The 138934-nt window shown below is 63.1% G+C and overlaps 1 protein-coding gene across 1 annotated transcript; it reads right to left on the reverse strand.

Moving 5' to 3' along the window:
• Positions 1 to 27498: 27498 nt before the first annotated feature.
• TSNARE1 (t-SNARE domain containing 1) lies at positions 27499 to 115217 on the reverse strand. The gene is given in 15 exon segments (XM_059395265.1): positions 27499 to 27932; positions 30556 to 30638; positions 34113 to 34571; positions 35979 to 36051; positions 45106 to 45264; positions 54208 to 54267; positions 54697 to 54791; positions 57067 to 57161; positions 67478 to 67547; positions 68263 to 68340; positions 77366 to 77398; positions 77401 to 77859; positions 78869 to 79018; positions 85107 to 85220; positions 115145 to 115217. Coding segments are annotated over 14 exon segments (2232 nt in total). The 5' UTR covers positions 85189 to 85220; positions 115145 to 115217; the 3' UTR covers positions 27499 to 27596.
• Positions 115218 to 138934: the final 23717 nt, after the last annotated feature.

Genomic DNA, 138934 nt, shown 5'->3' on the forward strand with positions numbered 1-138934 from the left:
ACGGGTGACGGGCATCAAGTGCTGGCTCTGGACTCAGTGGGCCAAAGGCACCCCCCCTTGTCTGCAGGGATCTGGTCCTGGTGCCCGTCCCGGTGGTCCTGGAGAGGATGCCCAGGTGTTCGTGGCCCGGGGGCTGGGCCGGCGGCACCTGCACGCGGGACTCCTGGGCCAGCCTCCATGCCCCCGGCTACACTGCTCTGTGCCCGCTCTCAGCCGGCACTCGGGCCCTCTGCCCCCTGGGCCCCTTCCCTCTGACCCACCGGCCCCCTCATTCTGTACCCCCCACCCCCGAGGCTGCCCAGCCCCCACCCCACTCCTCTGAAGCCGCTTCCCATGCAAATGTGTTCAGAATACATGACATTTCAGAAACATCTATTTGTATATATTTAGACTCCATTTCAAAAGAATTATTCAAAATCGGAGCCATTTGGATAGATGGGTGTGGAACGGATTGTTTCTTAAGTGTTCACGTTAAAAATACCATGTTTTCTAAGTGGATCACAAATGCTGTAATTATTGAAATGGGCACATTCTGCTGGGGAAAATTACCGAATCATGACTTGATTTACGGATTCTGTGTCCCGAGGACACGGCACCAGGGCACCCGCCCCAGGCAGCGCTCTGAGGCTGCGGACAGCGCTCCGGGGCAACCACGCTAAAGGGGCGTGGGGAGCCACTGACAGCTGGTGGCTTCGCCAGCGGCTCCACTGAGACCGCGAGCACCTGTTCCCAGCGGGGGCCTGTCCTGGGGGACGGAGAAGTCCTGGTGTGAGGACACAGGTGGAGGCCAGTGACTGAGGCCGAAGTGGGAGCTGGAAGTTCTGAGGTCGGGCAAGGGCCTCGCTCTCCAGGGGCCTGGGACATGGAGGGGCTGGAGTCGGGGTGACCTGGGCTCCCGCCCAGCCCTAACACGCGTGTGCTTGCTCAGCTGCAGACTGGCCACAGTGACCCCACTCTCACAAGGAAGGAGTGGGGAAGGGTCTGGAATGGCACCTAGAATGCCCCGTGACTGCTGTGGGGCTCAGCTGCAGGGGGGCGGGCCTCAGCCAGGCCTCATCCTCGCTCTCCTGGCCCCCTCACCCCAACCCCTCCCACCCCCACAAAAAGCTCCGCCTGTACTCCTGCTTCTCTGAGCCTCATGCAAGGCCTCACCAGACTGAGTCCTCTTCCCTCAATAGGAAGCCCAGCCCTGGCCCCAGGGCCTTTGCATGGGCTACTCCAGCTGTGTGAACCACTCTAGACCCCTCTCCCGTCTGTGCATGTCCTGCACTTTGGGGGATGACCCCCCCAACCCCTGCTGCTGCCCTCTGGGATCAGGACAGCTGGGGCTGGTCTCGGCTCTCTTCGGAGACCCTGACATCTGGTGGGTAGGGCTCAGTCATGCCACGCAGCGTCACTGGCGGGGACAGATGTAGACCAGGGAGCCAGACGCCACATACTGCAGACCTCACTCGCTGGCTGCAGAGAGCAGGCTAGGGGACCACCCTCCGTGCATGCGTACAGGAGTGAGGCCAGCATCCCTCTGAGGGGTGCCCGAGGCTGCTGGCGAGCGGCGTGTGTGCCACATGCCAGACCCAAAACGGGTGCCCTATCAGGGCCGGTCCCTCAGGTGGAAGGTCTTGCTGGTGAATGAAACCCAACCCGTGTTTTCATGCCACCCACTGGCTTTGTCTGGACCCCTCCCATCGGGGGAGGGCCCACTGGTGGGCCCTCCCCTGGCCTCAGGGGAGTGAGGTTGGAAGGCTCCAAATAGACTCCCCCCCGCTGCCCCACCCCACCACTTGGGGGGTCACTCAGGGGACAGACACGCCCAGCCTGTCCCCAAGGCCCCTCCAGGCTTCCGAAGGCCACCGACTGGGTGCCATGAGTAGGTAAGGACGTGCGGGCCCCGTCACATAGCGAGCCCTCTGTGGCATCAACAGGGGGTGCGCCAGCTGAGTGCGCCGCGGGGAGATACGCAGTGGGAAGGTGACTGCAAGACAGGCCCCAGGAAGCCGTCGGGCCACAGGGGGTGATCGTTGCCTGGAGACACGACACCATTGTGCCACTGTCAGCACCACGTCTCTGGGGGGGGGATTATGGGGAGCTCACATTCTGTTTGATTTTTGTTTTTGTGTTTTGGCTACAAAGAGCTTCTGTAATGAAGACAAAAGTCTGGGCAGGGAAGGCTTTCGGGCGTCACTGCTGCTCTTCCCAGCTGCCCCAGGAGAGTGGGGCAGGGAGTGTCCCTCCCGGCTGGGACCTGTGCCCCCAGGAGGTCAGGGCGGGGACCAGCCCCCAGGCCCCACCCTGACCTCAATCCCTCACGTCTGCCCTGAGTCTCCCGGGGCAGCCTCCTGCGGGCACTAGGCAACCTCTGAGCGTGTCAGACACGGAAACCCACTGATTAGCCCCCTGCGCCTGCCCTATCCCTGTGACTCAGTCCCCAGGGCCCTCCTGCTAGAGGCTCCAGGACAGGGGAACCATCGAAGATCCCCACAGACATCCAGCTCGCTAGCCCCCAGCCTCCACACGGGTGTCCCCTGTGTCCCCTGATGAACGGCCACTCCTCCCCAGAGAGCTCCAGACAACCCCCGACTCTGGGCAGAGTCGCACCGATACCCGATTGCCCCAAGCTCCTCCCTCATTTCCAGAGTTCATAACGAATACGCACTGCCTGAGTGCCGGACGATCAGTGCGGAGGCCGCAGCCCTGGTAGAAGGACCCAGGTAAAAAGTGCACTTTCAGGGAAAACCCACAGGGTACAGCACTGCGATGGAGACTAGGAGAAGAAGAGGCAGTGGTCAGGGTTGGTCAGCAAAGGCATCACTACGAAGCTGACTTTTCCGTCCAGACCAGAAAACAGAAGGGGAGGGAGCCAGCAGATTTGTGAGAACGGTCCAGGCAGGAGGGCGGCACATGCGAAGGTCCTGGGGCACAGGGCACCTGGGTATCCCTGAAATGAGGGGGCAGCGCTGGTGTGGTCTGAACAATGGAGAGCAGAGGTGAGGCCTCCGTGCCTCAGGACCTTGGCATGTACTGTCCATACCACCTGGGGTGCTCATCCCCGAATACCAGCCTAACCCACACTCACCTCCCATAGGTCTTCACTCATTTGGCAGCAAGACCTGCCTGTCCTCGGGGGATGCGTCCCTCTTCATGCCATGCCCTCCGCTACTCATCCCTCTCTGCTCAGTCATCCGTGTGCGGTACGAGTGTCTCTGGGACTCCTGCTCACATGCAGCTCCCCCGACTGGACCGTCCACTCTGCGATGACAGGACAGTGGCTCAGAGAGGGGCTTGTGTTTTTGGTGGTTGCTCTGGTAACCGTCACCCTGTCAGGGGTCCGCGGCCTTCCACGAGCTACTCCAGCTAAAGGGCCCCTAGGAAGGCAGCTCCCACGGCACACACAGGTCTCCCAGCTCTGCCCCGCCGTTCGAGCTGGTACTGGACCCCCGGGTTCTCAGTGTCCTTATCTACAAAACATGGTAACACTGGGTCTCGTGGACTCAAGGGAGGTGGCACATGTGGTCCCTGGTGACTCGAGCCATAGACACGCACATTCTCCTCCTTGCTAAGAACCTCCCGCACGGGCGTCCTTCGGCGTCCTGGGGAACCCCCCGCATGACCCCAAGTAGCAGCGGGAGGAAACGCCGCCTCTTGGCCGAGAGTTGGCCTCTCCCCCAGCAGCGTGCACGTGACGATGCCACGGGGGCAACCGCGGTGCTCACAGCGCCTTCCTGGGCAGGGGTCAGAATCGGGGTACAGGCGGGTCTGAGACGATCAGCTGTCGCTCGTCCTCGCCTCCCAACCTGCGCCGCGGGCCTGGATCTGTGCATCCTCACTTGGGGTGGCGGCCAGCCTGACCCGTCGGAGGGAGCCCAGCCACTTTATCCAAAGGGGGGGTTCTAGAACCCCCTTGCCCACTGCGTGCGGCCCCCTGCCCCCCACCAGCCTCTTCTCTGGGAGGAGGGCCCCAGAACCCGGGTCTCCATTACCCCAGCCCCCTCCAGGCTGCACGGGAAGTGCTCGGCTCCCCTAGACCCTGCGCCCCCCATTACCACCATCGGGCAGCTCCCGACTTCTGCTGGCTGAGCTCCGCCATGAGGGGCGTCCAGCTGGGCTACAGAGGTCCCACCTGCTGCTCAGCCCACTGGCCACTGGCATTCCCCAGAAGCCCGCCCTCCAGCAGAGGCCTCTGTGGGACACAGCCCTCCCCCGCCCCCCAGGACCACCTCCCACTCCTCCCGCCTCCTGCAGACCCCACCCAAGTTGGCGCAGCGCAGACACAGATTCGCCAGGCCCTAGCAGGGCCTGGGGACTGGAGGAGAGGCGCGGGTCAGGGCAAGGCTCCCAGGGGAGGTCCTGGGGGCGAGGGCAGGTGGAAAGAGAGAAGATCCACACTCTGAGGTCAAGGTCGGGCTGAGTGCCCTTGGCAGCCCAGCCATAGCCCTCGGTAGCCATATCCCCCTGCCAGCCCCGAGCCTGTAAGGACAGGGCCTCCTGGGGCCACCGGGAGCCCCTGCCTGAACACCAGAGGCCACAGCGGCTGCCCAGGAGCCAACGGGGGGCAGAGGTCAGACAAGGACAGTCGGCACAGTGCACAGCTCCAGCAGACGGAAAACAGGCGAAACCGCCATGGAGGGCGGACCACGAGCCGTGGGGGCAGGGGCGAGGCGAGAGCGAGCAGGGAAGTCAAGGCCTCAGGGTGGGGCTCCCCGGGGGGTACCTGAGTCGAGTGGGGCTGCGGAGGGGTGCATCTGGGCGGAGGGAACAGCCAGAGCAAAGGCCCCGAGGCAGGAACGTGTGGGTGTGGGTGAGGAACTGCGTGGCTGGTCCCAGTCCATGCCTACACCACGCGCTGAGTTCTCAGAGACACGGCAGCCCGACCCCCGCCCAGGGGGGACCCCAAAGACGTAAGCAGGAGAGATGCCTGGGGAAGCCACGTGGGGAGGGCAGTGAGCTTGCTGCCCCCAGCGCCTCCTCCAGGGTGACCCCCTGGGATTCCCCCTCCTGTGCCGGAACAGGTCTGCTGGTGAGGACACCCCGACTTACGCCCCGACCTTACCCCTGACTACCCTCACAAGCCATTAACGAGTCGGCGCCTCAGGGTCCTCTTCTGGAAAGGCCGAGCCCACCTTCCTGGGCTGGAGGGGGAGGACCAAGGTCACCCATGGTGCGTGCAGAGCTTGGAGCGTAGGACAGGGTCCCTGAGCAGAAATGACAAGTGTCCGGCTGTCGCAGAGGCTGCGGCCACCATCGTCATCGCCCCCGACGAGAGGCCAGAGAGGAGGGGAGGAGCCGCGGCCTGGAGGGCGTCGCCTGTCCCGTCAGCGCCAGACCCTCCCCGCTGCCCCCCATGTAAGGCAGCGCTGGCAGGAGGCTCCCCACCCCAGAGACTGCTGTCCCCACCCTAAGCCTGTGCCTCAGAATTAGAAAGACACCGTTTGGCGTTGTTTCCTTTGGTTTCAGGTAAAAAGACCCAGACCGCATTGGAACAGCCGGAGTCTACGGGGAGACGCGACACACCGAACACTCCTCAGCACAGTGTCACTCCTGGTGCCCCCTCTGGGGAGGGGTGCCTGCAGGCTTCCCCAGCTGTTCCCACCCCCGGATTCCGGGCTCAGGAGGGGCCGCACCAGCACACCTGTCCCGTGCAGGCAGACCCCGACCGTGGGCTCCAGCTCCGCGGCCGACCCCACGCCCCGGGGAATCCTGCCACCCCGAGACCCCACAGGGAGAGCTCTCGGGGTGTGGCCAGTCCCGTTCGAGGTGGGCATGGTCCCCGGGGACACCCCTACCTCAGAGGGCAATCCCGGAGGGCTGGCCGGGGACTCCGGGGAGCGGGCTGGGCTGGAGCCAGCAGTAGGGCAGCCTGCTGGGCAGGTGGGACGCCAGAGTACCAGCCAGCTGGACGGTGACTGCCACCTCCCGCAGGGGCCGGGAAGCCAGACCCCGAGGCCATGGCCCTGGAGGCTGGGAGAGCAGAATTCAACGCTCTCCAGAAGAGAGTCCTGATTCCAGCTGAAGCCGAGACCCGGACGTCAAGCAAGACCAAGGTCGTCAGGCAAGGAGGAGAGCAGCCCGGAGAGAACAGGCAGACGACCGAGGAGCACGAACACGAGCAGGACGGGCCGGTGTCCGGAGAACGCAGGATACGGCCGTGGGAAGGCAGCAAGAGGCTGCTAAGAATGAGCAGACATATCTAAAAAAGAAATAAGCTTTTAGAAATGAAAACCGTAATTTTTGAAGACCACCGGCACCACGAGCAGAGACAGCGTGTGAGGAAGGACCGTCGGCGCTGGTGGAACCGATGGCGACGAGAGTGCACCGGTCTGAAAAGCACAAACGCAGAAGTTTGGAAAATCCACACCCGGTGCCTGGGACTCAGTCAGTTGAGCGTTCCACTCTTGACCTCAGGTCTTGATCTCGGGGTTGTGAGATCCAGCTCTGTGTTGGGCTCCACACTCAGTGTGGAGTCCGCTTAAAAAAAAAAAAAAAATCCAGACCCGGAAACATCGTGGAAACATTGCAGAACCTAAATGCGGAGACAAGATGTTAAATTAGCCAAAGGAAGACAGATCCCGAAGCAATCAAGGCAGACAGACTGCAGGCCCCATGGCGATGGGGCCCGGGAGGCCCTGGGTTAAATCGCGCTCCAACTAGAGGTGCTCCCTGAGCCACTCTGTGGCCTCACAGACACCAGCCATCAGAGGGGTCAGCAGGGAACCACACGATGGAGACACCAGGACGGAGGAGAAAATCCCAGAAGACATGAGATAAAGGAGCATCCCTGGAGGGTCCACACGACCTCCAGCTGTGCAAGCCCTGAGGGGCGCTGGCCACGCGAGCACCAGGGCCCGGGGCACGGGGGCAGGAAGACAGCACGACCGAGGGAAGCAGAGGCGCTCGTTCGCTTGGCCGGAGGGAGGCCCCCGGGCTCATGGACCCCCAGGCGCGAGCCTTGCTCAGGAAGGGGCCACGGCCTGAGACGGTCACAGTGGGGACACCTGGCAAAAGTGTAAGGAAAACACAAAGTAGAAACGGAACACTTCTTAAATAAAAGAAAAACATGAACTAATTTTTTGAAAATGCAGCTGATTATAGACCTGTGACAACGACGTTGGGTGAGATTAGGGGTTCGATCCTGGACTTCTGGACACGGTGCTGGGATCCCCCCCGCAGGGTCCGTGCTCCGCCGGGAGCTCCATGAGCGCAGGTTTGAGGCGGCCACCGACGGCGGAGCGTCCAGCACCGAGCGCCGCGCCCCAAGGGTGATGGCATAACAGGCGTCGAGGGACGGATCCGCTGGCGGCCAAGGGGCAGCGACCGCCGGGGGGTGCGGCCGAAGCCCGCAGTCACTCCGCACTCTTTCCGACACACTTGTGTACATCAGCACCGGTTTTCAAAATAACAGTTAAAAACCAATTCTAAGAAAGGAGCGTCCGCAAACAAAGACAAATACAATCCAACGACGCGGGGGAAACTCGAGATGAGGCGGCTAGCACGATCGAACCCACCGGCGGAGAGACAGGGTCACGGCCCAGTTCTTAACTCCAGGCAGAACCGACGTGTCCGAGGCCTCGAGGCTCGGAAATACTGACGCCGAGAGAACGGAAAACCGTGAAGACACAAATCCCGAGAAAGCTGCCACGGACGCCATGGGGAGCGGAAAGGCTGCTCCGTGGGTGGAAAGCTCCCCTGGGCCAAGACGAGACAGAGTCCCTCCCCGTACGGGGCCTGAGACTTCCCGCTGCGGCACGCGGAACGCCGGCCTTCACAGAGCCACGGCGGGATGGCCCCGATCCCACACCCCGCACAAGCGGGTGGACCACGGAGGCCACGGACACGGAGATCTCAGTTAGCAAGTGACGAGTGACGAGCTCCCCGCGCCTTCTTCTCACACGCACGTGGGGCTCACAGTCGATTCTCTAAGCTGTAAAGCAAGTTCACGCATCTCAAGGAACCAGCATCGCAAAGGAGACATTCCCCGAGCAAGATGCAACCCTTGGAAGGTCACGTAGCAGGGGTGGATTTCAAACGCCCCCGCGTCCCCGCGTGTCACAATCCGCTTCCTACTAACCCACGGGGCACGGCAAACGCCCTGCGGACAGAGCGCGTTAAGCTGAGCCAAGAGGACGGTCCAGGGCGTCCCTTGTGGGGCGCAGGGAGCGCAGCCCACAGGCGGGGGGATAGAGAGAGCGGGGTGCGAGCGTTGGGCCGTGGCAACAAGAAGGAGGGGTGCAGGACGCACCCGAGGGAGGGGAGGGGAGAGGCGGCGGAGAAAACGGCCCACAAGCCGGAGTCAGCACAGAGCACGGAGGCCCGACACGAGCGATGGAGACCAGCTCCAGGGAGGCTGACGAGGGCGCCACGATTGTGGACGAGCCAGGCCGGCGGGGCAGGTGCAGGGTAGGGACAGGGCCGAGGGTGCGCGGGGACAGCAGGGACACGGGGGGCCAGCGTAGGGGCACAAATCCTGAAGGAAGCACGGGCACGTGACGGCCTTCCATGACACCGTGACAGTGGATTATTGTCACGGCTACTTGCTGTGGCCACGTCGGAGATGCCCCAGAGATGCAGGAGGCTTCGGTCCGGACGTCTGCTTCCGCCCCCACCCCCGGCCAGGCTCCCCGGCGGCGGCAGAGGCTGAGGACCCGTCTCACAGGACACGAGCGTGTTGACACCGCGAAGCGCCCATCGCCCGTGCAGGACTTGACACCAGCGACCACCCCACACCGTCCTCCAGCCCTTCGCGAACGTCCTCGCTCTGACAACGAACATGCCCCTTTCCCGACAGGGCGGTGCCGGGCGCGTCCCTGTCACAGCCGGCCCAGACACCACCAGGGCTGCCACCACCGGCCCCAGCGCCGCGGGGAAGCTGGCGTCGGAAGGACACCCGGGAGGGACACATGGGAGGGAAAGCCGAGGGCTGAGCAGAGTCGGCAGACACACACGTCCTCCATTCACGGGACTGCACGCGTGTGCACGCCAGCAACAGGCTGGCCTGTGCACCGTTCCCGTGAGCAGACAGAAATACGCGTTTAGGGACAAACCTCTGAAAAGATAAGAAAGCTACAGGCGGAGGAAATCATGGTTTTAATGTTTCGGCAGCATCGAAGTCGGCAGAAACACAGAGAGCGACGCGGCGTTCGCAGACGGGAGGACCGGGCGTCGTGAAGACCGGCTCTCCCCCGACGATCTCGAGCCCGTCGAACTGCCAGCGGCGGCCCCGACGGAACCTGGAGTCGGGATCGCGATATGCGTGGCAGAGCCAAGGGCCAGGAAGGAGCCATGTGGCGAGGCCGGCAGGCGTCTCTGAGCAGAGCTGAGGGCCCCACTGGGGAGGCGGGAGGCGGGGGAGGGACTCAGGGAGGGGGACGAGAGCGCAGCACCGGCACCGGCCCCGGGGGGTGGGGCAGGCGGACGGGGGAGGCGTCTCCCCGCACTGTGAGGGCAACTGCATGCATCGAGGAGGAGTGAGTGTGAGCAGCAAACGACCGGCAGCGTCTTTCAGACAAGTGTGCACGGCGCCCGGGAGTCACCGAGAGACCCCACGGGGACGGGCAGGAAAAGCTGTAGCCGGGCGGGGTGTCTGGCGCAGACCCGCAGAGCCCCGGCGTCTACGTGGGAAACCCGCGCCCATATGTGTGTGTCTACATTCCAGAAACCATTAGGAAGGAAAAAAACAAACAATCCAATTTTTAAAATGGGCAAAAGGCATGAACAGACTTTTCGCAGCTCAGGAAACACAAACATAAACATGAAAAATTCCAGCCTCGTTAGTAATCGGGGAAATGCAAATGAAGACCACGATTAGATACTATTTAACACCCAACACACTGGCAAAAATCAAAGAATCTGACATTGTCAAATAGCGGGTAGGCAGAGCTCTCCCACGGCCGCGGAGAGCGTGGCGGCCGGCGGCGCGGGGCAAACCGGGACCGGCCCGCGCTGCCGCGTGAGGCCGACGCGGAGTCGGAGCAGTGCCGTGCGTGTGACCCGAGCGCCGGAAGCACGCCACGTCCCGCTGGGGGTCGCTGTCTCGCCGCTCTAGGTCGCTCTGCGCCCCCGTGAGACCCTCGCGGCCCAGCCCGGCGCAGGCCCGCGGACGACTGCTGGGAACGAAGCTCAATGAAACAGGCGAAGCCCTGGACGCAAACGGCCTCATCATTACGCAGCTAAAGCGAAACGAGAGAAGCCGTGGTCTGGCCGTCAACACCTTCTACCAACACCGTCTGTTTAAAGTAACACGAAACCGAGGTAGGTAAGGGCCGGGGGGATCACAAACAGGAACTTTAGGGAGAGCTTCTGGGGGCCAAGCAGAGGGCGGGGCCGAGCCCAGGAACACGCGGGTGTGATGTGGGGCATGGGACCGCAGGTGCTGCCCGCAAGCACTGACGTCGCGCCCCGCAGCTGCCCTGCGATGTGTGCCGCGTAGTGGGTCAAGCAGCTGCTCGGAAAAGAGCATGAACGCCAACACGGACGGCTGCACGACTGTGACCACACAGTAGCCCTCCCTGTCTGGGAACACGGGTCAGGGTCCCCGGCCCCATGATCCTGATGTGCCAGGTTCATGCTTCTCGCCGTCCAGCGGTGCCGTCCGCGAGCCCAGCGTTAGGATCCTGACATCCCAGCAGGAGACTCCCCGACTCTCACGTCCTGAAGACACACCCCATAAAGGTCCCAGAAGGCATGTCGATGGCCAAGGCCACGTGGGGCCGTGCTCACTCGCTGGGCCTCCCTCCCCCACAGCCCCTACCCCGCACTACCCGCCAAGGCGGCCCCTAAGACAGTAGGGCTCTGGTCCCCACGAGAGGCCCTCACCGTGCAGATGGCTCAGGGTCCCTTTCTCTTGGGCCGAGCCCAAGACTCCCCAGCTGCCGGGTCCCTCCGCCCAGCCCCAGCCCAGTCCCGAGCAGGGGCCAAGAGCCAGTTTCCCAACCCCTGCCCAGTCCCTGGCCCGCAGACCGCTTCCTGCCTCTGCCTCCCCCAGACGTCTCTGGGCATGGCCCTGGCTTCCACCCGAGGAGGGAGGCAGCCAGACCAGGAGTCCAGCGGACAGATTTGGGGTTTGGGGGAGGCCCTGAGCCTGCTTAGGGTTGGCCCTGTCCCCACCCAGACTGGGACATCCCAGGGCCCCCCGAGCACCCGGTGGAAAGTGTCCACACGAGGCAGAAGCTGGTTGGTCGTGAACCCTCCCCCGCTACCCGCCGGCACAGCCTGGGCTCTGCACACAGGGCGAGCCAGGAGGGCACGGGCCGCTGCCCAAGGCGGCCGCACCATGCCCTCTTCCCTCCGCCCATGGAGCCCGCGTGATCTCCACCGTCGCACACCTGTGTGCGCAGGTGCCGGCGGCAGCCGGACGGCACCTTGCACCTGCGGCTCTCTGCTCCTCGGCCAGCATGGACGTCAGTCCTGGCCCCCGTGCATCCACGGAGCCTGGAGCCCGGGAGCCCACGGGGCTGGAGGGAGGGACAGGCAGGAGGTGAGGGCTCGTCCGGGGGCCTGAGGATGCGGCGATGGTGCTGACACCTGCCCAGGGGGTGGGGGTGGGGGACAGAGTACAAGGAGAGCCCGGGAGAAGTCCTGGGAAAGAAAATCCTGGACACCTAGGACTGGGGGCAGTGGGCGGAGCCCCGTCGGGGCGGGACTGAGCCGCCAGAGAGCTAGGACGGCAGGCCCCGGCAGGGGTGTCCGAACCTGAAGGGTCACGGAGGCTGGCCGGGGGCGGGGCGGGACTGCGGCCCCTCCCTGGAGCTGGAAAAGCCTTCATCCCCCAGCAGAACCGAGTCCAGGGAACGGAGGCACGGGCTGGCGGCTTCTCAGACCCCCCAAGACAGGCAGGGCCTGGAAGAGGCCAGGAGACGAGGGAAGATGACAGCCGGGGTGGGTGGAGGGTCGCGGCGGACACAGGCACGACCGTGGGGATGTGGGCGTTACACACTGTTCAGGACGCCCGCGCCCCTTCTGCTCCCGCCCCCGCAGCAGGTCTGGCTTCTGGATTGCTTCATCCCAACAGGAGAGCGGGAGTGTCTCACCGCTTCCACACAGACCCTGGCAAAGCTCACGTGAGTGTCGCCGGCCACCCCACTCCCCCTGCCCGGAGCCCGGCGGTGTCTGGGGTGCTGCCCGGCCAGTCTGCGCCCTGGAGTCCGAGCACAGGGGCAAAGCCACTACTATCCTGCTGTGGACACGAACACAGACCCAGCCTTGAGCCGGCAGGGTGGGGGGTGGTTCTGTTCCTACAGCCACACAGCCTGACAGACAGACGCAGGGACACAGCCTGACAGACAGACGCAGGGAAGTGCGGGACGAGCTCCAATTCACAGAACAAAGGCCGGCAAGTCCGGCCACCGACCCGCTGTATGGGGTTCTTAGGATCCCGGCTCCCTCGTTCAGAGCAGACAAGCAAGGCTCTGGGCCCTGGGAGACACGGGGGCTCAGGATGGGGGGGGCGGGGGCCAGTCACAGAGGCAGGTGGCCCCGGGCTCCCAGAATCCACGGCTCCGCTCCCGCTCACAGCCCAGCGCCTCCCTCGGAGTTTCACATCTGTCCTCGCCGCACCGTGGAAAGCGCATTCGGAGGGGAGGTGCACGCTGGGGGCTCACTGGGGCTCCTGACCAGGCCAGCACGGGGCTGTGGCACCTCCACTCCCTGCAGAGCAGAAGCCAGGTAAGCCCCGGCTGGTGGGTGCCCCGTGGCAATCCTGGACGAGGCCAGATCCCAGGCCCCTCCCCGAGCAGGCAGCCAGCGGGCTGGAGCAAAGGGGCGCGGCCGTCCATCCCCGCCTGGTCGGCCAACCCGCCGCGCCACTCCCCCTGCAAAGGCCCGTGGGCTGCAACTGTCCTGGGAACACAGGCATCCCTGGGCTTTGGTTTTTCCTTGAGAACCTTTCTGTCTGTCCTGCTGACAGCATCATTAACAAGCCCTCGTGGGCGTCCTGGAAGCAGATAAGAACCAGGTGCAGAACACAGTCGACGTCGTCCAGGAACACACAGACGTGAGCTGGGCAGAGCCGGACAGGACGGCCACCTGGTGCTCCCGACTTCCCCACGGGCAGGGGGTCACTCGGGAAAGGGCAGAGCCCCACACCGACAGCCTCACTGACTGACCTTCCTGCCAGTGCCCCTCGCAGAGGGCGAGGGTGAACCGCTGCTCCCCCAGGCCCGGGGTCTGCACCCGGCCAAAGAGGACACAGGGACCCTGGAGGGTGACTCGGTGCCTCTGGAGGGAAGGCGGGCTCTCCCGAAACCCTTCCTTAGACCAGAGCGCATTTCCGGGACGGGAGTACTGAGCCCCATGAACACACAGGACTGGGGGAGGAGCCCGAGTCAGGGTCATCGGATCCAGGCTTCCCAAACCCCGCCTTTGGGCAGGCCTGACCCCCCTGTTCTCAGGGACCTCATCCCACGACACCTGCTCCGGGGGCTTCTCTCTCTGTGGTTCCAGCACCCAGGGCTGAAGGGGGGCACCAGACCCCCAAAAGGCCACGATCACGAGTCGAGAGCTCATCCTCCCTGACTGGGGGATCAGGAGGGGGCACACTATGAGCCCCCCGCCCACATCCTGCCCTGTCCACGCCCCCACACGCCCCATGACGGGGCCCACCGGCAGCTTCAGCACCCGTGGTTCGTCCACTTAGGGCACACCACACTCCTGCCCATCCCGTGGCGAGGCCGCAGGACGGCTCTCTAGGGAGTCAGGCAGGCCCGGGAGCGCTCCCGCCCTGGAGACGCACCCCTGGCTCGTTCGGGGAGCAGGTCACATCCTCCGCGGGCCTCACATGCCTTCTGTCTGCAGAGGACGCACTGGGAGAGGCGGCTTGTTTGACGTCTGGGCCGTGCGCTTGGCTCAAGTCTGTTGTTCTCCGTTCCTGCTGTCTAGAGATAAACAGACACTGATCCGTCTTCCCAAGGAGGCCAGACAGATGACCCATTAGAGCAGGCAGGAGGAAGGGCTGGGCTGTGCCTCCAACCAGCTGTGTGTGACCCAGGCCAAGTGGCTGTGCCTCTCTGGGCCTCTGCTCCTCGGGTGTCTTTGGGGCCGCGATCCTGCCCCACTCCGAGCCCGAGGAGGTGCCTGCGGCAGTTGTGTTCGGGGCAAGAGAAGGCACCCATGTGCGCTCAGCCCCCAACCGGCTGCTGCCTGCCCGAGTCACTTCACGGCCGAAACCTGGGAGGGAGGCGTTTCCAGATGAGGCAGCACGGCTCAGAGATGGGACTTAGTTTCATCGAAGTCTGGGAGCAGGTAACCAACCTGCTGGGAAGAGCCAGGACTCAGGCCAGGCCATTTCCAAGCTTTGCTCCTTCTCTGGCCACGAGCTCGCGGGGACACTGGGGCGCGCTGGCTTCCCGATGGTCGTCACCACCCTCGTCACTCCTGCATGCAGTGGTTCGGAGGCAGGCCTGGGGGTCCATGGCCGCGAGTGCCCGCCCTGGCTCCCCTTGCACTGGACGGGTCTCCCGCCCTCCTGCCCCTCGGCTGCTCTATCTGCAGGATGGACACGTCACTTCTGCCCTGCGTCCTGCCCAGGACAGGTGTGAGGCTCGGCTGAGCCACGCAGGGACAGGCTTGCTCCCCGGCAGGCCCTGCCCGAGTACAAGGACCACGAGGACGTGCAGTTGCACACCAGGCCCCAGGCCTCTCCTCCCTGGCCCATGCCCTTCCCACCCGAAGCACGGCACTCAGTGGCTCACACCGACCGGCCTCAGACCCGGTGCGGCTCCCCCGAGTGCGGGAGGCATATTAGGTCGCTGGACTGGGCCCACGTGGCTGGTCGGAAGGAGCAGCCTCCGTCGCGGGAGGGGCTCCGGAGCCGCACAACCGGGCAGCCTCCCGGCCAGGCCTGGGTGTCACCTTGCGTGGGGACGCAGCAGGTGCACTCACAGCCGTGGGGACGCAGCGGGCGCACTCACAGTGGGGCCGGGACGCGGCCTGCCCCTCCTTCCTGCCACCTCCAGCCCTTTAGACCCAGGGCTGCCCTGGGAAGAGCCCAGCCTTTTCCAGAAGACGGGAATGATTTCACGCAGATATTCCTGGCTTTTTGCTGCGCGAGCAACACAGTTCTGTGTCTCCTTTCCCTCCTTTCTTGGCAGAAAGGGCAGCAGAGCCGTGGGCCCTGGTCCCGTAGGCCTGGCAGCACTGAGGTGTTTCAATGAAACCCAGCCTGCGTCTGTCTGCAGGCGGCGGGGCTCAGCCAGCTGGACCGAGAGGCTCCCTGCCCCGACGCACTGCCTTGCCCAGCACAGCTAAACCTTCCCCTTCCCGCCCATCCTACCCCGCAGCCTAGCTGACCAGCCAACCCCCGTCAGCCCCAGAACAAGCTGCCATGCCCCACCGGGCCCACCGCCCCTCTCCAGCCTGCCTCTACCAGCTCGAGGCGACATGCAGCTTGAATACTCCCCGAGCTTCCAGAAAGCTCCAAATCCCCATCTGTGCACAGTGGGTGGGAGCGGGGCTGCCCCGTGGGGCTGTCTGCGCCATTGCTCCCTGGCCATCTTCTCTGGGTCTTCCCAGCTGCTTGCAGAAAACCAGCTGTTTCCTGACCATCTGGCTCCCTGGGGAATTCAGAGAGCACGGGGGAGCTTGGCCTTCGGAGACCTGGGCTCAGAGTCTTCTCCTCCACTTGCCAGGCCCGTGATCTCAGGCAAATGCAAGCCTTTCCTGAGTTTCTGTTCCACATCTACAAACGGGTGGACAGCAACACATTGTGAGGGGTGCGTTGGCCCAAGAGTGTGGTAAGGAAGTGGACCACACTCCCGGAGCTCCTGGTGCTGTGCTAGGTGCCCTGTGCCCTCCATCGCCGGGCGCTGCCCCATGGGAAGCTCTGAGGAGACCACGCAGGGCCCTCTGGCAGGCCCTCCACCCTCACTCTGTGCTCAGCCCTCGACCGACCCCCAGAATGGCTGGGAGGGGCAGGACTTTGTCTTCCCTCAGGGAGCTGGAGGCCAGCGGGGAGGGGTGGGGCTCTGACGTCCAGAGGAAGCCACTGGACATCATCCAAGGGGAGAACAGGACAGGGTGTGGTCCTGCATGCGAGGCCACGTGGTCAAGAACGGTGGCACTTCCAGAGCCAGGACCACATCTTAGCCTCCCCGTGTTGCCCACCCGCCTAGGGTGGCCTTCTTGGCAAGGCAGGAGCTCTGGAAAAGGCAGCCACTGTCCCTCTGACAGGAGAGCTGACCGTGGAGGGAGGCTGAACAATGGACCATGCCCTCCAGTGCTTGCAGGGGAGGGACATGGGTTGAGACAATGCCCTCACACCGAGGAGGCCTCTGAATAAGGTGTGAACATCTCCGCCTGGAGATTTTTATTCCACTTCACCAACACCTCCATCACTATCACCTCCATCACCATCATCACCACCATCACCACCATCACCACCATCACCACCACCATTACCACCACCTCCATTAGAATGAGTCACGGTGCCATGTGCTTCGCATGCATCCCTGAGAGCTGTTACTGATACATATTTTACAGAAAAAGAGAACGAGAAGCAGAGAGCTTATGCGATGCGCTCAAGGTCACACGCAAGGAGTCATTTACAGAATTGGGATTGGAACTGTCTGACCCAAGGGACCATCTTCATTTGTTTAATAAGTAGCAGCGGCTGCCCCTACTCAGTACAGCTCCTGGAGAAGGGGGTGCTTGCTGTGAAGGAGACAAGATGCTGGGCCGACTCTGGGCCTCGAGAACATGGTTGCTCTGGGCCACAGGTACTGGAAAGAAAATACGCTCATTTGCATGTAATTTGCATACAGCTGCTGAAAATAAGCCCAGATTCCCCATCACTTAAAAACTGCATTGTTTCTGTCTTGAATGGGACCTTCCCACGCGCACACCACCCCCAGTCACCCTACTGTGGGGTTATGTCCCCTTGTCACCCCTCTGAAGGAGGCAATTCCCCACTGGGGGTGACCGTAGACAGGGAACCTCCTCTCTCTCAAGGAGCTAAGTCTTCCCACGGCCCTCCCGGCTGAAGCATGCAAAGTTGGACGGAGGCAGGGTGGGAGGCTGCGTTCTCCTGCAGGGGAGAGGCTGAGGGGGACCACCTTGCCTGGGTAGGTGTTTTGTGAGCCGATGAGTTCCTTGACAGCAGACCTAATGCCTCTAAACACCCGGGCTGGGCAGGATGCCAGGGGCTGCTTCCACGGGCAGGCTGGCTGCCGTCTGCCTGGCCCAAGAGCCTCTTGGGGCCCCCTGCCTACTCCAGGCCAACATCTTCCAGCCCCGACCCTCCCACCTGCCTGCCCCTGGGCCAGGACTCAGGAACGCTGGGCAGCTTCCCTGCTGCTACAGCTCTCCCAAACGCAATCTGGGACTCAAGGCTGTTGGGCTTGGAAGAAGCTGGGCTAGTCGGGGCCCTTGGAGGCTGCCCCCCTGGGTGAGATTACAGAAACGCTTGTGAACAGGTTCTGGGTCTCTCTGGAGATCCACCTGAGACCGGGGTCTGTCTGGGAGATTGGGAGGTGCGGCCACGCCCCTCCCTTTATGGCAGCCCGGGTGGGGGCAGCTCAGAGGCTGCAGGTTGGGCCCCGGGCATGCCGCTCTTCTGTCCGCGGGCCCGGCTCCCTCCATCGCTCCCAGCCCCCATCTGCTCATGGCAGAGCCAGCCACCTCCCGGAGCGGCCCTTCTGGCCACTTGGTTGGTGCCACGCCAAGAAAATGGACCAGTTCCGCCTCTGTGCTCCGAACACTGCCCCAGGAGGCAGACAAGTGCTCAGGGGCACACACCATGCACCCACACACGACACGTGCACCATGCCTGGGCGTACACATCCGCCCCCACACAGACAAGCATGCACACCCACCCCCCGCACCCCCCCCCCCGCACAGACAGGCATGCACACCCCCCCCCTCCCCCCCTCCTCTGCACAGACAGGTGTGCACAGGCTCACCGCCACCCCCAGGGCGTGCCTGTGCCTCCAGGCTGGGCGCAGGTGCTCCTGGTACCTTGCACAAGTCTCTCCCTCACTGTGCAGGGATCACAGGCATCTCAGCTCAAGGGGCTGCTGTAAGGACCGCACAGGGAGGCTCCCCCACCCTAGGGGGCAGACCTTTCCTGCTCTAAGATCCCTCCTTTGGGAGGCTTTTCCAAATCTATCGGAGCCATGCGGATTTATCCACGGTCCTTGTCTGGCTCACGTGCTGGCACTTAATTAGCCACTCTCTCTGGCCGCTTATTCCGGGCCTCAAGGGCATGCCCTGACCCTGGCCCATGAGACAGGAACACAGTGGCCAGGCCAACCGGCCGCCCCAAGCCACCCCTCCCAAAGCCCGGTTGCCAGCACCTGCTGGCCCTCCCAGAGCGCAAGGTGGGCGCCCATTTGCTGGAAGAGCGCAGCAAGTCCACAGGGAGGAGGCAGCACCCAGGGCTCACGAGGTCCGGTCCTTTTGAGCAGGACTTCTTCAAGGATCAAGAAAGGGTGACGCAGCCTGTGCCTGGGGGGGCCGGAGGGCCACACACCTATCGCTGCCTCCCTCCGTCAGCTTTGGGGGCACCGCCTGCGGGAGTTCACTCCCACCTGGAGCGGCCAAAGCCACCAAGAGCCTGGCCCCAAGGCCCGCACACCTTCCTGCAGGGTCCCCAGGTCCCGACCTGAGGACACTCGCACTGCCGGCCCAGAGACCAGGCGTGTCACCCCAGGTCCCTGACATCCTGGACGCAGCACGGCAGACACAGAGGAGCGGGGCCACCCCCAAAGTCGGGATGAGCCCAGGCCTCAGGCGGCTCCGAGTAGCCAAGGACACTGTGGGGCGGGGGGGGGCGCGGGGGCTGGGCCGCATCCCCCCTCCTTCCTCGGGAGGACACCGGTGGCTCTGGCCCACAGCACAGGGTGTTATCAAACCCTAAATGGATAGATTTTAATCTCCGCCTAGGGCTATTTTTCTGCCCGGTGCTCTTGCCTGGAGGAGGACTGGAGGGGCCAGTAATGCTGCAGCCGGGAAAGGGCAAGGCTCTGGGGCCCTGGGCCTGAGGCCCAAGTGCACACAGGGTCACCCCTCCCCACCCCCCCACATCCCCGCCAGCTGTCACCCAGGGCGCCCAGAACACAGCTCACATCTACATCGCTCAGCAGATGGAGGAGAGAATCTGTAACAATCTGATCAGGAGAATGAGATTGTCCCGTGTTCTCTGCGCCCGGGGAGTCACACGCTCTCAGGCCTCCGCGAAATCCAATTGCTGCTTATTTAACCTGCTCAGCCTCCAAATTAAAAGGCAGCCTCCCCTCCCTGTCCCCTGCCCCCACCTCTCCCCTCCCCCCGCAGCAGGCTTCAACGGCCCACTGGGCTGCCGTGGTAAAAACACCCGGTCCCCACGAATGCCAGGAAGAGGCCCCCACAGCCTCCCCTGGGGCACCGTGGAGCTGAGTCACGGGGAGAGCAGGGGCAGCCGGCCTTCAGGGACAGGGAGCGCGGCTCCAAGCCGGCCCCCGCACCCGCAGGCCTGGGAAGGCTAAGTCTCCCTCCCCCCTGCACCGGGCTGGGGATGACTCCTGGGCCCTGACAGCCGGCAGGCACCCAGCAGAAGTCTCTGCGATTGTAACCAGATCCAAACCCCGAATTTTACAGAGAAAATGAGAAAGGTCAAGGCATGGTCATGGGAAAACCAGCCCAGAGCCTGAGCCCCTGGGAAGCTCAACAGACTTGTGAAGGGAGAGGAGGGGAGGGGAGAGGAAGGGAGGGGAGGAGGGGGAGGAGGGGGCAGGCGGAAGGAAGGGAGGGGAGGGAGGGGAAAATTAAGGAGCCGCTGAGCGGGGGCCGGGCCACCCTCCCTGGACAGTCCCGCCCCTCCCTGGAGGCGCATGAGCGGGGGCTGGGCCAGGTGGCCGGAGGGGTCCTGGGCCAGGCCTGCCCTTGGCTGGATGTGGATGAGCTCAGGAGCCCCTGCTGCACCGGCTGTGTTAGTCACCTGCCCAGGGGGCCGGCCCCAGCCGTGCCTCCCAAGACCCTCCCAACTCCCGCCCTCCCCACTGCCCAGACGAAGTACGGGAGGACTTTTATTGAGCACCGACTGCATGCTGAGCTCTGTCAGAGGCACCAGGTGGGGACCACCGCCATAACCCTGCCCGTGGAGCCTGCATCCCACTTGGCAGAGACTGCGCCCCGGGAGACAAGTCCCCACGGGGGCATCAGCCGCAGGGGCACGCATCGGGGAGTCTTCTCTATAAAGGGCCGCGGTGGGCAGGCAAGGGGTGGGCGCAGGGAAGGCGGCCGCACTGACGGAGGGTCCGTGACCGGCAGGCTTGCTGGGCTCGTGGGGAGGGGCCGGGCAAGGGGCCGCCGCCGAGTTCGTGTTCCACGACACGGCTCCTGGCATCCGTCGGATCCTCGTGGCAAACGCGAGGCTCCGGAAAGGCAGGTGCCCTGGTGCAGCGTGGCTACGGCTCTGCCCGGGATCACTGCCTCTGCGGTCCTGGGACGGGTACGCAGTCCCCGGAAAGGCGCGTCCAGTCCATGGTGCCCCTTTGCAGCGGGCCCATCTCTGACCATCAGGAGTCTGTGAACTCCCCTCTTTTTCTGGCCTCTAGAAGAGTCTGTAGAGGCTGGACCTCTTCCTTGAAGGTCGGGGGATGGGGGCACCTGAGGGTGGGCATGGGCTGCCCGTGCCCCGCGACCCGCGTGCCTCTCCAGGAACCGTGTGTTTTCTACGTTGAAACGGTGCTGGCATCAAACCTTCATAGAATGCTCCTATTCTGGGATCTCGGCTCTTCCTTCCTGGGTCCGTCTCACGAGTGGCTGGTCTGCGGTCCCGCTCTCTCCGGCGTCCAGGAGACTCGGCCGTCACTCCCTCGATGTGCCCTCGTCGCCAGCGTCCCCCGCCGGCTCGCGGGTTTGTGCGTCCTCCTTCCTCCGGCTCTAACCTCTGCCTCCCGTCTGCACGCAGTCCTCCGGCCGCCTGCCTGGTTGTGGCCGAAGCGTCTAAGGCCACAGACTTCTTCCGCAGGTCCCCAGAGGTCCCCACATCGACGAGTCCTTCCTCGACCTCTGAGCTACGTAGAAGTCTTTTTAAACTTCCCAACATACAAAAAACGTATTTTTCTTTTACTACTTACACCGTCAGTTGCATTTCTCCAGCTGCGTGTTCTAAGCATCGGGGTGTGTTTTGTTCTTTACGGACGCCCTGAAGTCTGCCGACACCTGGCACCAGGGGGTGAGCACGTCCCCGGCACACTGGGTGCGGGGGAGGGAGCTGCTCCAGGGCGGTCCGGGCTCTGCGGGTCAGGGGAGCCCGGGCTCACTCACCCCGTCCCTGAGCCCCCCGCAGAGCCTCCCCCACGAGGGGGGGCTCCCCCTGGCGGAGGGAGAACCTGGAACTTTCTCATCACAGGCTCAGAACCCACAGGCACGGAACCCACAGTCCTCCCTGGGCGTGGCCCCCTTTCCCGTCTGCCGGATGTTTTTCCTTCCACGTTACTCTTGTTTTCTCTTTTTTATTTAATCTTTGCCTTTTTTGCTCAATAAGAACTTGTGTTTGCTCAATTGTGTTCTCTTTCCATTCTCACTGGTTGGAAAGCCCAATCCCCTCTGACTCCTGCTTCCAAGGGGACCCCTGCCTCAGACCTCACTGTGCTTTTCACTGATCCTGTGAGATCCCGAGATCTCGTCACGTGCGCTCTGGCCAGCGCCACCAAGACCCGCACACCACGGCCCCATGGTCCCCCTGCAGCTGCGCCTTGGCCACCACGGCATTCATCCTGCCACCATCGCCACAGGGCCGCGGCTCTGACCACGTTCTATGTGGGGACTCACATGGCAGGGACCCCGAGCCCGGCCGGTCTGCTCAGAGCCCTCGCGCCGCACCACACCGCGTGGAGACACTGTGCTTCCACGGCTAACCAGGAAGGACATTCGGCGCTTCCAGTCGGGGACTCCTACAAACACAGATGCTGCGGACGTCTGAGTACAGGTTTTTGGTGAATGGGACTTTTTACTTGCCTTGGATAAGTGCCCAGGAGTGCGGTTGCTGCGCGGTGTATTTAAGAAACTACCTAACCAGCTTTCAGAGTGGCCTCCCCGCAGGCAGTGCACGGACAGCCCAGGCTCCCCGTGTCCCCACGTCTCGCCTTCTGCCTCTGGGGCAGGTGTGCGGCAGGACCCCATTACAGTTTTACGCCGCATTTCTCTAACAGCTGGTGGTGCTGGATGTCTTCTCAGGTGCTCACGGGACCATCGAAAATCTTTGGTAAATATCTGCTCAAATCTTCTGCCATTTTCTCACTGAATTGTTTGTTTTCTTACTGTTGAATTTAGAGAACTCTTTACATACACAGGATACAGGCCCTCTGCTTCTCTCCCTGAATAGCTTGTCTTCCCAGCGTCTTCATAGGGTGTAAGTTTTTAATTTTGATGAAGGAGTTTTTACCGTGTGTAATTATTAACAGAAGCCAAAATTAATCCATATTTAACTTCCCTACGAACAACATGAGATGAGAAAACTTCAGCAGCTCTTCCCATCGGTTACACTACCTGTCTGGGTGTCGGTCGAGCTCTCCAAAAACGTCGCCCCACGAATTAGACGCTATAATCATCATTACTACCTTATTACAAGGTAACTTCACTATTTCACAGTCATTTGTTGGTCCTTGTGTCCCAGGTGTTCCTTCCAGGGCCGCCTCCCTCCTCCTGGTGAGCCCACCAGGCTTTCACCGGCGCGGACGCTCCTGCGTTAGTCTTAGTCTTCGTCCTCGGCGGGCGTTGTTGCTGGCAACAGAACTAACGCTCACGGTTATTTTCCGAACGCTTCGCAGACGGCCCCGCCGGGCTCCGGGCTCTGGTTGTGGCCGTGATGTGGGCGGCAAGTACACCAGTCACACTCGTCCGTTCCACGCGGACGGGATCCCCTGCCGTGGTGCTCCGCGGCTTCTCCCCGCGCGGCTGGGACAGCAGTTGCCTCATTTCTGCTGCGGGGTGTCCCCGCGCCCGCCCTGTGCCTGCCTGGCCCACGCCCGACTCCGGCCCTCTAGGCCCCGGTGACCACACTCTGCCGGGCTCCGCGCTCTGCAACACGCCAGCCGCTCCGGGTGTCCTCTGGTCGCCGTTTGTCACGTCCTCTGCCACCAGATGCCCAGGCTCGTGGCCGTCCACGGAGCTCTTCATTCTAGAAGTTGGAGGTGATCTTTTTCAGGCACACGTGGTCACTTTTGATAATCTCTTATCGCCCATTGTTGTGATTTCATCTTATTTTAAAGCATTTCACAGCAACCACCTGCGGCACAGCCGGCTAATTCCCACAGTTAATTTTCGGCACCGACGGGCTCGGTGCCCCAGTGGACACAGGCCAGGCACCCGGGACAGCGGGAACCACTCTCCTCCCGGCCCCGGCGGCTGCAAGTCCGAGCCCAGGACCCGGGCGCAGGTGGGGCTGGTGCCCGAGGCCCCTCTGCCGGCGTGTGGACGGCATCTCCTCCCCGTGTCCTCACGCGGTCGTCCCCCAGTGCATGTCTGCGTCCTGCTCTCCCCTCATAAGGACACTGGTCAGCGTGGATAAGGGCTGTCATCCTCTGAGGGCCCGGGGTGAGGACTCAGCACGTGCAACTGGGGACAGAGCTGGACCCATAGTGGGGCCTGTTTTGTTATCTCTGCAACTGGTCCTGCCTGCCTGGCTTTCTGCTCTGCTGCCCCATCACATACAGAGTGGCCTCCAGCCGTGGGGTCACATGGGCCCCTCATTCTGTGGGCCTCCCACAGGCCTCACTGGCCGCTCCTGCCATGAAGGGCTTTGCAGGTCTGGGGTCTCAGATCAATCCTGAACTTGCTCCCCACGCCGCGCTTCCCATTAGGGCTGCCGGGGCGGCGATGGGGGCGGATCAGTTTCCTTGTCGCTTCCTGGCAAGGCGGCAAAGCACCGGAGCTGGGGGTTTCCAGGTCAGACTGTTCTAGCAGGAGGGCCGCTGGGATGGCTAGCCCTGTCGTCCGAGGGCAGATGTGCCCAGCTGCCCGCACACCCCGCAGCTGCTCCAGGAGTGAGACGCCGAGGCTCCCTCACCTGGGAAGGCCGCGCAGCGAGGGAATGGGGTGAGAGCCTGCGGTCCTGACCCGGGCTCCAGGCGTCACCCCTGCACCCCAGACTCCTGCAGGAGGGTGCACAGAGGTGACCTGCAGCGTCTTCCCGATCCCGGCCTATCTGACCTCTGTGCAGTCGAGCCGCAGACCGGCTCCTGTCGCGGCCACTGACCCCTTCTAGATGCCCCACACTGGGACCGTTTCTTCTCTACCCCACCGGCCCCTCCGGATCCTTCCCCTGGCATCTGTCAGGGCAGCCCTCCCGCTCTCCTCCGTGGGACTGCTCCTGCCTTCTCTCACGGCCCTGTCCCCCTCCTCTCGCACAGGGTCCTCAGAGCCCTGTCCCCTCCACGCCCCTTCCCTCCTCAGGCCCCACAGCCCCAGCGACCTCCGTGCTGCTGGGACAGCCCGCTCATGCACCTGCTCCCGAGCACCCCACTGCTGGGCCCAGGGTCACCTGGGACGGCCCCCAACCCTGGCTTCACCCCCCACCTGCTCGCTTCCATCCTGAGTCTGTGCTGCTGGGGAGCGTGCGAACAGGGGTGCTGCTGGGGAGCGTGCGAACAGGGTGTGCTGCTGGGGAGCGTGCGAGCAGGGTGTGCTGCTGGGGAGCGTGCGAGCAGGGGTGCTGCTGGGGAGCGTGCGAGCAGGGGGTGCTGCTGGGGAGCGTGCGAGCAGGGGGTGCTGCTGCGGAGCGTGCGAGCAGGGGTGCTGCTGGGGAGCGTGCAAGCAGGGCAGGGTCAAGGCCGGGCCGAGCTCAGGCCACTGCAGTCCCACCTGGGGGGGGGGCGTACTTTCACTGCCCCCTTCCCACACTCCCCAAGATTCCTCTTCCCGGGACACTCTGACAGCTCCTGTCTAATCCGAGATCACAGCTTTTTCCGAGAGGCCCTGCAGGCTCCCCTGATGCATCCCTGAGAGGAGGTTCCAGAGCCGCAGGGGTGAGGGCGGCACCCCTCCATGCACGGCCAGCCTATTCTCCCTGGGCCGTGGCCCGGCCTCCTCGTGCGCGCCGACCCGTGGCCTGCGGACAGGCCTCCCGCGGTGGTGGTGGGGGGTTCCTGCAGCCAGCCTGGGCCACGGGCACGCGACTGAGCAGCGCCCGCAGGCCGCGTGAGCCCGAGGACCGCAGAGCCGCCCGCGGCGTCGACTCACCAAGCACGGACTGCTTCTAAGTAAACGTCATCCCGCCCGTGTTCTCCAAAACAAGCCATCTGGGCTTTCTGTCAGATGCAGCCAAATCTAGTCTAACTTAAACGCAGGAAACACTTACCCGGAATGTATTTACTTCTAAGTATTGTTTTCTATGGCCGACCGTGAGCTCCGCAAGCACAGGCTTCTGGTCTGCCTGGTCACTCCTGCATCTTCAGCACCTAGCACGGGGCCCGGACCAGAGGAGGCTCGTGGTAGGTGTTACAGAAATAACAGGGTCAGGGCTCAGGGTAACCCAGGTTAGGGCCAAGAATATAACTAGGATGAAGGCTCATAGTGTGACCAGGGTCAGTGCTCAGTGTGGGACCAGGGTCAGGGCCCAGAGTGTGACCAGGGTCAGTGCTCAGTGTGGGACCAGGGTCAGGGCCCAGAGTGGGACCAGGGTCAGGGCTCAGTGTGTAACCAGGCTCAGGGCTCAGTGTGTGACCAGGATCAGGGCTCAGAATGGGACCAGGGTCAGGGCTCAGAGTGGACCAGGATCAGGGCTCAGAGTGGGACCAGAGTCAGGGCTCAGTGTGGGACTAGGGTCAGGGCTCAGTGTGGGACCAGGGTCAGGGCCCAGAGCAGGACCAGGGTCAGGGCTCAGAGTGGGACCAGGGTCAGGGCTCACTGCATGACCAGGGTCAAGGCTCAGTGTGGGACCAGGGTCAGGGCCCAGAGTGGGACCAGGGTCAGCATCTAGAGGGTGACCAGGCACAGGGCTCAGCGAGTGACCGGGATCAGAGCTCGGTCTGAGACTGAAGGTGTCAGCCTGCATCACAGAGGAGCAGCGCTCACAGCCAGTAGGGAGGTGAACGACCACCTGGGGGGCATCTTTTAGCAGACAGGAACATCCATCCCCTCCATCCAGAGCGAAGATGAACGAGGCTTAAGAGCTGGCATGAAGACGGACCTGAGGTTTTAGCAGAAAGAAGGCTTCCCAGGGAGGGGCCGTCGGAGTGAGGCTGCCATGGGCAGCCCATGGCATCATAAGCCCCATGGGGGGGGGGGCGGGATGGCGGCTGGGCCACGCCGCAGGGAGCAGAGAAGAGATCGCGCTCTTCTGAGACGAAGTTACAGGCGTGCTGCTGCGCCACGACGAACACAGAAAACCAGAGCAGGGTCCCGCCCAATGTGCTGGTGACACTAGTCTTGGCCCTCCTCAATGCTGGGCTTCCCTGGGGCCCGGGAGCCAGCACACCGTCCCGTCCACGCCAACACTTGAGGCTGCCACTTCTGGAGAAGACTTTTGCCCACAGCGGTCAGGAGAAGGAAGCCGAGGGGAGAGGGGCAAAGGGCACGTGGCCCAGGACCAGCGAGGACCTGGGGTTCAGGGAGCCCTGCCCTCTCCTTCTGGCCCCTGCGGAGCTGTGTGGCTGCAGCCGTGTGACAGGGGTGGACACCAGCTCCCTGAGGGACCCTAGCACGGGTGCGGCAGGTCACCCATGGAGATCTGAACACCCCGCCAGCGCTCGGGGCTCCCTGCCAGGGCTGAGCACAGCAGCCCGTCCGCAAGAACAGCACCGGGCTCGTCTCATGGGTTGGCGGGCATCATCAGCACGGTTACTGCATTTTTTTTTTTTTGTTATTTTATGCTTATGTAAGAAAAATAACTTCTTTGTGAGAAAATCAGGAGGTACAAAACAGCATCCCACCCAATACAGTACCAAGTCCCACATACGTGTCCGTGTGTCTATCACACCACTGATCTAAAACCGGGAGAAATGACAGCAGGCCCGCAAGACGTGGTTCCCTTGGCAGGATCGTGGAAAGCGTCGGAGCGCGGCCCACAGAGCCCGTACAAGCAGGAGGAGGAGGCGGCTTGCAGGGGGGCTATCCAGGTGGGGGACGCTGTACCCCTGCGGCTGTCCTCCAAGGCACGCAGCCCAGCCGGTGAGAGCGCGGGACGGGAGAGGGGCTGGGCTCGGCCCCGCCCCTCTGCCTCCTCCAGCCATAAGGTCCCTGAGTAGATGTCTGCCCAGGACCCACGGGCCGGCCCCAGAGCCTTTCCCTGCACATCATTGAGCCCCACAGACAACGCCCATGAAGGTGTCCTTCATCCTCACTGGCTCCATGGAGGCCCAGCTAAGCCCAGCTGCCCCCAAGCCCACCTCCCAGAAGGGCTGGAGTCCCTGCTGTGGCCCTCAGGGGTCAGACCTCCTCCTCCACCTTCAGGATCATCCCTGAGAAGACCTCCAGGCCCGGGTGGGGGCGCTGGGGGCTGCCCCGGGAGCCTCCGCTGGGCCCGCAGGCCGCTCTGCCAACAGGGGTGCCGTCCCCGACAGGGGGCGAGGCTCCCGGCACGGGGCAGGCCTCCACCAGCTTCTCGAGGGTGCGGTTGAGGGCCTCCATGCCATCAGCCAGCCGCTGGTTCTGCTCCGCCAGCCTCTGCAGCAGCCGGTTCTGCTGGGCCATCAGCACGCTCTGTTGCTGGGACCAGTGGGACAGCAGGGCCCCCTGTCGCCGCTGCGAGTCCAGCAGCCGCTGCTCAAACTCGGAGGCCTCCCCCGCGGGCCTCCAGGGGGGGGGGGGTGGTGCGGTGGGGGTTGGGAAGGGCCCGAGGGCCCCTGGGAACGCAGCCGCAGGGGGCACGGAAGCTGGGGAGGCCGGAGAGGCCGGCGGGGAGGGCGAGGACGTAGGCGCGGGGATCGTCCCTCGTCGGTCCGAGGGCTCGGGTTCCGGCAGGCTCGGCCCCTCCAGGGTCCGCAGGGGTAGCCACAGGCTGCTGGGGGCGTCATCGTCCTCGTCCGCTGGTGGAGGGAGACAGGAAACGTCAGCCGCAGCAGCCATGATGGGGCGACACATCGGAGGGGCAGAGAGGTGACGGAAGGGGCCCTCTGCACACAGAGCTGCTTGGGTCTGCAGTGCGCTTCTGTGGTGGGCAGCGGCACCCACACGAGGAAACTAGGGGGACTCACGGGGTGAGTCTTCATCCAGCAACACTGAGGTCCTAACCTCAGCCTGGAACTGCGAAGCCTCGGTGCCCTGCTGCTTGTCCATACGTCCAGCCAGCTGGCCGCTGTCTGTCCCCCCCCCCCCCCGCCCCCCCACCAGTTCCACTGCAATACCACCCACTCATCTACCTGCCGGTTTCTTCCTCCAACATCCAACCGTCTTCTTCCCTCCGTCTCTCCTCCTTCCGTAAGCTCATCTGTCCGCGCGCCCACCCACCGGCCGCCCACCCACCGCCCACCCAACATCCTTCGGTTCACCACACCTCTGTGCACCCACACAACCATCCAACCTTCCACCCATCCAGGCCCCCACCCATCGATCTCCGGGTCCTCCGACGAGTGGGTGTTCCGGGAGGAGGGGAAGGTGCACCAGAGCTTCCCCAGGGCAGCAGGACCAGTCCCGGACAGGAATCCGAGAGCCTCGGCGGCAACACGGCGCCGCCTCTTGAGAGCTGGGAAGCCCTGCTCCTCCCGGAACCGCCGGCCCCAACGCGTGCATGTAGGGACGTCACCCTCTCTCTCGTCAGGTGGGGTGGGGTAGGGGGGACACTGGCCAACTTCTCAGGGAAAACCTGGACCTGAGGCCTGGGCCTGGGCCCCGTGCTGCCCGCCAGGCTGGCGATGAGCAGGACCTTCCCATGCGGCAGCCATATGGCCGCGCCTCCCGTCAGGGCCTGCCTCGCCTCACCTGTGGCACAGGTGTTACCGCTCCGCAGCGGAAATGGGGTAGGGATCGGGTCACCAGAGGGTCCAGTGGGCTTCCCGGGAACGGGACGGGGGTGGGGCTTGGGCCCGATGAGGACCCCCCCGCGCCGCCTCCACGTCCTCCTGCCGCTCCTCCTCCTCACGGCCCGTCTTCGCGTGTGGTCCTGGCGCCCGCCGATCCCGCCGACGGCCAGCCCCGGCGGTTCCCAGAGGCAGCCACCGGCCGGCTCAGTGCTTCCCTCTCAAGCTGCCGCGGTAGGGAGGGCGCCCGCAGGCCCCGCCGTTGGAAGAGCTCCCATCCGAGGGACGCCGGGCCCTGAGCTTCGGGCAAGTCTGCCCTGCATGTCATCTGCGACCTGCACCTTCCACTCCAGGAGGGCCCCGGAAGGACCAGGCCTGGTGGAGAGGCCCCAGCTGGAGGGCCTGGCTGCCCTCCGTGTGCTGCAAGCGGCGGGGCCGTGGGCCAGGCGGTGAGCCCCGAGCTGACGTCAGCCTGCCTCCACTCCCATCCTGCGGACGAGACCTTGGCCCAGCCTGGTTCTTCCCCGCTCTCACGGGCCGCTGTCCGTCAGCCCGACTTCTCTTTCCAGGGCCGCCGATGCAGGAGACGGGAAGCCAACACCAGCTGTGACTTCCCGGAGACCCCAGGCAATGAGGGCATCATGGGCCTCGCTCTCCCCAGGGTGCTGTGTGCTGCTCCCACCCACCACGGCCCGCGCACGGGGCTCGCACTCCAGCCCCCGGATCCTGAGCGGGCCTGGGTGGCTCCGCCTTCCGCCTCTGAGCGCACCGCCCCCTCCACCAGGACAATCACTACTTGGCCTTCAAGATGGAGCGCGCGCCCTCCCAGGAAAGTCAGCCTGCCCCAGCAGCCCAGAGCCCTCCTCTCACTGGACTGGCCCGTCCACTCCACCCTCCCCCTGCGATGCCCCCTCGCGGAGAGACAGGCTCTACAGTGTCCATCCCTGAGTGTCAGAGCCCAGCGCGGAGCAAAGGGCCAGTGAGCGGTGAGGAGGGAGTGGGCACAGCTGCCCCGCCCTCCGCCCACCTGATGGGGCCGAAGCCTACCAGGCCCCATCACACGCTTACACGGCAGCGGCGGGTCGCACAGAGGCCTGGCCATCAGCCCCCGGGACTGCTCGAAGCCCCATCGCAAAAAGATGCAGGCCCGATGTTTGCTGTCACTCCCTCTGAGCAGCCAACTTGCCCCAAGCCGGGCTCTGATGGCTCTAAGAAGGGGCCGCCCATCCCAGCCTCCAGACCAGAGCCCGGCCGGAGGCAGCCCCGAGCCACACAGGGGCCTGGGCGGCTGGTGCAGGCAGGAGGGTCAGAGGAGGGTCAGAGGAAGGGGACAGACCCAGCTTGCCCATCTGGGCACAAGAGACGCCACAGAGCTTTCTGGAGAGGCAGCCTGGCGATCACGCTCCTGAGCGCCCACAGCAGTTAGATCCCCCACACGTGCCCTGTTCACATTCACGACCAGTTCCCTGCCCTCCGACTGCCACTAAGCCAGCTGGGCCAAGGCCAGGCCACCTGCCTCGGCAGGTGCAGACCCTGCAGCCCTACCTTTCCCTCCGCAGCACCAGTCCCCCTTGGCTCTGAGAAGATCCTGTGGGCGCGCCCTCCCAAGTACAGGGCGGGGCCTAGGCCTCCCAGGGAAACGGGACGGAGGGGGCCATGGGCCAGCCAGGCCTGTCCCTTCATACTGACTTACTTGATGCCGGCTGGCTCCAGCCAGGAGCTCGCTGGCCACCTCTGTGTGCGAGGACGCAGCCTCAAGGCTGGCTTCAAAACTATCTGCAAATCAAGACAACAGAAGGAATTACAGATTGTGACCCTGAGGACACCCCAAGGGCAAGCCCTGGGGAGCCCAGGCCCAGAGATGGGGTAGGCTGGAGGGCTGCTGCCCCACCCCGGGCTCACGGAGGCCCCATGCTGGCGTTACTGGAGACCAGGCGAGGCCAGCCTCCAGAGCCGGGAAGAGCGCTGGGCCACCTGGCTGGCATAGGCACTGGCCACCAGAGCCATCAGGAGGCGCACCTAGGGACAGGGGCAGCTCACTCAGGAGAAGACAGAGGCCAGCCCGGAAAGAGGCCTGGCCTGTGACTCTTCTGTGCCCTGGGCCAGTCCTCCTGCTCCTGACCACGGCCCCTGCCTCGAAGAAAGGAGCAGGGGACCTGTCTCTGTGGGTGTCGTGGAGCCACGGGGAGGACCCCTGCCTGGGCTGGGAGCAAAGGCGCAGGGGACCGGCAGCACTGCGCCGGCCCAAGGTCTCCGGACCGTGGCCGACCGGCTCGGTCTTCAGTGTGGGGCCTCAGGCACACGCCGGGTAGGGCTGTCAGTGTGGCGCTGAGCTGTCCCACCGGCGGCCCAGTCGAGCCACCCCCACACGCCCCAGGTCAGCCCCAGGAAACTGGAGCACTCCACGCCGTGATGCCGCGGTGAAAACACGCGCCAAATTCATAACTCAAGGCCAGGAGCTCAAGGCCAGGCCACGCAGACACACAGAGCGATGGTGAGTGAAGACGGCGACATCCTCCACAGCAGGAGCTGAGTGTGAATCCCGACGAAGGACGGGTCTACACCGTGCCCTCCTCTACCCCCAGGGATCCGGTAGCAGAGACGCAGCGAGAAGGTGGCCGCAGCAGGAGGCACTCTCCTCGCAGACCAGCGGCCGCGACGCCGGCTACCGCGAACACGCAGCTCCTTCTCCGAGGAGGAAGTGACAGGACTCCAGGCTCCAAGGACGTCGGGGGGCAGAAACAGCCCGATTGCTCTCTTCCATCTCCCTGGACTGCGACACGTCCAGTCCGGAGCGGAGCGCGGTGGCAGGGGACACCCAGCCTCTGCCCGGTGACGGCTCTGAGGGGCGGCTGTCTCCTCCGGGCTTCCCTCCCCCAGGCCCTCCACGCTGAGCCCCACTGGGAGGAGAGCAAGGAGGGACTTACCCCTTCTCGTGCTGGGGCAGCCCTGCTTCTCCCCCACCTGCAGCACTGGCAGCGCATCGGCCACCCAGGCCCCTGGTCCTGCCTCGGCCTCGCGGACGTGCCAAGGAGCCAGCTCACACCCCGAGGCCTTGGGCAGCGGCAACCCCGCCCTCCCCCTGCGGAGGTTAGAGACGGACGCCCAAGACAGGAGTGATGACCTCCACGCACAGACAGACTGCAGTGTCAGGGACAGAGCCTGGGCCGCCCTGCACCCTGCTCTCAGGCTCCAAGAAAGCCCGAGTCTGGTCAGCCTCCAGCACAGGCCCTGGGGACACTGGGAACCAGCTCTGACGGCAAGAGACGGCCTGGAGACACGAGCGAGCCCACGGCCAAGCCCACCTCGGACCAAGAACAAACATATCCAGCCCACAGAGCGCTCCCCAGATCGGACTCGGCTCTGCCCTGGGCTGCCACACTAAGCAGACCCGCCCCCCACAGCCGGCTCCTTCCCCAAGGGGCTACTGGGCAGCCCCCCACCACCTGGCCTGCTCGCTCTGATGCTTCATCTGCCCTGAACCACTTCTGCTCCCTCCTAAAGACCCCTGGTTGTTCGGGGCAGATCTACAGGTGCCCCCTGCTCACCCCCACTCCCACGCAGGGGCTCTGCTCCGGAGACCACAGGGTGCCCAGACTCTGGGCCAGGCCTGTCGGGGAGAGAACCTCCCGCCAGCACCACCTCCAAACATTCAGAGATAGCAGGGGTGCACCCCAAAGCACAGAGAGCTGCCCGCTCAGCCCCCCGCGGAGGCCCCCAACTCTGCCAACGGGCTATCCACAGCCCCTGTGGCCGTGAGGAGCCCCTGCAGGCCTCCCCCTGCCCAGGCACCAGGCCACCGCTGACCCAGACAGAAGAACTGGTGTGCCGCGCCGCAGTCATTTCTGCCACCACCTCCTGCCCCGAATCAGGGTCTGCAGCCGCCTCCCTGACCCACACTCAGCCCTGCCAGGGAGATCCGGCCCCAGGCCACTCCCTCGCCCTCGGTTGCTCGGCGACAGTCAGCCCAGGATGCACAACCCCAGGAGGGGCTCCCATCACTAAGGGACCAGTCAGCCGCCACTGTGACGGAGGCGAGCCCGGAGCCGGCAGGGTCTAGGGAAGGGGGCTCCCGGCCCACCCGCGCAGGCAGGGACATCTGTGCTGGACTGGACCCCACCATCAGCCAGTTTGCTGAGCCAGCACCAGCGACCTTCAGGAACAACACGATCACCAAGTTCGGGCCGGGCTGCAGGGCTAGGGACTCGTGGGGTGGGCCCAGGCACCCCAGTGTGCACTCCAAAACCGGGTCTGGCTCTGTCTCTAGCAGAATGTGGCAGCCTCCCCTGGCCTGAGAGGCTGGCCGCATCCCGCGCCGTCCCCCAGGCCCACGAGCAAGGCCAGTGCCAGGGAACGGTGTGTCCACCCACATCTTCTGCCGGGCCCGTACAAGCCGCGCCGTGGCCAACTGCCGGCGTGCCTGCGTGCAGGCTGAGTCCTGTGCTGCACTGTATGGCCTTCAGGAGAGCTGGGCCTGCTCCAAGCTTCATCCCCAAGGTACGTCCAACAGCTCCTCAGGAAGCAGAGTCTGTGTCGGCCGAGAGCAGGGGTGCAGCCGGCGCGAGCAGCCTGACTGGGACATTCCGAGGCATCTCAAGGAGGAGGAGCGGCAGGAGGCATGGAAGGTGGTGGTGAGCAGAAGTCCAAGCCAGCACCCCTGGGAGCCGGAGGGGGCTGTGCGTGGCAGGGAAGACCCCAACACGCCCCCTAGGCCTTCCTTACCAGGTACAGAAACTTCCAGCAAAGGGGGGCCCTACAGACGGGCACATGGGCTCAGAGTCAGAGGGTCCGTGTACCCTGGGAAGCAGGGAGCCACTGGAGACTGCCCTGGTCAGGGGGCTGAGTGACCCCAGGGAGAAGAGCCCCCATAATGAGAGCATGGGAAGGGGTGGTCCCCTCCCCCACATCGGGAGAGTGGCCCCAGGTGGGGATAGGGAGGGAAGCGTGGCCCCTTGTCCTCCGCTCCCTGAGCCTCTGGGGGCCCTCGGCTGTGCTAGGTCATGGTGGGGGGACCCCCAGCAGGGCTCCCAGCTTGGGGCCAGGAGGAGCCTGGCTCTGATCCTCAGCTCCTCAGCTGCCCAGGCAGACGGGCCCCTCTCTGACCCCAGGCTCAGTTCCCCAGCTGGAAGCAGAGAGCTACCACACGGGCGGTGGGCAGACCCACAGGCCCCCAGCCCTCCCGAGGGTCCCGCTCCCTGGGGCCCTTCACCGTACCACCAGCACGGGGGCAGGCCCAGGGGGCTCACTTACTTGGCAGGGGCTCGGCGGCCTGGCCCTCGCCTGGAGGGGCTGGGGCTGAGAAGGTTTCGGCCACCATGCGCTCGACAGGGGTGAGCAGGAGGCCGGGGGCCGGCGGGCGCTCGGCCAGCTTCTTGCGTACCGCCCCGCGCAGGTCCCGCCACTTGTGCTTCAGGTCGCCCAGGTCGCGCCGGCAGTGGCCCAGCGCGTTCACCGCCTGCAGGATCTTGTTCCACGTTCGGTGCTTCCGGGCGGGCGGGCCCCGCAGCGCCCCAAACAGCAGCGGGTAGTGGCGCGTCACCCTCCGTACCAGCACCTCCGTCTCCTGGGGGCTGAAGTTGGGCTTGCGTGTCTTGGTACGGGAGTGGAGGCCCTGCCGCAGGGACACACAGCCCAGCCCGGGCAGCGGGGCCGCCACGGCGGGCTCAGGGCTGGAGCTCTGCTGGCATGTGGCCTTGCTGCTGCCGGACCCTGGAAAGGCACCAGAGGCTGAAGGGGCAGGCAGAGGCCAGTGGCCAGCTAGGGGGACGGGGGGCAGGCGGGCTGGGGCCGGGCCCAGCCAAGCAACACCAAGCTCACCGCCTCCACTGTCCCTGCAGAGGGGCACACGGGCCCCTGCCCATCCCCCAGCACAGTAAGACCGCCCACAGCAGCACACGGTGGGATCCTCAGGTCTCAGCAGCACTCGGCCCCTGGTGCCCCACTCCAGGTGCCCCAAGGTCCCCAGGCCCTGATCACAGTGGCTGCGACTCAGCTCCCTCTGCACGTGCCCCTCTCAACTAGTCTGTCCCTGGGACTGAATGACCACCTGGGTGACATCTGGAGTGGACAGAACACTCAGCACACCCCGCCCAGAGGTAGTCAGAGGAGGCAGGAACAGCGGCCACAGCCACGCTGAGGCCAACAGGGCTGCGAGGCAGGAGGACATGCAGCCCAGGCAGGCAGGGGACTGCACACCCCAGGGCACCCACTGCACACCCCAGAGCACGGCTCTACTGCGCAGCCCAGGCTGGGAGGAGTGAAAGGCCCAGGTGCTGGGCAGCAGGCCCCGCCCTCCTGGCAGCAGGCCCCGCCCTCCTGGCAGCAGGCCCCGCCCTCCTGGCAGCAGGCCCCGCCCTCCCCAGTCCCTTCCTCTCCTGCCCATGCAGCAGGGGACGGCTGGGCCGCCCAGCGGGGAGCAGGACACACACAGACTTCAGAACCAGGGAACGGAGCGGGTGACAGAGGCTGGCTGGGAGCTGGCGGTGCTAGCCAGGGGCTCTAGTGCCAAGAGTCATCCCCATGCTTCTGGGCCAGGGACCCACGGTTCCTATTACATGCCCCCCACCCCCTGGCCTCCCAGGCACTCAGGGCTGCAGCCGAAGAACCACGTGGCCACCTGGGTAGAGAGGACAGGCTAGGTGGGGCCAACGTCCTCACATGGAGGGAACACAGAGACCAGGGCCGGGTCCCCCCTGGTGCAGCCCTGCCCCCACCACACCCATTTCCTGAGGCATGGAAACCCCAAGGCAGCTCTGGGCTCCGCGTGTCCAGCACTCTCTGCTGGGTCACAAGCTGCAGCCTTGACCCCTCCCCCACCTAGCGCAGTCTGTCCTCAACCTGGAGAGTCCTCGAGTGGGAGGAAGGCCCAGGGCGGGAGGCATGGAGGCCCAGACTCCTCAATGAGCAGAAAGGGTGGGCCACCCTCTTGCAAGAGCCTCCCCAAACCCAGCCTTCCTGAGGGTCTGGGGACACCGGGGACACAGAGAGGGAAGCAGAGGCTCAGACCTCCAGAACCGCCCTGGCTCTCGTTCGTCTGGGAGGCAGCCTGCCCACACCTGGGGGGAAGGGCATGTGGCCATGGGGGGCAGGTGCTTAGAGGGTAGCACGGGTACCCACCGATGGCATCTCCTTGCTCTGCCACCATGGAAGCCAAGTCCTTGATGATCTGATTGACATCCAACAAGTCACTCTGTGGAAACAAGAGGATGGCCATTAGGTGCAGTGGTCAAGGGCACAGTCGTCAGGGAGTGCTGGGTGAAAGCCAAGAACCAGGAGCAAGCCTGGGCCACCACCCCCGAGACAAGGCAGAGATAGGTCTGGGATCTGAATATTCTTTCCTGGTCTCAAGGCCAAACCCCGAGGTCCCTGGGTATCCCTGGCTGTAAGGCACCACACTGGGTAGAGATGACCAGCGCTGGCCCCTGGGGCTACAGTCAAGTGCAGAGCAGTGCTGCCAACACCATCTGCAGCTTCTACAGGCCTGTCAGCCCTGGGGACACCTCGCTCCCCGTACCTGCTCTCAGGCTCCTCGAGTAAAGGAGGGTCTCTCTCCCTCTCCACAAACACACAGCCCCTGGCACAAGCCAGCACCCAAGTGCTGCTCAATATATCCTGGAGGAGTTGGGTGGACGGTGGGTGGACGGGGGATGGAGAACGGACAGGTGGAGAGATGATGGATGGACACATGGATGGATGAGTGGGTGGATGGCGGATGGATGGATGGACGGATGGGTGGACAGATGGATGGACGGATGGGTGGGTGGGTGGATGGCGGATGGATGGGTGGGCGGACGGGTGGACAGATGGATGGATGGATGGGTGGATGGGTTGATGGGTGGGTGGACGGACGGACGGATGGATGGTAGACAGATGGCAGATGGATGGATGGGTGGATGGGTGGGTGGATGGCGGATGGATGGATGGACGGATGGGTGGACAGATGGATGGACGGATGGGTGGATGGATGGACAGAAAGATGGTTGTAGGGATAGAGATGACGGATGGACGGGTGGATGGGTGGGTGGATGGGTGGCAGATGGACGGGTGGTGGAAGGTGGACAGACAACGGACATATGGATGGATAAACAGCGAATTAAAGGGTGGACAGGTAGATACAAAGATGGATGCTGGATGGTGGATGGTGGGCGGTGGACGGACGCCAGTCCCATGGAAAGACTGAGTGGCTTCATGAAGCCATGAACATGGTAAGGAGTAGAGATTTGCACCAGGAAGGTTTGGGGCATCCCACGTAAGCATGTCTCACGTCCTCCGTGTGGCCCAACTGTCTTATCTGCATTTGCCAGCGAAGTAGCAGGGCCGCTTGTGAGGGATGTGGCCACACCCCTGGAGCAGTGTTGGGGGCACGTTGCACAACACTGTCGTACTCGGCAGCACCCCTCAGGCCAGGTCCCAATAGCCATCTGACAGTAAAGGTTGTGTACACTCAAGGGGGTCCGTGATCTGCGGGGCCTCTGAGAGAGAGAGATGGCTGGGACTGGCACCTGTGCCCACTGGCTCCAAGGCCACACTTTCCCTGAAGGCCACTTTGCAGGGCACAGCTCCTCCACCCGCCAGCCAGGTGACTGTGCACAAGACCATTCACCTCAGGGCCAGATTTCCTCATCTATCGTGCAAGCAAAACCAAAGCTTCCTCCCCAGGAGCCCAGCCCATGGCCAGGGCCGAGCATGACTCAGGGAAGAGTCCTTCAGGCCAGTGAGAGCGGCAGGGGAGGCAGGAGTGGGAACCCGACCCCAGGCCCACCCTCTCTGCAGCTCATTCTGGAACCTCAATCGATTTCCACAAGGGTCATCAAGACAGGACGGGGAAATTCATTTCTTTTTAGGAGTGTTCTGGGAAATGAAGCAATTAGCACGATCTTAACCCTGTATGTACTGTCGCTCACAATTCAATTACGGGTTTAGCCACAGTGCAGGCAGACAGCTGCTCAGTAGAAACAGCCCGTGGCTGGGAAGGTGGCGGCCCACTGGCAAGCCTGTGGGTCTCGGCTCTGCAGGATGGCAGCATCCATCCACCCATCCATCCGTCCATCCATCCATCCATCCATCCATCCATCTACCATCGGAGGGTGCTAGGTGGCCCTGAGCCTGGGCCCTCTTCTAAGCTTCCCGTCATCACAGCCTTCTGAGCGAGGCTATCAGCCGGGGAGCCCAAACCTAGGCTCTACCCTAAAGCCGAGACGTCAAGGTCACGAAACCAAGACTGCAGGCTCCGAGGGCCTCAGTCACCCTGCTTCCCTGCCCAGATTTCCAGGTTTCCACCTAAGCCCTGTCAAAGGCCCAGCACAGGCCATCACACCCAACCTCCAGCTTGGTCACCAAGGCCTCCCTCATAGGAGGCTTGTTAGGGGGCCCTGAGCCTGGCCCTGGGTGCACCTGGACTCTGGGACTCCTAGGAGCCTTTCTAAGGTGACTCGGTCTCCCCACGCTGTATGTGAGCACGCCTGCCGGTAACCGCACTTTGAGGACTGGGGAGACAGGGAGGCCAAGTCACCAAGAGGTCGAGGATCTCTCCCGAGGACACGAGACTAATCAACGTTGGCGCCAGTAATCAACATTGGCGCCAAGTCTGGACTGGCCTGCCGCAGGCCACTACAAAGCCAGACCTCACTGCTTTGGGGCACCCTGGCAGTCACGACACCTGGAAGTCCGTACACGGGGGTGTCACCCACATGGGCAGGACTCACGGACATGCACTCCATCACTCCATCTCCTCCCACGCAGGATCACGGCTGGCCTAGGGACCCAGTCTCCCTCAGCAAAGGAGCGGGCAGGGAGGGTGCTGTGGAGCAAGTGTTCCATGGCCCCACGTGCTTCTGCTGGTGTCTGCCAGGTCCGAGGGCTGCATGAACCCGGCAGACAACAGGGATGCTGCGAGGGGCCGCCCTCAGGAGGGAAACAGACTATGGGGAAGGGCTGGTGAGCTTGGGGCTGCAGACCCCTCCCAGACCCCCAGGCAGCAGCCCCCTGCAAGCCCCTGCCTACGGGCCCCCCAACAGCTCCAGGGACGAGTGGGGAGGTGGGGCCCTATGGACGGCTCTCCACCCAGGGTGCCTGGCTCCGGGGTGTGTGCCTCCTGCGAGACGCTCCTGTCACTGGGGCCTCCTGAGGTGTCTGCACCGTCTGCAGCATCGATGGGGTAACTAGACAAGGCCGGCTCTGGGGACAGAGCTGCTAATTTGCCACGAGGGAGGGCCTGACAGAAGAGGTGTGGACGGGTGGCCTCAAGCCGGAGGGAGCATGCAGAATGGCAACATCTGGGCACAGGCCACTGGCAGGGACGATGTCCCTCTGGTCACTGTGCCTGGACCCCTGGGCACGCCTTGGTTCCTGGAGGCCAAGGGCAAGTGGGACCCAACTCCTGGGCTCCCCTGGAGGATACGCCAAACATGTGGGCCTGGAGCCTCCGGTAGGAGCCACATTCCAGCAGAAGCTCGGTCCTCGTTCTGGGGTCGGGGGCTCGGAGCCAGGCTGGTCACGGGCCTGAGGGGTGGTGGGCCCGCACTGGGGGCCCAGAAGTCCCCCAGAGCTGCCCCAGGAGGGCGCCAGCGGCGGCCCAGGAGAGCGGGAGAGTGGGCGACATGGAAAAACGCAAAACACCTTCACTTAGTAAACGTTTAAATCATGCAATTATTTTCCTGATTGCTTCTAAAACTAGAACTCATTAAAAGCTCTCACAGAATCTTCTTTCTCCTCTTCTCCTGGCACCGCGGAGTAACAGCCTTGCACGGGGCGCGGGAAAACCGCGAGGCGCGTGTGCAAGTGCACCTGCGCGCTCCCTCGCCGTCAGGAATGAGAAGCAAGAAAACACCGCAGCACTTTTTCCATTACACCAGCTCTTCTTATAATTAGGATCTTGGCAACTGCCAGCCTGTGAGCACGACTGTTCCAGGTAGCGGAACGCCCAGTTTCACTGATTTATTCACGGATTCATAGTCATCAGCCCCGTCAAACCCCCGCCCCTGCGTTCCGGTTGCACCGTGCCGACCTCCAGGAGGGCACCCCGGGGCTCTGCCCTGCAGAGGCCCCTCGTCCTGAGCCCCCTCCCTCCTGGGCCTGCCAGGTAGCAGTGGCGACAGAGCAGTTCCTGGGCTGGGTCAGGTGACGCCGCCCCAGAGGGAGTGGGCAGCGCCGCCTGCACAGGAGAGATCAGGTGAGGCTCGGCAGGGGGAGCCTGGGGCACAGCCGGCGGTCAGGCCCGATGGGCTGCCCAGGACAGGAGTGGATGGACACGCGACTCGAGTCCCAGCTCCATTAGCCAGACCCGAGCCCGGCAAGCTTGCTAGGTGCTGGCCTTGGCTGGAGGCGCGGCCCATCCCGCTGGACCTCCGCGGCCCTGGGAGGGGACAGGCTGCCCCACCCTTCAGACAGAAGGCGGGGTCTCAGCCAGAGTTGGGTAGCGGCCCCTGGGCCCTGCACACCTCGGGGACCACCTGCACACTTCCCCCGCCCCAGGGAGGCCAACAGAGGGGCGGGGATCGGACCGTGCTGCCACCAGCACACCCTGCGCCTGAGTCACGCAGCCCAGGCTCGAGGCCCCGCCCTGCCACACTGGTGCTGCACCGGGCCAAGTGATGCGGCTTCTCTCAGCCTCCGCATCGTCTCGGATAAAATTGGAACACAGGAGCGCTCACTCTCGCAGGGCTGCTGTGAGGGCTGATAAAGCAGCGTATAAACAGGCAACGGAGCCTCCTCGATAAGTCCCAGCCCTACTCGGGAGGCCCGCCACGTAAACCTCGCGCACGCCTCCACCGGCCCCCGCGCCGCTGCCCGCGGGCCATCCATCCCTCCGCCCCCCATCCGTCTCCACCCAGCCATTTGTCTGCACGACAGTCATCATGTCATGCGTCCTCTGTGGTTAGGACACCGCGACGACCGCGGGCTCGGTTCTCGCAGAGAAAAATCACAAGACGGCCCGTGACGCGGTACGCTCAACGACGCACAGGGGAGCCCAGAATTTCAGACGGACAACACCTGCACCAAGACTGGAAGGTACAGAGCAGGAGGAAGGTGCTGGAGTGTCTACAGGAACAGGGTGCGGGCAGGAAGGCGCCAGCGGGTTCAGAGAGCCAGGGAAGCTGGCGGAAAGGACCAAGGGAAGTGTGTGTGCTCCCGGGTCGGTGCCCGACGGCCAGGGGGGCCCCACCCACCTGCCATGCTGTTCCTAGCGGCACCCCACACGTCTGCACCGCCGTGACCACCTTGACCACCAGAGCCCAGGTGAGGCTGTGGGCTGCCTGCTGCTGGGTCACAGAAGCACCCCCAAGCCTCCTGCTGGGGTGAACCCCTAGTCAGTTCACACCTTCCCCAGGCCCGGCAGGGTGTGAACTAGGGCACGGCCCTCCAGGAGCTCCCAGGGAGGGGTGAGTAGGGGCTGGGGGGCTTGGGGGGCCAGCTGTGAGCTGCACCCTGCCCACCCCCACCCCCCACTGCCAGATCTGGCTCTGCCCAGTGAGACCCCTGGAGGCAGCCCAGCTCTGCGGTGCACGGTCACCTGTGGGCTCACAAAGGTCCTTTGGGTTCCCTTAAGCCTTTCAACAACTCCCAAGACCACAGTCCCGTCTTACAGAGAAACCGAAGCTCCCAGGAGACCCCTAGGCGCTCTCATGGCCAGGCAGCGGCATGGCTAGGACTCGAACCTGGGCCAGACCTCCACTTCCCCTCTGCCATTAAGAGCTAACAGAGGCCAGACGGCCCCTCCCTACATGGGGACGAGGAATTTCCGGCTACCACCACAGCAGCCCCCCAGGCTCCGCAGCAAGACTTCCCTTTGTGCCAGGACTGCCCTGGTGGCGGCAGGCCACGCTGGACCACGGGTGGGCTTGGCCGCTGCTGTGAGGACACCGGACTAGCCGCCCTCCCCCGGCAGCCTCATTCCCAGGAGAAAGGAATGAGGGGCCTCCTGGCCTGCCGCCTTGGAGCACAAGGCCCTGGACACATACCTTCTGCTCTTCTGGACAAGGGGCTCAGCCGAGGCTTTCAGAGGCAGCTGCCCACAGCCCATTTTCGGAGGGGGTCCCCAGCGCTAGGGAATGGGCTCAGAGAGGGGACCTAAGGCTGAAAGGGATGTGAGAAGCTGCGGCCTGAGGAGCCAGCTCTGTCCAGACCGGCCACGGCCTTGCGGGGCGCAATCCGCTGGGGAGAGCACAGGACAAGGGTCCACGGTCAATGGGAACGGGAAGTGGGGCCTCAGCCCCACAGGCCGGACTCCCAGGAGGCGGCACTGAGGCCACAGAGAAGAAGGAGCCGGCCGCTGGTGGGGCTCCAGCACAGCTGTGGTGGACGGACAGACCACCAAGGGCCGGCACACAGGCCTGGGGGCAAAGCTGCCCACCGCCAGTCACCAGCCAGCCCACGGTGTTGGGGGGCCGGCAGCTCTGGAGGCAGCTTAATGGGGAGCCTCTGCGGTCCTGCTTCCTCCCACCCACGCCCAGTTAAAGCCTGCGCTCCGAGTGGAACGGAAGCGGCCCTTCCCGCTTTACAGCAAGCCGTGATACCGAGCCCCTCAGGGCCACGGGAGGTTTGGGGTCACCCAGGTCACAGCCCACTGAGGACCAGTGTCAGGAAGGGACCCTAGGCTCAGTCCAGAGACCAGCTGCTTCCAAATCAGAGGTGAGAATAAGCAGCCCCAGAAAGTCCCGGAACTAGCCTGGCAGAAGGGGGGCCATGCCTCAAGCCCCCCGCACTCCTCGTCGGAGGGGCCCATCCTCTGACTCCTGCCCATGGCTGGACATGCCCCTCCAGATGCACCTTGCCCAGGACGAGCCAGGGCTCAGGCCCCGTGGGCCCCAGGAGTTGGCCTCCCCCTTCAGGAAGGGGGTGACGTGGCCTGAGAGCCTGGCCCGGCCCCCTCTGCAGGAGCACAGTCGCCCCTGGGGCAGCTGCCAGGCATTGCTCTCCACGGGTGGTATTCCCAGAGCTCCCCCTGCCCACGGGTGCCTTCCTTCCCAGCTCTAGTCACCAGCCCAAACTGCAGATAGTGTGGGATCCCGTCTAGGGCAGGGGTGTCTCAGGCGGGCCGCACTGCGTGGCCCTGCCGCCCTCCTCCCAACCCTCCACGCGCTCCGGCAGCCCTCATGGGAGTGGCCCGGCACTTCCCACAGGAGGGAAGCTGAGACCCACGGGGGGCCTGGGTCTGCCCTAGGCCACTCTGCTAGCACTTGGGGAAGGGGGGATAAGCCTGCAGCGTCCAGGCCCACGAAGCCAGGGATCAGAACGGAGGATGGCTGAGGCCAGGCGGGGGTCAGCTGTGCCAACGCAGCCTGTAAGCGGCCAAGCCGCCTGGGGGGTGGAGGGTTAGTAGGAGTGGGGGGGCCACAGAGCAGGGCGGGGTGGGGCAGGGCTGAGCTGGGTAGAGCCGGGCTGAGGGGGGCGGGTCGGGCCGGGGCAGAGCAGAGTCACCGTCCACAGGTCCCAGCGGCTGGGCGGGAAGAGCATGAGCCACAGAGCAGGACGGAAGCGAGGGACGGTGCATCCAGCTCTGCGGCCCGGGGTTTGGGCACGGGCACAGACACCCGCGTGGGGGCCCGGCTCCGGCGGACAGACAGCACTGCAGCAGCCAGAGGAAGGGGAGGCGCAGAACTGACAGGGACGGACGGAAGGAGGTGAGGCAGGCCGCGCCGGTGGTAAGCAGCCCGCTCGGTGGCACGGGGAGGCCGTGTGAGCCGCCCACAGTCATCCCCAAGAGGCAGCCACACCTCTCTGCTGTCCTCTGTAGCTCTGGACAGACGGCCCCGCAGACCCTGAGCAGCTGGGCTTTGGGCCAGCCCTGTGGGGGCCTGGGGCAGCCCACCTGTACCCTGGGGTCCAGCCTGTCCCGGAGAGCACTGTGGGCCCCTCCCTCCCTGTATGCTCTGCGAGCCTCCGTCACCAGGGCCAGCAGTGCCGTCTGGGAGACAGACCCACAGACAAGGGCTGGCCATGCGTCCACGGCCCCTTGTGCCACACGTGGAGACCCTAGCTCCCGCAAGCCTAGCCACAGTGGTCCCCCCTGCTGACCACCCCGGGGCTCTGAGGGCCACAAAGGGACTGGCTGAATTCAGGCAACTCCCACACTACCCCAGGTCCTGGGGGGCCCGGGCCCCAGGCCCCTCCCACTCAGCTAAGGTGGGCTGATCAGCCCTGGTAAAACCCCCCCTCTGCCTAGTGACCATACAGAGAACTAGAGCAGGGCACAGGCCTGGGCTGCCCAGTGCAGGAGGTACCCTACTCACACAGGGGCTCCTCAGAACCCCAGCCTGGAGGTCCCCGCTTCATGTTTGCTCTCAGAGGTGGGTGCTCACCTGCTCAGGGGGTCCTGGCCTCTCCCAGGGCCAGCCCTCACCCCGCCCATGTCCTTATGCCCAGGGCCCTGCCCTCAGCTTCCAGCACCCGGACAAGACCCCTTCCTCAAGCACAGCATGGCCCCCCGCCCTCACCCGGCTGCCCAGCCTCCCAACCTCTGCCCCTTCTCCCCACTACCCACAGACAGTGCGCCAGAGGGGCTGCTGGGCCCTTCCTACAGGGACCGGAGTTCTCGAGCCAAAGAGGAGCCAAGTAAGTCTCCCCGCCTCTCAGGACCCCAGCACCCCGTGTCTTCAGGGGCAATCGTGCTCGGATCCCTCACTCAGCTGCTGGTGGAAAGCCGGTCTTGCTGTGCCAGCAGACAGGGCTCCCCGTGTGTGTGTGCTTGGTCCTTCTCTGGATGTCTCAGCAGAGCGGAGCCCCGTGTCCCCGTGCCACCTCCTGCCCGGGCCACAAGCCGGTGGACTTTCCCCTCCGGGAAGCAGGACAGTGTGAAGGGATGGGTCCTCATGGAGGCAGCGGCTGAAGTGGGGAGGGGGCCCCAGAAGTAAGCGGGCTGAGCTCCGCCTCCCTGGGGGGCATCTTCCTTCTCCCACGGTGGACAGCAAACACAGCCACAAGTTCTGTGCCACTGACTCAGTTTACCAACTTGCCCAGGTTCTCGTTTTTCTAGAAGAAGCTACTTTCAGAGAATATGCATCCAGAAACGGAGCCTCTGGAAGCAGCTCCAACGTCCCAGGCAGAGGAAGAGACGGAGGCCGGCGGGGGACAGAGAACGCACCCACATCTGCACGTGGGGGCTTGGGGGGTCAGCCCCACTGTCCGCGGAGCCAGCGTCCCTGCTGCGCTCCCGATGCACTTCCAGCACCCGGGACAAGAGGCCAGTGGCACGGTCACTCACACAGTCCCGCTGCCCACGCACACTCTGCAGGCCGGTCCTCACCTCGATCCGCAGGACGGCTTCCTCGCGCAGCCGGATGGCCTCCAGGTCCTCCTCCGGGATCTCCGGAAGTAGCGCCTGCTCCTGGCCCTGCCACATGCCATCAGTCCCGTTAAAGATCTTTTCATCATCAGGCAGTTCAGCAAAAGGGGCCCGGGAACTCTGCCGGCAACAGAGACAGACCAGTTAGCGCGGGTGCGCCGGACTGCCCACCAGGCTGAGGCCACAGCTGCTTCCCGGGCTCACGGCTTTGGGCACCGGGGCCTCCAGGGATCTGCAGAGTCCCCAGCCCGCACTCTCGGAGGGGAGAGGACCCACAGCCACGGGGCCTTGCCACGTAGGGCCACTACAGGGACCAGGGTCCAACAGACGTCCCGAGCCCACTTCGGGCCACCCCAGTTCTGGCCACCAGACGCACTCAGCAGCCCCCTGCTCCCCACCACAGCCCTGCTGGAGTTCAGACTCCTCGTGTCCCCAGCTGCTGTGACACCCGAGAAATGCCCCCTCACACATGGACACAAACGCAGCTTCTTACAGGGCTGTGAGCCCACCGCAAGTCCACTCTGGGGGTGGCCGCAGGTCACGGTCAGGGTCTAGCCACCAGGCAGGGGCTGTGGAAACGGAGGTGTGGCCACCCACACAGCAGGGCACGCACGCCACGGGGGACGGTGCGTCCCGCACACACCTTCACGGAGACTGGACCCGGGGGAGGGGTGCCAGGGGCCTTTCATGTCTTTCCGTTCTGTGTTGACTGCTTTAATTTACCTGATCTTGGAATTCAATAAAATGTGGCTTTTTCCTTCAATTAACGATCTGCTCTCTGATAGGACTCCGAGTACAAGTAAGTGGATGTGCAGGGCTGCCTGTGGGGAGCCGTCTCCGCGCTGCGCACCCCACAGGGCTGAGGGGGGCGGGCGGGCCCGGGTCTCACTCTGGAGCCGTGGCTTCCCACGGAAAACGTGCAACAGCAAAGACGACCGCCATGCCCACCTCTGCCCCTCCTCCCCCATCAGAAAGCCAAAGCCCGCTCACAGCCGCTCCCCACCCCCAGGTCAGCTGAGCTCGGCTTTACATGGGGGCTGGGTGTGTGTGGGTGTGTAGCTACACGTGTGTACATGTGTGAGTGTGTGTGCGTCTGTGAGAGACGGGGATCGGCATCACGGAAGGCTGCAGGATGCGCTGAGCCAGCAGAAGACCCCAGGCTCCGTGCCTCCCACCAGCTGTCTCTGACACCTCTGACCGCCCTGCAAAGAGCCCTGAGCCCATTTTACAGATAAGGACATTGAGGCCAAGAGGCCAAGGAACCCAGAACAGGCAGGATGTGAAACTGGGGCTTCAGCTCCAACACAGAGGAGCCCCGGGGCAAGAAGCCACAAGGACGGTGCACCTGAGACCAGGGGTGTGGGAGGGGTGGCCCCGGCCCCCCGGTTGGAGCAGCTTCCTCCCCAGCTGACCCTGTCCCCCGAGCTGCACCCGGGCCTCCTCGGCAACTCTCCTGCCCTCACTCCCGCCCCAGGTGCTGGCTCTGAGCACAACACCCTTCCCCTGTCCAGAGACCATGCTGGCACAGGGACAGAGGGCAGGGTACAGCTCGCCCCCGGTCTCCCAATGCCAGCCCGAACCCTGGTCGAGCCCCCTCGGCGCGTCCGGGCAATGGGCCTGGACTGAAATGCGGGACTGGCCCTCCGCTCCCTCACGGAGCCCCCCTCTGCAGGCTCCGTGTCTCTAGGACACTCCGCACTGGGCAGTCCGAAAGGAGGCTCTGGAGACGACCACCGGCCTGTCCACTCTCTTCCCTTCGTGACAAGACCAGCTTCCCACCCCGCCCCTATGCCTCTCGGGGCCACAGGGAAGGGCGCTGGCCAGGGCAGGGGCCAGCATGGGGCCCCCGCCAGGCAGCCGTCAGAGGGCCTCGGCAGCCGGGAGAGCACCACCCCCCCCACACCCTCCCGGCCCCCCTGGCCCACCCTGCGCCAGCCCCGGGGTACAGCCAGCGGACGGCGAGAGCCCCGCGTACCAACAGGCTTGGCCGGGCACAGAAACCAACATGTCACAAAGACAACGAATTCAGCCCAGTTTGGACAAAGGCCTGCAGAAGGCCCTGTGCCCATGCGAGGGCCAGCCCCGGGAGCCATGGCAGGGACAAGGCAGGAGGCCAGCGCTCCTCTCTCCAGTGGGGCTCACGACCTGCAAGGCAGGCATGCTCACACTGGGGTAAAGAGGGGGCGGTGCGGGTGCCCCAGGGGCACAGAGAGGCCCCCACTAACCCAGCTCTGCTTCCAAAGCCAACGTTCTGCCCCCCACCCCACGCTACGGCGGGCAGAACCTCTTCCCCCAGAGTCGGCAGAGGCCTTTACAGAAATAAATACGTGGAGAAATGAACATAAAATAAAAGATCTACAAAATCTGTTGACAAGCGCTACGGTCCAAGGTGGCAATTACCGCCTCCCCTTCCCGCTGTGGGCGGGCGGCAGCAGGGGGCGGGCACAGAGCCGAGCCATGGCTTCCGGCCCAGCACAGCAGGCTCGGGGCCTCAGTGTCCTGGGGACAAGCGCCCCAGAGCCCCAGGTGCTTAGCACACCTCTGTGCCACCGGCCAGACCCGTCCCGCGTCCCTTCTGGGCACTGCCGGGCACCCTCGCTCACGCCAAAAGGGACCGAGTGGAGGTCGCCTTGCTGAGCACTCACTCACACCCCAGCCCAGGCGGCAAGGGCCAGGGCGCACGCTGGCTGTGCCACCTGGCAGGTTCCCGGCCTCCCTCTGCCCCCGGCACCCTCGCGCAGAGTCAGGGAAAGGAGCGAGAGGAGGAACCACCTCGCTGTGTCAGCAGGTGCACGTGAAGATGACGCATCAGCAGAAGCCAGAGGGGATGCCGAGGGACCGTGCTGCCCCCAGAGAGGGGTGTGAGGGCCACCTCTCCCAGGGGCCTGGCCCGGCCCATCGGCTCCAGTGGGAATGCCGCCTGGGCACGGCGTTCGGAAAGCCTCCCCGGTCTGCCCAACAGTCCCCGAGGGCCCCTCATCTGTGCACCCGGGGCCCAAGATAGAGGAAGGCTCCCTGCAAACACGTACCCTGGGAGAAGGGGCTGGAAAAACCACCATGATGCCTACAGACCGACAGGCAGAAGCACTCAGATGTGCCTGACACCACAGCCACCTTCCCTGGATGCAGCCCGCGGAGGCAGCCCGGCAAGCTGGGGACAGAGGGGCCTGCATGTCCTCACCTGCACAGGTATGGCCCGCCCCGCCCCTCCCCCAGCAGCGCACAGCAAGACAGAAGGCAGGGCAGCAAGAAATGGCTGGGACACCTGATCTCCCGAGAGCACCAGAAAGCGCCCCTTTATTCTCCTCACAAAGGCCCCGTTTGGGGATTAGGGATTTGCTGGCAAGGCGCTGGGGCCGGTGTGGAGGAGACAGCCCTGTGATGGTTTTCCAGCACAAGAGGCCGCCAACAAAGACGGCTTTCTCCTCCCTCCAAGGCCGATGGTTTGGGTCCCACTCTGTGCGGAAGAAATGCACAAACCAACGTGACCGCTGGGCCGCGGCGCTGAGAGCGCTTTCCCGTGAGAAGAGCCAGGCGGGCGGGGGCACACAGGCTCCCTGGGTTCTCGGGGACTCTGGGAAAGGGGCCCCTTTCCCGCGCACTCCGACCCCGGGCTCTGCGCAGGAACGTCCATGACCCTGATGGGAGGGCAGGGGTCAGTGCGTGAGCCAGTCACAGGCTTGAGAAAACTGCTTTTGTTCAGCGGCCCAAGGCTGCCCATCCATTTCCCCAAGCAATAAATGACGCCGTTTGTTAGGAGGTGGAAGTGCCTGGAGATGCGTCAAAGCCCAGAATGTCAGAACTGGCGCGACCACAGCAATCCTTCCCCCCGACACCCACCCGACATAGCGGCACTGGGGCCCAGAGGCCAGGGGCACCCGCCCTGTGCAAGCACGAGAGGATTTCCAGCCAACACACGGTGCTCTGGCGGAAACGTGCGCCAAGCCGGCTGACGGCAGCACAGACCGTGGACTGTCCCCAGCGAGGGCCAGGAGCCAGCCCAGACACACCCAGCGCCCCCACTGGCTCTGCTTGACCAGGTCTGAGATGGACCGTGGACCCGACCCGGAGAGCGGATGCCAGTCGGCTGACCTGCAGCCAGCACTTGGCTCAGACGGGAGAAGGCGGCCGGTGGGCACCCCTCACTCCGGCCAGGACCACCGGGCCTGCAGACGGCGCCCCAGAGTCTGCGAGATCAGGGTCGCAGGCACGCTCGTGTTAAAGAGGAGAGTGTGTCCTCTCCCTGTTCGCGGTTTGCAGAATTCCTGGAGATAATCTCATCTCTCGTCCTTTCTCAGAACCTGACCGTTCTCTTCCTTTTCTAAAAAGAATGTGGCCGAAAGACAGCACATCTGCAGTCCCGAGATCAGACCCCGTCTGATCTTCAGATATCACGGACATCATGCACAGTCTGAATTCTCACAGAAGAACGTCCTCGGGCAGGACACGGAACCTCGCCAGGACCCTGCCACGCCCCTCCAGCCCCTGGCCATCACGCTGCCTCCGACCAAGGGGAATGTTCTAGCTTCTAACGTGCCCATCCCCGTGGCCTGGCTTTGACCTCCCTCTGCTCTGGTTTCGGGCTTCTCTGGCTCGACACTCTGAGATCACACGGCGGGCCCCACTGGCGACAGCTGGCTTTTCCTGGCGCTACAGCCTCCATGCGGGAATCCAGCACGAGGGATCTGGCCGCTGCCCCGTGGGCTGGCTGTCTTCCCAGCACTATGAGACGCCTTCAGCGTGACTTCGGGAGAACACACAGGTGCCTCGCCACGGGCTGTGCACTTGGGGGAGGACTGCAAGGTCACAGGAAAAAGAAGGCGTGAACCCAGGAAGCATTTCAGGGTCCAGAGGGGCAGCATCTGTACGCCTCCGATGGCACAGCCTCCCGGCCCTTGCGAGGCTGACCATGTGAGTGCGTTGGTGGGTGTGAGGGGAGGGGCCGGGATTGAGCTCCATGGGCTCCCTCGGCCCGCTTCTGAGGACGCCCACTGAGCACACATCCGTGCACTCTGACCATGTGGACGTCCCCTTTTGTGACATGTCTGTGCGCTACCGGCCACGTCGATGTCCCCTTTTGTGACATGCCTAAGAATTCTACCCTTCCATGATTTTGAAATGGGTTGTCTGCCCCTTTCTTATTGATTTCTCAGAGATCTTCATATATTACGGACATCAGGGCTTCCCAAACACACATACGTGAACACTGTCTCTTGCACTGAAGGGTATGTTCATTTAAGGACGTCAAGTTGATCTGCTCTATACGTGGTACCTTCTCATCTGTGCAAGAAATGTTCGCTCACCATGAAGACGTGCAGACAGACTCCCATGGTGTCTTCTAGAAGCGTCACTGCTTTCTCTCTCACACGGAGATCCATGTTCTAACTCAAATCCTTCTTGCACACGGGGGGGCGGGTTTCGGGAAAGGATCTGCTGGCAAAGGCAGCCTTGTGCCTGTGCCCTCCCGGCCCCTCTCAGCCACATAAGAACGGACCACAGCCTGGAGCACTTCCCCACCAAGAGACAGAGCCTTCCCAGCTGTGCTGCACTTGCTGGCTTGTGAGACAACGTCTTTCCCTGTTTCGGAGGCGATGCAGACTCTTTTGTTCTGTGAAAGCACGTGCATCCTGTGGCACCTGGCCAAGCCCACTGCTGCGTCTGTCCCCTGCGGGGGTTGGGGGGGAGACGGGGTCCCTCTGCGGCCACATGGGGATGCGTGCAAGCCGGTCAACGGTCAGGAGGGGCCTGCTAGCTGCAGGGGACCACACCCACCGCGGAGGCTGACCCTGCTGGCTCTTCTCTGCACAGGCAATACCAAGATGCAAGGCCAGGGGTGTCTGGACGTGGACTTGCCTGTTGCCCAACAGGATCCCTTTTCCCGGCTCAAAACCCCAGCAGCCCGGCATCGAACCCCAAACCGACCTCCATACCCCACCGCATGGCAGCACCCTTGCTCCAACGGCTGGGGAAGACCTCTCCCGGGCCCGGAGCTCTCACAAGTGAGGCCACTGTTCATATTTCTTCGTGTGCTGTGCTGCTGGCACGGTGTCCCCTCAGACACAGACCCTGTCACCGTCGCTTCTCAGCTCAGTTCAGCGCAGGCTCGCTCACCTTTTCCAGCAACACAGTTGCGCTGTCTCTGCAGGGCCTGCTTCCTCCCCGGTTCCTCTTACACCTGTCGCTTCTGCTTCACGTCTCAGTGCAGCGGACACACTCTCCAGCGCGGGGGTGGGGGGGGGGGACAGAACAGGACCAGACTCTGTGTCTCGCCCTCGGTCTCAGGAGGGACGCTTTTCATGTCTCAGCAGCCCGTGTGGCACTAACCGCAGGGCTTTGGAAGCCGCCCACCGGGAGATTAAAGGCTCTTCCGTCCCCAGCCCACTGAGAGCTCTGCCCCCGCCCGCAGGGGTGCACACGCTCACCAAGGACTCATCCCTCCCCACCGCGGTCTTGCTCCAAGGACATGGCGGCCTATGTGGGTTATTCCCGAAAATAAACCAGCTCCACGCCCCAGAGTAAGGCCCGCTTTAGGACCATGGTATCACCCTTTTACATACTGTCAGATCACGCCCGCTGGTGGTGTGGTTAGGGTCTTTGCTCTTATGCTCCTGAGAGAACGTTCCCTTCCTTTTTGTGACGCCGTCGTAGGAATCCGGTAACACAGCTCGCTGCCTCGCCAAGCTAGGAGACACGTGTCCGCCTCTTAATTTTACTTAAGAGTCTATGAGAACTAGTAATGTTTATTCCTCAAACATCTGGAAAAACTCACCAATAAAATCACTGAGGTCTTGAATTTTCTTGGTAGCATTTTAACAATGGAAATTGCAGAACTGTTTATTTCATTTCTGTAACAAATACCAGACTTTCCAGACTTTCGGTAGGTCTTGGTAACTTACGTTTTTTTCTTAAAAAACAAAATAATAATTTAGGTGTCCCGCCTGAGCAGCAAGTTTATTGACATAAAGTCGTGTCACGGCATCTTCAAACCTCTATCGGCCAAGTGCGTGGGGTCCCCGATCTAGCTGTTGTCACTCCTGACGCCCGTAATTTGTATGCTCTGCTTCATGACTGATGTTCTGGGATTCACTATTAATCCTTCTAAACAAAACAAACTGGCTCTGCTGGAGCTGAACAATATGCATCAATTTTCTATTTCATGGATTTCTGCTTCTTCCAGTGTATTTTCTCAGAATTCAGTTTGGTGCTGCTTTTCCAGCTTCTTGAGACTGAGACCGACCTCGCGATTTTCAGCTTCTTCTCCAGAGGGAGGCACCCAGAGCTCTCCTCCAGCCGCACCCCAAGTCCGGGTGTGCCCCTGCTCTGCTGTTCCCGTCACGAGGGCAACGGTCTCCACTGCGATTTCTTCTCCGGTTCGCGGGTTCCTTCGAATCTTCTCACTCCCACGCTGGGAAACTGCCTCTTTGGTACCAAGTGGGAGCTGAACTGCGCTGACCCGAGAACTTGCTGGGGGTCGCACCCAACCCCTGGAGCCCGCGGAGGCCGGCGTCCGAGTCTGACGCGCACCGCACCCCGGCGGGGACACCTGCTCTCCCGTAGCCGCTCACCGCGCCGCGAGCCGCCGTCCGGCAGGAGCGCGTTCACCAGGCCGAGTCTCTCGGACGCTCCCGCACTTTCCCGTTCCTTCCTCCGCCATCTCCACGGGTGTGTCCCCGTCTCCGGCCGCGGATTTGCCGTTTCTCCTTTTATCACCGTCGGTTTTGTCCCGCGTCTTCTGAGGCTCCGTGGTCAGCACGCAGGCAGCCCTGCATCTCGTGTCCAGACAATCACACTGTCCTGTGAGCCGGGGACGGCCTCCCCGCGGACTTGCGTGCTCTGGCTCGGCCGTGGGCACCAATCTTCCTCGGGGCTGGCTTCACGGCGTGTCTCTGTCCAACCTCTAACTCCCGTCACATTTCTGGATTTCTATTTAACCAAGTCTGACGGTCTGTGCCTTTCCGTCGGAGGGGTCAGGCCGTGCTCATGGAGTCACAAACAATCTGGTATAAATCTGCCTCTTACAACTTGTTTTCCGTTTTCTGTCCTTCCATTTTTCCTTTTATTTTGCGGGGAGGGAAGGGGGCTTTCTTTTAAATTAGTCAGGTTTGATTTATTCTTTCGCGTATGCATTAGCTTACTGTGTAACTGACAATCTCGTGTCGTCCCTCAGTGTCCCCTGCACGAGATGAGATGCCCCGCGGCTCCCGTCACCTCCCGAGGATGCGGCAGGCTCGCACGCGGCTCACTCCTGAGCTTCCGCCGGCCGGGTTCTCGGACCCGCCCCGGCATCCAGGCCCCACAGGGCGGGAGCAGCACTCAACGGCCACCTGAAGTCAGACGTGTTCGCACATCGGCGTTTCCGGGGCGCAGCCCCTTCCCGCGCTCCCGTCAGAGTTCCCTCGCTTTACGCTTCTCTAACAATGTTTTCCATCCAGCCTCACTTCTGAAAAGTGTTTTCAGCAGGCGGAGGACGCCACGGGAGCAGTGCCCTCTCAGTGTTTTAAAGACGCCTCCAGGTTGCCGTCCGGCGCCCACGGGCCCACCTCAGACGCCAGGTGTAAGTCTCCTCACTCCTTGAAAAATGACGTGACTTCTCCTCTTGGGTTTTAATCTGCTTTTAGGCCTTTTTGTCTTTGGTTTTCAAAATTGTATTACAAGGTGAGCTGGTAACAGAGGTCTTCGAGCTGTGGCCTGAGCTGCCCGGACAGCCCTGGAAACCCTCAGCTGTTGCACCGCCAGACGCTGTCTCTGCCCCTCTCTGCCCTGCTCGTGCAGGAGTCCGGGCGTGCTCGCGGCCCCACCGTTTCTATCACTTTCTGCTCCCAGGAGGGCCAGTCAGGTCCAAGTCAGTCCATGGGGCACGCGAAACTGTCTGCACTCAGGACTGTCTTGGCCCATGCTGGGGAACGAAGGTCCAAATGCCGGTTAGGGGGAAAGTCCTTCATCGAGTAAGACCCCCTTGGATGGGGCCCTCCGTGCGTCCCACTCCCCCACAGGCACAAAGGGTCCCGGGCGCCGTGTCATCGTCACCTCACGCCCAGACCACAGCAGTCACTCGGCACCTACCTGCTGCTCGCTGACCCGCTGCGCCGTGGGAAGCAGGGCTCGGGACTTCTCGGCGATTTTCTGTGGAAGAATGGAGGGAGACAGAAGAACAGAAGGTGGGGAGCAGGGAAGGAGTGGTCAGGTAAGCCCAAGGCCGTGGACAAGGCCTGGCAGCAGAGGCCACCTTCAGCTCCGGGGCACGTTGGCCCCCTCCCCCCATGGAAGCCCTGGGTCTCTGTGTCCTCACCTGTCAGACAGGGGTTGCCCGCTCTCCCCCGCCGCCAGGGGCCCCTGAGCAGCACCCACAGGTGAGTCTCCCTCCAGCACATGCCCTGAGGCTGCGGCAACTGGCGATGGGAGGCCGTCCACAGGCCCAGCCCACCCTCTGCTCTCGAGGACAGGACCCCCACCAGGCCAACCCAGACCAACCCAGGGGTGAGACAGTCGGCGAGGGAACCACAGGGCCCGAGGCGCTCCAGCTGGCCCACACGCCGTCCTGGGCAGCCGCACCTTCTGCACCCCGCCGTAGCGCTGCACGGCATCGGACAGCTGAGTCTTCAGACGGTCCAGCTGGAGGCACTCCTGCTGCAAAGAGAGAAGGTGGGCTGTGGAGACAGCCAAGGCCCCGTCCCGCCCCATGGCCTCCCCCGTCCCTGGGGCGCTCCAGTCCCCCACACTCGCCATCCTCCCCAGCCCCCAGGGAACGCCCCTCCTCCCCTGGTTATGGCCACATGGGGGTGGAGTCAGGCCACCAAGCCAGGCCGCTGACTCTGGGGCCGTACGGCCAATCCAGCGCCAGGTTGGGTCTCACCCCCAGGGTTGAAACCACGCTCAAACCTTCATCCTACCGCCAGGCACTCTGCAGCGCACTGCCCCAGCCTGCACGTCTTGCTCGCCAACGTACCCCGGTGCCCCAGATCACACCGGGCACAGACCTGCCACGCAAGGGGACGAACGAGCAAACCAGGAAACCCAGGGCTGCCTGCTTGGGGTAGTGTGAGCACCAGCAGGCCGCTGGGACTCAACGCTCCTGTGTCTCCACACCGCACCGGCCACACAAAGACAAGCCAAAGCCCTGTGGCCTTGCACGAGGACCATGACGGGGACTCCTGGCCCCTCCTGCCCCATAAGCCCCAAGAAAGGCAGACCCTGAATCCCAAGTCACAGACGGCTACCCTTCCAGGGGGCTCCTCTCCACCTCCAACCAGACCCCGGCCCTAAGCTTGGCGCCCGCCCTGCCACCACCGCCACGCAGCATGGGCGCCCACGCAGTAGAGTAAGCTGGCCACGGTTTGGGGGCCCCAGCTTTCCGATGGGCACTTTTCAGAGGGACTCAACATGGTCCCTGCCAGACTGTAGGTTTGAGGAGCCCGTTTTACTGTCCAGGCAGACTCTTTTGAGGGGCACATACAGGGTGCCCCAAGACGGAGCCAAGAGCCCACAGACTCCTCAGTAGTCTCCAGCTGTGCAATCCAGCGTCAGCCCCGTATGACGGGCACAGCCTTTCTTCCGAGGAAACAGGGAGCAACGCCAGCCCCTCCCAGCCAGGCTGTCTGACCACAGAACCATGAGAGCCTCATCCATGTCCTTCCCCAGCATCTGGCACACAGTAGGCATTCAGTGTTTGCTGGGTTCTTAGATGGGTGATGGTTGGGCAGGTGGGTGGCCCCGTGGGCAGGCAGACAGACAAAAGGACACATTAGGCTAAAGGTGATCCCCCCACCTGCCAGGAACTCAAGCTTGGGATCTCAGCCTTCGTGGTGCACACAGGTGACAATGTGGACTGTGGACCCAGAGAAACCAGAGCGGCCATCTAGCCGAGACCCCTGCCCGGAGCAGATGCTTGGCATAGGACACTCTCCGGGCCTCAGCATTCCTCCAGATAAAAGGCCTGAGGACACCCACGGCAGGACGCCCACAGGCAGGATGGCCAGGAGTCCCCAGCATGAACAATGTGCACAGGGCCGCCGGCGGGACGTGCCTGACACGCGCTCTAGAACGAGTGTGGTGTGGAGAGTTCCAGAGAGCCCCCACGGAGCCCAAGAGCAAGGAGCACGGCCACGCGCGAGACGCCGGCACGCCTGCACTGACCCCGCCGAGCAGTGTGGACGCTGGTGTGGGGAGCCACCACGATTTCCAGCAGCGTCCATGACCAGGCCCTGGCGTGTCGTCCCGAACCACTGGGGCCCGTGCCTAAGTCGGGCTGAGCAGAGCGCCACAGGCCCTGTAGCCAGAGATGGCCGGCACATGCTGCCCACCCCGCCAAGGACGGTGGACCCTCGCTCCCTAAACGTGCCTCTGGTACCGAAGCCCAGCTCGCCCTTTGTCTCTGGGCCTCCGTTTCTGTGAGAGGCTGACTTAAACTCTCGTAAGGAGAATGCGCTCATTTTAACTCAAAGCTCTGTAACTGCTCATTGTGCCGTGACCACCAGCTGGTTTTGGAACACGTCCACCACCCCGAAAAGTTGTCGGGACACCCTGCAGCCCATCCCAGCTCCCCCCACCAGCCACACAAGCCTCAGCCCCGCCGTCGGCACAGGCCTGCGTTTCCTAGACACCCCAGATGTACAGGGCCACACGGCACAGGCGTCAGCAGCAGCCTCTCGCCCAGTGGACTGCTGTGGTCGCTGGGTGGCAGCCACGGCAGCTTCTCAGGCCCGTCACGGAGGCTGCCGGGCCCCTTCCCCACGGCCACGGCAGCTTCTCAGGCCCGTCACGGAGGCTGCCGGGCCCCCTCCCCACGACCACGGCAGCTTCTCAGGCCCGTCACGGAGGCTGCCGGGCACCCTCCCCACGACGGCCGGGCCGCTGTCTGCATCCAGGCATCTGCATCCCCCGATCTCCCTGGGGTCCCCAGCCCCCCACAGCCTCCAGGGCCACATACCCGGGAGCAGCCCCGCAGGAGCTCCATCATCTGCCTCACGGTGCCGGCGCCGGCCGCGATGCTCTTGTTCGCCTCCTGCTGCGTCACGTGCCTGAGGCCGGGGGTGGGGGGGCCAGAGGAGACAGCGTGACAGCGTGGACGGAGAGGGCAGAGCGGGCGGCCGCGAGGTGACCAGACAGACGTCAGCAGGCGCAGGGCGTCAGGTGAGGCCGCACATGGCGGTGGAGGAAGCAGGAGCAGGGGAACTAGCGCAGAGAGCAGAGCCGGAGACACGGGAGGGGACGAAGGCCAGAGGCGCAGACGCGGAGAAGGCAGCGGCAGGGGCGAGGGAGGGAGAGAATGACAGGGGGGAGCTCAGATCGGGAGGACGGCCCTCCGCGCCCGTCACACCCGAGCGGCCGTGGTCAGGACCCCCGCCCGGCACACAAACCGTGTGTGCGCTGCCGCGGCCTGGGCCTCTGGTCTGGGGGTCAGCGCGGCACCTCCTCGGGAGCCCGGACCCCCTGGCGTCAGCAAGCAACCCGGGCACCACAACCCCCGAGGGTTGGAAGGACGGTCCCACCTCCAGACCCAAGAGCCCCAGGGGCCACGCCCACGTGTGCAGTCTGTGGTTCTGCGTGTGACCTGGAAGGGACTGAAAAGACCAGATCCTCACCTGCTTGGGGACGACGACAGCCCCCCCGGAGGGAGTGACACCAGGAGCAAACCCTGCCCTCGGGCCTTAGAAAAGCGGTCGGATGCCCCCTTCGCTCCCTGTAGGGCCCCAAGTGGCAGGGGTGGGGGCACCGTCTGACCTGGGCCTGGGTCCGACACCCGCCTGGGCCACACGGAGTGTCCGGCATGGAGCCGGGGCTGGCGGGGCGCGGGGTGCGGGGTGGCAGGACAGAAAGGACGCCCCAGGCCAGCTGGGGAGAGCACCCCTGGGGACAGCAGCACGAATGACCTTCCCAGCAGGCCGCCAACAGATCCCGGGAGCCCGGGGAACATGGCTTCTGCCCTCGACTCACTCCCCTCGCTGCACACCACGGAGCACGGAGCCCCCCACTTCTCCCTGATGCAACCTCCCACGCCGTGGCCCGGAGTCTGCCCTCCTGGCGTCTCCACCTCCAGCTGGGGCCACGCTGCTCAGGGGCTTGCGGGACCCTCTCCTTCCTGACCTGCCCTGTCTGCGTCCGGAGCTCAGGCCCTGGAACCCCCTGCGGCACCCCGTGCTCACCTCCTGGGTGCTCTCCTTTAGCCCCGTGGCCTGAAGTCACCTGTGTGCCACTGTCCCCACACACGTTCGCAGCTGGGCCTGAACAGGGGCCCGGCCCTGCCAGCAGCCCACTAGGCACCTCCACCTGGATGTCCGGGGCCTCTCCAACTCCACATGCCCAGGCCGCCTGCCCCTCTGCGGTTCAGTCCCTCTAGTCCCTCCAGCTAAAGCCCCAGGGGCGCCCCTCCCACAGCCTCTCTCCTTTCATCCTTGAGAGCAACGCGAGTCTCAGGCGCTGACCCAGACTCGGGCCACCTTTCCCCCACTGCTCCCATGTGCCCCCAACCAAGCCCCCGCCGGCTGCCCCATGCCCAGTGTGGCATCACACCGCATAGTACCCCGCAGCTGGGAGGTCCCGTTCTAGGACCTCTAGGCTGCATGGGTCCCATGGAAGCACAGCCCCCACCTGTCACCTCGTCTCCCTGTCCTCACCGTGCTGGACAGACCCCTGCCTCACTGCCCGCATCCCTCCCCCACCACCTCTGCAGCCACCCAGACGGACAGCGGGTACAGGCAGCCACAGCCGGGGCTGGTGACCAGCAGCAGCCACCCGCACAGAGGACACTGGACGGATGGGGGGCAGCAGGCCAAGTGCCTCCCGTTTGCGCAGGCCACCTCCCTGGGGTCAGGCTCACCCCCACCCCACACTCGTCCCTCTCCACTTCTGTTCTGATGCCACCCCAACTCCCAGCAGGGAACGCATCACAGAGGGCTCGCACTGCCACCCGCTGCGCCCACGGCTTAGCACAGCCTGTAGACAGAACAAGGAGCAGCGTGCGGACGCAGCCCCTTTCACGGGCCGGGAGAGCCACCATCTCTTGTCTTGCTGGGGCCCCTGCTGCTGTGTCTACAAGGGACATGCAGCGCTTTTCCTTCTGGAGTCCTTGCTTCGCGGTGGTGTGGACACAGTGGCAGGAAGGCGAGCGGCCTGTCCGCATCTGGGGGCACACAGTGTTGCTCTGCACTCTGCTCTGGGTGTCGGTGGGAATGTTCTCAAGGTCACACCTATGTCCTCCAAGAGATGTGGAGCTATTTAGGCTTTCCCTTTCTTCCGGAGTCAGTTCTGAAAATTCACGTCTTTTGAGAAATTTTTCTGGCTCATCTTGGTTATAAAGTCTCAATTTATTGTCTTAAGAGCCAGAATATTTCCTAATTAGCATTTTCCTATTGGATCTGGAGGCCTGGTTTCTCTCTCTTTTTCCTCTTTTGTTTCTATTACTAGTTCATGTTTTATTAATGAATGAATTTCCTCTTCTCTGTACACTCGCTCTCTCCTTCCTTCATGGCTGGCTTCTTAGGCGCCCTGTAAGGTGCTGCGAGGTGGCCCTGCTTCCTTTTCCAGGGCCACTCTCACTGGACCTGCGGCCCTCCTTCTCGTTCCATTTTCCGCCGGTCCCTCCTATTTATGGTGGCACGGGCACTCTGCGCCAGCTTCCCCATCGTGCTGTGACTGGGTCTCTCCGTGAGGTTCTTGATCGCAAGGAGCAGTGTGGAGATGGCCTTTCTCCAGACGTCTGTGTGACCCTGACCGCCTTGCCCTGACCAATAGGCACCCCTCAGCCGCCCAAAAAAGGGATAATAGATCACAACCAAGAGGATTTCATCCCAGGAGCCCAGGGTGGCCTAACACTCAAAAAACAATGAATGAAATTCCTGTATTAACAGAGTAAATTTTGAAAGGAGAAAACAATCTCCGTAAACTTCACAGAAAAAGCATTTAATAAAATTTTACGGGTATTGATCACAAAAACTCCAGGAAAATCAGAACAAAGAAGGGAACATGTTCAGCTGGACAGAGACTCTAACGGACCCAGGACTCAAGCCAGAGTCACCGGTGTCTCTGCGTCATCGCAGCCAACACCAGAGTGAAATGTGAGCGAAGGCACTTTGTGTAACTGAACAAACGCACAGGGTGGGTAATGATGAACTGAGTACAACACACACAAGACCCACACACCAACCGCACAGGGAGCTGTGGGGAGAAACGGAAGAACATATAAACCAGAGAAATCCTGACCATATTCACGGGTTGGAAAACTGAAGATTGTCAAGAGGTCAGTTCTCCTTAAGTTGGTCTACAGAGTCACTGCAACCTCAATTCAAGTTAAACTGGATGTGAAAACTGCAGAAATCAACAAGCTATTCTAAAATTGATACTGAGATGTACAGCAGCGGAAGTCTGCAAAAGAGCTTCACAGAAAGATGGAAAAGCCGGAGGCGTCCACAGTGGAGGTCAGGACTTACTGCAGAACATCAGTGATCAAGAAAACCGGAGCGGGGCGGGGGCCTTCAGGAAGACAGGCACACGGGCTGTGAAACAGAGTAACCCAGAAGGCAGCCACACATACATGATCAGGGAATTTCGGGAGAAGATGCCAAGGTACTCACAACAGGGAAAGGACAGTCCTTCCGACAGTATTGGAATAAGTGGAAAATCATGCCAAAATAAAAAAAATTAGCCTGGACTCCTGCGCCACGCTGCATTTCCAGGGGCTCAGGCGGGACACACGGCAGGCAGCCAGCAAGACCCAGGCGGCCCCCAGCCCCCAGTGCTCAGGCAAGCCTGCGGAAGGGGAGCCGCTCGGACAGGCAGGGTCGGGAGGCCAAGTGAGGGGCAGCGTCACACACGTGTGACCGGGGCGGGCAGTCCGTGGTCACAGGAGGGCTGGAGGCTCAGGCCCAAGAGCGGGGAGGAGACACATGTGGGCAGGAAGGCCCAAGGTAAGGTAAGGTGAGGGGTGCCCACGGCCAGCAGCCGTGTCTCTGTGGGGGACAACGGGCCACGGGAACCCCACGGATGCGAGCTCCCCCAACGTGGGAAGGAAGCTAGAGAAGGAAGGAGGCCAGAACAAGGAGGAGTCAGAGGGGCAGAGTGACTCGTGAGCCACACCAGGGAAGACAAAGGCCCCAGAGAGCCCGGTCTGCACAGGCCAAAAGCTTCTAGAAGTAGGGAGTATCTCAACAATAAAAGACAAAATAAAAAGACAAAAAGCCCAATTCGAAAATGGGCAAAGGATCCAAACAGACACACCTCTGAAGAGACAGAAACGGTCAACATGACCGTGAAAAGACACTCACTCAACGTCGTTACTGGGAAACACAAGTCAGCTTCCCAGCGAGACGGCGTCTCGTCCCCACCAGACCTACGGTCACAGCCGGGTAACAAGTGTCGTGGGGCCTGGAGCACTCGAAACCTCACGCACTGCTTGGGGGAAGGCGGGGCGGTGCAGTCACCGTGGAAGACGGCCTGCCGGAGTCCCAGCGTCAGACGCCACTCAGGCCACAACCCCACATGCAGGCATCCGTGCGAGAACACCGTCCACGCGCGAGCTCCCAGCAGCCTTCCTCAGGACGACCGAGAAGGGACAATGCCAAGACCATCTGTGACGAACAGCGCATCTTTGCCCGCTCGGGCTGCCGTAACAAACACCACGAGCTGGACGCCTTGGGAGACAGCAGACGTGTCTGCTTCCAGGCGGGAGTCTGGGCGTCTGGGATCGGGGCGCTGGCGGCTTCCACGTGTGACGAGGGCCACCTTCCAGTCCACAGGCGGCATCTCCCCACGGCTGCCTCGCAAGAAGGGGTCACGGAGCTCTCCGGGTCCTTCCACAAGAGCGCTCGTCCCATTGCGAGGGCTGCACCCGCAGGACCCGCCACCCTCCTGAGGCTCCGGGCCCCGCCCCCAGGGGTTAGGTCTCCGCCTAAGGATTTGGAGGAACATCCACACGGGGAGACTACTCTGCCACACACAGGAGTGAAGGGCAGGTCCAGGCCACAACGGGGAGCACCACGATGGGCCTGGTGTCCTGCAGAGTCACTGGTCCCTCCCTTCAGCCAGCACGCTGTGACAGAGCAGAAATGGGTCCCCTTCCACGGCCCCTTGGTCCTTCTCAGGTTCCTTCAAAGATTCCTGCCCTGAGCCCGCTCGGCAGGAGGCAATCCCAGAGCCTTAGAAGGCCCCGCTGGAAGAGGACCGGGCCAGAGGGGGCTCTGCCACCCCAGAGCCGCGTCCAGGGTAGGTCCCAGGAAACCAGGAGACAACTGCCCGGTGCCCGCCTGAGCTCACCGGCCCCTGAGCCCCCAGGGGCAAGCACCCGGGCCAACCCTTTCCTAGTCCCACAGGCACGGGCGAGGCTATCCCCCAGCCCGGCAGGGTGGTCCCTGGTCCCAGGGTGCTCAGGAGTCTCCGCTGCCTGCAGTTCGGGGGGGTCCTGGTCAGGCAGGGGCTCAGCCCCCAGCCCACCAGGCCGAGGGGCAGCCGTCCAGGCCCTACACAGCCATCCCCCCCGCCTCTCCTGCACTCCCTCCGCCCACGGCGACGGCCCACTCCTCCAACTTGTCTTCATGGCCGTCCACCAGGCCACTGCGTTCTAGAACCCTCCACTGGCTTCCTACTACTTTGGAAATAAAGCCTGAGCCATGTTCCAGGCCCAGAAGGCCCATAGGGCCGGGCCTGTGCCCACCTTGCTGACACGCCTGCCCTCAGGGCTGCAGGCCCCTCCTGTGGGGGCTCCGCCAACACACCCACTGCCTCGTGGAAGCTTAGAGCAGTCTTAAGCGTGGCCACGGTTTCTGACCGCTCCCCCCAGGGGTGGCGTTGAGTCCCTTCTCCTTGAACCTGGACAGGTTCGCTCCTCCCTCCTCCGCTAGCGCTTGCACCAGAGCCCTGAGCTGACCAAGGTCAGCACCACGAGGCTGCCGTGCCCCAGGGAGCCCCGGCCACAGGAGAGCCCGCGTGTGGACGCCGCAAGGGACCTCCCAGCTGAACTCCGCACATCTGCTGACCGGGAGTGGAGAAGAAGGCTCCAGGTTCTCCAGCCGCAGCGGCAGAGGACTCCCACGCACTGAGTGCTCCCAGCTGAGCCACAGGCATCTGGAGCCAACACAAACCTCCAGCGCTGGCCCAATGGCCCACCAGCTCTGTGCTTCAAGCCCACAGGCCTCCAGGCCTGCAGGCTGGCCCCAGGGCTGCTGTCAGCTAGCCCCTGGGGACGGAGCTGAGCATCACGTCCAAGTCCTGGCGGCCCGCCCAGGTCACAATGTCAGGTACACAGCTCCTGCACCTCCCGGGGAGCAGTCCTCCACGGCCCCCGGGAAGGCCTCCTTCCCCGCCTGACTTCTGACATGCTTGAGGAGGTCCCAGCTCAGAGAAGTGGTCAGCCCAGGTGATGGGGCCAACGCCACTGCCGACAACCCATAACAGCAGAGGACAGAGCGCTGGACGTGCGCCCACCCCCGAGCCCCAGCTCTTGAGCAAGCCTTGCCCCGTCTCCGCAGATGCGCGCACTCATGACTGTGACCATGACCAGGCTGGAAGGAGCAGCTCACGGGGCTCAGGGCCCTGGCTAGGCTGAGCTCTGCGAGGAGGAAGACGGGGCCAGCCCAGGGCCCCTGCATCAGCCCTGGGCCACCCCCACTAAGACCTGCCAGGAGCCCTGGACCCGTACGACCCTAGATTAGCGGGACCCAGGCCTCCCTGATCCGCTTGGAGCTGGTCCAGACACAGAAATCCTGCCAAGGCGGGGGAACTGCTACCCACCTGGAGCCAGGGGCTCCCCAGGGCCCCATCCCCCTGCCGCGGCCTCTGCCCTGTCACCCCACCGGCAGTGGGCAGATCCCAAGCAGACACCTCTTGCACACGCACCCACGTGGGCGCCCTCGACCACCACAGGGTCACGCGAGAGCACACGCACACACCGGCCCCCCCAGACCTGAGACAACCGGTTAGGAGACTGTCCCCTCTGTCACACACGAGTAGTGGGACACCAGGCGGTCACCTCCCTCCCCCAGGCACACCTGCCCCATCCAGTCCAGTCCCCGGCACAGGCCCCACAACACACACCCGGTGCATCAGTGAGTGTCCCACAGAGGCATCCGGTCAGAGCCCTGGATCAGTCAGCCCCCCAGCCCCGGCCAGGCCCACCGCCAGCAACATGGGGTGGGGTCTCGGAGCTCTGGGGTCCCCAGTGGTCGCCATACCCCCCAGGAAGCACTGCGACCCTCTGAGGCCATTTGCCATCCCCCTCCGGCTCCCTGCACCACACCCCTGCTCTGGGCCGTCCTCCCTCTGCAGCGAGGTCAGTCAGACGGGATCTCTGCAGGCTGAGCCCGGCACCACGCACGGACGCCATCACTGTCTCCTTCCCAAGGAACACCCAGCAGGGTCTGGGTCCACACGTCAAAGACCAAGACACCCAGGTCACCCTGAACGTCACACGGTCAGAGGGTGACAGGCTGGCCCCCAGGACCCCGCTGCTACAGCCTGTCAGCACGGGGCTCACCGGCTGAGCTGGCCCGGGGAACCAGGCTACAGACACGCGGGGTGCCAGGGAGTGCAGTGGGGGAGGGGGCACTGGGGTGGGAACCGGGAAAGGCAGGCTTGGAGGAGAAGAGGCAGGCCATGCTGGACCCGGGGGCCCTGGAGCTGGGGGCTCACCCCATCCAGTCACACACCTGCTGGGAGGAGCTGGGGCCACCGGGGTCCCAGCGCTGGGGAGCCCTCCGCGTCAGCCCAGAAAGAGCCTCCCTGCCTGTTGTGAATACAAGCTAACCCCAGCACCCTGATGCTGTGCCCAGGGACCTACAGACTGGAACCAGGGCTGTCCCACAGCGTGCCCACGAGGCTGCAGGGACAGGCCCCTTTCCGTAGCCACAAGGCTCTTGGAACGCCCACGCATCCCTCCACAGCAGCCTGGGTGACGCCCCCACAAGAAAGACTGGCCACTGAGCTTGCCAGTGAGCTGGCCACTGAGCTTCACACCACGGGGGAGAGAGATGTCCATCCCGGCCACCTCAGCCGGCTGGGGAGCCTACAGCAGTGTGCCCAAGGCGGGGTCCCCTCTTAGTCCTGACACAAGTGGCAAAGCCACACATCTCATGCAAGGTGAGAAAGTCATGGTCAACTCTGTATGGCTCTCTGGTCACTAGACGTACTCTTCTCGAAGGAACACCCCCTCCCGAGATCAGAGCCCGCCGTGTCACACTGAAGCCTTCTCTCCTCTACCCTCTAGAAAACACGGGCAGTGACGGATGGTGGTGACGTTTTTTTTAGTCCTACATCACAAAATAAAAACCCACTGACTGTCAACGTGGAGAACGCACAGAGCTGGAACTTACACCGGCCTCAGTCACTTCCAGATGCTGCCAGTCCACCAGCAGCACCAGTTCCGCCACGAAAGGGGGCCCACAGCCGGTGTGGAGCTACCCCTCAGGCAGAGGGGCTCCAGGGGGGTGTGGGGTTCTGGCTGGGGGGAGACAGGAAGGTGCTAAAGCCAGAGTTCCTGGGTCTAAAAGCTGAGGTCAACGGGGCAGGACAGGGGATGGCGCCAGCCACATATCACACGGGCAGGGGCAGGAGCAGGAGCCGGCTGTCCTCTCCAACCCATGCCGGTGACATCGGCCTTCGGCCAGCTGGGCAAGGCAGCCCAGGAAACATGCTCAAGGGCCCGGGCCCTGAAAATGCCCGCCGCTCAACCCCAGGGACACGGCTCCAGGGACCGACCCTGGAAACGGGCGCGAACAGGATCCACCACAGCATGGCTCCTGGGAACTCCGGTCACAGGACCGAGAAAGAGGAAGGGCTGGACGAGCCGGCCCGAGTGTCCGCTCGCTAATGACCCAGATCCAACCGCGCCCGCCACGCTGAAGAGCTGCGCCCCGTGTGTGATAAGAGCACACGCTCCAGGTTCCTAACAGTGAAAACCGGGATCCGGAACATTATTCACTGAAATCCAATTCTGCAAAATGCGTAAGGACTCGAGAAGAGGCTGGCAGGAAATACCGAAATGTTAACTCAGACATCCTGCATGGCCACGTTTCCCGTAACGAACATATGCTACTTTCACAATCAGAAAACAATACGTTATTTTTAAGAAAAGAAACAAAACGAATAATTAAAGACAAAATTGTACGTAAAATCTGCAAAGGGCCCCTGGTTGCTTTAAGCTCGGGACCCCCACACTGGGCAGAAGTGGTCCCAGCTAGTCTGTGTGGACGGACAGGAGGAAAGTCGGAGGGACGGGGAGCTGGGTGAGACGGACGGGTGAACCAGCCCCTGGGTGCGTGGGTGGGTGGGTGGCTGCGCCGGTGGGGGCATGGCTGGACGGTGGGTGGGCACGCCCGTGGGTGGGCACACGGACGGACAGCGGGGTGGGCACAGGGAAGGGAATGAATGCACGGACGGGCGGCCGGATGGGCGGACACACAGACGGACTGGGTGACGGACAGAGAGACGGAGATGGGCTGTGGCCTCTCCAACAGACACCAATGCCAAGAGGAGACACGTGGTCTCGGCCACAGCCCACACCCCTCGGAGCCCATGAGGTCCACCGGCCCACACTAGCATCCTTCCCAGGGGGGAGGCTCGAGCTCAGCCAACGCAGGGTCCCCTGGCCCGGAGGTGGCGCAGGGAAGGAGCGCATAAATGCTAGTCCCCAGCCCCCGCTCAGGACCCCCCACCGGGCCGTGCTGGGATCACGTGGCATTCTCATCACGTGTCACCAGGCCCTGGGTGACGGAGCCTAAACAGAGCGACCCCCTGCCCCGTGCCAGCCAGCCCAGCCCCCTGGCAGAGATCTCCCTTCTCTCTCCCCAGAGACGCAGCCCCTGAGAAGCCTTCCTGCGGGGAGCGCAGCCTCGCCCTGGGCTGGCTCTGTACCCAATCCAACCCGGGCTGGGCCGCTGGGCAAGCAGACAGGAAAGCCCAACAAGACGCCCACAGGGAGAACCACAGCCACAAAAACACAGGCTCAGCTGGGTGTCCACAGCGGCAAGCTGCCTGTGCTCTGGCAGCCCCGTGGCAGCCAGCATGCCCACACATGTGCTCACAAGGGTGTAGGGCCTGCCCGTGAGCTCTGCTGTGTGACACACACGTCTGTGCACACAGGTGGAAGCTGCTTCACCACTGAGTACACGCCAGCATGCACGGGTGTGTCTGCACAGGTGTGGCAGGCACAGCCGGGCTTCCACACGCGTGGATGGAGGGGACGCTGCTGTGAGCTCGGCCTCCAGCTCCAAGCACAGGCTCGGCTGGCCCTTAGGCGTGTGGGGTGGACGTGGGGCCCCAGCAGTTGTGGGGCTGGTCTGCAGACAGGCAGGCCTACGAGTGGGTGTAGGGCACACCTGTGCACGCTGATGCCCACGGTCACACTCACAGGCTCTCCCTCAGCTCCTGCGTGTCATTCGGCGTCCCCAGGGACCGGAGACTCTGCTCCAAGGAGGTCACTGCCCAGAGAAAGGAACATGCATCAGGAGCAGAAGGACCCCCACCCAGGTGATCCCCAGACTCCGGGCTGCATCCCCCACCCCCAGGAGAGGCAGGACAGGGAGCCCCAGGACATGGGGGCCAAGGCCACAGAGACCACACAGTGACCGTGGGCACAGAACCAGGACAGCCAGTGCTACAGCCCAGCCCCAGCCCCACACTTGGCCAGTCATACCCCCGTGAGGTCCCCCAGGCACAGTCCTCCCCCGCCCTTCAGGTACAGCCCATGGTCTCCAAGCTCTAGGAAACTGCCCCTGAGGGCCTCACCCCAGGTCTGGAGAGGGGTCTTCTCTCCCCTCCCGGTCAGCACTCCCCTGCTGACCTGCCAGAGCTCAGGGTTCAGGGACAAACACCAGCCCTTGCCCACAGGGGCAGCGAGCCACCCCATCTCCCAGGTCTACAGGAACTAAGGATGGGGCGAGCTAGGACTCTCACTCCTGATCCCAGGGAGCTGTGAGGCGGCCCATGCTACCAGGCAGAGGGAGGCTCTGAGGCACCCCCTCCAGGGGGACAGGACGGGTCCACACTGCAGGGAGCAGTGGACACACGGGCTGCACCCACCCTGCCCTGAGACTGCAGCACTCTCCTAGGACCAACAACAGGGCCTGGGCTGCAGGGCCGAGTCAAGGGACAGCTGGGTCAGCTGGTGGGGAGACGGGCCCGGCACAGACTCACCGTGGGAGTTGATTCGGAAGACGCTGGCCGACGTCTGCTGGAACAGCTCCTGGAGGTCACCTGGGTCCACCTGGGCAGCTAGGAGAGAGCAGAGGGGAGCACGCGCGTTCACGGGGCTGCCTGCTCGGGACGGTCTCACCCTCCCAGCCTGGGGTCACCTAGAGCCTGGGGATGGAATGCCACACCCACCCTGGGGCACACAAGCCACAGCAAAGGGAGGAAAGCAGGGGGCAGCCCCTCAGAGAGGCCCCAGTGACCCCGCGCCCCCGTGCTGGTGCACTGGAGAGAAACAAGAACCCAGGCCCTCGGGAGTTCCTGCACACGCGCGTCAGGTCACTGCACACGTAGGAGACCCAGGACGGAAACAACCCAACGCCCGGCAACGGAGGCTGAAGCAGGGGCCGTGCCGACGACACACCACACAGCTGAACCTCTCACACGCACCGGAACCGTGTCCAGATCCACGGCAGCCGGGGGCTGGGCGGGACGGGATGGGGCTAATGGCTATGCGGTTTCTTCGTGGATAAAAGAAGGTTCTGGATGATTCATGGTGACGGCTGCACACGGCGTTGGAGATACTAAAAACCACTGAAGCGCACGTTTAAAGACGGTGAATTTCATCTAGTTTAAGTTTTAACTCAATTTTAAAAACTCTATCGAACGTAATGTGGACACCACCAAGTCCTGGGGGCACAGGCCACACACTGTGGCACGAAGGCAAGGTCTGCCTCCCTTAAAAAGGACAAGGCCCCGCCTGCCCCGTGGTCCGGCCATGGCCCCCCGAGATTCACACAAAGAAACACTAACAGGCCCGTAAGACGCTCACGGTGGCTTCATTCTCAGAACCTGGAAAGGATGCCACTGGCCACCAACAGAACAGGCAGGGCTCTTTGCATGACGGAGCCACAGAGAGGAAGGACTCACACGGGTGTCTATGCTGCCCACCCCTAGCCACAGGGAAGCTGGGACCTCAGCCTGGATGGGGCAGACTGGGGCAGGTCTCCCGGCAATCGACAGGGACTTATCCGTGATGACAAGGGTCGGCGGGGAGAGGGGGCGGTGGCCTGGCTGGGAATGGGGCGCCGTAGCCTCTGGACCCCCACCCCAGATTGAGCAGCCTCAAGGCCCTCGCCTGTGCAGCGGCGAGGCTGGTGGGAGTTTTTCTACGGGACAGACACATGCAGGGACTCAGGCTACACTGGTTCCCTCGCCACGGTACGAAATGAGAGGAGAAGGCGTGTGGCTCTGAAAGCCTTTCCTGTCCTCCAAGTCTGCGTGAAGATTCCAGAAGCCATTACACCGGGGCAGAGGCTGCCCATCCCCCTTCTCGAAGCTGTCTTCCTCTGGACACCACCTAAAGCCCAACCATGGGCTCGCCAGCGACCACCCAGCCCAGTCTACTCCTGACGCCATGGGCTCCGCATCTCTCCAGATGACAGATGACACAGGCTTTGAGACATTCTGTCTCGGACCTGGGGCCAAAGCAGCTGAGCTCAGAGAGGAGAAGGAAGTAGCCCAGGAACGGGCAGAGGCGGGCGGGGAGAGCACACCCCACGGCGATGGCTGACGGGTCTCCGCAGGGGACCCAGATGCAGCCCACCAGCATGGCCCCTTCCTGGCCGGGGTGCAGGGAGCTGGGGCCTGCGAGCCGCCTGGGAGGCCGCCCGCGCAGCGGCCGTGGGCGCGCTAGCAGTCTCCGACACCACGCCCCCAGCCCCAGGGGGGTTTGTGCGTACTGAACATGCCGTGCGCACGCCCGGAAAGCGTGGTGGGAAGGGCTCCCCTCGGTCCTCGCACCCGGCCACGCAGCTCGGACACTCCCCGGCAGCCAAGAGGGCCCGTGGGACAGTCCTCAGCCTGGAGCGGGAGCGTCCAAGAGCAGTTTCCCCTTGTGCTCTTACAAGGAAGCTGCTGGCCGGGAAGGCCCCTCGCCCCTCTTCCCTGCTGGGATCTCATGGAGCATGACCCCTGACCTTGGCTAGAGCATGACCTCTTGACCCCTGGTGGTGGTGCGGGGAGACTGAGGCTTAACCTCTTTCCTCTGACACGGACACGGCAGCACAGGGGACAGAGGCCTACGGCCTCCAAACACACTGCTGGGGCCGCTGGGGCGGGGGGGGATAGGCTCACAGGGACTGTGCACCAGCCCCCACAGCCAGGGGCCCGCCCGTCAGACAGGGCAGGCAGCGAGACGGTGACCGCGCGACAGCAGCAGGGCCGCCGCATGCAGCCAGGGGACTGACGCAGGCCTAGGGTCCCGGCCAGGTGAGGGCCGGAGGACAGGGTCCGGGCCTCAGGGAAGAGGCGGCAGGGCTGCGGGAGGCTGAGCTTGAGGAGCGGAGGGACAGGGAGGACATCATGCCCCGTGGGCCCAGATGTCCCGTAGGCGTGGCTGGGGTGGGAAGGGGCCGGCCCCCGGCACGGGGAACACAGAGAAGAACCAGGCAAGGGAGGGCGCAAAGAGGTGGCTGCGATCGGCGCAGGTCAGCAGCGCGGGGCGGCGCTCGGCTCAGAGGTACGTGCCCGCCGACGAGATCCAGAAATTAAGACCCCAAAATATCAGCCGGCTTCTCCCAGAATCACAACGCAGCACAGCTTCTGTCATAAGGGAACGGGGCCCGGGATCACCGCGCCCCGAAAACAGCTAAAACTGCATGAAAGACAGGAAGCGACGTTCTGATCCCGGACAAGCTCCAGCACCGCCCCAGGAGAGCAGCGCCCGCCCATTCCCTGAGCCAGGCCAGACCACGGGCCTGAGGAGACAGAGGGGAGACTGAGGCAGACCCGGTCCCCTGGCTTCCGGCCAAAGCCATGTCCTGTGCCTCCACAGGGAAGGACACCCCTCGGGCGCAGGGCACAGGGGTTACGAAGGAGCTGCAGGCCGTCTCCTTCCCCAGCGCGGTCGGTGTGTGTCAGGGAAGTCTCCCAGGAGAAGGACAGCAGTTCTGGGCCCCGCGGCATCCGGCAGTGACCGCCCAGGCCGCACCTCCGGAGCAGCGGGTAAAGTCAGTCACAGCGTGACGGCGACTTCAGAAATGCCCAGAGACAGCACAGTGACCCACAAGTCCCCTGCCCCAGAACCGAAATCTAATCCTCCTCAAGTGAGACAACCAAACCCAGCACAAAAGCACTCAAAACTCACAATTAGAACTTCCAGGACACATGAAGCAGCAGGAGAACATACGGGGCCCTTAACCGTAAGAAAAATCGGCCAACAGAGAATCAGACGCAGAAATGACAAAGACAACACCAGTAGTGGAGAAAATCGCTCCTCCCGGCTGCAACAGTGCTGAAGGACACGGGCGCATCCACCCGGCAAGGAGGGACCGGAGACACGGAAAAGCCGCAGGGGCACTTCTGAAGACCCCACGGAGGACATCGCCGTGCGCCTCCCCTGCATGGGGTCGGCAGCAGACAGCGTGCAGGGCACAGGGGAGTGGGTTCGAGGACAGCACGTCGGCTGAGCCACAGGGGACCTGAGGGCAACACCCAGCAGCCCAGCGCCCGCGGAGCCACAGGCAGGCAACAAGCAAACAGGGAGAAGTTCAAGAAATAAGGACCAAAAGTACCGAAATTTAACACAATTAAAAACTGAGAGTTCCATGAAGAATTTAATAAAGCCCCAAGCAGAATAAATATTAAAAGTTCAGAGCCCAAGGCACAGTAGTCAAAACCACAGGAGACATCAAAACCGTGGTGACGAGGACACTTCCGAAGGGGCCGGAGGAGCATGCCCGCCGCCACGACGGGGACACGGGGAGCGCTTCGCCCAAACACGCCACGGGGACAGGGCAAAGTGCCAAAAGAAGGAAAAAAATCTTTGAGCCAGAATTTTATACCCAGCAGAAATATATTCCGAACATAGAAGAAAAAGAAAGACTTCTTTAAGACAAAAAGGCCGAGAGACTCCATCCCGGCCGGACGTGCAGCCCGGGAAGCGTCAAACAAAATCTCTCAGGTCAGAAGAAACAGTAAAAGGAAACAGCGTGTACATGAGAAGCCGGAGTGTGGGAGGCGGGCGTAAGGGCGAAGGAACGACACCTCGTCCCATTTGAGGTGATCTCAGAGAGCAGGGATTACTAAGGTAGAGGCAGGAACAAGACGCCGTTCCGAAGGGCGGCAGGGGTCGGCCGCGTGAGCCTCCCGCGTCACACGCAGTGACCGAGCGGGACCGGGGGGCACACACAGGCAGCAGCTCAGCAGACACCAGACTCCGAAGCGGCCACTGAAACACAGAGCGGGCAGGTACCGCTGATGAGCCACGAGTGGGGGCCAAAACGGAATAAACACGCAGTTCCTCCAAAACGCCACCGAAGCGAGAAAGAAGAAAGGGCAATCGCAGAGCAAACACCAAGACGGCCGCACACTGGCTTGAAGCGCGCGACCGAGCGCAGTCCACGTGCGGCCACGCTGCAGGGCGCAGACCACGGAACCCGTCGTCAGCAAAGCCCCCGTGGACGGCACCAAGGCAGCCGCTCCGGTCGAGGCGGGGGTGGTGAGACAGGGTCGGAGCAAACCCCACGGACGCGGAGCTCAGGAAAAGCACTTCATACGGACATCCAGACGTAAGCCGAAGGCGGGACTGGAGAACGCATTTCGTAAGCCGTGACCCTGAGAAAGCTGGGCCGGCGAGGCCGGCATGGAGAATTCAGAGCCACGCGCGTGAGCAGAGACAAAGGAACGTTTTACGGCGACAAGGGGTCAGCTGGTGAAGATGACACACCAGTCCCAGGCGGGCGCGGTCCCCATACCGCAGCGTGAGAATGTCTGAAGCAGAGACGGACAGGACTGAAAGGAGGAACAGACAAATTCACAGTTCCAGGGACAGTCCTCCCCCGCGGGCAGCAAGCGGGGCAGCAGACGGGAAATCCATGAGGACACCAAGACCTGAGCAACACCGTCGATCGACTGGACCCGAGTGACGTTTATAGGACGCCCCACCCAACAGAAGCCGGGTACACTCTCGTCAAACGCGCGGTACACACACCAGGATACGCTGTATTTCAGAAAATACGGCGGCTGACATCACACGACACAGTCTCCAAGCACCACGGAATTAAACTAGAAGTCAGACAGACAGACATCTGGGAACAGAAAGACTTATCTGAAAATTTAACATGCTTTTGAACAACCACTCATTAAAGAAAAAATTACAAAGGAATCAGAAAATATTTCAAATGAATGAACGAAAACATAGTATGTGCAAAACTGTTTAAGTGAAGCAACGCACAGAGGAAAACTTACAGCAAAAAACACTCACGTTCGGGAAAAAAGGCTCCAGTCAACGATGCAGCAGGAGCTCGTTAACCCCAGAGCGAGGAAAAGGAAGGAAATAACAAAGATGAGCAAAAATCAATTAACTCAACGTTGGATAAACAGAGAAGATTGACGAAATCGAAATCTGGTCCTTTGAAACAATCCATAAAATTGATAGACGTGCAGTCGGACCAGTCCAGTACGAAACAGAGAAAACACAATTAGAAATGTCAGCAGTGGGAGAGGCAGCCTCCGTGCCGACCGGACAGCACGCCAGCACCGCGCGGGGAGTCCCGCGGACGAGAGCCCGCAGCGAGCGCCACAGCCTGGACGCAGTGGGCAGGTTCCGTGAAAGCACCCATGACCAAAGGTCTTATGAGACGCGGCAGAAGGCCGGGCAGCACCGAACACGTAGCACCGAACGCGTAACACGCAGCACGTAACACGCGACACTGCGACACACGACACGCGATACGGGACACTAACGCACGACGCTGTGTGTGACACACGACACGTGACACGGTGACACTGTAGCAATCACGTGACGCTGTGACGCTGAAGAAACTGGAGTTTCCGATCTTGCCACAATGAAAATCCCAGCTCAGAGGCCTCCCCGGTGAGATCTGCCGGAGAGCTCAGGGAAGAATAGCATCAATTCTACACAAATTCTCTCAGAAAACAGAGGCGGAGAAACCCATTCCCTGCCTGCCTCAAGACCTGCTCTGCAGTTACCGATAGGCACGGGGCCTGGCATTGCGAGAAGCAGGGACCCAGATCGCCAGGAACAGGACGACCTCCGGGTGGCGTTGTGACGTGTCAAGGTGACTCAGTCTCTTCAAGCAACGGCCGCCGACAGCTGGATGTCCACCGATCCCCAGTCCCAAAGCAACAAAACTCACAATCAACTCTGCACGCATCAGTCAGACACAAAAGCTAAAACTTCAAAACACAGGGCCCCCGGGTGGCTCAGTCGGTCAAGCGTCTGTCTGCCTTTAGCTCGGCTCGTGACCTCGGGGTCCCGGGAGCGAGCCCCGCGTCGGGCTCCCAGCTCAGCCGGAGGCTGCTTCTTCCTCAGCCCCCCCCCCCCCCCGCGCCCCTCCCCCCCCCAAAAAAAAAAAAAAAAGCCTAAAAAAAAAAAAAAAAAAAACCTTCAAAAAACAATACTCCTGGGACTTTGGAGCAGGTGAGAACTTTGTAGGTGCGGTACAAGGAGCAGAAAGCCCAGAAGAAAACACTGATAACATCAAAACCTAAAAAGCTTCAAAAAGACCATCAAGGAAAGCAGAGGCAGCACAGAGCCCGCGGACGGTCTTCAACGCAGCTGCTGTCCCACGACCCCGGAACCCAGGAACCAGGACAGGCGGAGCAGGCCCGAGCCCGAGGCGAGCGCCGACCACCGCAGGGGAAATGCACGCACGGCCCACGAGCACAGGGGCGTCCCCACCAGGGACGGGCGGGCTGCTGCTGGAGGGACACCCCTACCCGCACCGCCGGGCACCGGCCAAAGTCACACCCACGGCAGGAGCTCGTGGGGCTGCCGTGGGGACGGAGCAAGACAGCACTGCGGAGACCAGTCTGGTGGTTTCGGAGACGGGGAAGCGTTGTCTGCCCAGCCCCCCAAAACGGTGACCGCGTCTGCCGCGGCAGAGGAGAGCGATTGTGGACCTTCAGTCAGCCACAAGCCGCCAAGCACGGAACTGCGCATCAAGGTGACGGGACACGAACTGGGATGCCCAGTCCTGAGCGACGAGAGGTCACGCCACAGGACCCCAACCCTGGAGTCCATGTGCCGCGGGTCCAAGAGGCCCACCCCGTGGCGGCACAAAGCACGCCAGCAGCTGCCCTGGGCCGGGGCAGGCAAAGGGAGGGGGCCCCTCGCCAAAGTCCGCCCCTGGGGAACTGGTAGCGGGGGGACCCGGTAGGGGTGCGCTCGGGGCACGCCTCACATGCGGACGCGCCGCAGGCTCACGAGCTCCTCCCCGTGAAGCCGGGTCCCAGGCCCCACGCGGCGCGGATAAAGTAAAATAAAAAAAGGAAAATCGGCAGAACTTCTCCGGCTTTTCTCGGGAGTCCTCCTCCCCGCCCTCTGCTTCTACTGTGGGCAGAAATGATGGGACGCGGCTGAACCACCAACTCAGGGTTCCTGCCCCGGTGGCATCTCTGGCAGGTGCGCAGCGCGATCTGCCCGCGGCACGAAGGGGACCTGAGGCCGCCGACGCACACTTGCCAAAGCCTTGCAGCCACCAAGGGGCCCGGCCGCGCGTCAGCTCCAGCTCCAGCCCCTGCCCGTCCTCTCCCGGGCCCCCAGGCAGCTGCCGCAGCAGCCCCACCAGTGATACTGGAGGAGGGGGTAGGAGCACAGAGACCCCCTTGGAACCCAACACTGCCCCCACCTGCCCTGAGGCATGCGCCAAGCGGACAGCAGGCTCTGCTCCTCCGCAGCGGCTCCCGGGTGTGACAAACGGCTGGCGTCAGCTCGGGCTGGGCAGAAGAAGGCCAAGTGCAATACAGAGCCGCGGACGTAGGATGAGCCAGGGAAGCCAGGGGACCTCTCAGCTGCAGGGCGGACAGGCCTGGGCGAAACCCAGCACCGCAGCGCCCCGGCACCCCAGTGCACAGGCGCTGCTGCCTGGGGGAGTGGGGCCAGATCCACGTGTGGGCGGGCTGCAGGGACCCCAGGGAGCAGCAGCGCACGCGCCGGGGCCCGTAACAGGGCAGCACCCCACGGCGCTCAACAGCCCCCGAAACTACAGTCAACGGCCGCTCCCCCTGCGAGGACGGGCTGACCCTCCAGGGCCTCCTGAGCAGGAAACGTCTGGAAAGCAACTGCAAAGCCGTGCGAGCCAGGAGCTGGGGGCTTGCTCCTGCTTTGTTCTTGACGCCCCAGGTGTATTTTCCAGCCCCGGTTCAAAGTCAAAGACCAGGTGAGGACGGAGAAGCGGTCCTCAGAACCTACCGCCCACCTACGACGGAGCAAGCACGCACAAAGGACAGGCCCGCCTCCCTCCCGGCCCCAACTGCCGGAATCTGGGCTCAGCCTCCACGCTCCCCGCTCCCTGCCCGTGGCTGCAGCTGCCTCCACGCGTCTCTGTGCCCCGTGGGCCCCACAGGGACTGCGCATGTCCATGTGGCAGGCCTGTCTGGGACCCAGCCCGCTGGGCTCTCGGACACTGGGCTGATGCCCATCGGCCCCCCTGACCCACCGTGCCGGACGAGAAGTCACAGCCCACAGAGAAACTCTCCCTGGAAAACAGCCACGGAAGAACCTCACGGGCTCCAGGCGACCTGCCCCCCAGCCACCCGTCCTGACACGGCAGGGCTGGCCCAGCCTGGACAGAGGCCTGTCCTGCAGGTTAAGCCGGCAACAGAGCCCGGCCCTCCAGACCACAGCTCTGCCACCCGGTCACTCACTCAGCGGACGGTGGGAGCCGGGCTGGAGCGGGGCAGAGGCGACAAACATCAGGGCCTGGAGGACAAGGCGGAGGAACCCGGGCCTTGGAAAGCTCGTAGCTCGGGTGTGAGCGCGTAGTGGGAGCGCACGAGAAAACGCGTTCCTTCCCGTAGGTGCCAGCGCAGAGGCAGGAAGCAGACATCCGCGTCTTGTGGACGCCCAGGTCCCCACCCCACAGCTAGGCGCAAGCGGGCAGAGGCAAAGCCCCGGGGAGGCAAGCGCAGCCGCCACGCCTCAATGTCCCCGCGCGGCCACGCGAGTGCCACACAAGTGCGGGCGCGAAGGAGCAGGAACCGCCCAAGAGCGGCGGCGGGAAGCCCCCGGGGGGAGGGACGTGGAGCAGCCACGGCGGGTCTCTGCTTCCTGCCCGCTGGCCCGCGCGGCCAAGGGACTCACCTCGGGGCGGCTCCGGGCAGAAGCCCTCAGGGCACAGGCCTGGCAGGAGAAGGTCTTGGCCACCGCCTGCTCCACGGGTGTGAGGGCCAGGGCCTGGGGCCCCCCAGGGCCGACGGCCGCACGCCGGAGGTCAGCCAGCTTGCGCCGCACGACAGCGCGCAGGTCCCGCCACTTGTGCTTGAGGTCCACGAGGTCGCGGCGGCAATAGCCCAGCGCGTTCACGGCCAGCAGGATGCGGCTCCACACGCGGTACCGGCGGGCCGGCCCGGCCTTCAGCAGCCCCGAGCCGAACAGCAGCTGGTGGTGTTTGCTGACCTTGGACACCAGGACCTCCGTCTCCTGCGGGCAGAAGTTGGGCTTCCTCTTCTTAGCCCGCGCGGCACTGGGCCCCGCCAGCCGGCTGTGGATGCTGCCGGCGGAGTCCTTCCTCGGGCCAGCCGTGGGTGGTGAGGGCAGCTCCGGCGTCCCACTGCCGTCAGGGGTGACCCCTGGCCCTGGAAAGGCACCAAAAGGTGGGTGTTTAAGGCCAGGGGCTGGTGGGGGTGGCGGCCGTGGCTCCCAGGGCGCCACCTCCTCCTCTGTGGCTTCGGCTTCAGGCACGGCTCTCTGCACCCAGCACCACCCCCTCCCTGCGGGGTGTCCAGAGGCCCGGGTCTGAGTCCCAGCCCTGAGACTGCCTCGGAAACCATCCACCTTCCTGCCGAGCCATGAGCGCACAGCAAGTGGACGGCGGCAGCAGAAGGGCAGGCGGGTCACCGTGGCCGCGGCCTCCACTCCCTCTGTGCCCCCACAGCCCCCCTCTCCTGCGCTCCTGGGGGTCCCTGGGCTGGGCAGACACAGAGCACCCAGCCTGCAGGTCTTTACCCACTGGGGGGGCCTCGTCAGCAGCCAGCCTGTGCTTGCCAGGGGGCAGGGGGACCCTCTATAAAAGCAGAAGAGGCAGCCCGCATGAGACCAAGCGTCTCCCAGTTGCAAGGAAAGAGGGAGCCCCCGACACTGAGAGACCCTGAGGACAGAGGGACATGTGAGCTCCTGGGGAGCACTCAGAGGGCAACCTGTCTCCCCCAGGCCCCTATCAACTGAAAGACCACCTCCTCAGAGGCCCACACATCCTCCCCTCCCTAATGCACATCTCAAGGACCCTGACGCGCCCTCCCCTCCTCCCCCTACAAGCAGCAGCCGGGCTCTGGAGTGAAGGGGCCGCGTGAACTCGCCCCACAGGCTGAGCCTCCTCCCTGGAGCCCAGGGGCCCTTACAAGCACCAGCCATCACACGACGGCCCTCACACCACTGACCCAGCCGCATCACACCATCTGCCATCCTTGGGGGAGGGGAAGGTGAGTGGGGGTGAGGGGCGGGCCACCCAGAATCCGTGCTGCACCTTGCTCCCTACTCCACATGCCTGTGCCCCTCCAGCGGACACACCCAGCCCCCGCCCCGCACCTGGCGTCTCCGGGTGGTCTTTCCCAGGCCCCCCCAGACCCAGCACCCACGTGGAAGTACCTCGCTTCCTGGCCCTTGGGTCTCTGGGCGCGCCCGCCGACCCCAGATCACCTTCCCCATCCTTGCCCACACAGGGGTCCTGCGGGCTGCTCTCTGGCGACGGGCAGGGGAAATGGCGGATCCCGTACTCGGTCCAACATTTAGCACACTCTACAGACAGCAGGGGACATCACAGTTACACCCCGCCGCCCTCAGAGCAGCTCAGGGTGCTGCTGGCAAAGCAAGGCCCCACACGGGACAGCAGGTGCCCTGAGCCCTCCAAGCATCCACGGCGAGAAGCTCCACTCAGGCCAGCGTCTTCCAAGAAACCCTCCCAGATGGCCACACCTTGTGCAACAGCCGCTTTGGCTGAAGACCAGCGGCAAATCCAGGACTTGACATGTTCCCAATCTCGAAACCATGATCATTCTTAAAAGCCCAGACAAGGTCAAAATCCCCGAGAGCAGGGCTGCAGGTGTGGCCCGCAGACCAGACCAAGCCTTCCACGGTGTCACCTGTCAGCGACAAAAAACATACAAAACCGGGGGGGTGAGGACGTCGGGGTTTTGGCGACGACGTGAAATCAGCACGGCACCATCCCGTTCATAAAACCCGGTTCCAGGGCACAGTGAGTGAAAGTACAAACCAACACTCGTCCTTCCTGGAGCTCGACTGCAGGGCTGAGGGGCAGGGCCAGCACCGGGCGGCCTCCTCCCCACACGCACCCCCAAACAGCCCGCACAGGGTCGGACCCCAAGGACATTCTCATTGATTCAGAAACACGTCCTAGACCTGTTCTGCCAGAATTCCTCAACCATAAGACACACCTCATGAAAACATCTCACCACCTCTGGGAGACGAGCCTCTCGGCCCGTGGCCCCAAGGCCATCTCTGTGACCTTGTCTGCTCTGGAGCTCTCTGAAGGGCAGTTTCTGCAGAGTGAGCTCTAGGAGGTCACAGCTGGGCTGTCCGAGCACACCCACAGCTGCCCTGGAGCCCAAGGGACATGGCCTGTCCCGGCCAGCCTCAGCACCCAGCTCCCGAGGCAGTGCTTCTCGGAAAAGACCCTGGACTCGCATCTCCCAAGAGAACGGAGAGCAAAGAACACCCGTGCAGCTCATGCACGACAGGGACAGAAGGACTGCCCCAAGGGATCCCCCTGCACCCCAAGTGGGGTGGGAGAGGCCTCAAAACGCCACCTTGGCCATCCTCTGCCTGCAGACAACAGGGACTCAAAGTGCACAGGCGGTCCACGGGGCTCCCGGCCAAACCTGGGGGAGAAGGAAGGGCAGGGCGGCCAGTCACCTTATTGGGGAGGGAGGTCCCCACACAGCCAACCACAGCAGAGTGGGTTTCTGACTCCGACGACAAGAACTCTTCTAGACATCCAGGGAGGCAGGCACAGACCTGGACAGTCACAGTCCGGGAGAGAGAGGCCATGGCCGAGGCCCTATGTCCAGATGTCTCCGTGGGTCTGAGGGTCTGACCATGAGCTTTCAGGACAGGAACCATCTCCCAACAGGGCAAATCAGAGCAAATCACTTGCCCAAATCACTGTCACTTGCCCTCTTCCCGAAGGGCTTGGTGGGGAGCCTGTGGGATGGGTCCTCCCCACAGACAGCCGCCGCCAGGCTCTCCTGCAGGCCCGGGAACGTGCCTAGACCAGTGTGAGAAGAGGCACAGCTGTCCGGGCACCTGGTGACCAGGGTCACCATCTGCTTCGGAGCCCCCAGAGCCCCTCCTGTGGGGAGCAGAGAGAAAGGGGACCAGCTGGCGGTGGCCACGTCACTGCCCACATCACCATGTGATGACGTCCCCGTGCTGGCATCCGGTCACGGAAGCCCAGGCCCCGCCCACCTCCTCCTGGTTACCCCATGTGGTCCAGACACCTGTGAAGGGGCCCGGCCGGGCCCCCCTCCAGAATCCCATGACCCTTAAACTTTGGGGTGGGGGGCTAAGTCAACACTCCTGATTATTAGAAGAGACACAGTTACGGGGGAAGGTCCAACAGACAGTTAGAAAGAAACGATAAAGACCGTTTGCAGAGGTGGACACTGACCGCGGGGCGGGGTCTCGCACAGGCAGAAGACCACAGACACAGCTTCCCCTCCCTCCGTTCCGCGCACCTGTCTCCGTGTCCCGACCCCAGCGACCTTCTGCAGCTCCAGCTGACGCCCACGTCACAGCCACTTCCCTCAGCACAGTGGTGACCGCACGCCCGCGTTCTCGGCCCACGCTGCCTTGATGATATCCTAGTGGCGCAGGAGGAAGCAGGGCACGGCCCGGGAAGGGGCGGCGAAGGGGTCCGGGAGCAGCCGACCCCTGCGCCCTCTCCTCCAGAGCAAACCGGCTCCGCGGGCACACGGCCACCTTCAAGTCCGTCTGTCTGGGCAGTGGGTAGGCTCAGTCGGCTTTCCTATCTCTTCACAGGGCTGGCCCATTTGGAGGAATATTTTTAAGGTTTCCTTTGATTTATGTGAGTTCTTTATGTGTTAGTAATCTACCAGTTGGCTTTTTGCCGGTTTTTGCCGTGATCCTACCACAAGGGATCACCCCAAGCTCCACGTAATCACCTGCAGGCTCGCGTGTACCCCGCGGTGCTTGGCACACGGCAGGTCCCGAGTGATGGCAGCGGCAGACGGGGGTCTCCGCCTGGCCCCAGCGTCCTGCCTGGAGCACCAGCCCAACCATGAGAGCCTTCCCGCGTCCCCACGCAGAGGAGAGGGTGGGGTGCCAGCAACAGCTGGGCCTTGACAACGGTCAACAAATCAGGACCACGTAGGTCCTTTCCTGACGAAAATGCAATTAAGTAGACCTCGTTTTTAAGAAACAACTAGGAAAAAAAAAAAAAACGGTTAGAAACAATGAACTATGGTTCTAAATAAATCCGAGGGGGGAAAAAACAGTAAAATAAATAAATAAAAAAAAAACAATTCCTGAGTCAGAGAACAGATCATAATGCAAATAAGAAAACACAACCGAACCTTAATTTAAAAGCACTGCACACCCCTGAAGGTCTGACAGCTACCAGTGACCACCCGCACACTCACAACCTCAAGAGTTTTTACTACAAAAGAACAAAAACTGAAGATGAATGACGTAAGATAAACATCCAACTTAGGAGTCAGAAAAATAAAACAGCTTCAACTCAAAGACAGAAGGAAGACGATACAAGTGCGAGCGGAGAGCGACCCGCAGTAGACGATCCCAGAGTCAGCTCTTGGGGAGACTGTAACGGCCAAGCCTCAGTCAACACTGATCATAAAAAAAGGAAATAGGGAAAGTACAAATTTCCCTTTGAGAAATAAAACGGAGGGTGTGATGCGGATACCGGGACCGTTACAAAACAGCGGCACCACAACGGCGGGCCGTGTGCAGCCCTCGGCCTTCGCGACCGCCCGTGCTCTGGCAGGAGCCGCGGAGAGAGGCAGGCAGAGCCCGGCCGGGCCCGCGGCCACACCGCAGCGCTGCCCCGTCGACACCAGCGGCTACTGTCCACAGTCAAGTTCTCTAAATCCGCGCATTTTAGTGAAGCAGACGTGTCTCAGAAAACGCAGTTTAGCAAAACTGACCCAAGAAGAAACGGAGAGCCGGACGGTGCGGATGACGGGAGAAGTGCTGGTCCAACAGCACGCCGCGAGGGAAGCGCGGTTTTATGAGCCTGGATGGTTTCTGAGCAAAACCCCAGAAACACTTCAGGACCATGCAGTCCCATTCTTCCAGATGCCACGCGGGACAGGAGCACGTCGCCCAGCGTCACAGAGGCTCGGGGCAGCTCGGAAAGGTGGAGAGAACGGGCACGTTGGGGGAAGAAAGAAATGCTGCCACTTACACACGACCCCGTCCAAACACAACACCTGAGAGTCCCCAAATTCTTACAGTCGACAGGAGCGCAGCAAAACAGCACAACATGAAGCCAGCAGACAAAAACCAATGACACTCCCCAGGAAAACCGTGGTTCCTTCCAGAAATTAACTTCTACAGAAAGAGAAACAAACGTCAAAACACTGGAGGCAAATCTCGAGAGTCAGAAAGACTTGAAGGGCCGGTCAGTCGACTGCTGCCCGCGGGTCTTCCACGGCCCTGCCATGCACCACGGAGCCGCCAAGCCCTCAGAGATGCCCGGGTGCGTGGGATGCTCTGGTTATGTGCACACGGAGCCCCCCCCCCCCACTGCAGAGGCACGGGCACGGGTCGAGGGGAGGCGTGCTGCATCTGGGACTTGCCACGGAATGACACGATGGTTGCCTGAGGTCACAGCAGCCGGACCGGCCACTGCAGACTCTGGATGAGGTAGAGGGGGCAGCACTGGGGACCGCTGCCTCCTCACGTCTGCTTCCCCGTGTTGGAAACTGTCCATATTTAGGAAGTTTGAAAACAAGGCATTTAAAAATCAAAATCTCTGGACTAAGCTTTTTTAAAAAAACCAATCGTCGCACACGTGTACCAGCCACGAAGATTTGGAACGTGTAATGCTCGAGCGGTACCTCTTCTAATAGCAAGAAATGTGGCGGGGTTTTTTGTTAAACTCAATAAAGGATATATAAAGTCTTTATAATGAAAGTTATAAACCTTGACTGAAAACCGTGACAGAAGATTCGAGAAAGAGACACATGTGCTCGTGGAATTGGGAGCCCACGAACAGGACGGACGCTGGTCCCCGCCACGTTCACGCCGCGGACGCACGGCGGCCGCAGCCCAAACTCCAAGCCTGACAAGGGATGCTGAAATGCGTGTTCTGAGCAAACACCCGAGACCTGTCCGAGGGAAGACAAGTAGAGCCGCCTGCTGTGAAAATCATCAGAAATGCGGACTCGGAAAATTAAGGCGGGATTTTGCACAGGAAAGGAAAAACGGACCGGGAGAACCTACACGGGAACGCCCGTCAACGCAGAGCTCCGACCCTGCGGCTCTGTCGGAAGGGGACGGCACTTTGAATAAACAGTCCCAGGACCACGTGTGGATGAGAGAGAGACATGGGGTCATGGTTCCGCCTCCCCACACGCCACCCCACAAAGATCAAAGCCCGGGGACAGTGAGGACAGGCCCACAGACGGACACAGTCCCATCAGCGTCTGAGGAGAGTACACGAGACACAGGGTCCTCTCCTGTAGGATTCATCACACCGGACAGGGTCGCAGACCAGTCAGAAGAGATGGGCACACTCAAGCGAGCCCCAAAGGAGAACTCCGCGCCCCAGGAACGCACACTCCCCAGCAGGTGCCACACCGAGAAGCCAACTGAAGAGACGCAGGGCGAGCAGACAAGGGTTGCTCTTCCAGAGCACGTCAGGAAACCTGGCGAGTCAGTAAGATGATGGCAAACGGGAGTCCGCTGGAGGATCAATGGGTCCACGCCAGTGGTCGCCACAGAAATGTAGATGAAAGCCCGAGGAGACCACGCCGGCCCTCGGACTGCACACACTCACCCTCCAACACCGGCCCCCACTCCGCGGGTGAGCCCAGGACGCCAAGGGCATCCCAGGCAGTGCCAACAGCCCCCCCCACTGCCACGGGCCACCCACGCTCAGTGGCCCTCACACGTGGACCAGAACAGGTGCCACGCAGCCACGGAGAAGGAAAACAGAAGGGAACAGCGACTCACAGCATCAGGGACTCGGGAGCCGAACTAGCAAACAGCCGATAAGACAAATCCTGGGGTTCCATAAACAAAGTTCTGAGATGCGCAAAGCCAGCAAGGTGTGGTGTGGGGACAGAGCCGGGTCAGCTAAACCCAAGAAAACAGCAAGGAAGCCCCCAACACGGCCCTCGGGGCAAGGGCATCTGCGGAGAGGGCAGGCAACTTAGTGCTATTCTGTCCTGTGCCAGAAGCATGGTGCCTCCCCGGCCCCACAAGCCTCGGTTTCCTCCTCTGGATTTGCAAAATTAAGGCCTGCACCCCACGGTCATTAGGGAGACCAGGCCAAGCCGTCCATCCGCTCTGCCAGCGGCCAAACCCCTGGGCACCTCTAGAGCAGCTCAGTACCTCCATGGAGGGCTGGCTTGGTGCCAGGAGGACCTCAGACACCAAGTCTGCCCCCCTCGGCAGGGCAGCCGTACCCAGAAAAGCCTCCCATGCTGCTGACCCAGCCCAACACGCACAACCCCACCCCAGCCAAGGCTGGGGTCGCTCACCCCTAGCCACAGGCAACGTGAGTGCGAAAGAACCCACCTACCCCTGCTGCCGTCACGCCAGCAGAGACCCACCCACTGCCACCTGCCCCCCACCCGCCGCCAGCACTGCGAGCCGCTGTCATTACCTAGGGGTTGATAGCCTTGTCTGGAGGGTCCCCCGAAAGGGCTCCCCGGGCCACCACTGCCAGCGACGGATCCGTAGGACATCTTCTCACCGAGAGCAGGGCCTTCCCGCAGAGCTGGAGGAGACAAACCCGGGTGGGGACGGAGGACAGCAGTTAGTGCTCAGGTTCAGGGAGCACTCGGGCCCCTGCCCGCCCACCCACCAGCCCGCGCCACTTCCTCCTCACCCCAGGCGGCCCCAGGCCCACATCTCAGCTCAGCTGGGCTCCTCCCGGGCCCAGGCAGTGGCCCCACTGAGCCCCTTCAAGGTGCCCCCTTGTCCCACAGTCCTGTGTGGGGACAGCACTGGGAATAACCTCTCAAAGACTGTGGTGGTCCCAAGCAGAGCCCCAGGGCCCCGTGCTCTCCCCTGCAGACGCCCACCCCCACTGAGCTGAGAACCCAGGGCTTGAGCACCTGCCCCCCACCGCTCCAGCTCAGTCCTTCTGAGCCACACAAGACAGCAGATGGCCAGGGACAGGCTGCCGGGGCTGAAATCACCTTGACACAGTCCCTACGGAGCTGCGACAAGACAATGACCATCCCCGGCCTCAAGGTCCTCATCCACAAAGCCAGGGTACTGAGAGGACCTGCCCCCAGGCCGGCCATACAGAGCGGGTGACACACACTGATGGTGGGCACAGAAACCACCGCCTGTCCCGGCGCCTGAGCACGACCCCAGCCATCCCTGCCGGAGACGGCTCGCATCCCACACACGGGATCGCCTCCGCCAGCGAACTATGGCTCCAGGATGGCGGAGAAGGGACGTCTCCAGCTGGACAAGGACCCCTGGGGCCCTCCAGGGTCACTGGTTTTCTGGGTGTCTGCACGGAGGCCACTAGAAGCACAGGGACTCGCCCAGTGTCTGCCTGACAGGCCACACGTTCCCGACGCCACGCGGCTCACGCAGCGCTCCCAGCGGGCTGGGCAGGGCTCTCCGCACCTGCAAGCCGCGGTTCCACTCAGCCGGACCCCGGTGAGCTCGGGGGCGGCAGGAAGCAGGCCCAAGTCCCCGGGGTCGGTGGGAGCCTGCACCCCCGCGGCTAGGACTCACCCAGAACCCCAGAGAACTATGGCTTACATGGGTAACATCTGCCAACATTCACTACATGAGAAATTAAAAAGACGTTTTTAAGATATATTACTCTGCTTCAAAGTGACAAGAAACCCATTACACATTAAATTGACATCTTTACGGAACAGAGCCGCATTCTCCCGGACAAAACCATTCGGTGTGAAGAGCCAGAGCGTCTGCTTCTTGGCGACTCTGTGAGCGGCTCGACAGACGCGCTGGTTCTCACGCCTGCTTCCGGTCAGCTGTGACGGGACACTGGCCCGAGCGTAGGACAGAATCTGGCCGCACAGAGGGGAGTTGTCTGCAGGGGCTGCTGCGGACCCGACAGGGACTCGGGGACCCCCAGGGATGCCCAGAGTCTGCACACTCTGGGGACCCCTGGGGAAAGCACGTGGTGTTCCTTCCACGGGTCCCAGGCACCCGCCTGCCTGGGCCGCACGGGGAACACATCAGATGAGGAGACGGAGCCCAGGACTCGGGGGACGCAACGTGGAGAAAGCAGACCCGGGAAGGACGGAGTCAAGGGGTAGCCTGCAGCGGGCACGCGGAGCCCCAGGCACAGGCCCGCACGTCCCACACGCCCTACACAGGCCCACACCCCGTCCGCACGGAGACTGAAAGGAGACCCCGCTGCTGCCTCACACGCAGACGAGGACACTGAGGCACGCGGGATAGGGCACCCAAGGCCATGCGGCTGGCAGCCGGCAGAGAAGGGCTTGGGATCCGGCAGGGCGACCCTGGTGCCCGTGATCTCAGGGCACGGCCCCTCGCCCCCATCCCCGGAGACAGGAGGCGCTGCCCAACCCCCATTAGGCCGCTGTCGGCGCCCAGAAAACACACAGCCAGGCTCTGAGCAAGGGCGTGGTGGGCGCGGAAGTGTGGAGCTCAGTGGGAGGGGCTGGCACTGCGTGGGGGACGCCACCCGCCGAGGGAGCGGAAAGACCAACCGGCCAGGACCAACTGTGCCGCCACGTCGGGGGGACAGCAACCGTGGGGACACAAACACGCCCAGGGAAGGGGACGCACGACCCAGAGCTCATGGCCACGGAGCACTGGGAGGGGCCTGCCCTGCAGGGTACACGGCCCACAAAGACAGCACCAAAACCTCGGCGGCCCCAAGCGGCACAGAAGACGCTTCCAGACAGAGATCGGCCCTTCCCTGTCCTTCCGGGGGAGGACGCAGGCCGTGCCCCGCCCAGCACAGGTGATCCCGGAAACAGCTGGGGCCGCCGGCAGCAGGAACAAGGGGAGAGCCCGGGGCAGACGCTGTGCCCGAGCTGGGGGAGGGACCGGCTGGCGCGGTGGCCGAAGGTTCCAGAGAGACTCCCTCGGGGAGAGAGGAAGACGGCGGCATCGGGCCACGGCCAGGCTCCGGGGATCGCAGTGAGCGGGAAGGGAGAACGATCCAGGCTCACCGCGCGATCCGGCCCCCGGCGTTCTGTCCTCAGGGAAGGCCTCCTCCACCTGCCACGGACGGTGCAGCCTGGAGGGCGTCCAGGGGAGCGAGGGGCAGCGGACGAACGTGCGTGTGCTCGGGTGTGCGTGCGCAAGTGCTCCAGCATGTGGGGACATGTGGGCTCAGGAGCTGTGTGTGTGCGGGTCTGCACGTGCGTGTGTGTGTGGAAGCGTGTGTGTGAGCGCATGCGTGTGCGTAAACGCGTGTGTGCGGGTCTGCACGTGCGCGCGTGTGTGAGCGCGTGTGTGCGAGCGCGTGCGTGAACGCACACGTGAGTCCTCACCCTGCACGCCGACAGGCCAGGTGGGCAACAGCAGTGACGGACGGAGCCCAGGACCGAGGGCAGCACCTGCCGTCCGCAGGTCTGCGGGCTCAGACGCAGCTAACTCGGGAAGGAGAAAGGAACGGCTGCTTTGTGTCAAACGACCGCGAAGGGCTCGTTTTTCCTCCAAACTTCAGACGTGATTCATCTTGACACACCAAAGCTTCATTCTAAAACTCCAGTGAGACTATCATCCAGAAAGAGGAGTCTGGAAACAGCAGCAGGCTGCGGGGGTGTCCGCCTTGACCGGCTTGCCCAGACGGGGACCCAGCACCCTCCTCTGATGTCGGCCGGGTGGCCCCAGAGAGGCCGTGTTGTTCTGGAGGGGCGACGAGGAGCCCAGGCGGGCACCTGGGAGGCCGGGGCACAACTCGGCAGGTACACCCTGTGTCCACCGTGTCCAGTGTGAACGCGGTGGCCTCGTCCTGGCCTTGGGGACATGAATGTTAGTTGGGGGTCAGCCAGAGTATCCCATGATGAGGGCTCCAACGGGAGGGCGCAGGGGCCGGGGGACCTGGGGGCAAGAACCTGGACAGGGCGGGTCTGGTAGCCCCCGAGGAAGCAGCTCAAGCCACATCCGCGCGGAAGCAGGAAGGAGCTGGCCACCCGGCTTTGAAGGGAGACGCGCAGCACAGCCCAAGGACGGGAGGGCGGCACGCACACCACAGGACCAGCACCGACAGCAGGAAGTGACAGAGGCCGGGGGCACAGCACTAGGGGCTCTCGCAGCCCAAGAGGTCTCCATGCGCCCAGCACAGGAGGGTGGGCAGAAGAAAGGGACAGAGGGGCCGAGGCGGCTGCCCTCAGCGGCGTCTGGGCACGGGAAGGGCAATGAGTGGCTGGTCTATGGAGGCAGGAGGGACAGAAGACTTCCAGCCGCCACCCGTCTGACTTGCGATCCATTTTGCTGTGCCCAGAGCCCATGTCCAGGCTGTGTGGGAGATAGAGGTGGCCCACGGCCCGAGCCACGGAGAGGCACCCCAACTTGGGGAACAGAAACACGAAACGCCAGCACCCAGCCCCTGCCTGCTGCCTGCCCGGCCCAGCCGGCCACTCGGCGCCCCGAGCCCCTGGGGGGCCCGGCACCGGCAGAGAGCGAAGGGCCACAGGCTCGCCCCAAGGCTCCCCAGGTGCCCCGTGCCTGGGCTGTGCCAGCTGCTTCCTCCACGCTGCTCCCGCCCACCCAGCCACAGCAGTTCACGGCCCGGCTCCCCTGCGAGCGAGGGCGGGCTGCGGGCAGAGCCAGATGAGAAGGGAGGGGCAGCTGGACAAAGGAAGTTGGAGCCACTGGTGGCCCGGCTGGGCAGAAGCGGCATGAGGGCCCGGCCGGAGGGCGGGACAGATGCCGCCGGGCTGCAGTGCCCAGGAATAGCCCTGGACCGCCCCAGAGGGGTAGGCCAGAGGCCACAGGAACAAGGTCAGCTCCCAAGGAGGCCTCCCACTGGGCAGCTTCCTTGAGCCAGGCTGGCCAGCCTCCTCCAGCCCTGTGCCCCCGGGGCTGGCGCCAGGCTCTTCCCCGGCCACCTCCCCGCGCCCCCTGCCAGCAGCAGCCTGGAGGGGGCCAACAGTCCTGGCACGGCCCAAATCCTGCTCTTTGGGCAGCAGAGGAAGCGAAGGTGCCAGGGAACGCCCCAGCAACGCAGCCCTGCCCCCAGAACAAAGCCCCTTGGCCCAGGAGGAAGTCAGACGGACAGCAGGACGTCACTGGACCCCGGTCAGGAGGAAGCACCCGGATACAGCTCTAGGCTGAGCTCCAGTGACCTGGACTCCGGGGCCAGCGCTGAGACAGGGCCGCTTCTGCCCCAGACGGGCTCCCAAGCAGGACACGCCCCTGCCTGCAGCTTTCCTCCATCGGCCTGGGGTGCTCAGAGGCAGTGAATTCCGGAGACTACGGATGAACCTCCTGGCAGCAGACACAGAACAGTATTTTCTAGACTGGGGTGCCCTAGAACAGACCCTGCTTCCTGCAAGCTGAAGGGGACCCCAAAGATGGAAAGCAGGTCCTTCCCGGGGGGGGGGTCCGTTTCTCATCTGTAACATGGGCGCTGCCCGGCCCTCAGAGGACCAGAGTGAGGAATGAATCAGTTCATCTCGGCCTTGGTCCAGTGGACCTGACCTGCACCGTGAAGGAGACACAGCAAAATCAGCATCACACAGTGCCCTCGGGGACCTCCTGCTCCAGCTGGGCACAGACAAGGAGGGGTGACACGCCATCATGTGGACCTTCACCCCAAGCACGCGGCCACACAAACCTGCCCTGCCAGCAGCCCTGGCGACCTGGCCCTCCGGCCTGTGCTCTGGCCTGGGCTGCTGTCCTTCACCCGAGTCCTCCCCCCTCTGCCCGGCACCAGCCCCAGGGCTCCCCCTGCGCCCCCTGCCCTGCCTTTCCTCCCCACCTTGCACAACCACACCCCTGGCTACCCCTGCTTTCAGGCAAAACCTCGCCATCTCCCTCCCACCATCCCGGCCCACCCTAGACACACGGTGAGCCCCCTCGGGCCACACCGCCAGGCCACAGCCCCGACCACGGGCTTGTTCTGCTGCTCTGCAGCTCAGTGTCCTTTCCGTCTCACCCACCCAACCAGAGCGAGCAGAGCCGGCTTGGAGCAGAGTCACAGGACGCAGCCCACACCCGGAGAAGTGCCGACACAGAGGCGCTCCTCGGCGCCTCCCGTGTGCGGAGTGTCAGCAGGGGGAGACACACGCGGTGCTCCCGAAGGAAAGCTGGCCGCCCCCACCCCCGGATCCCCTGCTGGGAACCACCGTCTGCTCACCTGGGGGCCCGCGGAGAGGAAACCTGCAGCCCGCACCGCCCGGCACGGCTCCCCCGGGCCCAGCCGCCAACCCCGGGAGGCCCAGGGCTGCGTTGCTTAGAGACCACAGCGCTGCCCCAAGGAGGGCACGGTGAGCCCACGGGGATGCCCGGTCCCACCCCCGCAGCTCCGGGCGGCCGAGCGGCCCAGGCTGCCTGATGATGGGAGGGCCGCGTGGACTCCACGAGTCAGCCTTGCGAAAGCCGTCGGGGGACTGCCGCCATCTGGACCCACACCTCCCTCCAAGGGCTGCGGCCCACAGACAGGCCCACGGACACGCGTCGGCCACGTGGGGTGCTTGAAAGCCAAACCAGCCTGAGAGCCTGGATGAAGGCCTCGACGTCACCAGACTTGGGGCCAAGGCTGGTCACACCGGACAGCAAGACAGGACCGACACATGGAAAACATCTGGGCTGCGTGTGTGGTTGCAGGGGCCGCGAAGAAGGCCGGGCGGCGATCATGGGCTCGCGGAGGGGTGGAATCCCCCGGGCTGGGGACGCCCAGATCTAATCAAACATTTTTAATATAAGAAAACCAAACTCAGAGAGAGAAAGTGACTTCTTCCAAATCACAGGCACAGGCAGGATCTCAGAGCGGCCACCGCCCATCGACCCCGGTCGTGGCAGCGGCTCCCGCCCACCCCTCCCCAGCCCTCTCTCGGCAGCAGGCTCTGGGCTCAGGTCCACCTCACGGGGGTCTTCCTGCCGGACCACGAGCCTTGCCCTCACCCCTCCCTCACCCCAGCATCACCTCTGCCCCGACGGGAGCTTGGAGGTGCATGTGAACTCCGTGCTCAGCAGACTGCGTGTGTGTGACATTAGTGACCTGCCAGCTTGGCCCCTGCACGGCCGCTCACAAGCTCTGCCCCGTGGACACGAACACGACCCTGAGACGAGAGTGTCGCATCCGTGTTACCTTCCCGACGGCATCCCCGCACTGTGCCTGTGTGAGAGGCCACCAAGCCCAGGACCCGGGAGCATCGCGGCTGCAGCTCCCGGTCAAGCCATGCAGAAGGAAACACGTGCGTGTGCACACGGACGCGCGGAAGGACGAGCCACTGCGGGGAAGGGGGCTGTGGCACGCGCAGCGCGCCCGCTAATCTGGGGACTCTTGTTTAATCTAAAATTACTGTGTCCAAAAATATTAAGTTAAAAATAAAATTAAAACTCACTGCAGACTTTTTTAAACTCTAGAAGTAAGTCTGTCCGGAAGGTACAGGATCTGAACACAGAGGACTGAGTGTGTCTTGAACAAAAGGCGAGCAAAGGCGCCCTGTGTCCGTGGACGGGCGCTCGAGACGTGGGGATGAAGGTCCCGCGTCAGCACGGGCACAGTTTAAATGCTTCCTAAAACTAAGAAGTCCCTCCCATTTTAAGCACAAGCCACTAAACAACTCTTAGGGGAAAAAAGAAAAAAATACTAAAATTAAGAGAATTCTAAAAAAAAAATAAAAACCCCAAAAGTGAAAACCCTGCATAAGAATGGTGATCAGGTACCCTGAAAGCAGCGATCAGAGGAAATTCGTAACGCTACGTGTCTCGTGACAAAAGGTGAAAGCAAACGCATTTCTCAGCTGGAAGCTGTAGGAAAAGGCACGCGGCACCGTCTTCTGAGAGCAGCTCGCTCAACGCCTGCCCCACAGGGGCTCTGAGCGCGGAGGGCAGCGCCTGGGAACGGCGTCTGCTTGGGTGGCCGTCACCCATGTGCCCTCGGCTGGGAGCAGCCGCGGCCCTGCCGTCTGTCATCACAGCCCGGGAGCCCGAAGCAGCTCGCACGCCAGGAGGCCACGCCGAGGGGGCTGTGCGGGAACACGGCCATTCCCCAGACCCGCCGCATCCCCCACATGCCCCTTCCCACGAGCTCAGTCCGGTTTTCCGTCACTCACAGCCCAAGATTCTTTAATGAATATACCTATGCTTTAAAAAAGTTCAAGAGAAACAACACACTAATCCAAGGGCAACCAAAGAAAAGAAACAACACAAATAAACGTAAGCATTAACATGGCAGAAGACAGAAAGCAGCAGCCCTAACTTACAAAGCAAAATCCAGTTTCCTAAAACACACTCACGAAGACGACGGCCCGGGAGCGAGCGCACTCAAGCAGAGAGAGTGGAAGCACGCGTGTGCAACCTGGAACGTTCCGAGGGAAGAGTCGCCCGGAGCCAGAGCTCAGGTTAAGGCAGCCTAAGGCCCCACTTGCAAATCCCTGTGCAAATCAGTTGTCAAACCCCGAGGAAAGGGGTTCCGTCTTAGGAAAGCGCAGTCTGCCGAAAGCGACCCACGGGAGGCAGCCTAAACAGACGAACCCAGAGAGAAGAAACAGAAACAGTTACCGCGAAGCCACCCGCAGCGACACCAGGGCCAGATGGCGGTGCGGGGGTCCTGCCACATCCCCAGCGCTCCGACGAGCATTCCGGGTTGCCGGTGGTGAGGGAGGCATCCTGACGCTTTGTAAGGAAGCGTGTGTAGCACCCGTCTCCAAGCCCGAGAAGCGCCGTCCAAACACAAATGGCAAACAGCTTCGGCATGGACGCAAGAGCACCAAACAGAACCCTCAAAGACAAAACTCAGAACCCCGCTCCGTATTGTCCCAGGAACGCGAGGCATGTCTGCTGTCCAGAAGTCCACCAGCCCAACAGACCACACAACTAACGGACCAAAGGCAAAGACTTACAGGCTCCCCACAGGCGCCAACCACATTTCTGATGCAAGCGCTGAAGAACTTTCTAGAAATGATGAAATCAATACCAGTTAGATAAAAGGTCCAGAAGGTGGCCTGGGCACCTCCACACCCAGCACCGCCCAACTCTGCTCTGGAGGCAGCGGCCAGGGCCACTGGACAGCAGGGGTCATCGCAAGACGACAGAGGGCTGGAAGCAACGGTCCCTCGTGGCCACTGGCTCAACGGCACACTCGCCAAATGCACACGGGACGCCGTGAGTCCGAGCTGTGGGCAGAGCAGCCAGCGAGGGGCTCACAGAGAACAGCAGCCTCTGCACACACCGACGCCCGGCAGGAGGCCAGGCGGGCAGAGAAACCCCATTCGCAGCGGCAACGACGAAGCCCGCACACGTGGGAACCGACTTCCGCGCACGTGGAGGCAGACAGGAAGCACCGGTCACGGGAAACCTTAGAACGACCCACGACGACAAAGAGCCAGCCCCAGCTCTCGGACCTCATGAAGACGTGCCTTCTCCACCCCGATAACACCACCAGCAAGCATCCTTCCAGAGCGGGGCAGGCTGGCGGGGAGGTCCCGCGGGAAACCACAGGACTGACGAGAGCCAGGACGAGGGCAAACAGACTCGCAGAAGGGACCGCTCTCCCCAGACCCGCGACGTCCCCAAGAAGGGAGCGCTGGCCCAGGCGGCGACACGCGCGGGTCTGGAGCACATCCTGTGGACTGAGGGGGTCTGACACGGAAACGACGCATGTGCGATTCCACTTTCCAGGCACGTCCCGAAGAAGCAGATCTGCGCGAACAGGCAGCAGGAGGCTGCCAGAGGCTAGGGGCAGAGGGGTCTGGGGACGGACCACTCGGGGTGTGCCGTTTCTTTTAGGCTGGCGGGAATGTTCTGGAACTGGAGAGTGACGGTGGACACACAACTCTGTGCACAGACCGAAAACCACAGAACGCTCATTCCAAACCGAACTTCCAGGCATGCGAAATCTCTCCCCACAACCACCGGAAATCTTCTACAGCTGAAACTCTGCACGAAAACATACACCAGTGGAATGAGGACGTCTGAAAACAGAGCGGCCAGGTAAGGAATGGGGCGTCCCCAACCAAAGCAGGACCATCTGATAAGCAGCGCTGGGACATCTGGTTGCCGTGGGGGACGACAGAGAGGTCCAGGCCCACCCCAGTAAAAAGAACACGTTCCTAATGGCCCGTGGCTATCTGGGTGCAAGCTCAAAGGGTCTGCGGAAATGAAACGGTGAGCTCCTCTAGCCATGTGCGGAGAGTTTCCCAAGCAGGACACAACACCCAAAGGTTGCGAAAGGAAAGGCCACCCACAGGATGGGCCCCCAGCCCCCTCCTCCCCCAGGCCTCCGAGACCAGGCGCTGCCCATGGCCCTGCCGCCCAGGGACACTCAGGGAGGACACTGGCTCCGTGGAATGTCCTCCCACTGTCCTCACTGGGCCACCTCCCCGGCTCAGCTGGTCCGGTGGGCTCGTCAGGGCCCGGCCCCACCCCTGCGTCTGGTTTCTCCCTGCTTTGCTCCCCTCCTCTGCTCCTTCGGGCCGCCCAGCCACTCGGACCCCCACCTTCTTCCTGGCACTTTCCCCCAGCCCAGCCGGGGTGCGGTGCCACGAGAAGAAAAGAGAGCGGAGGGCAGGCCCAGGACCGGGTCCCTGGGAGGAGCACCCTCTGGTCTCCGAAGCGGCCACAGGGCGCAGACCCCGCTGGGGCCTGCTCGGATGCCCCAGCCCGTCATGGCACAGCGCCGCCGTCTTAAGGGCCCTGGGAGCCCAAGGCCCCGCTGGGCCAGGCTCACACGAGTAGGAAGGGGAGCCAACACCCAACCCAGGAGGGAGGCAGGGGAGGGCCGTGACTCCAGGACTCTCCCCACCCCCCGACATTCCACCCGACCCCCAACTTGCCCAAGACACCAGAAGAGCGTGAAGACAACGCAGTCATGGTTGCCCTCCAGGAGGAGGCCAGGGCGGACTTCAGAGCTCCTGCCAGGGCTGCCCCTTGGCCACGGTCCCCCAGGTCCTGCTCCCGGCTGCTGCAGGAGCCTGGGCTGGCGACAGGCGGGAACTGTGACAGCGGGAGACCCCGAGACCACCACGCAGCAGTTCTGAGAGTCACCACGTCACCAGCCCCTCGGCCGCGCCAGGGTCTGCCCTGACACAGGGACACCAGGGGGCGGGCCTGGTGGGGGGGGACGGGAGGGCAGGGCCCAGGGAGGGCGGGGCCCAGGGAGGACGGCCTGAGGGGGTGGGCCTGAGGGGGAGGGGTGTCGGGGGCGGGGCCGGGAGGGCAGGGGGAGGTGGAGAAGGGCCAGCGGCGAAGGAGGGGTCGAGGGCAGCTGCGGGGACACAACCCAGCCCCGCTGGCTGGGGCTCCGAAGCTGGACGACCTGGGCTGACCCGCTGCCGAGGGAGCCCAGCAGGCACTGTGGCCCCAGCAGGCAGACAGACGGACGACAGGGAGGGAGGGAGGAGTCACGCAGGCAGGAGAGGGCAACCAGCAGGATCAAACGGCCGCCGGCCCTTTGCAGTCTGCAGCGAATGGGCAGCTGAGCGCAGCAAAGCAGGGCGTTAGCTCCAAATCCACGGACAGGGACACGTTAGAAGACCACAGCCCGGCCGCCGGGAACCCGGCTTCCAAGCACAGCCCTTCAGAAGTGGGAAACCCCTGACCCGCAGGTCCCTCAGTGAAAACAGTTTGCAGCGGGAAAGAGGCACGAGTGGGCACAGAGAGGCCAGACCGCAAGGGGACCCCCACCACAGTGCACGTATGGGTGGCAGTAGGCCTGCCCCCGCCCCTGGGCCGCTAAGTGCCTGCGAGAAAGAGGAAGGTGGGCTGGCGGAGGAGGAGACGGGCACCCGCAGGCCCTGGGGTGGGCAGCAGCTGGCTCTGCCCTTCAGGATGTGCCGGGTAGCTGCCGGCCGCAGGGCCAGCCCACTGGGCAGTCCTGGCCATGCCTCCTGGCCAAGCCCACTGCCCAGTCTGTGATAGTGCACTCGGCAGCCGCGCAAAGCCGTGGTCCTTAAAGGAACGAGTCAAGTCATTCCCGCTAAAAACAGCACCGCGCCTGCCCGTCCACGTCCCGGGAGGAACAGCAGGGCCTTAAAAGCAGGAGACGCAGCTCGGTCCCCCCCGGCCCGGGTGCAGACAGCAACCGGAGCACGGCGTGGACAGAGAAAGGGAGGAGGGACACCCAGCGGGACGCTTGGGACCTGCTCCCTCTACCGGATGGGGGGGCAGGAAATGGCAGGTGCCACCAGGTCTGAGTCCCCAGTCCCCAGTCTGCCCACAAGGAAGGCCTGCTCTGTGCAGGGAGCCCTGAGAACCCCGCGGGTGGCCCAGGCGAAGGGCAGGGTGAGGGGAGAAGCCGAGGACCAAGGGCTGCCAGATTCAGGACCCCCGGGGCCACAGCCTTGGGGCAACGAGCTTCCGATCCAAAGGAACACTTAGGAACCCACCCCCGACACCCATGGCAGAAAGCCCACCTCCCCCCGGGAAGCAGCAGCTTCCGGCCGCCCCCGTCGGGACCTGGGCTGGGCAGGGACACAGCCGAGGACAGGGGTCAAGGACAAGTGGGCTTCAAGGAGCTCACCCATGTGGCCACCGCACGGGGCCTCACCCAAGACACAGCCCTCAGCAAGGACCTGGCGCACGAGGCGGGTGGAAGCCTCACCTGAGCTCACACAGGCTCTAAGGAAGGAGCCCTCCCACCCAGAGCCCATCCCCACCCCTTCCAGGAGCCGGTGCTCGGACAGACCTACCAGCCGGTTCCCCAGCTCGCAGCCTCGACCAGAACGGTCCAGGTGGACGGGAGGCTGAGATTGAAAAACAAGTCAGAAGTAAGACAGCAACGCAACGTCACATACACACAGAGAAAGCACATTTGGCAGCACATCAGACAAACAAACAAAAAGCTTTAGTAAATTAAAACGCAACACGGGCAGAACCAGGAGACAACCAGCACGTAGAAACAGGCGCCACGAACAGGACAAAGGCTGCTCCCGTTCGCATGCGACGCACTCATACAACATGAGTTTTAAACACATTCGAGGTGCCGTGAACACGCGAGGACGGCGCGGTCGCTGCGAGGAAGACACGGGCACGGCCCGCCTGCGGGAGGAGCCACGTAAGAGCAGCCTGGGGCGCCCGGGCGCAGCGGGAAGGCCGGGACAGCGCGCTGGGATGCTGGCGGCAGGACACAGCCCGCACCCCGCCTGCATGCCCGCCAGTCGGACGGGAGCTGCTCAGAAACATGCAAAATAAACAACACAACCCAGAAACAGCCAAGACACCCAACGGCGAAGAGCCACATGTGTACGGGCCCCTAAGGCCGAGGACGACATCGTGACCCTCAACAGCCTTGACGGTACACGTTCAGCCACCGGGGAGACAGGCCAGCTGGAGAGAGAACCAAGCCGGACGTGCTCCCTTCAGTCACCCCGAGGTGTGGGCGGAGTGCGGTCTGCTTGTGGGAGTCCCTGCCGGGGACACCTGCTGCATGGTTCTGTGGAAAGACACCCCCGCTCCCGGTCGTCACTCCCACGCACAGAACAGCCCAGACTCAGCCCAACAGAAAGGACAACCCCCTGCCCGTCCATCCCCCCAAGGGACACAGGGCCTGCCGAGACGCGACACACAGGGACGCCAGGTCACGCACAGGAAACCAGCCCACGAGGAGGTCACATTGGACGACACCACACACCCGAGAGTCTAGAACACACGACACGCACGTCTGCTGCTGGGGTCACCAGGGGGCACAGGGGCCAGAAGGGGCGGGGAGACCTTCCGGGGAGCCCGTGCTCAATCTGGCTGGCAGCGGCCACTTCACGGGTGAACACGGCAGCCGAAAGGCTCCAAACTGAACCCGTGAGGCCTGTGCGTGCCGGGGCCTCCGCTCCAGCACCCCAAACCCCATCGCTGTGCCGATGACAGACTGGGAGGGGCAGCTCCACCTGCTGAGTGTCATCCCGGGAGACACCCCAAGACGGGCCGCCGGTGCCGCTGGCAGAGATGGGCCCCTGCACGGCGGACTCCGTTTGCACGAAATGTCCATGACAGACCCATCTATGCAGACAAGGCGCACACCGGGGGCGGCCAAGTGGATGCAGGGCAGGGGTGGGGGGTGACGGCGGCGGCCGGGCTCTACCCGAAGGATGAAACCCCGGGGCGACTGCGTGGTGACGGCTGCACAAGGCTGAGAGTGCCAACACTGACCCGTCCGCGCCGACTGGGCCCTGCGGGGTGCGTGAGGACACGCCGAGGCGGTCACAGAACCAGTCGGTCGCTGCGGTAGAGGGACAGGGCAGAGGAGGCCGTGGGCGGGTGAGCCACGGGCGGGTCCTAGGTCACTAGGGGGCTGTCACCCCAGCCAGCCGCAGCCCAACCCAGGAGGAGCCCCAGCTGACCCTGGATTCAGTCAGCACATGAGCCTGGCTGGAGCACACGGTGAGCCCTGAACCTGCATTTCCTGACTCGGTTCTCAGGGACAGACCCACACGTCACAGGTCCATCCAACCCGGAATGTCCTTGTCCCCCAAGAGCCTCCAACACCCCCAGGGCACTACAGACAGAAGAGGGGCCATGGACAGATGGAAGCGACACCAAGGTCAGCAGCCGGGCCCCCCAGTCCCACAGAGGTCGGCAGCCGGGCCCCCCAGTCCCACAGAGGTCGGCAGCCGGGCCTCCCAGTCCCCACAGAGGTCGGCAGCCGGGCTCCGCAGCCTGGGGGCCCCACCCAGCCTCCCCTCCAGGAGCAGACTGGCCTCTGCCGCCAGCCCTAGGGCTACAGGCCACTGTGGCTCCGTAGGGCCAGAAGACCCTGGCTAGAGACCCAGCCTAGACCACCCTCGCCTATTCAAGTCCCTGAACCACCCGACAAGGGCAAGCCGCTCAGATGGGGGAGACGGGTCCAGTCTTTTTCCTCCCTGTGTCTGAAGAGCCTCTTCTCTGTCCCACAGGAGACAGGAGCCAGAGGGAGGCACCCATGGGCGCCCAGGGAACCTGGCCCGGCCCCAGCCCTTCCTCCTGGAGCACTGGGCAAACACCCCTATGTCCCCAGGCGTCACTACTGTCCGTGCCGCCCCCTGCAGCCACAGGCGGCCCAAGGTCGGCGCCCATTGCAGCCACCTCCGCACCACCAGCCCCTGGCCCACTCAGGAAATGTCCGGATGAGTGACTGACCCACAGCCGGACACCAGGGCTGTGAGTCAGCACGAGGCAGCCAACCCTCGCCCAGGCCCAGGCCCTGAGCCTTCTCCTTACCACACCCTATGACCTCTGCTGTCGAGGCCGGCGACTTCTGAGGGGCTGAGTGAGGTGCAGGTCAGGGTGTCTGGAGGGAGGGGCGGTGGCCGTGGCAGGCATGGCTCTCACAGGAGGGGAAGGAGGCAGAGGCAGGAGACTGAGGGCAGCAGCTCTGTTCCACTTCCTCCGCGGGGTTTTCCCCACAGTACAGCACAGACACAGCCACCCTGACGGGATGGGACGGGCCAGACGAGACCTTCCCAGACGTCCCCACGAGGCGGGCACAGCCATCCCCCAGGTCCTGGGCACATGCTCCCGTTTGTGCAGTTCAGGAGTAAGACTTGGCCAAGACCCCCACAGGACTGCGCAGAAGCAGGTCCCTTGGCCATCTGTCTGCCAAGGTGGCCCATGAGTGTGGCCAGAGACTGGCTGCTGGCGACAGACACGTGGATGCCGGGCATCCTCTCCCACAGCAGGTGGCTGCCCCAGGCAGGCCGGACCCCAGATCCCCTGCCAAGGGCGGGGCACGAGAGAGGAGCGGCTCACAACTCTGACTTTCCCGTTTCCTTTGGGGGGTGCCGGCCACAGGTGGAGTAGGTCCCCTCCCCCACAGATGACCTCGGCACACACCCTCACCTCGCTAAGGGGCATATGGCCAAGGAGACCCTGAGTCACAGAGCCTCAGGTCATGCCCGCAGGCACTCTCAGCCACTCTCAGCCCATCCCCCTAACGCACTTCTGCATCCCCCCTGGGCGCCCACCCAGGCCAGACGCTCAGCCCCACATGCCCGTGTGCGCCGCAAGCCAGAGGCAGAGGAGGCCCAGCTGGGGGAGCAGCGGTGGCGCACCTCGGGGTGTTGCTATAGCAACCTGGACTCCACATCACACCCGGCGCCAGGCAGGCACCCCAGCCTCCTCCCAGACCAGCGCCCAGGACGGGCCACGGTGAAGCACGGCCACTGATGGCACCAAGCGGCAGTCAGGATGGCAGCCACGGGGCGGCAGCCACACACGCCCGTCTCTCTCTCTGCCTGCTGTGCCGCCTCTGCCCCCCCCCCACTCTCTGGGGAGGCCTCAGGAGGCCAGGCTTCCAGGCCTGGATCTGCCCACCACCCAGCTGTCTGCCCCGCCCACTGAGCCCCCTCCCAGGACGGTAGCAGCAAACAGGCAAGAAGACAGCCTGAGTCACGGGGTGGGGATGACGGCCACCCCCAGCTGCACGAGACCCACAAGCCACAGTCCTGCTCAGACCTGGAGACTTCTGCTGCAGGAGGGGTGGGTGGTGGGGACAGGGCTGGGGGCACCATGGCCCCCTTTTGCCTGGGCACAGCCCACCTGGTCACCATCTAACCCTCAGACCCACGGGAAAGGAACCTTGACTGTTACACTTCAGATGGGAAACTGAGGCGCAGAGAGGCAGGATCTTGCCCAGGAAGCCCAGTCAGGGGCCGAGGGGGGATAGAAACCCGGGTCCCACGTCCTGCCAGGGTCCGTGCTGCCCCGCCCACCAGGCCGCAGCTATCGGGAGGGCTCATCAGGCTGGAGATCAACTGGGCCTGGGGGTCAGCTCTCTGCATGGAGGCCAGCAAGGAAGGATGACCACGGGCACCAGTGAGAATGTTCCATGAGACCGCAGAGCCCCAGGTCCCCTCGTGTGGGGCCAGGCACAGAGGGGCTGCCTGACGGCGATGCTGAGCCCCCGGTCGCAGGGAAAGAGGACAAAGCACATACATGAAACCTCAATCCTAACAGCGCACCCTTACGACCTCAGGCCCAGAACACCTTCTCCCTTACGAAAGGATACGGGGCGCTGGGGCACTCAGCCCCACGCAGGCGAGCGGAGGAGACACGGGTCTGAGCGCTCCTCCCGCAGACACCATCACTCACAGCACCAACACATCGACGTGGCAGGGGTCCGGGTGTGGCTTCACTCCCGTGTCTGCCGCGCTGGGAGCAGCACCAACAGCAGGGTGACCCTACCAAGGCTGCCACACATCCGACCACCGGGAAGCCTCCCCTGGCCCTGCCACCTGCCGTCACCCCAGCCACAGGAACCTGCCCTCCAGGAGTCAGTCGTCACCGGGCCACCACCCAGACCACAAACACCCGCTCCTCCCTCGCAGCAGGGGTGCGGTGGCACTCAGGGCGGGGAGGCTGGGCGCAGCTGGAGTGACACCAGCAGGTTAGCAGCGTGGGAGAGAGGACCCTCACCACAGGACAGGGGCAAGAGCAGCAGCAGGGTCTCAGGGAAGGTGGAGGGGAGGGGACCAAAGCAGAGCTAAATCACAGAGAGGCGCCACCTGGCAGGGGCGGCAGGGTGGCCGGGGGCAGGCCATAGCACAGCCCAGGGCCCCAAAGCCTACTGCTCCCCACAGCACCGGGAAACGCAGACCCACCGCAGAGGGGTCACCTGGTGAGAGAGCTCTCCCTCAGCCCCGCCCACAGCGGTACCCCTGACTGCACACCCGCCTGCCAGTGATGAGCACCAGGACAGCCCTGGCCCCTGGGGTCATCAGGGAGGAGACATCCCTGTGGGGGGACAGGCTGCCAGGGATGGAGGCCCCGTTGAGGGTGAGGGGCTTCTGTGGGATGCCCTGGAGCTGTCCGCGGTGCTGAACGCAACAGTCCCAGTCCTCTCCCCCAGCCTGGGCTCGGCCCTGCAGGGCAGGAGGGGGCAGGGGCGTGGAGGAGCCCTCACCAACCCCAGGCCCAGAGCAGGCACGGGACCACACTGCCCTGCTGCCCTTTCTCACAGTCCCACGTCACAGAATACGTGCTTTTTCTACTTCCTTCTAGAAATCACATTAAGATGATGAGAAGAATGACCCCCCAAAGTAATCAAACAAGAAATTTAAAAGCTCAGACTTTGTATTCAGAGGAAGTAGGAAACATGTACAGTCTGCAGGCCCCACGACACAGGCACAGGCTCCCGAGAGCAGGTGAAGCCAGCGGGGTCCTCGCAGAAGGAGGCACCAGCGTGCCGAGAGCAGCAGCCGGTCTCAGAGAGCACCTGCAAAATACGTTCCCTGTGTGCTCCAGACTGACCCTGCGTCACCGAGGACAGAGCTGCACAAGCAGGGCTGGTGTCAGAAGGCTCGAGAGGTCAGTCAGGCTGCAGGAAAGAAGCTGCTGACAGAGAGCTGCCCAGACAGGCTCTCCCTCGGGACGGGCTCTCCCGCAGGACAGACTCTCGGGAGGACGGGCTCTCTGGGGGATGGGAACACCTGCAGGATGGGCTGTCCATGGGACAGGAGGATGGGCTCTCTGGGGACGGCCTCTCAGGAGGACGGGCCTCTCAGGAGGACGGGCTCCCTGCGGGACAGGCTCTCAGGAGGACTGGGGCCAGGCTCCCCCGCAGGACAGGCTCCCCCACGGACAACCGTCTGTGCCCACAAGCTGCTCACGGCTAGCTCCCCACACCCTGCGTCTCTGAGAAGGGGGCAGGGAGGACCCTTACAAAGAGCTGATCCAGGGGAAAAAATTTCATTCCAAAATGAACAATAAATTCTCAATTGCCAAAATAATACTGAAAAATAGCAAAATTGGAGATATCACATTCCTGATTTTAGAACTTACAGTAAAGCTATAGCCATTGAGATACTGTGGTGTTGGCATAAAGACGGACACACGGACCGTGGGGCGGACAGAGAGCCCAGAGACAGCCCGTCACGTATGTGGCCGAATGATTCAAGTAGGGCCCCGGGACCATGCAGCAGGGAAAGGAGAACGTCTCCAACAAGTGGTGCTGGGACCCCAGACACCCACGTGTAAAGAAACGAAGGTGACGCTGACCCAACACCACACACAAAATCAACGCAAAAAGAGGTCGAGGACCTAACTGTAGGAGCTAGAGCTATGAACCCCCAGACACAGGCACAGAGCAACAGCTTCGCGGCACTGGGAGTGACTGTGGTTGCTCGGGTCTGGCACCAAAAACAAAAGGAGAGGGACGCTCACCGCCCAACAGAAGCAGGGCAGGAGGGTGTACCCGGAAACACACACGTAGCAAGTGTCCCCACACAGGAAGTCATCCAAGCAGAGCTACGAGACCTCGCTCAGAGAGGGAACCCTGAGCGGGCAGAACTCAGAGAACAAAGGAAAAGAGAAGGAGCATTGAGGACAGAAATGGAGCAATGCCACCCGGAGGAAGAGCAGGTCTGCGGCTCCCGCACAGCGACACCCCGAGTCGGGAGGATGAGGGAGCAGGAGGCTGGCTGAGGACAGCAGAAGCTGGCGCCTCGCACCCCCTCTGCACCCGCTCCCCTCCGTAATCTGTGTGGCCTTCCTCAGGCACCCCTGACCGCCGTACAACGGTAACTAGTTGACTTGCAGGGGTCGCAATCCTGCGGGACAGCAGTCTCCCTTGCTCTGCAGATGTCCTGAGATCTACAAACAGGGAGGTTCCCTTATCACCAGCACAGATTTCCGGAGGCAAATAACTCTCGGTTCCTGAAGCCCTCATGTCTCCCTCCCCACCATAAACGAAACTGGAGGAGGCTGAGGTAGAAGGGAATGTAAGTGACAGCAGGATCGTAACACCCACCAAGGATCTCCCAACTATCTTGATGTTAATGGCTGACCTAAAGACGACATTGGTCAAGCCACAAGGGCAAGCCCCCGGCCCCGCACCTCCCAACCGCAGGGTATATAACCTGCCATCCCTCACAACCCCGGGGCAGCTGCATCTCCGCCTGCCCACGGGTCCTGTCCCTGTGCTTTAATAAACCACCTTTTTGCACCAGCGACGAAGAAAGAATTCTTCCTTTAGCCGTCGGCTCCGAACCTCACCCCACCGAACCTGACCTAGGTTCTGGGACTTCATCAAGGAGACAGTGCGGGGGCCGCTGCAGGACCCGCAGGAGTGGAGGCCAAGGATTCCTGCCACGGGCGCCCAGCCCCCCACGCCCAGAACACGAAGGCCCCGGCCCAGAAGCCATTCTGAGAAAGCATCCGCAGGGCACACCGCAGCCTGTCCGAGGCCAGCAGGGGAACTGGATCTAACAGGCGGGAGCATTTAGCACACGCCCCTGTGGGTGCAAGACAGACAGGCAGACACAGGGCTGGACTGAATGAGCCCAGGTAACATGCTGACTCTGGAGAAACGACCGACTGGTGAACACGGAGGGGGGGGAGAGGAGGAACAGCCAGCCCATTGCCCACCGCCCATCAGTGAGAACGCCCAAAGCCCGTGATTGACAGCGGACATCTCCGTCACAAAACAAGTATTAGCAGGACAAAGATAAACAGGGAGAAAGGGAAGGAACCACAGGGACTGCAGCTGAGTGATGGGAAGAATGCAGAGCACAGCAAGGCCACCAGCGCCCGCAGAAGGAGCCTGGGTTTCTTCCGGCAGCCAAGCAGATGACCATGAATTTGGCAGCAAAAGCACACAGATGTGCCGTCACCCAGTTTCTGTAGGTGAGGAGTCAGGCTGGGCTGCAGGGGCTCTGGGGAATCCGAGAGCCCTAGCTAAACCAGGTCCCCATGGCCAGAGGGCTGAGGTCACGCCTCCTGTGCTGGCAGTCAGCTGGTCAGCCCGGGGCCAGAAGCTCCCCTCCGGTCATCGCACACGGCCCTCTGCTCAAATCCTTCCCACACTTGGAATCTCTCTCATGTCTCGCTGGAGAAAGTTCTCTGCTTCTAAGGGCTCAAATAATCACTTTGAGCCCACCCAGATAATCCAAGATAAACTCTTTTAAGGACCACACAACCTTAATTACACCTGCAAATTCCCTTTCTGCCACGTACTAGAACGCACTCACAGTTTTCAGGGGTGAGAACAGTGACAGTGGCTCTGGGGGGCTTCGGAGGGACAAGGGCAGGGGTGATAATGTGCTGCCTGGCACAGAGGGTCCTTATCAGCGGTCCCCACAAACAGGGAGCTAAGGGCATTACGTGAGGGAGCATGACTTAAGACAGAAACTCTCCTAAATGTCAGAAACTTAGAAACTTTTTAAAAAAGAAAACGCAGCAGAGTAAGAGACAGTAAACACACGCAATGGAACTAAAACCAAATACACATGACCTGCCAACTCCTGTAAAGCACTTTAACTTCTCTAGCGAAATTTTTAAAAATTGAAAAATTCTCCGGTGGGATCTCAAAGCTAAACCTGACTTCCAGCGGCAGATGAGACGCAGCTGAGGTCACTCAGAAGGGGCGGGAAGAGAAGGACCAGAGTGAGCAGCACGAGTCACGACCCAAAGCAGACGACGCAGGAACAAGACAATGGCGGCAGGATGACACCAACAGACGCAATCCAGAATAAAAATAAAATCCTTTCGAACAGCTGCGCATCAGGTCCCACAGCAGCCAACACTCAGGGGAGACACGAGGAGAAAGAGACAGAGACGTACCCACGGCAGGGCACACAGCAGAGCAGGCGGACAGAGACCAGAGACACGCGTGACCCACACAACAGCACTGAGGGGGCACAACTGACGGACACCCACATCAACATCTCCACGTCCAAGTCAGGACACAGACCATCTTTTCAAGATCCTGGGACGCGGTGATGAAAACTGGCTCCATGTCGGGGCCACAAGGAAAACCACATAAAACCCAGAAAGAAGACAGTCAGTGTTCTTCCCTAAAAATGCAGTTACACCTACCAAAATAAGAAAACCAATAAATCAAAACACACTTCGCTTGGAAATTTTAAAACTTGCGCCAATGCAACTCTTGGACCAAAAATGAAAATAGAAACCAAAATTACAGACCCTCCAGACCGTGATGTTATGGAAAATACCCCGGATCTGAAAGTAAGGAAAAGCTCTCAAATGCTAACCACGTTTTGGAAAAGAGCCAATGAACGGCGCACACAAATCACACACCTAAGAAAAAGGACAAACTGAGGAAAAACAAAAGAAGTTAATTGTAAGCAAAACGCGATGAACTAAACAGCAGAAAAACAGGGGCTCCTGGGTGGCTCATTTTGCTTAACAACAGAACAGAGAACCCGGGAGTAAACCCACACGCATTCGGGCAACCGATCTCCAACCAGGCACCACAGACACACACAGGGAAGAACAGGCTCTTCTGCAAAGGATGATGTGTATGAAAAAATGACATCGAGCCCAGCTTGCACTGCGCACAAAATCAACTCAAAATCAAATCTCAAACATCTGCAAGACCCAAACTGTAAGACCCTAGAAGAAAACCTCAGGGCAAAGCCTCTGACGTCCATCTTGGCAATGCCTTCCTGGAGCACACGACAACAAAACCAGAAACAGAGAAGTGGGACAACATCAAACTAAAAAAAGTTTCTGCGAAGCCAAGGGAACCATCGCCAAAGGCACGTGAGGAACAGGAGGAAACGCAGAGGAACCACAGATCTGATGAGGGGTCCGCCTCCAGACCCACACGCCACTGTTACCACACGATGGTAAAAACGTCAAAAAAATGAAAGCCACCAAGCGCTGGGAAGGACGTGGAGAAACTGGAACCTTCGCACACTCTGCACACAAAACAGCACAGCCACTAGGCAGAACAGAATGGAGGCTCCTCAGAAAATTAAAAATAGAACTCCTGTATGATCCAGCAACTCCACTTCTCAGTTTGCATCCAAAGGATCTGAAATCAGGATCTCAGACAGGAACTTGGCCACGTTCCCTGCAGCATCCGTCCCGAGAGCCGAGAGAGAGGAATGGGGTAATCATCCGTCAACAGCTGGACGACGAGCACAGGGGCAGCTCCAACGGGGCACGGAGCACCTCTCAGCCTCGAAAAGGACGGAAACCCCACAACACGCACCATCGCGGGTGAGCCCTGCAGACACGTGCTCCGTGACATAAGCCAGTCTCAGGAGGACACATACCACGGATGCCACGGACCTGGCGCGTCTACAACAGCCAAGCCCAAAGTCAGGACGGCCCATGCCGGCAGGGGTTCAGGCAGTGGGCCACGGGGAGCTGCTGGTCAGCGGGCACAAAGCTGCAGTCAACCAAGTCAAGGGATGTGCTCTGCCAGCCGCAGGGCACGCCGGCAGTGAAGACAGTAGACCTCGCGCTGAGTGTTCGCATCATAAACAAACACATCTATAAAAATCTGAATACAGCGGGAACTGACAGCATGACTCGGCTAGAACAAAAACCAGGGGCAGAAGCGGATCACATCAGTGCCCAGCTGGGAGCGCGAGCAAACCACGGGGAAAGAGACCCCTACCTCACACCGCTCAGCACGATGGAAGGGGAACGAGTGAGAACTCCAGAAGCGGCCGCACGCAGCCGAGGAAACGCGGGCCTTCGGGAAGGTGAGGGAAAGCTGCCCTCGCTAACTCCGCCGCAGGCCCAGCCTTGACGGAGCAGCGGAGCGGAGGACGCCACCGCGTGAGAGCCTGGACGCGGCGGATCACAAACAGGAAGCAGAGCGAAGGCCGGAGACGGACTCGTCTGGCACTCAAAGAGCTGATCTCCACGATCCACGGGGAACAGATCCACAACACCGTCCGTGAACCATGAACAGAGGCACGGAAAGCTCACAAAGAAAATACAAGAGTCTCTGATATTTGAAACGACACCGACTCATTCCTCATAAAAGGAACCTGACATGTCCCTGCCGAAGCCCGACGGCTGCGGGCACGGCAGGCATGGGCCCCCCCGGGAGCACCAACCTGGAGGAGGCCGGCGAGCGTGCTTCTCTGGGCCAGCCCCTGCATACGTACGAGCCACGTAAACGCGTACGAAGCGACACGGGAACAAGGCGGCTCCTTCTGTAGAGGGCGGAGACCGGAAATCACGGCAGGCGCCGCCGACAGATGGCGGGACCAATGCTGGCACCACCACACCTGAAGCAGCCTCGGCTGTCAAAGAGGAAAAGAGAAGCTCTCTGTACCAAGAGAGAAAAATTTCTGGCCGTTCCATTTAGTAGGGGAGAAATAAAAACCAGGGGCACAGGCCTGAGATCACACGCCTTGCACGAGACCAAGGACAAGTAAGAACGTGGACATCTGCGTCCAGCTGACCTGGGGCTCACCGAGCCGGGAGCACGTGAGACCGCGAGACCGCGCTGCCTGCAGATGTGGAGCCGGGGCTGGCTGTAGGGGACTGCTCACTTCCGGCTGCGTGCTCCCCACGTTTCACTCTCGAACCCACAAACCACTGCCAGCCCGGCACGGCACGGACACCAGCGAGCCCCAGGGCGCTCCCTCCGCCCCACACAACAGGGCTCGGCCTTGAAAAGCAGCAAGCTCCCGATCCGCGTGGCAACCTTGAGAAATCTCCAGGGAACCACAGCAGAGGACCGAGCCGGTCCCCAGACGTGACGCGCTCTAGGACCCCATGTATGTAACCTTCTAGAAACGCCATTAGAGCAGGAAGGACAGACGAGCGGTTCCCAGGAGCTCCGGGGTGAAGGGCAGCCGGCAGGGGGCACACGGGATCCCCTCGTGATTGAATCTACTTGGACTGCGCCCACGCCTGCATCCTGGCTGTGACCCCGGTCACCCTGAGGAAAACCGCAGAAGGGTCCCCAGCATGCTCAGAATCATTTCCTACAAGTGCACGTGAACGTACCATTGTCGTGAAATAAAATAACTGAATGATGCAGAAGTGACACCAGCCTGTCCATCTCAAAGCATGAAGTCACTAAGTAGATGGAGCAGAGGCCACACTCAACCTGACCTGCTCTCCCAAGCACCGGCCTCCTGGAGCCTGAGACCGGAAGGCAGGTGGGCAGCCACGGGGCTCAACCTCTCCGTGCACAGGGCACTCCCAGGGAAAGGGAGGAAGCCCAGGGATGAAGAGTGGTCTTCCAGACACACCAGGTTGCCTGGCCCAGCAGCATGAGTGTCCGGAAAGCTGTCCACCATCCCCAGTCCCCTCCCCCGGGAAGCAAGCCCACAGGGCACTCCTGGGTCTGGGGGAGGGTGGTCATGGGAATCCTTCTGGACTGTGAGTTGTGAACCAAAGCAACCCAGCTCCCTGCTGAGACAAGCATTTCATTCCCAGGACAAGGCCCCAGAGTTCTTTTCCTCTGGCAGGGAGACCACACAGTCCCCACGGCAGCTGCTCCATCCACGCAGGGCTCCAACTGCCCTGCGCCAGTCCTGCCGATCCCTGGTGGACCCGCACCCCTCCGGCTTCAGGCGACTGACCCTTGGGGAAGGACTGTGGCCACAGCAAGGCCTGGCCTGCACCGTCAGAACCTCTTCACACCCGACCGCGCCCGGCCTCCAGCTGGATGCCAACCGGCCCTTTCCACTACAAGGACAGACGCCTGCATGCTGAACCGTCTCCTACCACGGCCTCCAAACCCCCTCCTGCAGGGCGGCAGAGGCCCAGAAAAGCAGCGGGCATTCTGTCCCAACATCCCGTCAGACCAGAGGACGCAGGGCTGCGACCCCCCGTGGCGGACAGCTCTGGCCCAGACCTGCCCACACAGCAAAGGATGGCTGAACTGGCTTCAGGCGACGCCTGAAGAATCCCTTCTTCAAACACAACGGAACTCACAGGGTCCAGGGGACCCGTGACATCAGAGCTATCCTGGGGACAGAAAGGCGGCACGCACAGCAGGGAAGATTAGAGCCCCCATCCTGTCCCGATGAGAAGCCACAAGCCCGGTCCGGCAGCTCCCCACGGTCCAGCCTCCTCGGGGCTACAGGGCAGCACCGTCAAGCGGGGCCCAGGTCTCATGCAGGACACACTGTGTTCCAGCCCCAGCTCCGCTCTGCTCGCTGCTGGCCTTGGGAAAACCAAGTCCCTCTCACAGTCCAAGAGAAAGAACCTACCCACTGCCTTGCTCCGATCCGTGGCCTAAAGACCACCAAGTGGTCTCGCAGTCACCAGCACTGACCCCCACCCCACGCCTCCACCTGCCAAATGGTCATCTGCTCATGGCGGCAGGGCTACCTACACCCTGGGAAGCAGTGAGCTACAGGGTGTGGACGACTCCACCCCTGCAGCTGTGGTCACCCCTCCCCCTGCCCTGGCTCCAAGCGCGGGTCTCCTTTGGCTCTGAAGAGTGGACATCATGTCTGGGAAGCACCTGCTCACGGCTGGCCCACCCATGCTCTCGGTGCCCTCGCCGCTTCCTCCCACCAGCCCAAGAACCAGCTTCCTCCAGCCGCCAGCTCCCGCTTGCACAAGTGTTCGTGGAGGGCCTGTCACATGCGCTTCCCAGCCCAGGGCCACAGACACAGAGAAGACACAGGTAACCTGGGGGAGCGCACTGGAGCCCAACACCACGGCAAGCGAGGACCCGCCAGGCGGGACCGGTGGCCTGCAACCACCCAACGCCCCGCCCTCCCGAGGGACTGCAGCAAACAGCAGGAGCAGACGGGCGGCTTCCAGAGACGCCGCGGCGCCGAGCCTTCGACACGTAGAGCAGGTCACCACACGGGGCCAACACCGGCCCTTCCAGGCAGACAGCCGCAGCGGGACACCCGAGGGCAGGCTCGGGAGGCCAAGGAGTCGGCCAGGCAGGCCGACCAGAGCCCGGAAGATCAGGTCAAACCACGAGGAGCTGCAGAAGCCGGGGGAGGGAGGCGGCCGGCCCCAGCGCGGACCAGCGCCCCGAAGGCCTTCCGGCAGAAGAGGGCCACGGGCACTGCTCCCAGCAAGGGGGGCCGCCACGTCAAGAGGAAACAAAGACGGCCCGGCTGGAGGCTGCAGACCAGCGAGAAGGACCGCCCCTGCGACTGGACATTCTCTGGGTCTTGGATCAGGAGGAACGACTGGACACCGCTCCCCAGCCCCGGTGCCTGCTCGTCACCCCCAGCCCAGGCACCCTCGTTAGCACCTTCATGGAGGGGGGGGCGCAGCGGGGGAAGGAGGTCAGACCCGATCATGAGCCCGGGCTCTCGTTAGCGCTGCTTCTGAAAGCCCGTGCGGAGTGGGCAGCCGAGCCCAGGCAGGAGGCCGAGCCCAGGCAGGAGGCTGTTGCGCTGGGTGACTTCAGCGTGGGAGAAGCCGCCGTCGGGGCCGCCGGGCTAAAACCCTGTGCCTTTCTGAAGCCTTGGCGGATCCCGGAGGAGGGCAGCCAAAGAGGAAGCTGGGTTGGGAAAGAGAGGGGGTTGCACCCCTCAGCCTGACCCCCCACCCCGTCTTCCCCAGATGCCATCAACCCCTCCTCCTTCACCACCGCGCACCCCACAGCCCGGCTTCCCGGCCAGCGCAGGCTCAGTCCGCGCCGCGCAGCCTGCACCCAGGGTCTGGCTCAGGTGACAGACGGCAGACGAGAAGCCGGATGCCTGGTGGCACGAGGCCCCCAAAGCCCTAAGAGCGCTGACTCACTCACAGGACACCCCTGCACGGGTCGGGGAAAGCCAGCCACCGGTCACCTGCGAGCTCATTCTACACACGTCCGTCCAGCCTCACCGGTCACCCCGGCCTCCAGTCTCCACGTGCTGGTCAGCACTTGGATGCCCGGAGTCCCTAGAGCTCTCAGACCTCCACCAAGCTCTCCTCTAGAATGAGCCTGACGGCACCTCAATATGGAGGAGAAGTCCAAGAGTCGGCCTTTCTTAACACAACCACGAGGTCCTCTAACCCGCAGGCATCCTTCAGGCTGGACGCGCCTTACGATCAGGTCCCCCGCGAAGCAGCGGGGCAGGAGTGAGGGAAGGCGGGCCAGCTCAGGGTGAGGGACTCTGCAGCCCGAGGGCTGGGTTCACACCTGCCCGTGCCTCTGGACAAGCCTCCCAACCCTGAGCTGAGGACATCAGGAACCCAACAGGGGCTGGGCAGACACCAGCGGTCAGCAAGCAGGGATGGCCACTGCGGTGACCACGGTCGGCTGTCCCATGTTTCCACTCAAAGGCAGCCCACACCTTGCCCTGGTCATCCAGCAGAGCAGGCGCTCCGAAGAAGGAGCCAGCCCAGCCCCTGGGCCCCACGGGGCCCTCCTCCCCCCTGCCCTGGGCTTGTGTGCCCGCCCCTGCAATGGCACTGGTGCCCCGGTCCCCAAGGGGCTGCAGGACCAGAAAGGGCAGGCTCGGGGACATGCTAATGAGGGACGTCCGTCAGGATGCCAGAGCTGCGACATGGCGCGGCCACGTCTGGACATCCCTGCTTCCCTACCAGGACGGAACTCAGTCAGGCGGGGGCCCTGTCCCTCCCTCAGGGGAAATCAGAGACGGAAAATAACACCGATTCAGTCACAGAAAACGCCAACGGTGTGTGGGGCCAGAGCTCCAGGGTGGGGCTTGCGGGGTCAGCGTGACCCCTGGGCTTGCTCTCCCACGCCTGCCTCAGGGAGGGCTGCTCTCCCCCCACGAGCGGGAGCCCGGCACTGCGGGGACAGCAGCACCCTGCCACCCCCCCGTCCCGCAGGGAGAGACGCGGCGGTCCCCAGCCACCAATCGCTCCCTGGCGGGGGCCTGTGGCCTAGCTGCCGTCACCATGGACCCAGCCACAGGATCCTGAGCCCAGGTTCCCTGGCCTGGACCCCGTGGACGGGGGTAAGGCACAGGCCTGTCACTGCCTGCGGCAGCCTCTTGCCATCTGTCCCAGACCCCTACCCCACCTCTCCCGGCTCAGGAACAAAATCCAGGCCTTGCCTGGCTCCCAGGCCTGACCGCCTGACCCTGGTCACACAGGCCCGTGGGAGACGAGCACTGCTGTGCCGCCCCTCAGGCCTCTGCTGCCGAGAACACCCCCCACACCGCACTCCATCCGCCCCCGACTGCTACTGGGTCTCTAAGACTGATCTCAGGCCTTGCCAGCATCCCGGACCAGGCGGCCCGGCCCTCCAGCCCCACCCACAGCCGCACACACTTGGGGGAGAGGGTCTCTCTAGCCCATCACCGACCCCTCCCTGGGGCCTCCCTCCATACCTTGCACGCAGGAGCCTTGGTGACAACACCAGGGATGGCTTTCGGGCAGCCCCTGCACTCACCGCGCCTCCTGACCTGCGTGCAAGACGGGACCTTCAAGAACCCTTCTGAGCATTGCTCATCTCCGTGGCACCCCTGGGCACAGAAAGACCAAGGCAGGGCCCTGCCAGAGATCCCGTGCCCCAGACACTGCCGCGGTACTTTGACCCACATTGACGTGGGCAGCCTACCACCTACCACCCGGCCCCTCCTCGCAGGGCTTCCCTGAGCCCGAGGTGGACCTGAAAGCTGGGCAGGCTTCATCCCGCACGGTGCGGCTTTGAAGACAAGTGCACGGTCACCTTTACCTCACGCCTGTCCTGCCCAGGCTTCAGGCTGACGGGGACAATCCCGCAGCTGCAACAGGTTTCCGAGGACAGCCCCCGGCGGCAGAGAGCACTGAACCGATGCCCGCCAGGAGGCGTCCCTGTCAGCGCCACGGGCTCAGGCAGCTGCAAGGTACCAGGTCCGGCTCACAGGCAAGTCCTGTCTTCGCCGGGACTCGGGCCAAGGCAACCAGCTCCATTCCCACAAGACGTTCTGGAGCCACGGCAGTGCTCACGGGCCCGCGTGGTGCGTGGATGCAGTTCAGCTCTGCTCCGCTGCACCAACCTCACCACTTCGCTGCACCGCCGCAGGCAGCCACTGGCCCCGGGCCTGGAACCCCAGGTGGGCAGGAGAGACGCGGCTCCCAGACGCGGGTGGCCGGCGGGGGAACGCACGGAGGCCCCAGTCGGGTGCAGGAGCAGCTCCCTCTGAGCCCCACATTCATCACCCAGAACCAGGAATGGTGATTCCCGTCGCCCGCCTCCCACCCCCAAATGGGAGACAGGTGTTCGTGGCAGGGAGCCGAAGCAGGGCGAGAACCCTCATTCCTGCTGTCGGTCGGCTCCTCTCTCACAGGCTCCGTCACCGGGACGGGATGTGGCAGCGATGGGGGAACTACCGGAGAGCCGGGCAGTGCAGGGCGCCGCGGCAAGAGTAATTCCACTCGCAACATGTGATGGCGTCAGAACAAATGCAGGAGCCACAGGCACACCTAAGCCGTGGCCAACTGTCCACACAGGAGTCTGAGCGACAAAAGGCCCAGCCTCAGAAGCCTTGTGGCCAAACGGGTAATGTCTTGGGACTTCGCAGTGAAGGGACTGGGGGCAAGTCCCCTTTTCCGGCCTGGTTCTTCACCTGTTCTGGGGGGGGGGGGGTGTTAGTCACAGGCCCTTGTCCTGGGCTCGCTGCGAGGACGAGCTGAGGCCCTGGGCTCCAGCTACTGAGGACCAGAGCCCCGCACCCGCATGCCACGTGAGTGTGGCCGGGATGACGGGCACCTCCACCCCCAGGATGCCCCGCCCATCCTTTCTCCCAACCAAACCTTGCCCTGCCGCCTGGCCCTGCTCAAATCCCACATCCTAGGAGGTCCTCCCTTCTCTGGGGCGCTGCAGCACACACCCAGCCCTTGTCACGAATGGCTTGGGACAGGCCGGGCCACAGTGGCGGTCTTCTCCCCCAGGCAGAAGGTAAGCCCCACCTCCCTGCCTCAAGCTTCCCCACACGGTGAACCAACGCCCATCATGGCTGCATTTCTCACCACCGTCTCCTTGCCGCCTCAGACTGCCCGTCCACTCCCTCTTGGCTGCCGACAGGAGTCTCTGCTGGGCACCCAAGATGCAAGGGTGACCGAGATGAAGGCCTCTGTGCGGTCACGTGCAGAACACACACAGACACAGGTCATCTCAGGGTGGCGCAGAAGAAAAGCCAAGCACCGGGGGCTGCGGGCCACGGGTATGGGGGTAGCCCTCCCCCAGGGGAGGCAGGGAACAGGGAGGTTCTAAAGGGGACACCCAGAACACAAGGGCCTTCCAAGAAGGAGACCGAGCTGTCACCGTGGCGGAAGAGAGGTGAGTCGCACAGGCGATGGACCCTGACAGAGCTGGGGTACGTGGTATCAGATGTGGCTGGAGCGACACGCAGGAGCCAGACCCCGACCTCCACCCTAAAGGCAGCAGGGAGCTGGGGAAGGGAGCAGGGATGCCTGCCTGCCCAGGAGCCTGTGAGCCCGCCCCAGATGGCAGTCCCTGTGCGCAGGCACCCACGCCGCCGCCACAGGGAACTTGCCCGGAAACAGTCAGGGCAGCCAGGCCAGCGGAGCACAGGTGTGGAGGGGGCCCAGCTAAAGCTCCACTTCTTCCAGGAAGCCCCCTTGGACTTGCCCACCTCGGACGGCTACCGCACCACGACTTGAGTCCTGAACGTGCCCTGTCCTGGGCAGACAGCTGCGGCACCAGATTTCTCCGGGGGACCCAGCACGCCCCAGGCTGAACCTTGAGCGTCCCCTTCCCACGGGCTGCAACACCGCCACACCGACCCGGTTCATCCGCATCCGTGCCCCAAGTCGCTGTCCCCGGGGGGCTGCGTGAAGCGCCGTCCCCGCGCCGGGCTCCCGCGGGCCCCCCGAGCCAGAAAGCAGGCAGACGCGCGGCGGGGACAGAGCACGGGGTGCCGAGGGCGGGAAGCAGCGGCGGGGCAGGGCCGTCGGCGCGTCCCGCAACAGGTGCGCGGCCAGGCCGGGGGAGGGGCCGGCAGCGGGCGGCGCGAGGGAGCCGGACGGCCGCGGCCCCCGCGCGGGCGCCAGAACTTTCGGCGCCGGGGCAGGGCCCCTACCTGAGCCACGCGCGGCCGCCGCGCCACGCCGGACGGCGCCCACGGAGCGCCGGGAGCGGCCCCGGGGTCGCAGGGGCCAGCGCGCGGCGGGTCCCGCGCGAGCTCCGCGGCCGGGAGGCCCCAGCGCCCGGCACCGGGAGGGCCTCGCAGGCCGAACGCGAAGGCGGCGGAAAGGCGCGGACGGGACGGCCTCGAGGGCGCGGAGCTGATGGCCGCCCCGCGCGCCCCACAAGTGGGACCCGAGGCCTCGGGGCGACCGCGCGCATGCGCCCTCAGGTGGGTCCCCCGCACCGGCGCCCCGGGGGGCGGAGCCGCAGCGCCCCCGGCCCGCCCGTCCGCCCCGCCCCACCCCCCGCGACCACGCCCTCCGGCGGTCCCGCCCCCTCCTACCGACCCCGCCCGCGGAGGCCCCACCCCCTCGCCCCGCCCCGGCCCCGACCTCGGACCGCGCGCCCTCCCGGCCGGACCCGCGTGACCCCGCCGGCCGGACCCGGCCAGACCCCGCCGCCTCACCTGGGCCGGGGTGGCTCGCGGGCGCGCTCCGCCGGCTCTCGGCGGGAGGGGCGGTGCAGGGGGCGGAGCCGGGCCCTACACGTCACGTGACGGCCCCTCCCGCTAGGCCGTCCCTCGCCCGTCCCGTCGGCCCCGGCGCCTCGAGCCAGCCAATGGCCTCCCGAGCCGCGCCGCGCCGCGGACGGCGTGCGCCCGAGGACTACAAGTCCCAGACCGCCCCGCGCGGACGACCGGAAACGGCCGGAGCCGGCGGCCGGCTGGGCCGGAAGTGCTTTCTCAGCCCTGCGTGCCTGAGTGGCGTCGAGGGTCCCCGGGGCCGCGTGGTCCCCTCCCTGGCCGTGTGAGATGGCAGGCCCGTTGTCACCCCGAGCCAGTCTCCGTCCGTGGAACCGAGGCTGGCCGGGGAGAAGGGGGGAGACGGTGACCGTGAAAGTGATTAGACAAGACGTGCCCGTGGCCCAGCCTCCGCGGCCTTTGCCTGGGACCGCGGCCCCGTGGAGCCCCTTCCCGGGAGCCGCACCTGCCCCTCCAGAGGCCTTGCCGGGGCCGGGCCCCGCCCGTCCCCGCCCGTCCCCGCCCCCCCTGCAGGCCGGTCCCCGCCCCCCCCCGCCCCCCCGGGGAAGGACCGTGGGCCAGTGTGCCCCGTCTGAGCCTGCGGCCCCACGGGTGAGCCGCCCCAGGGCCGGGTCCTCGGCACCGCCTCCCTACACCAGCCCCGGCCTCTCCTCGCGGGGCAAAGGCGGCCTCCCGGAACCTGCTGGTGGCCAGTGGTCGCAGGGGCATTTCCGCGGCGGGTCGGGCAGGGGCGGCCTCCTGCAGCGGGCTTCGGGGACAGGCGCTGCTTCCTGATGCTCGGGTGGTTCTCGGGTCTTAAGCTTGCGCACGGGTGTGTGCGCCCAAGACTCGAGTGAGAACAGATCCGTGTATGTGTGGGCACCGGGCACCTGGACGCTGAGCGGTGTGGACACGAGAGTGTGTGACCGAGTGTGTGAGGGTGAGCGTGCGTGTGTGCTTGGATGAGAGCGTGGGGACGATCGCGGGTGTGTGTGCGTGCGCGCGTGCAGGGGGGAAGGAGGAGGGGGTAGGCCAGTGACGTGTGCCCATTTCATAGACAAGCCAGGATCTGGACGGGGCTTCTCGTCCTGCCCACACGACAGCTGGTGTGCGAAGGAAGCCCGTTCTGGTCCTGAGAGGCCGTGGCAGTGACTGCCCACCACAGCCTAGGGCTTCAGGGGAGAGGTCTCCCGAGACAGGCGCCTGCCTGAGAGCCAGACGCTCTGGCTCCACGGGCGCACCAGGCCCTTCTCTGGGCGGATGTCCACTGCCAGCAGAATGAGTGGCGGGCACTGGCTCCTGCTGGGAGGGCTCTTACTGAGAGCGGGGGTTGGCTTGTCCTTAGTGGGCAGTCCCCTCATTCGGATCTTCCCTTCAGACCTCAGCAGGGCTGCGAGCAACAAGGTCGGGGACGGGTCTTCAGAAGGAGCCTTGAGGCACCTCTCACGAAACTTGTACCTGGAAAGGCTTCTTGCCATGAGAAACAGGGCAGGCTTCCCGGTGATTATGCTGGGTCTCCGGGGGGTGAGGGGGGCGGCTCAGCGTGCAGTTTGCAGGGAGCCTCCCTTCCTCCCGTGCTCTCCGTGCGCTGGAGCCTGGCTCCCTCACCCCTGCCCAGACAGCAGGCTCGCACAGCCACACTGCTCCCGTAGCTCTCTTTTGGTCCCCACCAAGTCCCATGAACCGGAGACTCATGGCGGCCTAGTCTCCCATTGTCTCTTGTTCGGGGCAGGAGTGTGCCCAGCCTCACCGTCAGCAAGGGCCGGCTGTGTGACCGTCCTGGCAGGGGGATGACCATGGGAGGCACAGTAGTCTTCAGGCCCCTTCAGAAGGGAAGGATGTGGCTGGCCAGCTGATCGGACTGTCCTGCTTCCTCTGTGTCCGTGTCCTTTCTCCAGAGTGTGGGCAATGATTGGAAGACAGCAGCCACGTGGGGAGCTAGGGAATGGACCCCAAGCTGGGGATGGGGAACCTTTGCCCCAACTGCACCCCCGGCCTCATTGTCATGGAGGAAACAGGCCCCTACTTCTTCCCTGCTGCTGCGGATGCCATTCCAAGCAGATGCGACCCCTGTGCACCTCAGGATGGACCTGCTGCCCTTTCGAGTGTGTGTCTAGCCAGGAGGGCTTTCGGAGGGCAGGCAGGACATTTGTGGCCTCAAGGAGCAGGGACAAGTGTGTGAGTGAGCATGGTTTCACATGGTGCCCCCATGTCACTGGTGAGGCAGGCCCAGGCACAAGCTGGATAGAGGGAATCTGGGCGTGTGGGCGGGCCCGGGCACCTGAGCAGGGGGCATGTTGAGAGGGGCACGGGCTGGGACAGGGCTGGCAGGGGATAGCAGGTGGCCTGCGCCACTCCCCCACACCAACCACGCCCCGACCGCACCACCCCCCCACCCCCGACCAGGCTTGTCACCACACGGGGCTCCTAGGGCATCAACTCAGCCGTGAGACTTGTAACAGCCTCCCAGATACTTGACGCCAAGCAGCAGTGGCGGAAAAAAAAAGTAAAAAGTAAAAGCGGAAAAAAAAAGTAAAAAGTAAAAGCGAATCCATGAGTGTTATCTTTGCTAATCACCTCCTCGGTGAGGGGTACGTCTGCCGCCCCTCCTGGGAACCCCAGCCCTGAGGGAGGCGGCATCCCCATCCCCCAAGGCTTGCCTTCCACACCCGCCGCCCGGGCTTGCCGCCTAGCAGCGTCCCCTCCCGTGTCCCACCAGATCGTGCCCTGTTCGCCGTCGTGTACTCATTCCACAATCCTGGCTTCCGCTGTCAGGCAATGTGCTGGGCCCTGGGGACACCGAACAAGCAGATCGGGTTGCCAAGGACAGAAAACCCCAAAGACATCGGCTTAGACAAGGCCAGGGTTTATTTACTTCTAACACTACAACTTCGAGGCCAGCTGGGCGGCAGGCCTGCAGGGTGACCTCGCCATCACCAGGACCCAGATTCCTTTACTCTGGGTGCCCTCCAGGTAGGTCTGCTGCTGCGGAGACCTGAGGGAAGAGGGTGGGCCGTGGGGCGGTGGACTGCTGCACTCCGGCCCTGAGCCTGCCTGCTTAAGGTCTCCTCCTAGATCCCCACCCCCTTGGCCAGAGCTGGGTCCCTGGGCCCCTGCCCCGGGGAACTCGGGGCCAAGGAAGTGTCTTCCTCCTGGGAGCTAAGCTCCTAGCTGCCCACTGGGCCCTCGGGCCTGATCTGCGACGGGGGATGGGCTCACCTAGCCGTTGGCAGGACGCAGCCTGGACACACACGGTGCTCACGGTCAGGCAGACGTGAGTGGAGGCTGTGCAGGAGTGGGGTGGGGGGCATAGGGGACCCAAGGGGGCTGGGGTCAGGGAAGCCCCCCCAACCCCCCAATAAGGAGGCCAGCATGGGGAAGCCTTGAGCAGTAGCGATTCCAGGAGGGGCGGTGGGTGTCCCTGCTGGGCTGTCCCACGCTCCTTGGGGGACATGTCCTGACCTCTGCAGCCACCACGGACTTCCGAACCCCTTCCGCTGCACCACGCCTTCTGCTCCTCATCCCACAGGTGGGACACCCGGCCAGGCTGGAGGGCTACACGCGGGACCGCTGGGCGCTCTCTGCAGGACAGGGTTGTGAGCCGAGGAGGCAGGGTCCCCCCCGCCCCTTCGCAGTCCGTGGCACACAGTTTGTGCGGCAGACCCCAGGGTGGTGAGCTGGGGACCCTTGCTGGGCACGCGGGCGGCCCGCGGTCGCTCAGGGTGAGAGCACGTGAGCAGGGAGCTAAGCTAAGGGGCTGTGGCCATGATGCTCGCTGTTTTCTGGCCCCCTGGATGCGGTCACAGTCCCGGGTCACACTCCCTGGCAATGCGGTGGCTCGCCGCAGCCCGCAGTGGCCCCCAGACACAGGACTGTGAGCAGAGGCCGGTACCTCTTCCCACTGCCTGAGCCCGCCCTACTGTCCTTCCAGCACCCACGGCAGAGGGGCTCAGCCTCTCCAGGCCTCCCGCTGATGCCCCAGGGCCAGAGGAGGGAGGACCAGGCAGGTAGGTGGCTTTCTTAGGAGGAGACTGAGTTCCAACGGACAAAGGTTGGGTGACAGGAAGTGGACAGAGGCAAAGGCGTGGCCCTCAGCAGGACCCAGGCTTCTGTCTTCTTCTTTTTTTTTTTTTTAAGATTTTTATTTATTTATTTGACAGACAGAGATCACAAGTGGGCAGGGGGGCGGGCGGGGGGGGGGGGGGGGGAAGCAGGCTCCCTGCTGAGCAGAGAGCCCGATGCAGGACTCGATCCCAGGACCCCGGGATCATGACCTCAGCTGAAGGCAGAGACTTTAACCCGCTGAGCCCCCCAGGCGCCCCAAGGCCTCCGTCTTCTTGAGCTCTAGGTGTTACCTGGGGGTTTGGGGACAGCGCGACAGGCTAGCACCCCTTCCCGGGGCTCAGGAAGGACAGGACTCCTCTCATCGTGGAGAGCAGGGGTGAGGGCTTGAAAATCAGGGGCAAGAGAAGTAGGTGGCAGGGGTGTGAAGGGCAGAGTGGGGCCCCCTCCACCTTGCATGGGGACACCCTCACCCCACACTGTGCTTTGGGCTCCGCGGGGAGCACCCACAGAGTGTGCCCTCAGGGCAAGGCTGGAAAGGCAGGCCTGGCAGTGGGACTTCCCACGAGGGAGGAGCAGAGCCCGGGCCCCCAGGGGGCACCCGTTGGGGGTTCCCCACAGTGAATTCACCTAGCTGCAGCCTGTGGCCCACTTGGATTTCCTCCGAGGGGTTCTGCAAATGCGGCACATTCTTCTTTTGATGATGTTCAGGGACAGGCCGGCTCCATCTTCCCTCCCCTGCCTTTCATCTCCCTCCGGCTGAGCCGCCAGCCCCTGCAGCCCCAGCCTCCTGCCGGCCCTGTGGCACCTTCCCCAGGGTGTGTGGCTTGAGCCTGGCCCTACCGTGTGCCCACCGGGTGGCCCAGCAGGTCAGACGTCAGCCCTGAGCCTCAGCCTCTTCATGCCTGTGGTGGCACAGACCGTAATGCTTCCTGCTCTGCGGGGCTAACAGAAGGCTTGAGTGGGTCAGGCCAGAAATGCCTTTGGGGTCCTCAGGCCAGGGCCTGGCCTACTGGAAGCCTGTGGCACATGCTGAGCTCATGGGGCATCTTTTTGGTCATTGATATCTTAGTGGGCACTGGGCACTGGTGCTGAGAGCATACGGACAGGCCTGAGTATCTCAAAGGAGTGGAGGGGAGGGGCAGGACCAAAGAGTCACCCACTGAGCCATGAGTCTGTTGTTAGAAGGTCTGAGAAAACAACACACGATCTGAACACCAGGGTGTTAGATTTCCCAGAGAAGGAACATTTGGGCTGGGCGCTGAGGGATGAGTAGGAGTTTGTGCGGCAGGAACAGCATGAACCTCACATGGATGCTGAAGAAGGTGGCCCCATCCTTTTCCTGTGTCAGTTTCTGCCCAAACATGGCGTGCAGGGCTTTGCCTCAGCCCCCACCCCCCTTTCCCCTTCCAGGCACCCATGCGCACAGACACAGTCCCACACGCTCGCACAGTCACATGCCTTCTCACATTCACAGAGGCAAGAACTGACTTGGGTAAGCTCCCCTCACCCCCGCCCCAGGAGCCCAAGCCCACCCCCCCACGGCTGCTACAGGGAAACATGGTAATGAGATGCTAATGAGTGAAGGTAAAAATCACAGAGAACAGCATTTTGCAAAATCACAACACTCTGTACTTCCAGGGGCTCCCTCCCCACAAGCACGCTGCTGAGGCTCAGACAGCGCTGTGTGTGGGCGGGAAGCGCCCGCCTGCCCCCCCTCCCGGGCTTGTTGATGGGGTCCAGGGTGCAGCAAGGGGCGCAGGGGCTACAGGCCCCGCCCGGGCGGTGCTCCTATTCTCCCCGGCTTATGCACCTGGTCTGATCTGGTGGGGGGCGACTGCCTGCCCGACACCCCTCCTGGGCCACGCACCACACCAGGATCACATCCAAGTGCCACCCGCCGGCGTTCCGGGCCTCTCCAGATGCTGCCTCGGGCCCTTGGCCGCACCTGTCTACCTCGGGCTCCACCCTTGGTGTCCGCCCTGCTTGGCTCCTCCGCTGGAAGAGGAAATCCTCCGACCTTCCTCAAGGCTGCCCTTCCCACACACTTGCCCCTGCTCCAGGAAGCCTTTCTAACTCTCCGCTTCGGTGCGGGGCCTCCTCCGGCTTGCCCTGTTCACAGCACCGAAGGCACCGTCTGAGCCCCCAAACCGGGAGCTACTTGTGGGCAGCAGCTGGCACGTGGCTGCTTTCCACTGTGTTTGCAGAGTGAGTGAAGGGCTGGGAGTGGCTGAGCTGCGGGGTCTGGGACATCGTCTGGACTGTTACGTGGGGCTAGACCCCCAGGTGTCCTCCTTCCCCGCGGGAGGTAACCCGCAGGTATCCTCACAAAGACCAGGTGCGTGGGGCCCAGCACAGCCCCCACGACAAAGGGCAAGGGCCCAGCTGGTGGGACTCCGCTGTGCCTGGCGCCAGGCCCTGGCAGGGTCGGTGGTCAGGGAGGGCCACGGGAGAGGGAGCCCGAGGCCCGAGGTCCGGCCCCGTGTCCGAAGCCACGTGGGCGTTTCCAGATCTGGACATTCCGTTCACAGCTGGAGAAGGAGGCCTCTGACCTCGGTTCCTGTCCTCACTTGGGCTCAGCGTCACCTTCGGGGCGCAGCACGGCCTCCTGGCTGGGGGTCTCTGGGCCCTGGGTCTGCGGGGTGGGGCCTCGGGACAAAGTCCTTCTGAGGACTTTGTGACCCTCCAGTTGGAAGACCCCAGCCTTTGGTGAGTCCCCCACAAGTGTCATGGGGCCCGTCAGGGCAGGGCTGCGGCTGTGGAAGGACATCAGGCGGAGGGGCCTAGTGGGCAAGGCGTCAAGGGACACCCATGGTGGCAGCACTGTGACTGCAGCTCCCCTCAGCCCCTGGGTCCCACACTGGTCCACGGTGCAGCCACGCCCCTGCAGAGGTGACTTCCGGGACACTAGGAGCTTTGTCCGGGTTCAGACCGGGCTCTTGCTCATCCTCGCTGTGTGACTCGGAGCAAATCACTCCACCTCTCCGGGCCTCAGCTCCTCCGGGGGAAATGGGTGGTACCTGAGACCGAGCCCAGGGACAGAAAGTATACCGAGCCAGGCCCACAGCCGGCCATCTGTACTTCGCACCGTACCCGAGCAGAAAGCGGAGCGGCAGGCTGTCCGAGATGGGAGGGGAGCAGCGGTCTGTCCCCGTGAGCCGCCTGCACCGGTGCCTCTGCCCTGGGTCCTGGGCCATGTGGGCGCGCAGATCGCCGGCCTCCTCTGGTGACCAGGGGCCGGTGCTTGGTGGGAGACGTCAAGTGCAGTGCCCATGTTTGGTGAGCACTGTCACATTTATAGGGCTCGATGGGGATGAAAATAAAGTGAGGACGATCTCGGGAGTCACCACGGAGCGCGGTGCCATGAGGACTCCGCCTCTCCTGCCTGGAGACGGGCCTGGAGGGGACGGGCAGGGGTGAGGGCACAGGCGCCCAGCATGCTGCGCGGACCTGTTGGTGGGCGTCAGTGGATCCACGGGCCACCTGGAGGCAGAATTCCCACCACTACTGCCCTCTGCTTCTCCTACCCAGGCCTCCCCGTGCCACAGCCTGTGTCAGCGGATGTCCAGTGAGGTAGGGCCTCAGCCTGGGACCAGGGTCTGCGTCAGCATACGACCAGGATCAGGGCTCAGAGTGTGACTGGGGTCAGGGCTCAGCATGTGACTGGGGTCAGGGTTCTGTGAGTGCCCGAGGTCAGGGCTCAGAGTGTGACCAGGGTCAGGGCTCAGGGAATGACCAGGGTCAGGTCTCACTGTGGCCAGGTCAGAGTCAGGGTCAGCCTTGGCCCAGAGGTGGGAGGTTGCTTCCAGACCTGATCCCAGGCAGAAACAGTGCTCAGGTCCCACCTGGGAACCTCACGCATCAGGCGTCCTGGGGTCTGGGTCCTTGTGCGCCAGGAGGTTGTCCTAAGCTCTTCTCCGGCCGCTAAGCCGTGCTTCACAGAAGGGGAACCCTGCCGCCCCTCCCCGTCTAAGGTCTCCCCACCCGAGTCCTCCAAAGAGGCAGTTTCCTCCCCAGCTACCTCTAACCCTCCCACTGGAGCCTCCTCACCTGGGAGCCCTTGCCGGATGTGGGGAAGTCTCAGAAGCAGGTGCTTTGCCCTCAAGTCTACCCCCTTCCCTGACCATGGAGTTTGCAGTGGCTCCCACAGACACCCCCAGAGACCCCTTCAGACCAATGCAGCCTGCTCCCTGCCACTGAGGTGTGGCCAGACCAGATCCTGCTTCCCTCTGTGGGATTGATCCTTGTGGTTGCCGTCCCCAGGGCAGCCCACACCCCAGGGCTAGTTGACATGCACTGCGGAGCCCCACAGCCCTGTCCCTGGCTGGGACAGCTCTTCGGGGCCATCCCTGCTCCTGTGGGGTCAGCTGAGGCTTCTACGATGGGGCACCCGGTTCGGGCTCTCCCTCCACCCAGCTTGCTGTGCTGACCCCTAACAAGAGACATTCCCATCAGCTTTGCCAGTAAATTTCCGGCAGGCAAATCTCAGTCTCAGGGTCTGCATCTGGGCTGAATCCCTCTTTCCCGTGGTCCCCAGGGTGCCGGGCCCCCATTCCTGATGCTCCCCCTCCCAGCCTCTTCTGCCTTTCTTCTGCTGGGACCCTGTAGCAGATGCGTGTTTTGAAGGCACCCGGCTTTACGCCCCAGGCAGGAGCTTGTCTGAGAGCTGAGGCTTGGGACAGGCTGCATAGGGTACCACATGAGCTCCTTGATCCCCCCTAGGCCTGAAGCAGGCTCCTGCCAGGAATGGATGGGCCCTATTGGGTTTCTTTGCTCTCTGAGTTAGGACACCAACCCGGCCTGGCTAGGAGACGCTCTGTGAAGGGAGGGACACCTTGTGTGTCCCCCCATCAGCTGACCTTGGCCCCAGACATGAGGCTGTCTGCACAAGCAGTGAGCAGAGCATGACCCCAGGGGAAGCCAGGTCAGCTCCGGACAGGCAGAGGCACAGCCAGGCTCGGGCATCCCTGGGGGAGCGCCCAGCCCCAGCACAAGGCAGCCGGCCACAGAGGGGACTCTCGTCCACTTCACTCCCAGGCAACCCCTCCCAGCTCCGCACCTGCCACCCACCCCCAGAAGCTGCCGGCCAACACAGACATCACTCTGTTGGCAGAAACCAGGATGTCCAATAGCTGACCCCAAGATGTCCCTTCCTCGGATCCTGTGGCTGGCCTGGTTACCCTCCCTCAGCCCGGTGCACCCTCCACCCCACTGTGGGCCAGCTGCTTTCTCTGCCTTGGGTCTCTGGGTGCCCCTCAGCCCAGCCTCCCAGGTGGAGTCATCTGGAACTTGCCGTCCGTGAAGTGGGTATGAAACACGGGGAGACGGAGGCTCCGAGACGGTAGATGGCCCGGAGTCCCTGTAGAGGGACAGACCCGTCCCCTGCCGCCCTGCTCTGGACTCGGACTGGGACGGCCGAGTGGCCACAGCCTCTGGCAGCTTCCCTGTTCCCACTGCCAAGTGCAGCGGGGGCCAGGTGGGAGGGCTGCCGTGGGCAGCACAGACACCCCCACCCCCCAGCCGCGCAGAGGTGTGCCCACAGCTTTGAGCCGTGCTGGCCACATCAGGGGTGAGAACAGGCTGTGAGATGGAGAAGGGGTAGGCCACCCAAAACCGGGTCAAGGAGGGTGTTAGTGGGTCACAGGGCAGGTGGCCTCCCCATGCAGGGCGTCCTGGCACAGGGAGGAGGGGTAGCGGGCGGACCACCGCCGGCCCTCCCCAGCACACCTCCACCCCTCTGCTCTCCCTGCCCCACCCCTCCTCCAGGGGGCTCATCTCACCTGCTTTCCGGGAGCTTCATGGGGCCTCTTTGGGTCACATCTTGGGGCTGCAGACCCCCTGCCACCATCCCCCAGGACTCTGGACCCCCCCCTCTCAGTGCCACAGCAGGCCGTCAGAAGGGTCTCCTGGGGGTGGGCTGCCCTCTTCCCAGGGGCCCAGGAAGCAGCCTGGAGCCCTCCTCACACATCCTGAAATGCCCACGGCTCCACAGGGTGGGTCCTCCGCGTCCTGGGCCCCCCCCACGACCCCTCCCCAAACCTGCTGGGAGAGTCTCCGGGTCCTGATTGGAGCTTGTTCCCAACAACGCTCCAAGCCAAGAGTGGAGACTCCGAAACTCCGCTTCTTCCACCCTGAAATTCAAAGTGGGTCCTTTCAAGGGAGGCTGGGAAGGCGCCCTGTGCCCTCCCCAACACCGCGCAGGGCCCGCCCTGCCCTGCTTCCGCAGCGCCTCCAAATTGCCCTCCCTGCCCCCAGCCCTCTAGACCAGCTCCCCATCCTTGTCCTCTAGCGCCCTTCTGTGACCTTGGCCTCTCCCCGCTGCTCCCCACTCCACCCCCCACCTCCGGCTCAGTGGCTGGGCTCCCTGTGAGGACCAAGGGCAGCCGGGCCTTTCTGGGGCCTTAGCCTCGCCCCTCAGTCATCCTCTCCAGTGTGCTGTGTCCCCACAAACCCCCACACAGGGGTACGCTCCCACTCTTCCCACGGCAGAGGGGATGGAGACCATGGCCTTGCTGGTACCCAGACCCCTCCTCACATGGCTCCGGGTCCTGGAGGGGGTCCTGGAGGGGTCCTGGAGGGGTCCTGGAGGGGGTCCTGGAGGGGGTCCTGGAGGGGTCCTGGAGGGGGTCCTGGAGGGGTCCTGGAGGGGCTCCTGCCCATCAGCTTCCCTCCCCTTCCCCCCACCCTCCCACCCCACCCCTGGGCCCAGGTCAGTGCGCCAGCCCCGGGCCCTCTCATGCCATTTCCCCAGGCCCCTGAGGACACGCAGGCCCACCACCCACAGACACAGGCCCCCCGGGCTCTGCCCTGGGCTGGGGAGGAGTCCTGGCCCCTGAAGGAGGGTCCCAGCACGTCCTTCCTGACTGCAGGATTCAAGCCCCATCCCTGGAGGCCCCGGGCCATGGTGCTGAGGCTGCCCCCCATGGCTCCGCCCCTGCCCAGGTCTGTGGGAATTACTGGGCTTCTCTGCGGTTGGGACATGCCAGTCAGACAGCGCTGCCTCCCAAGACGCTGAGGGCGGAGGGAATCCACGCGAAAGTGCTCAAAGCGGGGGCGGCCCCAGCGCTGGGACCTTGGCCTCCCACTGTCATCTCCCGTCCCCACCCCGCAGACTGGGAAGGGGTCTCACCGGGTGGCCTGGGACCTGCGGGGCTGGGAGGACTGTGAGGAGGACCACAGCGTGCAGAGGCCTGGGCAGCCCACGGTCACCAGCAGCCCGGCAGGTGTGAGGCTGGGCTCCTGGCCGGCTCCCCCTCGCCGGACTTGGCCGCGGCCGGGCGTCAGGAGGCACCGGCGCACCAAGAGGCCTGCGGTGACCATGGGGATGCCCGGGGCTGGGTGGGTCCGGATGTCCCTTCACCACCCGGCTGCCATTCCCACTGCCAACACGGGGTCACAGGCCATCATTGTCACTGTCCCCACCACCGCCACGGAGCCGCCCCTTGTCCCATCTGCTGCCATCGCCACGCCGGCCGCGCCCACCAAGGGCCCCGTCATCTCACCCACACCCGCCCCGTGGAGGCCGCATCTGGGCCACGCACGCTTGGTTCTCTCATGCGTTCGCTGACAGGGAAGAAGAGCAGCTTTGGCACAAACATCTAAGGCACCACAAGCCAGTCCCGGGGACATGACGGTGTTGTAAAGGATCAAGGAGGGAAGAAGCCTCGTCTTAGTGGCCGAGCACATTCGTCTCATCGAAGAATCTAGAACCTTCACAGGGTCAGACAAGGATGCGCACACTCACCTACCCCCTCCAGTTCAGGACAGACGCAGGAGCCTGGAGCCGGGCCCAGGCACATGGTCAGTGATGATGTCGGGGTTCGAAGGCCCAACTGTTGCTGCCCGATCACTGGACCTGGCCGGCTTCCCCCTGACCTTCTGCACGCGGGGTGATGCTTCGGCTTCAAGGGTCAAGCTGAGACCCTCCCGAGGGTCCCGGGAGAGGGTCGGGGACTCCCCGCTGTTGCAAAGGCAGACAGCGACTGGAGGGCACCCTGCCCCTTTGCCTTCTCCTCCCATGCGGAACTAGGGTGGGGTCGAGACCGGGGAGGAAGGTTGGATCCGGGCCTTGAGGTGCTGGGTGAGACAGAGCAGTACCCACTGCTTCCATCAGCGCCTCCAGGCCGGAGCAGCCCCGTCAGGACCCTGCAAAGTCGGCCCCCGCCCTCAAGTGGGGCAGATGCTGGAATCCGGAGCAATCCCCAAGTCCCTGGTGTCTGCCCTGTTTTCCCTCTGGCGTCCTGAGGTCTGGGATGAGTGTTGGCGCCCACAGGAGAGCTCAGAGAAAGTCCCTCTAGTTCCAGCCCAAAGGAGGACCAAGAGGACCCCCAATGTGGAGAGTGGGAGAAACTCCCGTGGGCTTTTCCTTCCTTCTGCTACCCCGGCCCCCAGCCCCAGACGCCCCTGGCAGTGGCTGGCACAGCAGCCGTGGGTCTGCGGGCACCCACTGCCAAAGGACGGAACTCCCTCTGTGGTCAGGAGCCGTGCTCTCGAGGAGGCAAGAGAGACCCGCACTTTCCCCTTTCTACTCTGTCCTCCACCAACGTGGCCCCAGATGTCGGTGCAGCAGCAGGAGGCACACAGCAGGTGAACCCGTGAAACCCCCACGTTTTGGCCCGAAGACCCCAGGGAGGGTCCCAGGAAAGAGCAGGTATCTGGAGAACACAGAGGAGGGTCTTGGGAAATGGCCCGTACACTTGTCTCTGATTGCCGGGGATGAAACCCACCCTGGACGTGCACGGCCCCCGCGAGAAGCCAGCGGCAGGACAGGCCCAGCCCAGCCCAGAGCGGCCGTGGGGGCTCGCCCAGGTCAAATAGGAACCGCACTGAGAGCTCTTAAACGCTGACCCGCAGTCGGAATCACAGCCTGCAGAGATCAACTGGCACAGAAGATAAAGCCACTTGCGTGCAAGTCCACAGGCCGGAGGGAGGAGCAGCACGGCCGGGGCGTGAACACAGATCCGTGGAAAGGGTCCCACGTGACCAGGAGGAGGGCGTGAAGGGAGGGGGTGAAACCGGAAAGTCTCCTCTTTGTGAGCGTAGAGATGGGGACAAGGGTCTCCGAGGGGGTGGGGAGGAGCACGGCGCAGAAGACAAGTGAGGAAGAGGGGCCGGCAGTTTGCCGCATTTAGTAAAACGCAAGCGCTCGCGGACTCAGGGTCAGCAGACCAAGAAATTCGTTCTCGGGCTCATGGGATTCAAACTGCAAGAAACTGAAGGTGTAGAATGAGCCCTTGATGGTGGACGGAGAAACATCACACGTCGTTTATAAGGAGAAAAATCAGCCAGAGGACTTGGCTGTGTCGCCGGGAAGCATGGGGCCCAGAGGAGAGCACGTGTCATGGAGTGGTGTGTTCCAGGGGCCGGAAGGCGGGAGCCCAGTGGTCCCGGCCCGGTCCCGGCCCAGCGGAAGCAAAGGACCTCCTCCGGCACCGGCACCGGCGGAGGAGTGAAGACCTCGCAGGCGAGCGCAGGCCGGGAACTTCTGTGCCGATCCCGCAGCTTCCTGTGGGCCTCTTGTTATCCTGACGTAGAAAGTTAAGCAAACTGGCGAAACCCTTGAACGGACGGTCCACGGAGGAGGGAGCTGGTGGTAAGGAAGCACGTTCTCAACATCGTTAGTCCTCAGGAGCCACAAACCCAAACCATCACAAGGTCCCACGTCACTCCTGTTAGAGCATCTGAGCCGGAAAGCGCCAACCAGACCCAGTGCGGGCGCGAGAGTGGGCGCTGGGAGCCCGCGTGGCTGGCGGGAGCGTCCCCTGGACAGCGGCTCTGCGCAGGGCGATGTCCACCTGCTGGCAAGGGGGAGCCCCCCACCCCGGCATTCACCCGAGCGGAACAAGCCTCTCCGCCACTGTTCACGGTGCCTCCGAATGAGCCTGCCCCAAACTGAAGACTGGCCAGTGTCCTCCCGTGGGCAGGTCCACGCTCCAGAATAGTTCCCAGCCATTAAAGGGAGCAAGCTTTGGTCCACACAACAGCACAACTGCATTTCAGGTCCCTGAAGCCAGCCACAGAGGACCGCGCTGGGGATCCCCCCACAGGACAACCTCGGAAGCGTGCAACTGTTAGAGCAGAGATCCCGGCGCGGCAGCCCGGGGCTGGGGTTGGGGCGGGTGTGACCACAAACTCCCTTCCCTCCTCCCTGCCTATAAGCAGGTCTTTACGTAAAGTCAGCTGTGGGAAGGTTTGCGGCCGGCCCGTGTAGGGGAATGATTCCCGCTCCTGCAGCGGGCGGGGCGCCCGGTTCTGCCGGCTGCCTGGGAGCCGCCCGCTGGGCCCGCTGGCCGCCTGAGCCCCTCTCCTCTGGCTCAGTACCCAGCCCTGCTGCCGCCCTGCGCACCCAGCCCAGGGATCTTGGCCCGGTGGGGAAGTGTGCGGGCCATGACCCTGTTCTGTAACCGGTTGTGATGGTGGATTCCCAATGCGGACGCAGGTCACACTCACAGAATCCCACGTGTTCCCTTAGTGTGTTTGATTGTCTGGGATGAGGGCCTCAGCCCCAGGGGTGGTGCGGCTTCAGGACCTCTGCTGGTGGGAGCATCTGGGTGCGGGCGGCGGGAGAGAGGGACACCGGGGCTTACGGGGCGCCTGGAGCGGGCCGGCCTCTGCTGGGTGCTGCGGACACCACACCCTTCAGGGGAAGACCCTGCCCCCTGCTCGGCAGGCCCCGGGGCAGCCCACGGACTGGGAGGGAATGGGATTCTAAACCAGGGCAGGCTGAAGCCAGCGGCCACCCCCAGGCCAGCGGCTGCCGCGGTCTGCCTCCGCCTTGTCCTCTGGTTGGGCCTGCACCACATCTGTGTCCTTCGGAGGGTGCCGTGGGGTTCTGGCAGTGACGACCCGGAGCAGGAGACTGGGGCAGAGACTGCCCCAGGCCTCCGGCACGGCCCCCAGCATGGGGGATGATGGGAAGGGGCTTAGCGCTCAGGGGCTCTGGGTTGGGGGCCAGGACCAGGTGCCTGTCTGCCAACCTCCCCTTGTACTGGTGGTTGGGGGTAGCGGGAGGTGCCAGAGCCTCTCCTGTTGCAGGAGGGGCTTGTTAACGAGTCACGTGACACTTTGGCGTTGGGCACAGCACTTGCGGCTCTGAGGATCTGGGCAAGGCAAGGAGGCCAGGAAGCAGGCGACAGGGGTGGCGGGTCAGGCCCCAGGGCTTCGCCAGGTGGGGCAGCCAGGAGAGCTGGCCATTCTCCCGGTCCCACACCGCATCCAGCCCACTGATGGGCGCAAGCATTGCCCCTCCCGCCTCCAAGCAGCAGGCCAGCTCACGTCTGGGGTGCCACCGCCAGCCCTGGGGTCCGCTCTGCCTCAGCCCATCCTGCCTCTTCCCTGCCCAAAACGCCCAAAGCAAACCCTTCCTCAGCCTCTGTCTGCCCATCTCCTGTGTCCTCCAGTATCCCTGCCTGTGTCTAAGTCTTGTGTCCCCAGCAGCGTGTGGGTGCCCAAGGGGAACACAGTGTCTGAGTCCCCCGCCCCACCTGCAGCTCCTGGAGAAGTCGCCGCTCTGCTTGCCTATGAGCACAGAGCCCTGGCCACAGGCTGCAGCCCAGCCTGCCCAGCCCTGTGTCAGGATGTCCTAGCACTCCCAGAAGGTGGTATCTCTAGCCATGTGGCCCAGGCTCCCCTACCTAGTGCCCCTTCTTCCTCACAAATGGAAGCCTGGGTGTCTTACTGGGTGAGATGTGGCCCAAATAAACACCTCACTTCCCAGCCTGCCTTGCAACTTGATCTAAATTCTGACCAACAGAGTGTGTGAGAAGCTGGAGCCCTGATCACACTTGACCTGAAACCCGTAAAATTTAGACTCTTTGTCTACATAAGCCAATCCAACCCCTTTATGGTTTAAGCCAGCTTGGGTTGCATTTTCTGTCACAGACCAATGAAGCTTCCCAAAAAGATCCTACAGGAGGGATGTGTGCTGTGAGAGAGGCATATGGCTCAGTCTTCCTGTGTGAGAAGAGGCCTGAGGAGGGAAAGGAGCCTGGGGAATGCACAGAAGGCTTCCTGTAGGAGGAGGAGCCCTGGGGAGGAGGGGAGAAGAGCATCCCAAACAGCGGGGTATGGGTTAGGGCACAGGAGCTGGCCATGGTGCTGGCTACCCATACAGACAGGGGGAAGCCATGCACCCCAAGCACAGCAATCCTAGGACCAAGAAGCCGGCCAGCCCTGGTTGCCGAGTCCAGGACACTCTGCTGGTCTCCATTTGGCCCAATTTAAAACTCACAGGTAGCACCTCACACCTTCCTGGAAACTGTGAAAAGCACAGCATGACCTTCATACATCTGAGAGGTTTGTTTCTCACACCACCCAGATTTTTCAAGGCGGGAGGGATTTGCCACTCTGTTCTCCTCCACCAGCTGCATGGATTGGGCGTGCTTGAACGCGTATAATGAACACTTGTGTGTGTGCACTCAGCCTCGGAAGTCCACATGTACCTCGTGTGTTTGCACATGCCCCTGTGTGCAAACCAGGCCTGTCTGCTGTGCACCTGCACACATGTCCGTGCCCAAGCCTGGGGGGGTGGATACGCTCGCACATAGGTGTGGTACACATGAGCATGTGTGTGTTCAGGTGCACATATATGTACATGTGTGTGCAACCCAGATACACGCGTGTGCACATATGCACACAAGTGTGGTGCACGTGGACATGTCCAGGTGCAAATATATGTACACCTGTGCATGTGTGCACACCCAGATCACACACACGCACATTCACACAGGCGTGTGAACGTGGGCGTGAGTGTGTCTGCGTGCACATATATTAATGTGTGCGTGTGTGCACACCCAGATACGCAACGCATGCACACGGGTTGGTGCACGTGGGCGTATACATGTCTACGTGCACACATATGTACATATGTGTGTGTGACACACCCAGATACACACACGCACGTGCATGCACAGGGCGTGGTTCACGTGAGCGTGGGTGCATCTGCGTGCACAGATGCATACATGTTGCACGTGCATATACCCAGATACACAGGTGTGCACACATGCACACGGGCATGGTCACGTGGGCGTGTGTGTCTGCATGCACATACACGTACATGTGTGCATGTGCGCACACCCAGATACACACACACGCACACATGCACATGGCCGTCGTGGGTGTGGGTGTGTGCATGTGCGTGTGTGTGCACCTAGATACACACATGCACATGGATGTGCTGCACGTGGGCGTGTACGTGGCTACATGTACTTCCTTATACACATGTATGTGCTCGGGTACATGTTTATACACACAGGCACACGTGGGGTACACACAGAGGCATCTCCTCCACCCCCAGGTTCAGCAGTGATGGAGGCACTCGGGTGGGGACCCAGGGAGAGCCAGGGCCCAGCCAGACCGGAGAGGCGCCCCAGCCCTGACCCTCCACCCCACCCATACCTGACGTGGACGCAGCTCTGGGCAATGGCCACAGTCTGCGGCTCCAGCTCCCTGCTGCTCTGCCCTGTTGAGCAGAGCCAGAGCCTCAGGTACAAGCAGCTCATCTGTGAAACGGATGTCCCCTTCCCTCCTGGGACTCCTAGGAAGGCAGAAGGGGAAAGGCCAGTGGGACACTGGAAGGCCTTCTGTCAGCAGGGCTCCAGCCCCACCTTGCCTAATGCTGGGAACTGCCTACCCCCCAGACGTCTAAGAAGAGGCTCCGCAGGTGTGGTGGTTGGCATGGCAAAGCCCGAGATGCTCTGAGGTGGCTGCCCCACCCCCCTCTTGGCTCTGGGGGGGGAGCAGGTCCCAGGGGACCACAGCGAGAGTAAGCGGGGGTGGGGGTTGCCGCCAGCCAGGCCCCTTCCCTTGCAGGAAACCCAGACACTGCTCATGGCCGAGATGAGTCCAGACCCGGGAGGAGCGAGCTGTGGGGGCTGGTGGCTAAGGAGAAGCGCCTTCGCCCCAGGCCTGGGGTCTGTCATGCGACTCCTGTTCCTGTTCGGAGCCAGGGAGGGGAGGAAGAAGAGAGAAGGCCTTGTGTCTTTCCTCGTCCATGTGTTGGGAAACAGCTCCCCCACCTTCTCAGGGTTTGGGGAACAGCTGTTCACGCCATCTAAATATGGGGCTAGGAGGGCTCCGGTGGCCGTGGGCACTGAGGAGGTCAGCCCGGGGGGACAAGTTCCACAGCCATGACCCCATTTATGACCCACATGGCCTGCCCGTCCCACTCCGAGGACGGTGGGAACGCACGACGCTGCGTGGTCCTGGGGTGTGGGGGTTGGGATGTGTGCCACGACCATCACCTTAAGGACACATCCCCCCAGTGAGATGTCTCTATAGACACCCTTGGGGGGCATGCCCCAGGCTCCCTCCCTTCCTGCACCCCATTCAGGGAGTGGGACTCTGGGCACGGGCCTGGCTGGGGTGGGCGCTGGACGGACACCCCCCCATGCCAGGCCGCGTGGGGACCCCAGCCCAGCCCAAGGCCTTCCCGACTTCACTAACTCTGGCAGGTCATCCCCCCCAGCCACACTCTGCCCACCTCTGGTCCTCAGGGAATATTCTGTTGGCAAGACGTGACCCCAAGGAACACAGACATCAGAGTAGAGATGGGATGGGCCCGAAGCCCCAGGACTTTTAGGGACCAAGCTGGGGTCTGAACCTGCCCCGGCGCTCCACCCCCGGCTGGACGCCAGCATCCGCCCGGCCCTGATGCCGCCTTCCCCCCCACCTCTCTGGCTCCTTCATGCCGTGTCATCCTCCCCCTAACCCTAACCCTAACCCTGCCGGTCCCAGCACCACCAGTGACATCCTCCGTGCTGTCACGTCACACATCAGGGCACGGGGACACCGGCACCTAGTGGCCCGCAGCGTGTCTCTCCAGCTGGCATCTGTGCGACACAGCTGCGGCCCGGCACCACCGGGCCCTCGACCTCGCGGGACCAGCGCGGGCTCTCCTCTGCGCCATACACGAGGTGACCCTGACTCTGATGGGCCAGCGCTGCTACTCACCCCCCACCCGCCGCAGTGCCTGGCCTGGGGTGGTTCCACCCACTGCCCCCCGGCCCCATGGGGCTCCTGGTCCCAGGCCGCTCGCAGCTGCCCTTCCCCTCCGCTAATTCCCTGAAGGAACACTGATGGAACCCTCTCGACCGGCTGGCTTTGGGTTTGTTGCCTGTTTATTTATTTTTTGTCTCCGCATCTCACTCTTTTTTCTCGTCTAACTTGGCACGGCACGGGGAACCCGCGACTCACCCCCCTGGTTCCCATTCCGGCACGCCCTCCTCTGCCGCCTTAATCATCTCATTTGTAATATTTCATCCCCTCCCTTTCCTCTCTCCGAACACCCCGACCGGTTAAAATAAATATGTATTTTTAATTTTGAGGCGCCTAATTTAATCCAGCAGGCAACGTTCTGCCACTCACTGGCGCGGCTCTGGCTGAGTCACACTCGGGCCATCAGACGCACCAGCCTCCCACGGTCCTGCCAGCGGGCTGGGCGGGGAGAGCCCCAGGAGGCAGGCCCGGGGCGGGCAGGCGGGGTCACGGCCCCAGCAGTGTCCTTTCCTGGAGAGGGCCCACTGGACGCCACCGTGGAATCCCACGGGAGGCTTTTGGCTCCGCAGAAGTCAGCCGGGGTCACAGTTCTCACACACTCTCTCCAGGGCCCCCCCAGGAAGGTGAGAGCTGCCCCTTCCTGGGCTTCATAGTACTGATTCCCAGCCTTTCAGCCCCTTTGCTGGGCTCCTCTCAGACCACCAGAGGCCACTGCTAACTCCCTGGAGGCCACCAGCTCTCCCTACATTGCCATCCGTGCAACTGAACTGGGGCCGCTTTCTCCCTTGCCCTCTGAGCTCCAGGCCCTGGCTAGGTGCTCCATGGGTGGGCCAGGGTCGAGAGGTGAGGGCTGTGTCTGACCTGTCACCGGGTCTCATCGGGGTAAGGGTGCCCGTGAGGACAGAGAGGCAAGAGCCCCACTCTGTCCCCAGCCAGGCGTCCGCTCTTCTGTAGCTTGTTGATTGAATGTGACTTGAACTTCCCAGAGTTACTGAGCACCGTGCCTCCTAATGAAGTCCACCTGCTCTGTCCACTCGCTCGTCCATCCATCTGTCCACTGAGTCAGTGATCCCAGTGTGTCTGCCCGCAGGGAGAGGATTCAGAACCTGGGGCCTGAGAAAAGAGACAGCGGGGGGACGAGCTCTGGCATCAGGAAGGCTCACTGTGCTTAGAGCTGGGGACAGCGGGCGTGAAGACAAGCCCCCAGGCCTCAGGGTGTCTCCTAGGGGCCTGGATGCCACTCATGCAGGTGCCCATGGCGGAGACCTGAACCCGGACTGTACCCAGACTGCGGCCCAGCCTCCACAGGCCAGCTGTCTCTGCCACTTCAGCAGCTCTGTGCAACGCGTCTGCCAGCCTCTCCAGGTTCTTTCCACTGACCTGTCCCAGCTGACCTGCCCCTGCCCCTACCCCTCTTCCCCTCTGCCTCCAGGGTCAATACGAATATCTGAGGAACAGAGGGAGACACCAGAAAACCACATGATGTTCATCCTGGACCCCCCCCCCCAGGCCAGACCAGCTACAAGATCAAGCACAGTGACAGCTGGTGCCCCTCATCCACATTGGACAGCAAGCTGTGCCTGCCCTTTGACCTGTGTACCTCTGTTTCCAGGTGCACACCCCAGAGGAGCCACCCCACACACCTAAGAGGACACAGGAGGTTGTTATCCATGGCTTGGGATGGAGAGAGCATGCAAATCTTGCCTGCACATGCCAGCCATTGCTCTCAGTCGAGACAAAGTCTCCTCTAATGTAGGTGACACCTGGGGGCTTTGGGAATGGGGTCAGGACAGAAGATTGAATGAAGATATTGGGGCCTGTCCTTGATGTGGTATTATACACAGTGAGGCCGAGGACGCACACAGTGAGGGGGTGGATGCACGCAGTGAGGCCGAGGATGCACAGAGTTGCCCCATCAGCCCGGCTCCACCTCACACAGAAGTGAGTGTATTCCCGGGAGTGCACATGTACCAGCTGGTGATGTCCATTTTGGGTACCCGCAGAAGCTCAGGTGGCACTAAAGGCCAAGTGGAGCACAGCGAGGGAACAGGGTCCCAGGTTCAGGAGAAGAGATGTTCAGTCTGGCTCCACTTAGCGTGGCTGTGTGCTCTGGGTCCTGTAGACTCAGTGCGTGCATTTATGAGTATGTATGATTATGTGGATGTCGGTGGGCTTGGTGTGTGCATGTGTTTGTGCCCATGTGTGTATATACATGCAGGCACACCATGGAACCAAGAGCATGTGCTCACAGTCCAGCAGTGAACATGAGACAGACAGAGCTCTGAGGGTCCTGCAGATCCTGCCTCTAGCGTGGAGGCTGTGGGAGGCAGCAGTGGGTGTCTGCCTGGCGCTGGGACATGGGGAAGGCAGAGGTGGGGAAGAGGGCTGCAGAGCAATGGAGGGCTCTTGGGGGTCGAGGGCACTCCTCCCCTTGCCTTATCATATTTCCACATCTGGACTCATTTTGGTCTCCATTCATCAGACAGTGACCAAGTAAGGAAGCCCAGCAGCCCATCCCTCAGCTAACTGTGGGATAGATGCAGAAATTAGGATGCCCCTGGCCACATCACCTGAGCACTGGGAGACAGCACACCAGAAAGGTGTTATCTGGGAGGACAGGATGTGGGGACAGCACTGAGACAGAGACACCCACTCAGAGCTGCAGACTAGAAAAGGAGACAGTTGACAAACCATAGGCAGAAGGACATCAGCATTAAATAATCCAGCCCCTGGCTCCAGAGGCATGGAGGAGAGACCCATATAGTCTCTTGTTCTGGGCTCCATGAGTCTTCCAAACGAGGCAGACCCATGCTCTTCAACATCACAAAAACCACCAATACTTCCACCACCTCCACCACCATCACCAACACCTCCACCACCATCACCGTCATAATTTCCACCATCACCTCCATCACCATCACCACCACCATCATCACCACCATCACCACCATCATCACCACCACCATCATCACCATCACCCCCACCATCATCACCATCATCATCACCACCATCACCACCACCATCACCACCACCATTAGCACCATTACCACCATCATCATCACCACCATCACCACCATCACCACCATCACCACCA

This window comes from Mustela nigripes, chromosome 3 (genome assembly GCF_022355385.1).
Source record: "Mustela nigripes isolate SB6536 chromosome 3, MUSNIG.SB6536, whole genome shotgun sequence".
NCBI lineage: Eukaryota > Metazoa > Chordata > Mammalia > Carnivora > Mustelidae > Mustela > Mustela nigripes.